General features: G+C 37.9%; 1 protein-coding gene across 1 annotated transcript; it reads left to right on the top strand.

Moving 5' to 3' along the window:
• Positions 1-21,350: 21,350 nt before the first annotated feature.
• grinaa (glutamate receptor, ionotropic, N-methyl D-aspartate-associated protein 1a (glutamate binding)) lies at positions 21,351-86,820 on the top strand. The gene is made up of 7 exons (XM_028818002.2): positions 21,351-21,513; positions 59,909-60,319; positions 73,546-73,661; positions 75,341-75,541; positions 76,311-76,439; positions 78,394-78,537; positions 84,619-86,820. Exons 2-7 carry the CDS (start codon positions 59,935-59,937, stop codon positions 84,766-84,768), a joined length of 1,125 nt encoding a protein of 374 aa, XP_028673835.2. The 5' UTR covers positions 21,351-21,513; positions 59,909-59,934; the 3' UTR covers positions 84,769-86,820.
• The last annotated feature ends 15,816 nt before the right edge of the window (positions 86,821-102,636 follow it).

Below are 102,636 nucleotides of genomic sequence, written 5' to 3'. Positions count from 1 at the left end.
AACAATCATGAATTACTGACAGATGTGTCATTAAATGGCTCTCAGCTTCAGTGTCTTCCTTCAGTTAAAAGTAATTTTAGCGAAATTAAATTTAATGCAACAATTCACACAAATGTGCTTGCTGCTAGCAAAGCCTCTATAGCTTTATGACTCTGAATGATCCAGATGTAGTGTGAATAGATAACACTGTCATTTTTGTAGTGCCAGTCCAAAATAATTCAATCATGTTTTTATTTGTTGATGGTTTGAACCAGAAATGAACTTTTTAGTTCCCCAATTTCTGTCATATTGTTCGTCTTTATTATACCACTAAACCTTTGGGGTTGAAATGTCCCGACCCAAGTCATTTTCAACAATGCCATTCATATCTGTCTTTCATATCCTCTTACTTGCCTAATCAAGGTATAGTAAAATGAACAGTAAAATGAGGGCGTTTATGTTCTACAAGTAAAATTCAAAGTGGGATGTCCATCACAGTTGTTGTTTTTCAAAATATTTCTGGTAACACTTTCAGCCTCTAGCAGAAAAATTGTTCTTGGCATACTGTACATTCCTTGATCAAATGTGCCTTCCAAGCACACGTTTGTGTTTCCTTTTTTTGTGAATTTAAATACAGTGAAACAAATGAGTATTATTAATAATGCATATTTTTAAGTGTGTACTTTTCCCAAATATATTTTAGCTTGTACATCAATTGTGTGCCTTTATTGTTAGAACAGTTTTTTTACGATAGATCTCAAAATGCTTAAATACATCAGAAAGAATGGACTGAGTCCACAATAACCTACAATAAGATGGCCTTTGAAGTACCCAGTGTAATATTTCTTGACACAGCTTAAACATATACTTTAACTTTGTGCAAAATGTTATTAGCTGAGGACTAAATAGGCTTCCATTGGTGACTCATCTGTTTACAAGGCTTTACTACTTCTTTCTAGAGCAGTGGATCCCAAACTCAGTCCTGGGAGCTCCAGGTAACTGCAGATTTTTTGTTCCAACCAGATTCACAATCAGTGATTATAATTGATCTCCCTTAATTTCTGGTATTTTTTTGCTCTTCCCTTATTCTGCAAAGAAAAGCACAATTTTTACATATATCAGACATTTACAAATATTTCTGTTTTTGCTATAGCTTTAAACGCTTAACTCCCTTTTGTTGTTTTCCTATTATTTTGCCCTTTTCTGTGTAGTTTTCTCTCTTTATTGTATCCTAATAGTGACAATTAAAAACAAGCAGAGCAAGACACCTGGGCAAACAACACTGAATGAAAGGCTGCAACTAGGTTTGTGTCAGACCCACTAATTAGTAAATAATGGATTAAATAACCAGAACACCTGGAAAAACAGGATTAAAATATTGTATTAAAAAAAAACTACATTATCCCCATATAACTGTTTAGTACATTTTAATAAATATTTATCACACTTAGTTTGTAATTTCTACATTGAACCCAAAACACAGAAACTGTGAAATAACAGTTCAATTATATAGGCTAGGAGTCAAATTAAAAAAAAGAAGTTGTTTGAAACAAAAACCTGTAGCCACAGTGGGTCTCCAGGACTGAGTTAGAGAACCACTAACCTAAAGATTTAAAAGAATAGTCCATTGTGACCTATATGATTTTTGTTTCTGTTTCTTTCACTAATCCAGAACACTAATTTTAGATTAGCAAAGTAGTCATGATCCATTGTTCTAACCCCAAATTTGATTTCAGTCTGGGGTTTCCTCCCTTATTAGTAAGATCGGGCGGAGTGGTGGCTCTGAGGCTAGGGATCTGCACTGGCAATCGGAAGGTTGCCGGTGCGAATCCTATAAAATGCCAAAAGGGACTCTACTCTGTTGGGCCCTTGAGCAAGGCCCTTAACCTGCAATTGCTGAGCGCTTTGAGTAGTGAGAAAAGCGCTATATAAATGCAAAGAATTATTATTATTATTAAGACGTATCAGGTTAATTGTTAACTCTAAGCTGCCCCATTATAAGTGTGTGTCTGCTAAATCTGTGCTTCCAAATTGTCTCAAAGTAATTGTAAGACTGTATTTTTGTGTGCCCACCTATGAACTTGAGACCTGTCTAGAGTTAGTTGTAGCCTTATACTGTATCTTCTGACATCAGAAAATGATTCTTCTTTATGCAATACTGAACTTATGTATATATTTTTTGTATTATAATTTTACTATTTTGAGTTATTATCACTGAAAGAAAACATATGTGACAAACTTTTGCAAGGAGCCTTCAATTTCAGTGAGGCACAGTTTACTAGGCCAGTCTTGCAAAATATGTAATATGAAATGGACTTTAAATTTATTTAGTGGAGTAGAAGGTATTTATATACAATATTTTATAAAAGCAGATGTCTTTCTGGAGTTGACTTTTAAAGTATCCATTCAATAAGATACATTGTATATTTGATGTTTTAGGTTGGATAACTTATAAAATTGTGCAACAAACATTTAGAATGCAGTCATTAAGAAAAAAATGACAAAGCTGAATCAAATGTGAAAATAAAAGTACAAAAGCAGTTGACGACTGCCCACCGGGGCTTATTAATCAAGCTGTCATTGCAACTTTGTATTGTTTCTTTAAGGCCACTTTTATCTGGTTTCCAACTTTTGCGAATTTGTGCAGTATTTGGGATTAATGTAAATAACTTTTTCTTACAATAAAAATATGCTTTCTGCAATGTTGAAATATAACCTCTCTTTCTTGGAATGCTTATTATGAATACATGTTGCCGATAATGACTGTGAATATATCAGTGACTGCTTCTGTTAAGACAGATGGTTAATGCACAGCACATTCATGCTTAGTTTTATTTATTTACAGATAGGCCATTATTATAGTCAAACTGTCTCTTCAGTGAACATGATGCTTTCGTCACTGGTAGCATCTGTCTCACTGCCATTCACAAGCTTGCATAAACATCCTGATGTAGACAGTTTTAGCTTGTTTCCTTAGAAGAGCTGCAGATTGTGTGTGCTTACTGCAAGCACTCAGAAATGTGATGAACTGCTGCTGATTCAGTATTCTACAGATTTGCTCTGTGAGCTGCTGGCTGTTAATTCAGGTGAGTGCAGAAATCTCACTTTAATGTTGGCTGTTCTGGTCTCCTGTATGTTTTTATAATCATTTTTTTTTTCATGTTTTTTTTTTTAATACCGGCATCCCCATGCATATATAAGCATTTTGAATTCTGTCACTTGTAGGGATGCTGCTAAATTTTGTGTTTTGTTGTGTATTTAAACGCAAATAACATAACACTTTAAAATTCACTTACAGCAAGATTCATTGAATTTCATCTAACAATTAGATATGAAAATTTTGATTTTATAATAAGCTGTAACTTTCTTATGTGTATTAACTGTAGAATCCCTGAAGCCTACAAAAATATTAGTAATGCCAGACCACCTCAAATTCCCTCGCGCCTCTTCATTAGAGTTTTTGTTTTGCAAATGTGTCAATCAGCACAAGCAGCAGACATCCTGCTTACTCATCCCCCACCGAGGCAGCCAAAGTCAAGCCAGACGCAAAATTCTCAGAGCTGAAGTCTGAAGGTGCCTGGAATTGTATAGGGAAAATAATATATTGTTATTTGGAATACATACATTACACGTGTGTTCCGTGTCTACAACGATCTGTGTAAATGTAGGATGACAGGAAATGCGAGGCAAAAAATGTTGAACACATAAGTAAAACAGAAACGTTTTTCATGTAACAGTACTAACGACAAAATTTTAACATGAAGTGTATAATGTGTGAAGACTGAAGTCCAAATATCAAATAAACACGTTCACAAAAGGTACACATATAACAAAAGAAGCGCACTTTTATTCAAGAATATAACCAAAGAAAAATAAATTATTCAATTTACATGTTGCTGTCAATGTGTAAAAAGCAAAACCCAAATATCAAGTGACAAAAACTGAACAAGTCTGCTTGGGTGGCGCAGAGGTAAGAACTGCTATCTCATAATCCAGAGGTTTTGGGGTTCAATTCCAAGTCCTCCCAGCATTTACTGTTTTCAGTAGTGAGCTATTATTATTATTACTGTTATATAATAAAAACATACATTTAATTTGAGTCTGTGTTTATTGTGTTTCATAACTATGTACTATCCATAAATTGATATTATATGTAGTTATAACAGCACACGGAAAATAAAATTAAAGTAGTAGTGTGAATATACTACTGTATACCTCTTTCCTGTACATGGCCACTGAGAGGCAAGTACAAGAGACAGTAGTTTTAACATACAGAGACTCAAAGGGAATTTGTGTTTTAGATTGTGAATTACTATTTATGAACTAAAAGACACACTGAATGGTGCAGTGTTTAGCACTGCTGCCTCATGGATCCTGTGTCCCTGTGAAGATTACGTTATCTATATGTAGGCTCTCCTCTCACAACCCCAAAGGCATGTCTATTAGGTGAATTGGCCTTGTGTGACTGCAGATATGGGAGTGTGTGCGAGTGAGCCCTGTGATAGACTGGCACCCTGTCAATTACTGTTACTTGGTTTGTGCCCATTGCTGTCATAATAGGCTCGAGCACCCCAGTAAAAAATGCATTGGATTAATGGGCTTGAGAATGTTATGTTTATAAATACAAATTTTTGCTATATTATACAGTGTGTAGGAAATTTACACCTATAACAATCATCCATCTGTCCATTCACCTAGTCATCCTACACAATCCACTTTTAATGTGCTGGAAAGCTGGTCTTTATTCCAATAGCATTAGAGAGAAGAAAAGAACTAATCCTGAATGGGAAGCCAGCCCATGGAAGGGCACACTTGTGCATACACCTAACTGACTTTTTAGAACGATTGCGATGGAAACCGGCAATTCATCCCAACAAGCTTGTCCAACCATATACACTTAAATCAAGATTTGAAAGTCCCTAAATCCCATTCTCTGCTAAACACTATATGAGAAATTAATCCATGTGTCTATGGTTCTTTGTGTGAAGAAAACTTTTGTAACATTTGTGTGAAGTCTACCTTTTACAAGTTTCCAGCTGTGTCCCCACATTATTGTTGCAGAATTTATTTGAACATAATGAAACGATTCAATCATGTCAGCACTTAATCTCCATTTACTTAAACTGAAAAGGTTCAACTTCGTCAGTCTCTCCTCATAGCTCATACCTCTCAGTCCAGGTATTAGCCTAGTTGATCTTCTTTAGGGCGGCACGGTGGCGCAGTGGGTAGCGCTGCTGCCTCGCAGTTGGGAGACCTGGGGACCCGGGTTCACTTCCCGGGGTCCTCCCTGCGTGGAGTTTTGCATGTTCTCCCCGTGTCTGCATGGGTTTCCTCCGGGCGCTCCGGTTTCCTCCACAGTCCAAAGACATGCAGGTTAGGTGGATTGGCGGTTTCTAAATCGGCCCTAGTGTGTGCTTGGTGTGTGGGGTGTGTTTGTGTGTGTCCTGCGGTGGGTTGGCACCCTGCCCGGATTGGTTCCTGCTTTGTGCCCTGTGTTGGCTGGGATTGGCTCCAGCAGACCCCCCGTGACCCTGTGTTCGGATTCAGCGGGTTGGAAAATGGATGGATGGATGGATGATCTTCTTTAGGCTTTCTCTAGCGCTGCTATGTGTTTTGTGTAATATGGCAAAAAACTTGTACACAATACTTCAGGTGATGCCTCACTAGTATGTTATACAACTTAAGTATGACCTCCCTTGACCTGAACTCCACATATAATTTACCTGTGATGCACACTAACATTACTGGTCTCTTGTACCCAAAATCTTGGGTCAATTTCTGTATCAGGCGAGTTACAGAGATAGCATACTGAAGGAATACTACCAAAAATAGTGGGAAACTATACAACTTAGGAAGCACTTCTTTAAAAAAAGAGATGTGGAAATCTGGAACAAACTACCAAAATATGGAGCTGAAGCAGAAACCTTGACAACCTTTAAGAAGTGTTTGGATGTGATCTTGGGACAGCCTAACTATTAGATAAGTAGATGAGCCTGATGGACTGAATGGTCTCCTCTTGTTTATAAAAGTTTTTAGATTTCTTATGATTAATTCTTGCCTGATGAAGGGGCTTCAGTTGCCTTGAAAACTTGTATATTGTAATCTTTTTCGTTAGCCAATAAAAGGTGTCATTTTGCATGACTTCTCATTATGATTAATTTCTTAATTTCAAAACCTTTTAAGACATTACAGCCTACTTTGGGCTGTTCAAAAACAAATGTTTTCTGAATTCCAGCCTCGTAATTACAAATATGGTCCCTCAGTTCACTTAATGGAGAATATTACTTGACGTGTATGTGTTATGTGGTGTTTTTGTTACATGCAGTTCAGAGTTTTACTAGTGAATGTTTAGCTGGGCTTATTAAGTAGAAATGCATTTAACATAATACATATATTACTTAAGTGGATTAGGAAGGAGGAAAGTGCAACATACTATTGGATTTTACTCCCTGAAAATAGGATATCTTGAACAGAATGATATTTAAAAAAACACCCACATCTACCTCAGATAAAAGGAGGACATTCTCAATAAAATACTTTTTTCTTATGCGCAAATATAAGCTATATCTATTTATAAAATAGCATCCATGACTACACAGCCATTTAAAGCATACATCGCACTAATGTGTTATCTATTGATCATTTTTGACTGATGCAATACAGAAACAGCAGTTTCATTTACTAGGATGCATAGTATAGAAAACAATTCCCTAGTTATTTTTAAGGAGTACATATGGTGAGCTTATGTGTGTTTTTAATGAATCAAAATGAAGTGATATATTTTAGTTTATCATGGTGACATGTATTGGCTCCAGCAGACCCCGTGACAACTATGTTAGGATTCAGCGGGTTGGAAAATGGTTGGATGGATGGTGACATGTTGCATGTTGTTTAGATATGCAAGTGAGAATTTCACTGTACACTGTACACATGACAATACTACTATATAGATGAACTTTCAGGGAAAATGATATTCCTTTCACATTAAGAGGTAAAATCCTTTTAAGATGCAGATTACCTAAATGACAAAACAAGTCTTTCTAGTGGTGGATAATCCCCTGAGAGTAAAATTAATTTTTAATGTCTGGGTTTACAAAGCTTTATGATGGGATGGCCCTTGTGGCTGAATGTTCTTGTTCCAATCAGTTACTTAATTCTTAGCTTTGCTGTAGCCATCTACATAATTAAATGTGTGATTTATGTCTTCCTTCACTGTATTTCATTTGCATTCTGCTATTACTGGTGTCATGGTGACAACTTACTGAGATGAGCTGATTAAGCCATGCTGTGCTCAGCAGCTTGTTCCATTTCTACTCAGGGAATTTCCAGATCCTACCAGCCTAGTTGACAGATATACTCCTTCCATTATGTTGTGAGTCTGAACTTAGTACACCTCTTGAGAGAGGTACCCAAGGCACCTGGGGCATCCTAACAACATCCCAAACTACCTCAATTGACTCTAAAATTGTCCTACTCCAAAGTTTTCTCCTACCACTGAGCTGCCCATCCTGTCACAGAGAGTAAATCCAGAAACTCGACACGAGAAGCTCCATTTAGTCACTTGTGCTTGCAATCTCATTGTTTAACCACTTCCCAGACCTTGCTACCATGGATGAGGATAGGACTACAGAGTGATATCAAAAGGTAAATCCAAAGACCTAACTCCCGCTTCACCCCCACAATCTGAACTACTTTTAGTGTAGGTGATAGATAGATAGATAGATAGATAGATAGATAGATAGATAGATAGATAGATAGATAGATAGATAGATAGATAGATACTTTATTAATCCCAAGGGGAAATTCACATACTCCAGCAGCAGCATACTGATAAAGAACAATATTAAATTAAAGAGCTATAACAATGCAGGTATACAGACAGACAATAACTTTGTATAATTTTAACGTTTACCCCCCCGGGTGGAATTGAAGAGTCGCATAGTGTGGGGGAGGAACGATCTCCTCTGTCAGTCACAGGTCAATCTTATGATCACCACTACTGTCAATAGTGAAAATGCCCAAAGTACTTTAACTCTTTCACCTGGGACAGATACTCACCCATAACTGAAGAGAACAAGTCACTCATTTTCAGGACAGTACCATGGTTTGAGATTTGGAGATGCCAATTCTCATTACATTCACAATGCATTCCAGTGCACAACAGAAAGCACAGTCTAATGGGGCCAGAACACACATCAGCCTAAAACAGCAGAGATACAACCTTACAGATTCTAAACTCAGGAACAGAAAAGGAGACCACACACACGCTTGGCATAGCCCAACTCCTATACTTAATAAATTCTATTTAACACAGGATATGTAAACATGGCGGCACGGTGGTGCAGAGGTAGCACCGATGCCTTGCAGTAAAGAGACCATTGTTCGTGTCCCTGGTCCTCACTGCACAGTATTTGCATGTTCTCCCTGTGTCTAGTTGCTCCAGTTTCATCCCACAGTCCAAAGACATGCAGTTTATGTGATTTTGTGATAGTAATTTGGCCCTAGTGTATGGCTGGGGTGTGTGTTTCATTTGCCCTGCAATGGACTGCCAGCCTGTCCAGAATTTGTTCCTGCCTTGTGCCCTATGCTAGCTGGGATAGTCTCCAGCACTCAGCAACTCAGTTCTGGACTAAGCAGGTTAGAAAATGACTGATATGTGAACATTGCTGCTGTTCTATAAATACTGGATCCAAATGGCACAAATCAGTGGCCCCAAAAACATAATTCTCACTCAATATCTCAACATGTCAAATGTTGAGTTGTGTAGCAAGTATTACAGTCCATGAACAAATTCCACACACAATTTGTTTTATTTCCTCTTTAGTTTATATTGTTACTTAATGATGACTTCAGTCGTCATCTTCAGGAGACTGTCTTCCTTCTCTAAGCCACTGGTACCAGGTGAAATCTGCTTTAACATCTGTGGTGTTTCATTGCTGATTTATCAGAAAGCTGACAAAATTGATTTGGGTTCAAAACTAGTTATCTTCTTTTCAGTCACACTAAAAAACTTATGAGCGTGTATGAGCAACCCAAAGCTTGCCAGTACAGGATGTATACCATTTACCATTACTGGTAACACTCATGTGCTGATGGCTTATAACCACTAAATGGAAGTCAATCATCTTTCTGACATGGCAAGGGCAGGGGCAGGTCAGGGTCAGAGTTAGTGGAAATAAATACTACAGTGTGATCTATCAACAGGGAAATAGCACCACACAGTGTGTGATAGTACGTGAGAGGGTTAGCATGCTTGCCTATCGAGCAAGAAATCTGCATCAGATTCCTGCCCATACATATAACTTTCTTTAATCGAGCACTTCCCTCACTATGTTTGTCATGGCCTCTGGGTGGGCCATATTGTCTTTGAAGTTGTTTATTATAGTTTAAAAACCAAGAATATTCTATACAATGGAGCCCTGCAGTACTACCAATAGTTCTGTACTAAATGCAACAAGCTTTATTGTAATCAAGTTTAGTAATACATACTTTATAATTACTTTTTACCTTTCCACTTTCTTACGCAGGCAACACCAGGTAACTCAGTATACAATAGTTATAATTTACATCTCTCAATTGGCCAATTAAAATTATTCATTAGTACCCATTGTATCATGCACTGGACTGGGATTCTTCTACTATAGATTCCTACCTTATGTCCAAAGAAAGAAAGCAAGAAAATTCCGAGATTCACTTGCACCCAGTCTAAGGTTAGCTCCTGCGTTAAACCCAGTGCTACTGCAAATCAGGCTGGTACTGTGAATTAAACGAGGAAGTAAAATTAATATTTATAATTTTTTTACACAAGCTTTTCCTAGTGAAGATTTCTCTGACTGATTAGTTTAATTTTATTCAGTTTTGCTTAAAATAACTGGTGTATTATATGCCACTTTCATCTTGGTGGATAACAATTTAAAAAAGGATTGGGTGAAATGAGGGCATTCTTTGGGTGTCTTGCATATCTATTAGAGTTAAAGCATATCTTTTCATCAGGATGGGCTTCCTTCTAATTAAATACAAGCTGCTTCAGTGAATCATAATGTTTACAACTATATTTTTTAAAACCAGTACATACTGAAGGTTACATCTTCATATCGTATTTTCTCTCCTCTTTAATATAACACAGTTGTGGGACTGTATGTAGAGACTATGTCAGTCCAGGAAACCTGCAGTATTGCCAAAAAGCATGCAAAGTAATCTGTGGTAAGCAAAACCACTTTCCAAACTGCAAAGAATATGTGAAAGGGCAAACAAATGTCATGCTTTACTATAATTACAGTCATCAAGTGTGTGACAGTAAACTGAACTGTGCACAACTAAGTCCAAATGCAATAATCTTTTTCTTTTGTCAGCTGCTCCTGTTAGGGATCACCACAGCAGATTATCTTTTTCCATAACCTACTGTCCTCTGCATCTTGTTTTGTCACACCCATCACCTGCATGTCCTCTCTCAACACATCTATAAACCTTCTTTTAGGTCTTCCTCTTTTCCTCTTACCTGTCAGCTCTATCTTTAACATCCTTCTCCCAATATACCCAGCATTTCTCCTCTGCACATGTCCAAACCAACCCAATCTCACCTCTCTGACTTTGTCTCCCAACCGTTCAACCTGCGCTGACCCTTTGATGTCCTCATTTCTAATCCTGTCCATCCTTGTCACACCCAATGCAAATCTTAACATCTTTAACTCTGCTACCTCCAGCTCTGTCTCCTGAGTGCAATAAAAAGGCAATTTTTGAACATCCCATGATATGGTCTACTTTTAAATGCACTCCTGATTAAATAATTAAGCAGTAAAATATCTGGCACTATTAACACACTTGAGCTTTGAGCACTTCTACAGGGCAGGCATGTGTCTACATTAATCTTTTATTATATTAAACTAGTACACCATCAAAATGTGTATAAAAAATTACATAAGAATTCAGTAAAAATCAAAAAGGTAAAGAGCAATACATGATAAGTCAGATATGTGATAAAGCATCTAGTGAGGAAGTGACATGGGTGCCACCCATGAAAAGTGTATGAATGTGCAAAGTGTAACTTTGGAGGATTGCTGCAACTGGAGAAAGTGATCTCAGTTCTGTCCTGCTCATCATATTATCATCATGACAAAACAATGAAGAAGATGAAAAGATAAAGCATCCCTGGCAAAAGCCTACCAAAGTCAAAATGAAGTGAGAGTAGAGATTGACAAGAGGAGACACAGTAGTGATTTTACCAACATGGTAGCTACAAAAGAGTTGGAAAACACTTATCGTTCATCCACTGTTAAGAATAAAAACCTTAGGAATAGTAAAGTGTCTGTCATCAGAAAATCCTGATTATTCAATATCGGACAGAAAGACAATGTTGTCAAACTTGAATATAACTGACATAATATAATCTCACTGATTAAAAAGTAACCAGCCCAGGAAAACTGGTGGCAGCTGACCATCCAACTATGATCATTTACTTGAAATGTAAAACATTCACTGCTGGAGTATTCCTCCCTCAACAGACTTTACAGCTGAAAGTCTGTGCAACTTTAAAACTAAACTTTAAGAATAAACTGGAATGACTCCGCCATTACTGTGAATCTGTTTCTTTTGTTGATAAGTCATTGCTGCTTATTCTTAGCCATACATAATCCAATAAACCTGCTTTTTCCTTTGCAGGACTATGGAGGAATGGAATCCATCCTACTAGCAATAGGTGAGAAACAGGACTGAAACCTGGACAAGAGACACCTATTGCAAAACATGTTCATGCACACACCCACAATCACATATCCATTCATTCATTTTTCTAACCTATGATTTCCATTCAAGTCACAGAGAAACGTGCTGTATTCCATGAACATTAGATGAAAGGGCAGGAACCATCAATGAATGAGACATCAGTCCAGTCAGTACTCACACTGGGGAATTTAGAATAAGTCTTGTAAGTCTTTGATATGAGGAAGGAAATAATGTGTATTTTTTTTTATATAAATTAAAATGATATAATCTTTAAGTTTAATTTTTAAACAGTTCTATAATCATTTATTTCAATAAGGTCATCGTTTTAACTATATAACAGAACAATAGTTAAGATATATAGATTAAAGACTCTGTATATATGGCATATAGTTAGATAGACAGATATCAACATCATTGTCAATTTAACTGCCATTTTCTAGGCTTACCCAGAAAATGTTCCCAAATCTTTTCCCTCGATTCGTTCTGGTTCTGGGCATCCTTTGGGGTAAGTTCCATTTTTTCATATCATTTAACACCAGCTCCAACTAGGTCTTCTTCAGCCTCCCTCTTGAACTCATCTCCCTCAGCCTAATTCTTGGTGCACCTCTTCACCTATTCATTCTCTGCCTTTTGATGTACCCCTTACTCCTGTTTCTATTCTCCCATGTCCTGAAACCTTGTGGAAAAAATCCTAATAAAACTCCAGTATATTTAGCATTACTTTCTCCTGTTTCTGCTGTTTCATTGGCTGCTGAATATACTACTACCTAATACATTACTTACTGTATTATTATATCCACATATCTATTGTTTTTTCACGTGAGGGAATACTTTGTAATGTCTGTGAAAATTTTACCTTTAACCATCTTCCATGTGTGTCCCTATATTCCTATTGATTAATTTTAAAGTAATAGCTGGAATCCATCCTTTTAACTCCCTTCATAATCTTAAACATTCTGTTAAGTCTCTTAATCTGTGGTTGTGTAACCTGAAAATAAACAACTACTCAAGTTATTCCTTGTAGTTCACATCCTGCCAGCGTGTGGATTTTCTTTATTCCTGCAGGGTCCTTTTTGTAATCTGAAGACCAAAGTTCACATATTGTTAGAGTAAAGGCACCTACAAGTATGTCATACAGCATTAGGGTAGTTTACCTTCTTAATCACTTCATTGTCGGAATGTGAACAGCGACAAGTCCTTCATTCATTTTTCTTTCACAATGGGTCATGGCACAAATGAAGCCTATCCTGGCAACACTGGATGCAAGACATGAACCAACACAGAATGACAAGCCAGTCCATTACAGGTTTGTTAAATAGAATAATAATAACAATAAGCATTCTGGGTTTGAATCCTATTGACAGTCATTGTTCAGAAATGTACAAAGTATGTTTTATAAAGTACGGAAATACAACAACTGAAGGTTAACTCATCTCTTCATGGAGAATTGCTTATTATCAAGTGCACTGAACGCAAGATAATTTCAACCCCTTTGGATTAAGAGTTGTTATAATTGCCTTGCTATCTAAAAAATTACTACTCACTAACTGAATTTAATTTTCTTTAGTTCTCTCATGCTCTGTAAGCAACAGCAACATTTATTTTGATAGCACATTTTTATACAATGAAGCTGAAAGTGCTTTACAAGACGACAAAGAAAAAGTTACATGTAAAGAAAAACCAAATAAGATTACACAATAATATTAAAGAATAAGTAACAACAAAATAAAGGTAGGACCAGATGGCCAGAGGTCAGAAAAAAACAATCAAAAAAAACTCCAGTTAGGCTGGAGGAAAAAAAATCTACAGGGTTACCAAGGACAAAAAGACCGCCCAGCCCTCACTGGGCATTCTACCTAACATAAATGTTCTTAAACCAGTCCTCTTTGTTTTCATGCTTCACATAATAGTATTTGATGATGTTGGTCTTGTGGACAGCTGGGACACCCGCCTTCAATTCATCAACACAGGGGGCTGCATGGTGCCTTGATCAGGTGGTGGTGGCGGTGGCACAGGATCACCACCACACAAGAACTGGAATGGCTGCTGCATTCTGCACTAATTGTAACCGATTGATGTCTTTCTTAGGTGGTCCTATTAGGAGTGCATTACAGTAATCTAGTCGACTAAAAACAAAAATGTGAACTAATTGTAATGTTATAGGAAGTCTAATTTTTGCTGTAAAAATGCAGTCCTAGTAGTCTGATTAATATGTGATTTAAAGTTCAGGTCAGAATCAATAACCACCCCATATTCTTTACTTCTGCCTTGACTTTTAAGTCTACGGGATCAAGATTATTTCTAACTAGTCATTTAGCCCGTTACAATAACGGGCGCTAGAACAGTAATGCATAAACATTAGTAGGTACAGTCTGTATTAAATGGCAAGGGACTTTGACCTCATTCTTTTTGTTGGTCGTATTTTTCTTTCTTTCAGCCTTTCTTTTGTTGATGTTTACTTGCAGAGCTGACTGTTCTTCATGGGCTGCCGCCGTTTATTGTGTGTCTTTAATTTTCTGTGACAGTAATACTGTCTTGTATGGCTCTATTCAATAAGGGCGCGCACAAAAAGGCGAGTTTCAAAAGGGCGACCTCAATTGAGCGCGGCGAATAAAGGCGTTCGTAGATAATTTAGTTCAAATGGCTCTGGAATATGTGAAGAGCAACAAAGGTGCAGATCTTTATTTACGCGCGCCTTTATTCGCTGCGCCCAATTGAGGTCGCCCTTTTGAGGCTCGCCTTTTTGTGCGCGTCCTTATTGAAGGATACCGTCTTGTACGTCCGCTGGCTTGTACGTCCGTAATATACCTTTAATTTTCTCTGGCGGTAATACAGGCGTGCGCATCGGTAATATGCCTTTAATTTCCTCTGACAGTAATACTAGCTTGTATGTGGCTGTAATATGCGTCACTGTATTGTGTACCTTTAATTTCCTCTCGCAGTAATACTGGTTTGTATTTCCCTAAAACGCCTTTAATTTTCTCTGACAGTAATATCGCGCGTCGCACCATGCCCCGCGCATGCGCACTTCACCAGAAGACACCCACACACGGATGCCTGGACGCACATAGGGATTTTATATATATAGATACTGTACATTCAACATGTCCATGTTTACCAATCACTAAGATTTCTGTTTTATGCTTTAGTTTGAGAAAGTTACTAATCATCCAATCAGAAATACGATTAAGACATTGGATCAGAGATCCAAGAGCATCAGGGTCATCAGGTGCTATCGAAAAATAAAGCTCTGTGTTGTCTGCTTACTTTGTGCTTTGAAATATTTGGACATAATGGAAGCATGTACATGGAAAAGAGCAAAGGGTCTAGATTGGATAAAATGGATATTAGCTTTGTTCCACCACATCACTCTGAAGTTATTTAAAAACAAAATAATAATAATAACATAGGTGACATTGCTATGGTGGGGCATAGAGTCAGCTAACAGGGTGCACAATCCCCACAATCAGTATCAGCCATGTTTGAGTCTATACCTTCCTACAAGCTACTAAGACTACATTCAGATTGCAGTTAAAAGTGACTCAATTTCATCTTTTGACCATTCAAATTAATTTTTCAACCAATTCAAATTCCGTATGACTTTGCACCAGTATCCACCCTACATCTACAAAATGAATAAAACCTAATTCATCAAATTGATGTTACCTGATAAACATTCAAGAATACCAACTACATGCTGACTTCTGATATGCTGACTTCAAATTGTTTACAGTGCAGAACATCTGTGAATTTGTCAGCTCATAATTGCAAGTGCCCAAAGATGCTGGGTAGAATCATCACTTCTGGATGTGTACAAAGAAACCTGTGGCAATGAGAGAGGAGCCAGAATTGTTGGGAATAAAATGTAAGAGAATTTGATGGAAATTGCAGTATAACAATTTTAGGATACTGTATTGATAGGGGCATTCAGTTACTTATTGCAATGTCAGTCTACAAGACTCAGAAAAATACATGCTTAACCTGCCCCATTTCAGAAAACACATAGCAAGTAGGCTGCATCAAGGAGCTGTTTTCTTTTTCATTTTAAATTCCTTTAAAAAGATCAAATGGGTGTCACATTAGTGAAAACATAATCTCCCTTGAAAAAGTATAAATTAATGATAGTGCACATTTCTCTCAAACCCACCAGCCTAACAGGTAGCAGTGATGGTGACAGCTCAGCCCATAATTTTACCATGCAGCCTCAGAAACATATACTGTACATTAAATTTAGATCCTGAAATAAACTGTCTAGCCTAATATAATTAAAATTCAATGAAACAAATAAATGATTATCTTTAAATATTTACCATGATTCTTGTTTACTGTATGCTTTCTGATGTATGCAAAGACCACTATATCACCATTCAATCGGTGCATAATGTCAGAGAATTCTTCTAGTGAAAGACCAACCATAGAAATCATTTTTAGCATGCTAAAAGTGTAATGTAATCATACATTATCCATATAATCATATATTATAGAAGGGGGTGAACAATGGAGGACAGTAATTGTAGAGCTTTAACACAAGTTCTAAGGTTCACCAATTTGAGAAATGCTGGTTCTGTGTAGGGCGGCACGGTGGCGCAGTGGGTAGCGCTGCTGCCTCACAGTTGGGAGATCTGGGGACCTGGGTTCGCTTCCTGGGTCCTCCCTGCGTGGAGTTTGCATGTTCTCCCTGTGTCTGCGTGGGTTTCCTCCGGGCGCTCTGGTTTCCTCCCACAGTCCAAAGACATGCAGGTTAGGTGGATTGGCGATTCTAAATTGGCCCTAGTGTGTGCTTGGTGTGTGGGTGTGTTTGTGTGTGTCCTGTGGTGGGTTGACACCCTGCCCGGGATTGGTTCCTGCCTTGTGCCCTGTGTTGGCTGGGATTGGCTCCAGCAGACCCCCGTGACCCTGTGTTCGGATTCAGCGGGTTGGAAAATGGATGGATGGATGGATGGTTCTGTGTATTAAATCAACCCTTTGGAATGGATTCAACATCTAGAGTTGTAGCCCTTTTGCCAATTTTTCAGCATCCTGCAAAGTTATAAATGATCTAAATGTTGCTGTATTTTTTTAAGTGAAAAAATGCTGTTCTGGTTATCTGATTAATATGTAATTTAAAATTTAGGTCAGAGTCAATAATTACCCCTAAATTCGATACCTGTCTTGACTTTTAAGCCAACTGGATCAAGTTTATTTCTAATATACTCATTATATGCATTTTTGCCAATCACTAAGATTTCTGTTTTCTCCTTATTTAGTTTGAGAAAATTACTACTCATCCACACAAGACATTGGGTGAGCAAACAGAGTCAGGGTCATCAGGCGCTATTGATAAATACAGTTGTGTGTCATCAACATAGCTGTGGTAGCTCACGTTATGCCTTGAGATAATCTGACCTAATGGAAGCATGGAGATCAAAAAGAGCAATGGACCCAGGATAGAGCCTTGTGGAACACCATATAGAATATCATGTGTCTTTGAAGTATAATTACCATAACCATCAAAGAATTTTCTACCTGTAAGACTCAAACCAAGTTAAGACATTACCAGAGAGGCCCACCCAATGACTAAGGGGATTTATAAGAATATGATCAATGGTATCAAATGCAGCACTCAGATCTATGAGGATGAGATAAGATAAACAGCTTCTGTCTGCATTTAATAATAATAATAATATTTATTTGTATAGCACATTTTCATACAAAAAAGTATCTCAAAGTGCTTACTCGCAAGTCATTTACTTCTTTAACGAGTGCAGTTTCTGTACTGTGATTTGTTTATAAAAACTGATTAAAACTTATTAAGAACCGAATGTTTATTCAAGTGATCATTTAGCTGCGTAATTAGATAGATAGATAGATAGATAGATAGATAGATAGATAGATAGATAGATAGATAGATAGATAGATAGATAGATAGATAGATAGATAGATACTTTATTAATCCCAAGGGGAAATTCACATACTCCAGCAGCAGCATACTGATACAAAAAACAATATTAAAGAGTAATAAAAATGCAGGTAAAAGCAAACAATAACTTTGAATAATGTTAACGTTTACCCCATAGTTTAGGGGAGGAACGATCTCCTCAGTCTGTCAGTGGAGCAGGACGGTGACAGCAGTCTGTCGCTGAAGCTGCTCCTCTGTCTGGAGATTGATGACACTGTTTAGTGGATGCAGTGGATTCTCCATAATTGATAGGAGCCTGCTGAGCGCCCGTCGCTCTGCCACAGACGTCAAACTGTCCAGCTCCGTGCCTACAATAGAGCCTGCCTTCCTCACCAGTTTGTCCAGGCATGAGGCGTCCTTCTTCTTAATGCTGCCTCCCCAGCACACCACCGTGTAGAAGAGGGCGCTTGCCACAACCGTCTGATAGAACATCTGCAGCATCTTATTGCAGATGTTGAAGGACGCCAGTCTTCTAAGGAAGTATAGCCGGCTCTGTGCACAGAGCATCAGTATTGGCAGTCCAGTCCAATTTATCATCCAGCTGCACTCCCAGGTATTTATAGGTCTGTACCCTCTGCACACAGTCACCTCTGATGATCACGGGGTCCAGGAGGGTCCTGGGCCTCCTAAAATCTACCACCAGCTCCTTGGTTTTGTTGGTGTTCAGGTGTAGGTGGTTTGAGTTGCACCATTTAACAAAGTCCTTGATGAGGTTCCTATACTCCTCCTCCTGCCCACTCCTGATGCAGCCCATGATAGCAGTGTCGTCAGCGAACTTTTGCACGTGGCAGGACTCCGAGTTGTATTGGAAGTCCGATGTATATAGGCTGAACAGGACCGGAGAAAGTATAGTCCCCTGCGGTGCTCCTGTGTTGCTGACCACAATGTCAGACCTGCAGTTCCCGAGACGCACATACTGAGGTCTGTTTGTAAGATAGTCCACGATCCATGCCACTAGGTCAGCTTTTCCCTAAGGTGCAGAGGTTGGATGACTGCCTTTTCTAGGATTTTACTTAAGAAAGGCAGGTTAAAAATTGGTCTACAATTTTCAGAAAAAGAGGAGTCAAGCTTATTTTTCTTGAGCAGGGGTTTAACAACAGCAGTCCTGATACAGTCTGGGAAGACTCCCATATCTAATGATTAATTTACTATGTCAAGAACACTATCAGTTAGCACACCGGATACTTCCTTGAAAAGACTTGATGGTATTGGGTCAAGGACGCAGGTGGAGGGTCTCAGTTGAGAAAGTATTCTATATAGATCGGGTAAATCTATCCTGGTGAAAGAATATAATTTGCTTAAAATGGAATAGATAGATAGATAGATAGATAGATAGATAGATAGATAGATAGATAGATAGATAGATAGATAGATAGATACTTTATTAATCCCAATGGGAAATTCACATTCTTCAGCAGCAGCATACTGATACAATAAATAATATTAAATTAAAAAATGATAATAATACAGGTGAAAAAAAACAGAAAAAAACAGACAATAACTATGTATAATGTTAAATATTAACGTTTACCCCCCCTGGTGGAATTAAAGAGTCGCACAGTTTGGGGGAGGAACGATCTCCTCAATCTGTCTGTGGAGCAGGACAGTGACAGCAGTCTGTCGCTGAAGCTGCTCTTCTGTCTGGAGATGACATTATTTAGTGGATGCAGTGGATTCTCCATAATTGATAGGAGCCTGCTGAGCGCCCTTCGCTCTGCCACAGATGTTAAACTGTCCAGCTCCATGCCAACAATAGAGCCTGCCTTCCTCACCAGTTTGTCCAGGCGTGAGGCGTCTTTCCTCTTAATGCTGCCTCCCCAGCACACCACTGCGTAGAAGAGGGCGCTCGCCACAACTGTTTGATAGAACATCTGCAGCATCTTATTGCAGATGTTGAAGGAAGCCAGCCTTCTAAGGAAGTATAACCGGCTTTGTCCTTTCTTGCACTTTCTTGAATACTGGGGTTTAATAAGATCAGTATTAGGGGGATGTACTATATTATTTCTATATCATTAATTTTGTGATTAAAAAATATAGCAAAAGCTTCACAAGTTTCACTGGAACTTTTTTGGAGGCATTCCATTGAGTGACCTGGGTTTAGCAAACGATCAATTGTTGAGAATTAAACTCTCGGATTACTAGCATTGTTATTTATAATTTTAGAGAAATAACACCACCTCTCAAGACGGACTATGTTGTTGAATTGTTATTTTAGCCTTCAATATTTCATAGTGGACAATCAGTTTAGTTTTTCTCCATTTACGCTCAGGTCTCCGGCATGTTTCTTTAAATCAGTACTGTTGTTGAATTATTAACTTTGTTGCTTCCTATTATTTTCCTAATCCCCAATGTTTACAAAATGTTGGCACCCATTAATAATAATGTTAATACAAATAAAATCATCACACTGTTATATGTTTACAATGTCTACAGTCCAGGGCTAGTTCAGGTCTTTTGCCCATTGCTGCTGGGTTAGGCTTATGACCTCTGAGGCCCTCAACTCAGTTAAACAGATTAGGGCAGTCTGCATTATGTTATGTACATTTACTATACAACAAAATGCTACGGTCTGTCTCTGTGTGTGTGTGTGTGTGTCCAGTCCCTTTGAGCAATGTAATTGATCAGTACGGCTTTGGGTAGGCAAAGGAGTAAAGGCACAGGAGGCATGCTGAGTCACCTTCAAAGATAGGAAGTATGAAAGCAGACAGAAAGTGAGCATGGTGCCTCGAAATGTCAGAAAAGCAGGCTTTACCAGAACATGCTCGAGAGAAGCAACACCAGTCAAGGGAGGTTCAGACATTGAGTAAAGGCACTGAAGGTAACTGTTGGGCAAAAGACATCAAATATTTGTAAATTTATTCTACTACCTGACATGGCTCTTTGGTTAAGTTTCTGCGCTGGTAGCCGGAAGGTTGCCAATTCAAATCCCTGTTACTGCCAAAAGAGACCCTACTCTGCTGGACCCTTAAGCAAGGCCCTTAACCTCCAATTGCTCCAGGGGGGCTGTACAATGGCTGACCCACCACTCTGACCCCAAGGAGTATGCGAAAACTAACAAACTACTAAATCAAGTGATTGTAGAAGGCAAAATAAAGAAAAAAAGGGGGCTTCTGCAGGTACCGTGAACAGTAATAACATAAAATGCTAGTATGTGCTCTAAGAACTTCAGTATTTTAAACATGTTAAATAGCATAGTTGTTATAAATCACTTTTAACAGTGACTAATATTCTTCTAGCGCTAATTCACAATTGTAGTCATATAAAAATATAAATGTATATTATTTCTCCCTGACTAATGCAATTTTTCCAGAATGTTCTTTTGGCATCTCTTTTGATGCTATTTTAATTTTTACCAAGAATAAAACAGAAAATGCAAATATCGACAAATACACACGTTAATGTTTGCAGAGCTTTTTGTGGTAGTTGCTACCCCTCTTCTTCGGGGGCACACGACGATACTGTGGCTTCTTTCTTTAAACAGGTCTTCACACAAAAGCCTTTACAATTTTTACTGTCATTTTCTGAATTGTTCCCTTCGGTGTGTATTGTGTAATACACTGTCACCTTTCTAATAAAAGCCAAGACATCCGTATGTTTGCTTTACGTGTCTGAGAAGCTTGATAAACACGAACTGTCGCTGTACACGCAAACGCGCAGGCGCAAAACAGAACTTCAGATCATGTGACGTCCCATAGCCAGGCTCTCGAGACTGCGCGTAACCGACAAAGTGCGCGAGAACGACGAAGTGACAGCAGTGGCTGGAAGAGTCTGCGTCGAAGTAGCTGCATCGCTTATACAACAGACGGCAAAGGATTGCTAAATTTGTATTTGCTTTTCTTTGAAAACAGAAAAAGGAGAACAGACCGCTTAAGAAGGTAAGCAACGTTATATCTGTCCCGCTGTGGTCATATAACCTAATTACAAATTGACAAGAGCAGTATTAATTATGAATGACTCACCAAAAACCTCAAAAATAAAGAAATTTAACACAAATTGACAAATCACGACATACAGTAATTGGATTTCTCGAGTGAATGCGAAGTTACAGGATTAGCGGTTTAAAGTGATAGAGTTTAGGATGGGATGAATTAAAAAAACACGTCATTTACTCTTGCAGTTTGTGCGGGTGTGAGATAGGCAGGCAGGCACTGAGAGAATTCGCAGTTGTTAGGTTATCTCGTCTGACGACTGGGGGGTTTAGAAGATGACGGCTTTAAAAGCTGTAGTGAAAAAATGATTGTGTACGTTCTCGTAGTGAGTGGAAGATTCTCGGCGGATAATGCGGCTGACTTGATCCGTTGAGCAGCTTAATCCACATGCAGCAGACACGCGCGCACTTGTCACATTAAGCGAACACATCGGGGGGAGGCGTGGGGGAGATGGATTCGAGAATTGTACGTAGGTTATCGGGCTTCCCCCGCGTGCGCTTGTTTTCGCGGAATTAACTCAAAACAGGCGATCCGTGGATTTCTGTTATCGGTCTGACTTGGCTTGTTTCTACCATAAATGCGGGGGGCCGTTGCAGTCCAACTGCTTACCATCATGGCGGCAGCCCGATGGACACTCGATCAGGGTCTAGGTCTAACCACAGGGTCGAATAATTAGACGGTCACAGGATTTTGGTTTTTACTGGTAGACAGCGTGAATGGCTTTTGGTTTCTTTATCAATCATGTGGGGTAATATATTTTTAACTCGAGTGGTCATTAAACTTTTCATTAAGGACCATTCACACATTTTTGTTTACCGGCAAATCTAATAAACCTGCGTAGCTTCCGTTTATTTTCCAGGGGGAGATGATTCCTTTCGGGATTTGGCTACAGAATGGGCGTGGCATAAATGCTATAACAATTCCCGTCTTTCCCTGCATCCTTTGAGCTGTGCAGATTCTATGTAACAAAAATGATACTGTTTTCATCAGTGAGGGAAGCTTGTTGTAGTTTGTAACAAGATCGGTGGCATTCCTCCTGAAAGCTAACTACGGTGCGCTTAGTTCTCCTTATTACTCTTCACCCGGATGACAATTACATGTATGCTTATAGACTATGTAGTTTCATTTTAGTGTGTAAAGTAAAATATGTGTTTTCATTGTAGTATGCGATGAGTCATGTGTTAACGATATAAATGTTTTATTACATGAAGCCAGACTTAAAACATGCAAGTTAAGATATACTATTGTGTATGAGGTGTGATGAAAATCAGTCCCAGAGAAATATAGTTGTTTCATTTTTATTAGTCAATTTAGTAGCAGCTTTGATCATGTGGTGGATGGTTTAATGAGTAATTTGGTTATTTGTGAATGTTGAAGTTATTCCTGTGCATAACATAGGAAGATAAATTTGACTAAACGAGAGACCAGCTCACCAAGCTCATTTGGTTGATATATACAGTACACAGAGAATCTGTTGTTATATTTTCTTTTTTATATTAGGTGAATTGGCAATGCTAAATTGGCCCGTATGTGTGTTTGATTTGCCTTGCACCCAGTGCTTGCTGGGATAGGCTGCAGTTTCCATGAAATCCTACTCAGGGTAAAGCAGGTTTGGAAGATGGCTGTTGCTTTGGTACCCTCAGCATTAAGAATATAAATTAACATTGTAGAGAAAAGTCAAGCAAAATGACACGTTTTATTGGCTAACTAAAAAGATTACAATATGCAAGCTTTTGAGGCAACTCAGGCCCCTTCTTAAAATGTTTACATCTTGCCTGAAGAAGGGGCCTGAGTTGCCTCGAAAGCTTGCATATTGTAATCTTTTTAGTTAGCCAATAAAAGGTGTCATTTTGCTTGGCTTTTCTCTACATTCATAATGGCCAACACGGTATAAAAATTACCAGTGAAATTACACAGGTCTGCAAAATTAAACTCCTAAAAATTGTTTTTTACTTGCAAATAGTTATTTGTTAAAAGTTATTATTTGCATTAATGAATATAACAAACAATTACTATAATGTTTTCATCGTATTACATTTCAGTACAAAATTGAAAAGAAATTTTAAAATTGTAGGTGTTTTTACTTGGCCCTAAGTTAGACAGATGTCAAGTTTCAACTCGCCCGTCTACTAACTAAAGACGGAATATTCTCATTAACTATTAATCTGACCCTAATTTATTGCTTTTGATCTGAAAGTCTGATTTTAACTTTTATGATATAAATTAGTTAAGTTACTGTAATAATTGAGTTGGCATGACTTAACTATCATTTGCAAAGCCTTGGTTTATATACCTCTAGAAAGCTATACGACTAAAGTTGACACTTTTTAACTGTAACCTCAGAGATTGCGGCTGTTTAACTAACATGTGCTCCATAATAAAACTTAAGGGGCTAAGCAGCAATCTCATGTGTTGCATAAATAATTTACAACATGTCACCTTGAAGGTTCAGTGTCATTTTTTAGTTTGTGTTTCAGAATAAAACCTCAGATACTAGTTAACTTAATGTGTGTTACGTTTAATTCAAAGCACAACTGTTAAAATATACTTGCCAAACAGGAATATTCAGGCTGCAAACCTTAGAGACTGAATTCCATCATATGTGCACAGTTAAAAGGAGCTATGACTTTATATCATTGATTACGTTGACAGGAGGTAGATAAACCAGTACAATAATTAACATTTTATTACAAGCATATTCAAAATTATATATAGTATGAAAATAGAATAAAATTATAAAAACAGCAAAATTAGGAATACTACAAATGCATAGGCAGCATTCCAGAAGAAATAGTTATCTTCCCTTTGGCGTTTGAAAACTCAACTTTATATATCCTGAAAAGCTAAAGTTAGTTATAGATTAAAGATCATCCAAAGGGACAATGTATGGACATAAAATCTTCAAAAGAGTTAACAGTAGTTTCCTTTCCTGCCGAGAGATACAAACTGAGAGAGAAAGGGGCTGACACTTTAAATGCCATAAAACCCACAGTCCCTCCCAGGAAATCATACCTAGGATATACTTCATTAATATGTATAATTACAGCAAGAATTTTCAGAGACATAACAGAAGTATACCCTTCTTAAAATAAAAAAAAGATTCACCATAACATTAGCATTAATTTAAGACTAAACATGGCTATAAAGATATTACATGTCATATAAATTATTAAATCGGTTACAATGAACTGTTAAAAGACATTGAGACTGGTTGAATGTCCATTTGGCGAAGTGATGGAAGACTTTAACGTGTGTGCTTTTGGGGGGAAGATGCCCATCTTTTCATGAAGTCAAACAGTTCTCAGAAGATAACAGAAACTCTTTCTTTACTGTAGACAAACAGCAGTTTATTGCTGATGCAGATGTAATTTCCTTATGCCACATGCTCCAATTTCCTACAAAATATAACAAACTACACAATTTATTCATATGTACAATATTCTTAATCAGTTTAACATGGAAAATATTTACTCAATCCAATATTTTAAAATATATATGTAAAGAAAACAACAACATATTTATTGACTTTCATACAACTTCTCAAGTTTTTCTTAATTTGATGGGATGTTTCCGCTGATATTCACTCACCGCTGTAATATTTTCTGGGAACAAATTCTAAAAAGTAAACTGTCAGACTCAAATAGCAATCCAGTTCAGTTAAGTTAAACATTTTTCAAAATTTCTTTATAATATGGATCTTTATTGTTAACTAAAAACTTAATAATTACTTCTTTGAATGAGACCCAATCCTCTCATTCTAGGTGGTTCATCATACCATTAAATTCTGCATCAGGAATTGGTTTTCTAATATCAGGTCTGGCAAAAATGCCCCCTTGTTTTAAATTTAGACTCAGACAAACCCAGAAACATTTGGCACAAATACATAAAATGGGCTTCATCTTTTGGTAGGATTTTGACAAACTGCTTCATAAACCAAGCTTAATATGGAGCGTTGGTAGTAGAACCTTATCTGTATCCACCAAGCTAGGTCAGATTATGTTTTTGGCACCAAACTGCACGTTTTTCTAGCTGAATCCAACGTAAAATTTTGGCTCTGCTGTCTCACTCACAGAGAAAACATGGGAATTTTGTATGCTCTAATGGCTTCACATGATGCTACCTGCTGCTACGCTCATCATCTTTTTTAATTCCGGTTATATTCTGACTTTTTTATTAAATAACTATTTTGCTTTAAACACATAATTTCATGTTAGAAAATATTAGATTCAAGCAAATTAAACCTTGAATGAAATTTTGATATTTAATTATAGAGCAAAAACAAAAATAATTGACAGCTTAAAAATGTGTTTGTGAAAAACTGTTACATGATGGCAAAAAAGAGGGATTTTCATTTCTTAATTCAGAATCCAAAAATATAAAAAGAATCACATGAAATAAAACAATTTTTTAATCTATACCTGTGTTATTAGTTTGCAGAAGACCTCTGTCATTGAGCTGTATCACAAACAAGTTAGAAAGCAGGCCAACTCAGTTCTGTCAGACAATAGCCATCCTCTTTTTCCTAACTTTCAGCTGTTGCCGTCAGGCTGCAGATTTAGGTTCCCAAGGGTAAATAACAACTACTGTAAGAACTCTTTTATTCCCAGAGTTAAGAGCTTTTTGAATTCTGTTACTTATAGGGTTACTGGTAATAATTTTAAATTCTGATTTTGTGTACTGTTAAAGGCAGTTATTGTTCTTAGTGGTTATCTTGAGTGTGTGTACGTATGATAACACAAGTTGTTGTGTCTTTATTTCCTTCTCAGTGTAACAATGCCCTTTGTTTGTACTTTCCTGTTGCAAACAAATTTCCCTCTGGTATAATAAAGTCTACCTAACCTAGTTTAGTTTAATGACAAAGGTGTTGAACTCCTTTAGGTTGCTAATTCAGCCTTCACTACTGATTCACTGTATAATCCTGATGAGCCTGTCAGTTTCATATGTCCCAAGAGGTCAAAGTCCTTTAAATAAAAGCATGCAAATAACTTGAATCACAACACTCAAGAGAGTGCTGATGGACCTCAGACCATTCTGTTTAGAGCTTTTCTAGGTTTAGGTTTTTATCCAACTATTTTTGTAAAAAGGTGATTTTTTTTTTGTGTGTGTGTGTGTGTGTAAATGTGAACCTGAGATTCAGTTACACTCGGGTTTTCTTCTCTCGTTGTCTTGTTACAAATGTGTTTATTTTAGCTTTTTTGAGAAAGTAAACAAAATGTTAGTTTGTTCTTAATTGGAATGGATTAAACAACTTGTAATCAGTCTGAAAATTCAATCTGAAATGAAAAAAAAAAAGTACAGTTTTTGCTGTAAAACTATTAGTACAATAAGCATACAATCCAGTGTTGAATTAAATTTTTTAATAATAGACGAAGTGCTTAGGAATGCCGTCCTATTAAAAGAAATGTTCTGAAACCTTCAGCCTCTGTTTTAGGCATTATTTTTGAGAAAATGTTTTTTTAAAGAGTCATCATTTCCCTTTATTCTATGTAAAAGAAAGGAGACAGTGCTTATCAGTTATTTAACTGTTAAAAATGACATTAACTCATACTAATTAACAGATTTGGCATGAAATGGACCATAATTGTATTTATTTATTTATTTCTTGCACATAGAGCAAAAATATTCTAATTGTGTCATTTCCCCAAATCTAAATTAGTGGCAGAATATATCCAGATTTCAGCATCTAACCTAGTTGCCTTTGCCCCCATAGTAAGGATTCAAAAATGATCCTACTGGGTGAGATCAAGTCAGCTGTCCATTTGTAACAGTTTCATCACTAATGCAAATTGCTTCACATATGTGTCATTTTTTCCTGTGAACATTTTAGAACTTGCCCATTTTTTTTGTTTATAACAGAATAATGAAATATTTAATATCTTTATGTCACAATGAAAATTACTCGGACATTAAAAAAATACCTATGATATGCCTGATAATTGAACTCTTGCTTCACCAATTCAGATGTTAGTTTTGTTTTAATCTAGTCAAGCTGTATTGTCATTCTGTGTAGTTTACAAATAATGGTAAATATTTTTTTTTTGTTTTTGTCATTTATTTCCATAAATATTGCCATCTTGCATTTGCTGCACAGAGCACCTGCATCATCTTAAAATAGACAATGCAGTGATATAAACTTGTTAGATTTTAAACAAAAAAGTAGTCTAAAGTGAAAAACCCAATACATTTTCATATATTAAAAATCTTTTACTTCTTGTATGTTAAAGCCCATAAAACAACATATTTGTCAAATGTTATTTTTAATTATTTTCAGTTAGTACTTATGCTTACTAAATATCTGTTTGACCTCCTCCATGTTGCCATTCCCTCCCATACTCTTAGATCCTCTTCCTCCATCCACTTGACTGTCCCCTTTGTCCGTCTTACTACTATGAGGAGCAGAGCATTCAGTTGCTCTGCTCCCAAGCTCTGGAACTCATTACCATCTGAGCTTAGAAATAGTGAATCATTTTCACTTTTCAAATCTAAACTTAAAACTCATTTGTTTAAGACTGCTTTTTCTCTTTAATTACAATTGCTCTGTCTGATTTTAATTTTTGTATTTTAGTATTGTTTATAATCTGTGTTTTATCTATTGTTCGGTGTCCTTGAGTGTTTAGAAAGGCGCCTACAAATAAATAAAATGTATTATTATTATTATTATTATTATGTAAAGTCATTCATTCAGCATTTAGGGTGCTAATTCTTTTTCACATGCATTATCAGTAGAAGAATTTCTTGCAGCATAATGTCAGATCAAAATTTCCAAAACAAAGGCAAGTTTAAACCACATGTAACTGTTCAAAATGCAATTTTAGTGTTCTTAGTTTTTTTTTTTTTTTTTTATGTAACTGATAACTTTTTATGTTTGGTTGTCACTCCTTCCTGACATCATGTGAAAAAGAATAATACTATATAATAAATACAAAATTGAAAGTGAGTTTGATTAGAAATCTTACTGTTTAATATCACAAAAGAATTAGAAAATTTACTAGGGGGCTCCGCCCCCTGCTTGCTTCGCTCACCAACCCCTGGTGTTGTGAATTGACAAAGAGCGTGATGTATGAATGAGATATAGCATAGTGTGAAGGTGTAGATGACGCATATAGGAATCAAATAAAGTTGTCCATGTCCAAAAATGGGCTCAGAGAGGTAGATGCTAACTTTGTCTATGGTTTGTCCTTGTGATTTGTTGATGGTCATGGTCAAGGCAGGTCTAATGGGGAACTGTTGCCGTTTAAGTGTAAAAGGTAATTCCAGGTCAGAAGTTGTAAGGTAATTGTAGGAATTAGAACAGTATTGTTAGCATGTGATTCTGTAAGAAGTTTTGCTTTAATAACATTGTGTGGCATGGTGTTGACGACTAAATGTGTACCATTGCATAAACCCTGTTTAGTGTTAAGGTTTCTTAATAGCATGATTATTGTTCCATTTTTAAGGCTAAGATTGTGTTGTGGTAATCCGGCTGGGTTAATAGTGTTCAAATATTCTAAGGGGAAATTAAGATGGTCATTGTCGTCATCAGAGTCAACTTTGTCAGAGCTTAGAAAGAGCTGTGCCACTCCAGGAAGTAATGAAATGACCTGGTTATTAATGTGATCAACATTAATATTTTTTGGACATAATATAGTTCGTTGTGTTAAAAGGGGTATTTGGTGTACTGAGATTGTTGTTCCAAATATCTCCGTAACTCTTTTGAAAGCAATGTCAATTGTCTGCGTATTTTAAGGTGGATTGAAGAATAGCCGAGCGCATGGCATGTGGAACAATAGCTAAGCACTGTGTAAAATCTCCTCCTAATAAAAGTACCTTTCCCCCTTTTTTTTTTTTTTTCATGCGGGTTCGTGTGTTTGGTCCCGTCACTCGAGCCGTATCGTTTTGTACCCGTGAGCGTGAATTCATGACTTGTTTGTTCTTCAGCGTTAGAAATATGGATAAGTAATAAGGAGGATCATACTCACTGTTAATATGGAGCCGTTTCTGTGGTTGAACGGTTAATAGTGCATCAGTTTAATGAGATCGACCTATGCTGCATAATTTGAATGTGTTCAGATGATGTATATTTAATACGGACGGTTCGTTCAGTAATGGGGCTTTGTGTTTCATTTCTTATTTATGTTAGTGTGGTCGTGGGTCCGAGCTGTGCCACTCCAGGAAGTAATGAAATGACCTGGTTATTAATGTGATCAACATTAATATTTTTTGGACATAATATAGTTCGTTGTGTTAAAAGGGGTATTTGGTGTAATGAGATTGTTGTTCCAAATATCTCCGTAACTCTTTTGAAAGCAATGCCAATTGTCTGCGTATTTTAAGGTGGACTGAAGAATAGCCGAGCGCATGACATGTGAAACAATAGCTAAGCACTGTGTAAAATCTCCTCCTAATAAAAGTACCTTTCCTCCAAAGGGAATATTATTACTCATCAACGTTTGTAGAAGTTTATTAATGGTGTTGAGTAAGTGAGTGGATGCCATTAGATACAAAAGCAAATGAACTATTGTAGGATGTAATGCAGTTCATAAAGATTTTACTTTCAGGTACTTCGTCAGTTAGAAGCTTCTGTAGATATGCAGGATATGAATGTAAAGGAGGCAGTCTAATTTGACCCTTTTGACAATAACGTGTAAATTCATTACTTGTATTGCCAGTTGTTTCTTCAGGGAAGTTAAGTGAATGACAATGATTGCAAATGACATTCATTAATCCCAATGAATCTTCATGAATAGTGGACTCATTATTGAACGCGTTGTCAGCTATGTTTTGTCTGTGCCGTTTGAGAGGCGCGTCGTTGTATGTGCAGGAATTGGGACGTGCTATTCTGGAGCCATAATCGATTTGCCTGTGCTGTGTGAGAAGCCCGTTTCAGTTTACGGCGGTCATGGTTTGTATTGAGTCTTGCCCGTTTTTGTATGTCGGTTAGTCGACCAACATGTATTGTTTTTTTTCATGCGGGTTCGTGTGTTTGGTCCCGTCACTCAAGCCGTATCGTTTTGTACCCGTGAGCGTGAATTCATGACTTGTTTGTTCTTCAGCGTTATAAATATGGATAAGTAATAAGGAGGATCACACTCACTGTTAATATGGAGCCTTTTTTGTGGTTGAACAGTTAATAGTGCATCAGTGTAATGAGATCGACCTTTGCTGCATAATTTGAATGTGTTCAGATGACGTATATTTAATACGGACGGTTCGTTTAGTAGTGGTGCTTTGTGTCTCATTTCTTATTTATGTTAGTGTGGCCGTGGGTCCGAATCCTGCTTTTTGTGTATGTTTCGTGTGCTATGTTCGTAGTCTGCCCTGTTTTGTGTCCAATGGGTTTGTGTGGCGCTAGCGTCTGGCTTTTTTTTTTTTTTTGTGCTAGGGGGCGTTGCCTCATTTGTGTGTCGTGGGTCTCAATTCTCTTCTTTGTGTGTGTTCCGTTTCGCGTCTGACTCCTTTTTTCTGTGTGCTATGGGCGCCTCATTTGTTATTTTACATTGCTTTGCATCCGGTTTCCGTTGCTTGGAAGGGGGGTTTTGTGGGGGCGCTTGCGCAGTACGTCTTTTGCGGCTACGGCCCATGGCCGGATGTCCCTGCGTCCATCCGGTTTACCATTCTCGGTTAGTAATATGGATAAAGGCCTGGGTTCCATTTTGTAGCACACATCAAGGTGTAACTTGACTTGCCTTTTTAAGACCGCAACTGTAAGAATGGTAAAAAAAAAAAAGCATAGCAGACATATCTGTGACCTGGTGGTGTGCAAATAAAAAACTTCAATTAATAAAACTTCTTCACTAAGACTACCAGAATATGAATTATATGAATTTTGTACAGTACAGTCTCCACTTTCCAGCAGAAAATGTTAAAAGAAACAATTCAACTGTCCAATTTACATACCATCTCAGAGATATGGTATATATAAAAGAGAAAGTAATGTTTTAATTCCAGCTACAGTTTTAATTAAAGTAATTCAATTGGCTACTGTAGTTATAGGATAACTCTCCTATATACTGTATATACTCCTGTATAAGCCGGGTCTTGAAACCCGAAAAATCGATCATAAAACCAGACCCCGACTTATACTCCCATTCAAAACTACAACACTTAATTTTTTTTTTAAACATCTTCTTGCTTCCTCCAATCTCACACCAGTTTCTCAGACGCATTGAATTTTGTTGCAGCAGCGCAGTTCCTTCGGCTAAACATGACAGTACCACTGTAAATCGTGTTTTCTCATGACCTGTACTCTGTACCAGAACCGATTTCATGCCTTTAGTGTCGACTGTTCTGTTGCCCAAAATATCAAAGCACATAAGAGTCTCGTCCATATTCCCTATATGGAAGAAAATAAAGTTTTATTGTTTCTTCATCTTGATAATGTACCGCTGAAAACTTAATATCTTGTCTTCCATTGTCGTGGTGGATAGCGCTTTGAGTACTGAGAAAAGCGCTATATAAATGTAATGAATTATTATTACTAGCGGGAACCCAGGGCCCACTGCACCAGTGTAAGGTCTGACAATGGCCCCAAGGATTTCATGAGCAGTCAGGATGCTGTTGCCTAGCATGTGGAGGTCTGTGTGACTCTCCAAGGATATGTCTTTGTAGACCATCACTGACAAACCAGTTAGGTTGGATAATGTTGCAAGCTGTATAATGTTTACCACAGCATTTCCAGACTCTTTCACGTCTGTCACGTGTGCTCAGTATGAACCTGACTTATTTTGATTCACTGTTAATAATATCAATATCTGCAGTCATTATAATACAAGCATTCACCAAATAACACTGTATTTACCAGTTTTAAATGAGTACTATTTTAAATATGTCAAGTGATGCAAATTGCACAAAAAAATTTACAAACTGCTCATTCAAGTAGGCCAATGCTTATGACATTTCAAGAATTTCAAATATGTAAATAACATGCACAAAACAGGATATGAAAAACAAATTGAATAGATCAAATAAAACTTAAAACAAATGTATTGTTGTTCACAAAGTTTGTGCCCTAATGCAGGCATATGACTCATTCGCTTGTATTAAACATAGATGTCTCGATGCATGCTCAATAATCCAGGTAAGGAAATTCTAGAAAGTTGATTCAGTTCATCTGGACATAGTTTTTTTCCAGTGAGATACGTTACATCACTCATCCAAGTGACTTCCTCAGTCTCACACCTAGGTGAAAATCAAATCTCAGGAGGTACCACAATTCACTGATCACGTCAACTCAGTGGACAAACACATCCAGTTCACCAGGGAGAACATGAAACCTGACAGGCTAGCTTTCTTAGATTGTAAAATTTCCATTAGTAATGGGGGACATTTGAAAGTTGATGTGTACCATAAACCAGCTCATACGGATCAGTATTTAAGGTTTGACTCTCACCGTCCACTAGAGCAGGTGTCATCTGGACTCTACAACACAGAGCAAACACCATACCCACAGATACAGCGGCCAGTGAAGCAGAAGAACATCATATCAAAAAGGCCCTGAGAAAATGTGGTTATCCCAGCTGGAATTTTGTCAAAGCAGGGAAGACACTTAAAGAATGCTCTAAGCAATCCAGGAGAGAGGAAGGACAACCGCTGCCTAACCCTAAAACCTTTGGTGATCCCTTATGAGTCAGGAGTATCGGAACAGCTGAGATTAATTTTTTTCTAAACACCAGGGCCTCATGTATAAACGGTGCATATGCACAAAAATGTTACGTACGAACATTTCCACGCTCAAATCGCGATGTATAAAACCTAAACTTGGCGTAATGCCACGCACATTTCCATGGTAGCTGCAACCCTGGCGTACGCAAGTTCTCCGCTTGGTTTTGCAGACTGGCGGCGCCCAGTGTCAAAGCAGTGCTACTGTTCCTGTGTGGTTACCCTTTCTTTTTTAGATCCACATCCCTGACATGGCTTTATCAAATACACTGAAACTAATTGCATATTGTTCATTAGTTTAATTCATCTGATTGTAATTAACCTGTAACAATATAATGGTCCAGGGAATAGCCAAAGTATTCCAAATACCACAGCTGCTTTAGAGTTGTTACGCTCACTGCACCTTCTTTTTCTTCTTTCAGCTGCTCCTGTTAGGGGTTGCCACAGCGGATCATCTTTTTCCATATTACTCACTGCACCACTTGGAGTATTTATATCACTATATCTGAGTGGGGAATCACAGATCTACAGCAGAGAATTATCGGTATACAGCATCAACCACACACTGCCTCAGCCATGCTGCCTATTTGAACTGGTCTCACATGGCAAACGCTTCAAAGCCTTTCCTGTATGGACTTCGCGGTTCAGAAACAGTTCCATCGCAAGAACTATAAACACACTCAATCAGTCCATCAAGTGCTCCTTGTAGAACTGTTTGTACTTACAAGTACAATTGTCTCACTGTAAACTTGTGATAGTTATGTGCTTTATAAAGTTGTGCAATATTATATTTACATATGATGACGATATCATTTTTAAAAGAAAATGCAGCAAAATATGTTTATTATATTATACAGATAAAACTAACTTCATTTTAAATAATCTATATTGTTAATAATTAAACATGTGAGGACACATGGATTTTTCCTGCCTCGCGCTGTATTCTTGTTGTAGCTGGCATGACACTGGAAGGATAGATGGATAGAATAATTAAACACGTACTACGAAGATATTTCAATGTTCCTTAAAAGTTTTGAAGAATCAGCATCCTAAGCTTACAGATGGCTTAACGTCTATTACAGAGCTGATTGTGTGGTGATTGGGTTTTTGGAGAAAGAAAAGTAAGGACAGGAATTGGGGGTTAGTACATTTGACTGTACTGCTACAATCACTGCGCCACCGTGTTCCTATGTTTAATAACATGCTTTAACTCCTATCATCATGAAAATGATACCACGTGTACATCTCAGTATTTTAATTATTCAGAGAGCTGTAATATCACGAATGTAATGGATTCTGTGTCCAGTCGGAGGAAGAGAAAGCCCGGAAGCATGTAGTGAGTCACACACATAGAGCACATAGAAGATCAAATACAAAACAAAGCATTTAACGTGTTACTTTAGTTACGATGGAATTTGAGAAACTAGTAAATTACCAACGATTTTAAGATGAAGTTTATGATGTTCTACTTTAATGACAAAATAAACTACGTGATTAAAGTGGAAATTTCGAGATTAAAGTTGACATTTCGTGCTTTTTTTCCCCCACTGTGTGCCTTTTTTTTTTTTCTCTCTACCTGAATAAGCTTTCATATGACACTCAGACGGTGGGGCTACGACTCGCCTTTTCACAGCTACTTTGATATGTGACAACTTCTTTTTTTATTTCGGGCACTGTGCGACTTTGTGAACTTGAGCTTTCGAGTTTCTCCGACACACTATGTCACTCAATCAACTTCATTTTGTTGATTATATCATTGTTTAAACCAACAAATAGTATGTTTTTCCTTGCCTCCACTTGGTATTCGCTGAAATTCTTCTTTTTTACCCCGTGCATTTGCCATTGTCTTTTCACAGAAGGCTGAGCTTAAGGGCTATTTATATTGATTTGCATATTCAAAGAGGCATAATTCTGGGAGGAGCTGGGGCGGGACAGCAGTAACGTGCACGTGCGTTACTTTCCACGCTGACTTGGATTTATTTAGCGGAAGAACGTGGAAGTTGGGATATGCACAGATTTATGCATCTGGATTTTTTTGTGTGTAAGCACATTTCCGCTTTTGTCCGTACGCCATGTTATAGTGTGAAGTCTATGCACGGCGTTATACATGAGGCCCCACGTCTTGGTGGCTTTCAAACCCCAAAACACGCTACGGTAAAAATTGGTTCACCTCAAGGACCGGGTGCCCCGGCACAGAGAGAGTAGGTTTAGGTTTAGGTTAATATAGTTTACACAGTTAACTGCCAAGAGGATTGCCGTGAATTATACATTGGGGAAACCAAACAACCACTGGCGAAGTGGATGGCACAACACTGAAGAACTACCTCGTCAGGACAGGACTCCGCAGTCTATTTACACCTACAGGACAGTGGTCACTCTTTCAGTGATTTAGATGTGCACATCCTGGACAGAGAGGAACGTTGGTTTGAGCGAGGAGTCAAGGAGTCAATTTACGTAAAAAAGGAATGACCATCTCTGAACCGAGGAGGGGGCCTAAGGGTACAGTAATCCCTCCTCGATCGCGGGGGTTGCGTTCCAGAACCACCTGCGAAAGGTGAAAATCCGCGAAGTAGAAACCATATGTTTATATGGTTATTTTTATATTGTCATGCTTGAGTCACAGATTTGCACAGAAACACAGGAAGTTGTAGAGAGACAGGAACTTTATTCAAACACTGCAAACAAACATTTGTCTCTTTTTCAAAAGTTTAAACTGTGCTCCATGACAAGACAGAGATTACGGTTGCATCTCACAATTAAAAGAATGCAAACATATCTTCCTCTTCAAAGGAGTGCGCGTCAGGAGCAGAGAATGTCAGAGAGAGAGAAAAGCAAACAAATCAATAGGGCTGTTTGGCTTTTAAGTATGCGAAGCACCGCGGCACAAAGCAGTTGCAATGAAGGCAGCAGCTCACACCCCCTCCGTCAGGAGCAGAGAATGTCAGAGAGAGAGAGACAGATAAAAACAAACAATCAAAAATCAATACGTGCCCTTCGAGCTTTTAAGTATGCAAAGCACCGTGCAGCATGTCGCTTCACGAAGCAGCTGCACAGTAGGGAGCAACGTGAAGGTAATCTTTCAGCATTTTTAGACGAGCGTCCGTATCGTCTAGGTGTGCAAACAGCCCCCCTGCTCACACCCCCTACGTCAGGAGCAGAGAATGTCAGAGCAAGAGAGAGAGAAAAGTAAGTTAGGTAGCTTCTCAGCCATCTGCCAATAGCGTCCCTTGTATGAAATCAACTGGGCAAACCAACTGAGGAAGCATGTACCAGAAATTAAAAGACCCATTGTCCGCAGAAATCCGCGAACCAGCAAAAAATCTGCGATATATATTTAAATATGCTTACATATAAAATCCGCAATAGAGTGAAGCCACGAAAGTCAAAGCGCGATATAGCGAGGGATTACTGTATATCTTTCACCATCTTACAATGCTGTGATTGCAGCCATTCCCCAACTCTCTGTGAATGGTACTCATGGCCATTGATCAATGGACAATTTGCATATCATTGATCACATGGCCCATTGTTAGTCAATGGTGCTAGTTTCGGTCATTTTGCAAAGGTACTGTTTATAAGGTTGGAGGAACCTGCAGTCAACTGAGACTGAGGAAGTCACTTGGATGAGTGATGTAACGTATCTCCCTGGAAAATACTATGTCCAGATGAACTGAATCAACTTTCTAGAATACTGTAGTACTAGGGTGTTGTACCGTGTTAGCCATTATGGATGTATTGAGACGTCAAACAAAATTACACCTTTTATTGGCTAACTAAAGAACCTGTGGGGCAGAAACGTAAGCCTGTTTACTTCATAAGGCTTGAGAAATGCTTTGTGGCAAATATCAGTAATTTCACAGGTTCTAAATGCTTTTACAGGAATACATGTTAGGTTTACGGTCATGATTGCATACTCTGTGTAAATTGGCTTCATTGGTTTTCCACAGCACACTGTCTGCATCAGCAGGCAGCTTTGGAAAGATCAGTTGCGGAGATTTTTTTAAGCTTTTTGGAAAAGTGTTTCATGCTTATCTTTTGCCTTGGTTCTGAAACCTTAGCAACCTATCTAATGTTGCTTCTGCAAACTCTCCTTGAGGTGCACTTGTGCGTCACCTGCAGAGGATATATCCTTTGGAAGAATTATCACAAACTGATCTATTGCAGGGCGGCACGGTGGAGCAGTGGGTAGTGCTGCTGCCACACAGTTAGGAGACCCGGGTTCGCTTCCCAGGTCCTCCCTGCGTGGAGTTTGCATGTTATCCCCGTGTCTGCGTGGGTTTCCTCCCACAGTCCAAAGACATGCAGGTTAGGTGCATTGGCGATCCTAAATTGTCCCTAGTGTATGTGTGTGTGTGTGTGTGTGTGTGTGTGTGTGTGTGTGTGTGTGTGTGTGTGTGCGTGTGCCCTGCGGTAGGGGCTGGCACCCTGCCCAGGGTTTGTTTCCTGCCTTGCACCCTGTGTTGGCTGGGATTGACTCCAGCAGACTCCCGTGACCCTGTAGTTAGGATATAGCGGGTTGGATTATGGATGGATGGATGATCTGTTGCACTGTTCTTGATGAACTCTACCTTGGCATAATTTATGTAGGTGGTATTGAATTGGGAATCTATAAACAATGCCTTGTCTAGATGTTTGTCAATTGAAAGATCTGAAAACTCATAATTCAGGTATTCCAGCTTAATTCTTTTACTCCTTCTAATGAGGTCTGCATCTTCTTTGACCTCTTTCAAAACTATGTCATTGGAGAGCTTGGGCACTAGTTTAAGATGAGAGATGCCGACATACTTCTGTCCGGATGATGTGTCTCTAATTTTCCTGCAGTGGAGCCAAGACTTTGTTTACTACCTCAAGAATAACGGTGTCCTGCCAGGTAGGAACCGCATGTCTTGTTTTCTTATTGGCTGTCAATACCTGGGTTATAGGTTTCTCTTGCTCAATCATCTATGCAATCATTTTTTGACAAGAACCCTGTCTATTAGAAATTTATATGACTATCGTCTGGCTTGGAAAGTTATCTTCAGCTATTACAGCTGACCGTTCCTTTTTCTTCTTCAATGTGAGTGAGAATGTGCTTAAGTTTTTTACCATTGCCTACTGCCCACTCAAAATGATCCTTTAAAACTTTCTCTCTGAAACAGAGCAAGTAACACATTAATTTAAATATATGTTTGTGACTTAAAACCCCTAGTATGTCTTTGCACTTGTCTTGTTAATCAACACTATATTACTTGAGCCCAGAAAACATTTATCACCACCTTCTTTCATCGTCCCTTTATCATGCATACACACACACACACACACAAAAGAGAACTTTTTTCTGTAGATACTTCCTTTGCAATCAGTGCTTGTAGTTCATTTGAATGTGACAAAAGGAAAAAATACTGTTCCACTGTTAATACACATCTGCAAATAGAAATTTAACATGATATTGTGCAGAATCTTAAGGTATAATACTAGTCTTAAGCTTAAACAATATCAGGGAAAAAATCTGATTGCTTCCCCATACAAAGCCATTGTTCTCCAAAAGGCAAATTATAAAAAACAAAAAGGGAAAACTACATAGACATGGCTTGCAAGGCAGATATTCATAGTAATATTAAGGCTGATTAAAATAACAGTTCTTGCAATTTGAAAAATTGTGAACCATCCATCTATTTTCCAACCCGCTGAATCCAAACACAGATTCACGGGGGTCTGCTGGAGCCAATCCCAGCCAACACAGGGCACAAGGTAGGAATCAATCCTGGGCAGGGTGCCAACCCACCACAGGAAAAATTGTGATTTCATTGTAAAAACTTGCGTTTTTGTCTGTTTGGCTTTTCAGACTTAACCGTTGTCCACATAAAGACAATGTCCAAAATACCATAGTCTTTTCTAGCCCTTGAGGTCCTTAACTATATTGGCTGCATTGTCTATTTGTCATGCACACTAGATGCTGTTCTTTAAGTCCCCAGCTTTCAAGTGCCTCTCCCAATTCTAATTCCAGCAACACACTAGTGTGATTTTAATGAAAATGTTTTTTACTTTAGCTTCTTGGCTTCCAGTCCTCATTAATGTAGTGTAAAGTCAAATGTATTTATGGTTCAGATGTGCTGCAAGATGATAAATCCACATAAGATAACCAATTGATATCTCTAACTGGACTTTTTGCCGCGTTTTACATACAGTGGTGTGAAAAACTATTTGCCCCCTTCCTGATTTCTTATTCTTTTGCATGTTTGTCACACAAAATGTTTCTGATCATCAAACACATTTAACCATTAGTCAAATATAACACAAGTAAACACAAAGTGCAGTTTGTTAATGGTGGTTTTTATTATTTAGGGAGAAAAAAAATCCAAACCTACATGGCCCTGTGTGAAAAAGTAATTACCCCCTTGTTAAAAAATAACCTAACTGTGGTGTATCACACCTGAGTTCAATTTCCGTAGCCACCCCCAGGGCTGATTACTGCCACACCTGTTTCAATCAAGAAATCACTTAAATAGGAGCTGCCTGACACAGAGAAGTAGACCAAAAGCACCTCAAAAGCTAGACATCATGCCAAGATCCAAAGAAATTCAGGAACAAATGAGAACAGAAGTAATTGAGATCTATCAGTCTGGTAAAGGTTATAAAGCCATTTCTAAAGCTTTGGGACTCCAGCGAACTACAGTGAGAGCCATTATCCACAAATGGCAAAAACATGGAACAGTGGTGAACCTTCCCAGGAGTGGCCGGCCGACCAAAATTACCCCAAGAGCGCAGAGACGACTCATCCGAGAGGTCACAAAAGACCCCAGGACAACATCTAAAGAACTGCAGGCCTCACTTGCCTCAATTAAGGTCAGTGTTCACGACTCCACCATAAGAAAGAGACTGGGCAAAAACAGCCTGCATGGCAGATTTCCAAGACGCAAACCACTGTTAAGCAAAAAGAACATTAGGGCTCGTCTCAATTTTGCTAAGAAACATCTCAATGATTGCCAAGACTTTTGGGAAAATACCTTGTGGACTGATGAGACAAAAGTTGAACTTTTTGGAAGGCAAATGTCCCGTTACATCTGGCGTAAAAGGAACACAGCATTTCAGAAAAAGAACATCATACCAACAGTAAAATATGGTGGTGGTAGTGTGATGGTCTGGGGTTGTTTTGCTGCTTCAGGACCTGGAAGGCTTGCTGTGATAGATGGAACCATGAATTCTACTGTCTACCAAAAAATCCTGAAGGAGAATGTCCGGCCATCTGTTCGTCAACTCAAGCTGAAGCGATCTTAGGTGCTGCAACAGGACAATGACCCAAAACACACCAGCAAATCCACCTCTGAATGGCTGAAGAAAAACAAAATGAAGACTTTGGAGTGGCCTAGTCAAAGTCCTGACCTGAATCCAATTGAGATGCTATGGCATGACCTTAAAAAGGCGGTTCATGCTAGAAAACCCTCAAATAAAGCTGAATTACAACAATTTTGCAAAGATGAGTGGGCCAAAATTCCTCCAGAGCGCTGTAACAGACTCATTGCAAGTTATCGCAAACGCTTGATTGCAGTTATTGCTGCTAAGGGTGGCCCAACCAGTTATTAGGTTCAGGGGGGCAATTACTTTTTCACACAGGGCCATGTAGGTTTGGATTTTTTTTTCTCCCTAAATAATAAAAACCACCATTTACAAACTGCATTTTGTGTTTACTTGTGTTATATTTGACTAATGGTTAAATGTGTTTGATGATCAGAAACATTTTGTGTGACAAACATGCAAAAGAATAAGAAATCAGGAAGGGGGCAAATAGTTTTTCACACCACTGTATTTTTGTGCAAACACAGTTTAGATGAAGTAACTGACTTGGCATATACTATATATCAGGGGTCTAGCATTTTTATCAAGTTTTGAACAGAGCATTTAGTATATGAAACTTTACGGCAGTGCTAATGTTTGCTGTGTGCACTCTGTTGGAATTAATGGTTTTGTGCATGTCCTAATAAAAGGCATTGTTTTTACAGGTAGTGTCAGCAAAAGAGACTCTGCTGTAAAGATTTTTCCCCGGTTTCATGTTATTCCATTAAAGGAATACTTCACCCAAAAAATGTTAATTTAAAAAAAATATTAGTTAGGAAGACTTACAGAACAAAGATTAGATGTATCACCCCATTGACAAAACACCACATTAATTAAATTAATGTCTTCTGACATACCTTCACAGTGCCTTCCTTTTTTGTGTCATAATGTTAACAGATAAACTTGTCTTGTTACATTTTATCTTTTTGTTTACCTAATAACTAAAAACTTTAAAATAACAACATTAACATGCAAAGGATATGCCGTCTTCATCTGTTGAATTTATAAGGACCAACCTAAAATGAAATAGAGCCAAAAGCTGTAACAATATGAAAAAAAAGAACTCTTATATGCATCTTAATTAGTGTTAGAGAATAATTGAATGAGAAAAAGAAAATTCAGAAGTTAAAATGGGACTAGTATCAGTAATCTGGAGCCTGGGTCGCTCCGAGCTGTATTAAAGATTGTTAATATTTGAGATAATTACATTAGAAAGAGGGTTGGTACCTACAGCCACTAAAATGCAGAATGTTTTCCCTCCTATTAAAAATATTTTATGCTTCGGTTATGAGATTTTAAATCAGTAGCCCCATGGCAGTACTTGAATCTTTGGAGGCAGAGTACAGCTGCTATCTAACAAAATGTAGTTGTCTTCTTTTCTGTTTGTAAGGGGTAACTATTGCCTTACCCTGGTGTGTACAAAAAAAAGGTTTAAGAGCTTTCTGGTACATCCTAATATGAGGCCGCTGTTTGTGTGTGTGTGTGTGTTTATTTATTTACCAGTAACGGTGCACTGCATGTTACACTTGACTTGAGCATTCATAATTTTCATACTCTTTTCTCTGTATGTTTAACATTCGTTTGCTCAGAGGTTGATGTGTTTGCTGCTTCTTCTTCTTGCAGCTCTTCTTTTCTCCACTCTAGCGACCCGCTTCTTCTCTTCTTCCGTCGGCATCTTTTCGCATTAAAACTGATTAAGTCAGTGTTTCTGTTGCAATTATGTAGTATGTTTTCCTTAATTTTTTAGTTAAGCTGGCACTTAAGTCTTCAATCTGCTAAAGAATGATTTAAGATATGAAGAGGCAGGGGAAGTGACGGCGAAGGGGTAGGGATGAGAACTATGCATGCGCCGCATAGCCACCCTACTGGCCGCTGCCAAGAGTTGATTCTATAATAAAATAAAAAGAAAAAGAGGAATAACCTTGGAGGTCAATCATCACCCCGAAAGCGTACAGTAGACCTCACGTAGCATATGTGTACCAAATTTCAGGTCAATAGGTCAAACGGTTTGCAAGCTTCAGGTGATTTAAAATCCTGGACAGACAAACGGACAGCCATGGTAATGTATAATATAAGAAGATTTGTGTGTGTGTGTATGTATATATGTATAATTTATAAAAATGTATAAACAAACACATTCCTAAAGTATTCTGACCCCTTCACTTTTTGCTCTTTATTATATTGTAGACTTCCTCACTGCCATTCTTGTTAATAAACTATACTTAATAACCCATAATGAAAACATGAAAATTTGTATAAACTTATTAAAAACCAAAACTGAAATCTCTTTAAACAAAATAGAATAACCTTTTCAAAGCTTTCAGATAAAAAGTCAAGTTGAATATTGGTAATTGTTCCTAAATATTTAGTAAGAGAGGTTAATTTCTGCTTCTTTCCAGTCATATAACAAGAAATTAAGTTGAATTTTATAGGCTTGAAGGGGGATTTCATTGCGGGTTTTCTAAAGAATAGCGCAATCATCGTGGACTACCTGACTTATCTCTCCATGTGTATGTACCATATTCATTAATGGAATTTTTTTATTTGTTAACTGAAACAGATGCTGCTTAAAACTACTAGCAAAATCAAAATTCAAACATTACTCTGACAGTGAAACATAATATTTTGATAAATACCAAGATTACTTGGAATACCTTCTTTAATAACATCTCATTTACACGAACTCTTAAAGCTGCCTAATAAAAACACTTGTCTTTGCAGTGTTTTTTTATTTCCAATGTACCTTGCATAAGTGATCTAAGTCTGCTATTGCTTATGCCTCTGGACTTGTCCAAAATTAGCCACTGAACTGAACTGGCCCTAACTGCATTAATATACTTCTAAATCATGATTGAATTATAGTCACTATTATATGTTTCAGTAAGTACCACTTTTATTTATTTATTTATTTTTATTATTTGTTTTCAGGGAAGCAGTATGCCTTTTGTTGCAGCCCCACTGAGAGTCTCTAAATCTGCCCTGGTGCTAACACACTACAACAGTCTGCCTTCTGCTTCAGAGCAGGATTATCAACACAAATGTTTGGACGTTTTGAAACACTGACTCGTATTTTATTTTAGAATAAATATATGGAGCGTCTCATTTCATTATTTGCAATGGCAGCAAAGATAGCCCCTTTGATTTGAAACTTGTACTAATTTTTACTTCTTACAACTTTAGCTGTTTTTTTGCATTTGTGGAATTTAACTTTTCTCCTCATATGTCCATGGCTTTTCTAGTGGATACCACAGCTTTCCTTCTAAATCTACTAGGCATGTGGTAAAGGTTAAATAATAACTTACAAATTGTCGTTTAAATAAGTTAGTGAGGTTTGTTCCAGTCTTGTGCCCAGTGTTGCTGTTACTGGCTCCCTGATCTGGACAAATCGTTTAGTAAATGAATGGATGAATGCATAGACTACAAGAGCCACAGCCACATTCAGACCGTGAATGTGAATAGTTTTTTTCATTATTGGAGCCATGTATGGTGTTTAAAAATGAGCGATCTCTTCTCGCATGCTTGGGGTTTTCTTTGCAAGTACACTGGTTTCTTCCCACATCCCATAGATGTACAGTACAGTATTAATTAGTTTATTGGCAATATTAGATTGGTTTGTGGATAAGAGAGTGTGTCTTGTGATAGCATAGTATCCTGCATTTCACCCAATGCTACCAGGTTAAATTGTAAAAAATGGAATTCAGACATCTTGGCAGCCTTTATAGAAGGACTCGGGTTACTTGGTCTAACCTTAAGTCTGTGCGATTCCTTGAGAGATTATCCCATATGTTAGTTTTTTTTGGTATTTTTTGGTATTTGGCACATTAGGGTAATTTGGAACCAAGGGGACATTATCTTTTCACATGACCTTTGGAGGTCAGAGCACAGTATTATACAGTGCCCCGAAGCACCTGCCAGATTAAGGGCCCCCTTAATGTTGTATAACAATAACATATGAAAACTTTCAAGAGGATAAATACTTTATGTACAGTGCATCCGGAAAGTATTCACAGCGCATCACTTTTTCCACATTTTGTTATGTTACAGCCTTATTCCAAAATGGATTAAATTCATTTTTTCCCTCCAAATTCTACACACAACACCCCATAATGACAACGTGAAAAAAGTTTACTTGAGGTTTTTGCAAATTTATTAAAAATGAATAAACAGAGAAATCCCATGTACATAAGTATTCACAGCCTTTGCTCTATACTTTGTCGATGCACCTTTGGCAGCAATTCCAGCCTCAAGTCTTTTTGAATATGATGCCACAAGCTTGGCACACCTATCCTTGGCCAGTTTCACCCATTCCTCTTTGCAGCACCTCTCAAGCTCCATCAGGTTGGATGGAAAGCGTCGGTGCAAAGCCATTTTAAGATCTCACCAGAGATGTTCAATCGGATTCAAGTCTGGGCTGTGGCTGGGCCACTCAAGGACATTCACAGAGTTGTCCTGAAGCCACTCCTTTGATATATTGGCTGTGTGCTTAGGGTCGTTGTCCTGCTGAAAGATGAACCGTCGCCCCAGTCTGAGGTCAAGAGCGCTCTGGAGCAGGTTTTCATCCAGGATGTCTCTGTACATTGCTGCAGTCATCTTTCCCTTTATCCTGACTAGTCTCCCAGTCCCTGCCGCTTAAAAACATCCCCACAGCATGATGCTGCCACCGCCATGCTTCACTGTAGGGATGGTATTAGCCTGTTAATGAGCAGTGCCTGGTTTCCTCCAAACGTGACGCCTGGCATTCTCACCAAAGAGTTCAATCTTTGTCTCATCAGACCAGAGAATTTTCTTTCTCATGGTCTGAGAGTCCTTCAGGTGCCTTTTGGCAAACTCCAGGCAGGCTGCCATGTGCCTTTTACTAAGGAGTGGCTTCCGTCTGGCCACTCTACCATACAGGCCTGATTGGTGGATTGCTGTAGAGATGGTTGTCCTTCTGGAAGGTTCTCCTCTCTCCACAGAGGACCTTTGGAGCTCTGACAGAGTGACCATCGGGTTCTTGGTCACCTCCCTGACTAAGGCCCTTCTACCCCGATCGCTCAGTTTAGATGGCCGGCCAGCTCTAGGAAGAGTCCTGGTGGTTTCGAACTTCTTCCACTTATGGATGATGGAGGCCACTGTGCTCATTGGGACCTTCAAAGCAGCAGAAATTTTTCTATAACCTTCTCCAGATTTGTGTCTCGAGACAATCCTGTCTCGGAGGTCTACAGACAATTCCTTTGACATCATGCTTGGTTTGTGCTCTGACATGAACTGTCAACTGTGGGACCTTATATAGACAGGTGTGTGCCTTTCCAAATCATGTCCAATCAACTGAATTTACCACAGGTGGACTCCAATTAAGCTGCAGAATCATCTCAAGGATGATCAGGGGAAACAGGATGCATCTGAGCTCAATTTTGAGCTTCATGGCAAAGGCTGTGAATACTTATGCACATGTGCTTTCTCAATTTTTTTATTTTTAATAAATTTGCAAAAATCTCAAGTAAACTTTTTTCACGTTGTCATTATGGGGTGTTGTGTGTAGAATTCTGAGGAAAAAAATGAATTTAATCCATTTTGGAATAAGGCTGTAACATAACAAAATGTGGAAAAAGTGATGCGCTGGGAATACTTTCCGGATGCACTGTATGTTTGTTTGTTTGTTTTACATAATGCATGTAGTGGTTGATTTTGTCATTAAAGGTATCCCCAAATTAGGTTTGTCTAAAGCACAAATATGATTATACATCAAAATGCACAGGATAGTTCTCCAAAAAATGTCACAAAGTGCCAACTTTAGTAACATAATGCGAAGTGGAGCAGTTTGAAACTGTGAATTTTATTTCAAATGTTAAAGTTGTATGTAAAATAGATTCAGTTATAGTCTAGCTTCAAATTAGTATATGAAAGCTGAAAGATGGAAATAAACTTTGAACCCAGAATAATCTCTGCCTAAACACAGAGATCATAAGGACAGCCATGTGTTTAACAAGGATTGTTTTGCACAGTGGGTGTCCTTGTTTCTCTGGTGAAATCAATTGTCTTAAGTATTTCTACTACTATATAAGCTTCTCGTCTTTTCTATGAGAAGATTATAGTCACTTGTTGATTTACTTACAGCCACCTTACAGTTTTGCAACTTGTGTATTTTATGCCTAGGCTCTGTGTAAATTTTTTGAGTTCAGTACTCATTTGATACTTGGAAAAAGCCATGAAACAGAGCTAATACCGAGAATGAGTACTTAGAGGGGGGTACTGGATCTATATACTGTAAGTACTAATGAGTAGTATTGGTGCATCCATAAAAATATCATATAAGCTGTCTTTAATGGCAGCAGCTGAGCAAAAACCTCATTTCTTTGTATGTTGACCTGATAATGTCTCATGCACAGCTGATTTGGATGCAGTGGATTACAGACTAGTTGCAGCAAGACTGTGTATTGATCTGGATAGGATTGATCTGGATATCTTCACAGGAACAAAGACCCGTTATAAAGATGATAGGAAAGTTACTTTGAAGAACAGTTAGTCTTAAAGAGATTAAAAATCTATGAATAGTTGGTATCCAAAAAGGCTTTATGAAGGAGGTCTGTCATTGGGGGCTGTCTTAAGTAATGCTTTGACTAACAATAGGAGTCAATTAATCAGTCTCCGTTAGGAGCTGTTGCATGACAACCAAGCATATTGCCTGTAAACAAAAGAAGCAGTTCTTGTAGCAATAGGTCATAGCATTTATTCTTTTTCCCACGTACCTGTGACCTGTCATGTTACGGGGTTACTTCATGCCTTACATATGTTGAGCATTATTGAGTGTTGCTTGATGTGGAGAAAAAATGTATTTGAGTGATTTAAGCATAAGGCTGCAACATAACAAAATGTGAAAAAAATGAAGGGGTCCGAATACATACAGAATCCACTGACTATACTGTACATATATGACAAATCTTTAACACGTGAAAAATCTTGGGGGATCTTGTGATTTGATTAGATATTGATTTTTCTTGACACAATTTCATTCAGAATCAATTCTTAATTCAATAGGTATATGTGTATACAGTGTGTGTGTGTATATAAATAATATATACAGATCATCCGGAAAGTATTCCCAGCGCATCACTTTTTCCACATTTTGTTATGTTACAGCTTTATTCCAAAATGGATTAAATTCATTTTTTTTCCTCAGAATTCTACACACAACACCCCATAATGACAACGTGAAAAAAGTTTACTTGAAGTTTTTGCAAATTTATTAAAAATAAAAAAATTGAGAAAGCACATGTACATAAGTATTCACAGCCTTTGCCATGAAGCTCAAAATTGAGCTCAGGTGCATCCTGTTTCCCCTGATCATCCTTGAGATGTTTCTGCAGCTTCATTGGAGTCCACCTGTGGTAAATTCAGTTGGTTGGGCATGATTTGGAAAGGCACACACCAGTCTATATAAGGTCCCACAGTTGACAGTTCATGTCCGAGCACAAACCAAGCATGAAGTCAAAGGAATTGTCTGTAGACCTCCGAGACAGGATTGTCTCGAGGCACATATCTGGGGAAGGTTACAGAAAAATTTCTGCTGCTTTGAAGGTCCCAATGAGCACAGTGGCCTCCATCATCTGTAAGTGGAAGAAGTTCGAAACCACCAGGACCCTTCCTAGAGCTTGTGATACACCACAGTTAGGTTATTTTTTAACAAGGGGGCAATTACTTTTTCACACAGGGCCATGTAGGTTTGGATTTTTTTTTCTCCCTAAATAATAAAAACCACCATTTACAAACTGCATTTTGTGTTTACTTGTGTTATATTTGACTAATGGTTAAATGTGTTTGATGATCAGAAACATTTTGTGTGACAAACATGCAAAAGAATAAGAAATCAGGAAGGGGGCAAATAGTTTTTCGCACCACTGTATATACTGCTAAACGTACAGCTGCTATATATATATATATATATATATATATATATATATATATATATATATATATATATATTGGTTTGCTACGTGCTAAACAAGAAGAGAGCAGCTGTACGCTTAGCAGCACTACACAGACTGCACTGACACTGAGAACACAGATGTCACTTCCTGACGCCCTTTTTCTGATATCTGACAGGCTGGTTCCACTAGACTTTTTTATTTTATCAGTCCTCCTCTCGCCTGCCGTCCTCCACATCCTCTTTGCTTGTGAACTGCTGCTCCACTCCCGCTATTAATAATAATAATAATAATAATTCATTACATTTATATAGCATGTACTTCCCCCTCTCGCCCGCCCACCTCTCCATACTCCTTGCTGCTGTATTAAGATGCTCTGCCCCCACTATTACCATGTACACCCCCCTCTCAAAAACCCACCTCCCCATACTCTTTGTATTGTGAACTCCGCTCCGCCTCGTCCCCGCTATTAGCTTGTTCAGCATTGAGTGATCGTCAACATCCCGCCCCACACCTCTCCTCTTGCCACATGCGATCCTTCTTCTAAAATATTTGCCCACCCGCTCGCTCGTCCCTTGCCATCTCTGCAGATCATTAGATCTGCGTGTGCCTGTAGATCTGCGGCTTTCATCTTGCAATATCATGCGAGATGACAGCCGGGCGCTAAAAGACGCTAGGGAGAACACTGGATTCAGTTAATCTTAGATAACCTCTGGAGATTAATACCAAATGGTTCATTAGGCAAAAAGTTTTGGTGACAGTGAACCCTCTTGTCTATTCCCACGTTATAATTTGAAGTAATACTGGGTTATATGATTAATAAAGACCAAGACTTCTGAACTGTTATAAAGTAATATAATCCATGTAGCTATATTGTAGCCAAACCCAAATTTATTTAGTACTATAAATAGGTACCTCCATCATGCTCTGTCAAAAGCTTTTTCCTGCATTCAAGAATAGTGTTCCTCTAGAGCAGGGGTGTCAAACTCAATTGCACAGGGGGCCAAAATCCAAAACACACTTTAGGTCGCGGGCCGAACAGGATAAACATTTATTGAACACACTAAAACTAAACTTTTAAAACTTAACTTTTTTGAACATAAATATGAATTAAAACAGACAGGAATATTATTCCGGAATAAATCAACTCAAACCTTAAATAACTTATAATATTTTGCTCTCCATAAAAATATATCCTGTCTAAATTATACAAGTTAGAAATAAAGTAAACGTTAAAAGAACAAACATTCAAATTTCTTTACTCTTATGTCATTTTATATAAAAAATAAACTTAAATTTTAAATATCCTAAAAGATTTTGCTCTCCATAAAAATATATCCTGTCAAAATTCTACAAATTCAAAATATGAACATGCTGCATAACAAAACCTGGAAATATAAATAAAATTTGTGGTTTTCAGCAATAACAAATCAAATCATTCAGTTGTCTTTGCTCTTATGTCATTTTATCAGAGCTGGGCGCCTGGCATCTTTTTTTGGCAATAAGTTCGTTTATGTTTGGTGTGAGGTTCTGTGTTGTGGAGATTCTCAGGATGGACTGCAGGTGCTCATCAGTGAGACGACTCCTGTGTGCTGTTTTGTTAGTCTTCATCACTGAGAAGAGCTTCTCACACAGATATGTGCTACCAAACATGCACAAGGTTTGAGCTGCATGTAGATGGAGCTGGAGCATTTCTGTGGGAATGGAGTGAATAAACTGTGCGGGCCCTGCAGTATCGTACTTTGCCTTCAGTGTGCCATTACACTGCAGCTCAATCAGCTCCATCTGAATCTGCACAGGTGCAGTTTCCACATCGACGTCAAATGGGTTGCGAAGCAACTCAAAATTCTTTTTTTGTTCTTCAAAGTCACCAAAGCGCCGTGCGAACTCGGCAAAGTGGGTATCAGCAAAGTGAGTATTTGTGAACACCGTTGTGCCGACTTGGTTCAACATTACTTGGCAACAAGGAAAGTGGGGCAAGTTGCACTGGTGCATTTGTGTCTCCCATAAAAGCAGCTTCACTTGAAATGCCTTCACTGCGTCATACATGTCAGTGATCATGCGGTCACGTCCCTGGAGCTGGAGGTTTAAGGCGCTGAGATGAGCTGTTATGTCTGCCAGAAATGCCAACTCGCATTTCCACTTTTCATCCCTAAAATTGGTGGAGTCTTTTCCTTTACTGTCCATGAACTGACAGATTTCGTTGCTGAGCTCAAAAACTCTGTTGAGAACTTTTCCCCAACTTCCAACGCACCTCTGTATGATAAGGAATGTAAGCAAACTCTGAATCTATCTCCCGCATAAAGGACTGAAATTGCCGGTGATTTAAACCTGTAGCTCGGATAAAGTTTACGGTTTGTGTTACAATGCTCATTACATTGTCCATCTTCAGGACTTTGCTACATAGTGCTTCCTGGTGTATGATGCAGTGATATGCCGTTAACTCACCAGTACAGTTCTCCTCCTGCATCTTTACTCGCATCCTTCCCACTAGTCCACTTTTTTCACTACACATAGATGGTGCTCCATCAGTTGTAAGTGCAATAAGTTTGTCCCAGGGCAGTTTCATGTTGGTTATACTTTGACATACATTTTCAAAAATGTCTTTTCCAGTTGTTGTCCCGTTCATCGAGTTAATGTCCATTATTTCCTCTGTAACGCGCAAATTGGAGTCCACTCCACGGATGAAGATGGCCAGCTGTGCAGTATCAGTCATGTTAGTACTTTCATCCACAGCAAGAGAGTATGCAATAAAGTCTTTGCTTCTTTCACTAAACTGTGTTCTTAAATCAGTGGCCATCTCACAAACTCGATCAGCAATCGTATTTCTACTCAGGCTTACATTTGCCAGCATCTGCTTTTTGTCTGGACATAAGACGTCAAACACCTTGATCATGCAGTTCTTCAGAAATTCTCCCTCGGTAAATGGCCTGGCTGATTTGGCGATCTCCTCTGCCACGATAAAACTTGCTTTCACAGCAGCTTCACTTTGTGATTTTGCACGGGTAAAAAACGTCTGCTGAAGTGTCAGATTCTTCTTTAACTCTTCTGCTTTCTGTATCTTCTGCTTTGCATTCAGGTCTTTCAGGTTATCCTGATGTTTTGTCTCATAGTGCCGTCTTAGATTAAATTCTTTAATTACAGCCACATTAGCTCCACAAATGAGACACACTGGGTTTACCGGCAATGTCAGTAAACGTATACTCAGCCTCCCATCGGTTTTTAAAGGCTCTGTTTTCAGAATCAACTTTTCTCTTCTGCATCGTGAGGGCTAGCTTCGCAATAACTTGCAGCATCATAAGCTAGACTTGATTAATGCGGGAAGTGTTCGGCAAGGCAGCTGAAGCGCTGCATTATGGGATCTGTAGTTTATTGTGTTACCAGCGCTTCATATCGCCGGGCCATTAATAACAATAATATATAAAATGATCTCGCGGGCCGGATATAATTACACGCCGGGCCGGATGTGGCCCGCAGGCCTTGAGTTTGACACATATGCTCTAGAGCAGTGGTCCCCCACCTTTTTGACAGCAAGGACCACTTTATTAGATGCAAATTTTTCCACGGACCGGTCGGGGGGGGGGTACAATTTTATACACAGTTTACATAACATTTCTATTATTATTAAGTTATTAAGCATTTCGCATACGTTTGCAACCCGAGATTTTTCTTCTTTTTTTGTATATAACAAAGACATGTGCTTTGCATTTGCCATTACAACAGATTGCACATCACAAACATTAACACTGCTATCTTTTTTTCGTGTCTGCCGTTTCTATAGGAGGGTGACAATGAGTTAAATTCTAATGGATGTTTTTCAAATGTTGACAAGCAATAAGCAAAATGTATCACTGAAAACCACAGAAAACAAAAACATCAAAAAAAAAAAACAGTACAAGGAAAGTTCGAAGAAAGAATTTTTTTTTTACATTGTTTCTGTTTGGGGATCGTTGTGCAAATGTGCATAAACTGAACTGTGACCACAGATCTAACTGCTCTGTGGATGATTCGTTCAAGCATTTCAAGGTCACTTCGTTGTAATGAAAGCATCTGCTGAATGTACTTCATAGTAATGTGATTTCTATAGACTCGTGTCATATGGGGAAACTGTCGGGACCATAAAAATACTTTGTTGTAATACTGTCTCACCTAAATCTCTCTGCTCTCTCTGCGCCACTGCAAAGCCCCGCCCGCCAAGCGTTCTGAAAAGTCTGAGTGAGTCTCCGTTGCCGGCAGTTCTCTCACGGCCCGGCTGTCAGACGGCTGTGGCCCGGTAGTGGGTCGCGGACAGGTGGTTGGGGACCCCTGCTCTAGAGGGTCAGATTCTACATTTAACAGGCAGTGATTGTATTGTTTGCTTTTCGGAAATTTCCGAGAGAACCACTTTTTCAGTTCTTCTAACTAAAACTTTCATCCATTTCTTATTGTTATTATTCAGGAGTAAAGTTGCCTTATGTCATGCACATTCTGGAAAGACTATTTATTGTATTGTTTTTGGTAGAAGTTTGTTTTCTCCAAATTCTTCTACATAAGCATTTATAACTATAATTGAACAAACAGAGCTGAAATGTTATATGAAATTCTACTGGATAGCCATTTAGGCCTGCAGTTTTTCTGCTGTGCAATTTGTTACAGTTGTCTTGAATTTTAGAAATCCTCAGAGGTTTCTTCAGCCCCATGTTCACTATGAAGAATATAAGAACTTCTAGTATTCCTTAAATATATTATTAATGTATCATACTACATTGTGAAGTTTCCTCTGTATGTACTTGTTGAGCTAAAATCGTATGTCCTTTTCTCCATGTTCATTGTAATGATAACATGACTTAAACATATGTTGTTCTGCTTCCTTTTATTATGTTGTTCTGTTTGTCTTGTGGTCAAAAAATTATATTTTGATTGAAGAGCCAATTTATTCCTGGTGGCACAGCATGTTGTATCAATTCTGAAAATCTCTTTAGTCAGCCTGTCTAGTCTGTAATTTATTTTTACGTGAAACCTACAAGAAAACTTGTAATCTTAAAATCACCTTCCTTGTTTCCCTGAGTGCTTCCGCAGAAGCCTCTTGAGCAGCATTGGTGGATTAAAAAAAAAATTTCTTCGTGTGTAAATGAATTTTATAAATTCCCCATCTGATAGCAACAAAGTGTTCAGTCACCAATTGCCAATGGAGGTTGTAGGGCCTAATAATGTGTGATTCATATTAAGAGGAGCAAGGTTAGGGATGACGGTAACATCGTATTTGCAAGATTCAGTGGAGATAATAGTAAATTATCAATAAAAAGTTAATGCATGTTTAAGTAACCTATGATGAATAGAAAGACAGTTTTAGATGTTATCGGAGTCTGGATTTAATACAAAACTAACTTTGCAAATTCTACTTAAAACAACTTGAGCTGAAAAGAAGCACGATGCCTGAACAAACTTATCAGGACAGTCTTTTCACTGGGTGAATCCAGGACACACTGGAAGCTGTTGCAGAAAAGAGGAAGGTGACAAAATTGGATGCCATAATGAAAAATTCCCTTCCATCCCCTCCAGGAGACACCCTTTTAGAGCACTTTTAGCCAAAGGCTCATTCCACACAGTGTGCTAAGATATGCCTCTTGAGGTCTTTTCTGCCCACTGCTTTCCGGTAATTCAGTGCTTCCTCCAGATGTAGTTGTTAAGTTCATTTTGAAATATCTGCACAATATACATGTATTTATTTTTTTATCAATCTAATTGATTGGCCTTATTATCCAACCCGCTATATCCTAACTACAGGGTCATGGAGGTCTGCTGGAGCCAATCCCAGTCAACACAGGGCACAAGGCAGGAAACAAACCCCGGGCAGGGCGCATGCACACACACACACATCTAATGCAGACACCTTAAGTTTTGTGTGATTGTGTTTTATTTATTTTTTTAAACATAATTAGAAGACAAATGTGACTTGTCCCATATCCTTATAATTGAAATGGGGCCTTACTTGTTAAGTAGGTCTCCTAAAAAATACTATAGTTACCTGTGATGAAAGAAATGCTACCAACCTCTCCCTCTCTCTCTGCTCAATGGAACCATTTTGCAGAATGGTTACACCTCCCCTTTCAAGTTGAGAAGCCTGATTTGAATTTTAGCATAAGAAAAAAAAATAGGATTTTTGGGTGACTGACAAGAAAACAGGAGAGATGTATTACCAGACTGCTCATAATAATAATAATAATCATTACATTTATATAGCGCTTTTCTCAGTACTCAAAAGCGCTATCCACACAGGGAGGAACCAGGAAGCGAACCCACAATCTTCCACAGTCTCCTCAGCATCACTACCACTGCGCCACCTGTGAGGATGAATGCCTCTCTCATATATCCTGATTAGTAAATGGACTACAATAAAAAAAATTAGGGCAAGGTAATGTGCTAATATAAGATTTATTTTTCCTAAACTGGTTGAAAACAGAAACACATAAAAATGCAATGATTTGTAAAAAGCTTGTATTGCAAAATCTGTGAGGTTAGCTGAGGGATTTAATCATTATAGTTGGTAAGATTGATCACTTCTTTGGTGCCGGTCTGAAGTCTTATTCAGTACCCTATATAAATGTAATGAATTATTATTATTATTATTATTACCACCCTGTTCATGTTTGGTTCCTTCAATGCTACCAATGGTTTCAGCTCCCTGCAACTGTAAAATTGGATTAAGTGAGCTAAGCTAAATGACAGATTAATGTTTTAAATATAGAACTTTTGTACAGTATATTATGTCACTAGTGTATTGTGAGTGCCATTTTATGTAGTAAATTATTTGTTTTTTTGTTTTTTTTTTAATTATTGCCTTCTAGTTACTTCTTAGCTTCACTGGCAGAAAAATGTACATTTTTTTTCATAAGGAATTCATTGAAGGGTCTTTTCTTTTTCTTTTTTCAATGGACATTTATGTGCATTGTTCTTTTATTAATGGGAGTTTTAGTATTTCTGGATAATTACTGTAACTTTTGTTTTTTTTCTAGAACCTTTTTTTGTTTTTAGGAAAATACATTGTAAGCATAAGTGATGTTAATAATGCAGTGAAATGAATAACTTATATGTCCTGAATTTGACAGTAATTAGCACATTAGCAGTAAAGAAAAGCAAAATAACACCTAGTAACCAAAAAACCTAAGCTAAAATAGCACAGTGTTACATATGAAAAAATATAAATCAGAAAATATTGGAAGCAATAAAATCAGAACTGGATTTTAATAGTATATTTGCAGTTCACATTTAAATACAGTACACTCGCAGAGTAAATTCTTAGGACCACTATACCACTGGGTAAGCCCTCATTTTTCTCTCAAAAAAGCTTCAGGTCTTCTTGGCATGAATTCCAGAAGATGCTGGGACTTTCCTTTGAGAATCTGGTCCATGTTGTCATGATTGCATTATGCAGTTTCTGCAGATTTGCCAGCTGCACTTTAATGCTACCAATCTCTCATTCTATTTCATCCCAAAGGTGTTTTATTGGATTTAGATCCAGTGACTGGGAAGGCCACTGAAGAACACTGTACTCGTTGTCATGTTCATGAAATCAGTTTGAGATGACTTTCGCTTTGTGACATAGTGTATTCTCATGAAAGTAGCCATTAAAAGATGGGTATACTGTGGCCATGAAGGGATGCACATGGTTAGCAGCAATATTCAGATAGGTCATGGCATTTAAGCAATAATTAATTGGTATTAATGGGCCCAAAGTGTGCACAGAAAACATTCCTCACACCTTTATACCCTCAACACCAATCTGGATTCATTCTCTTGGTGCCAAATTCTGATCCGGCCGTTCTTGTGTCTTAGCAGAAACTGAGATTCATCAGACCTGGCTACGTTTTTCTAGTCTTCATCTGTCCAGTTTTGGTGAGCCTATGCCCACTGCAGCCTCAGCTTTCTGTTCTTGGCTAACTTGAGTGGAACTCGACATGGCCTTCTGCTGTTGTAGCTCATCTGCCTCATTGTTCGACGTGGTGCGTATTCTAAGATGCATTTTCTGCTCCACGCAGTTAATATATAGTGGTCATCTGAGTTACTGTAGCCTTTCTGTCATCTGGAACCATTCTTCTGTGACCTCTGTCATCAACAAGGCCCTATTGTCCACAGAACTGCCACTCACTGGATGTTTTGAGATTTTTGCTTGAAAATCCCAAGAGATTACAGAAGTTACAGAAGTACACAGACCAACCATAATGCCATGGTTGAAATCTCTGAGATCACTTTTTTTTTTTCTTCTCCATACTCTGATGTTTGATGCGAACATTAACTGAAGCTCCTGACTTGTGTCTGCATGATTTTATGTGTTGCACTGTTGCCACATGATTGGCTGATTAGATAATTGTATATATTAGCAACTGTACAGTTGTTAGTAATATGTCCAATGGACATTAAAAATAGAAGAAGACTGTTGAAGTAATACTTTATTTCAAAAAATGCCCTAAAATATATGTATGTATATAAACTAGTTTTTAATTAATGTGAACTATGCTGTAAAACATTTCTAATATCATTAAGTTGTGCATTTTTCATATACAGTATAATGTATTTTTTATCAGCTTATCTGATACTTTAAAACTTGGAGCCTACACATAGTTTGATCTATGATATGTGTGAAAAGGCATTACCTAATAGTTACATAAAGTATTAGTAATTAAACCTGCTCACAGAATGTTGCCAAGATGATGTACTGTAAGATAAACATTAATAAAACCATATAAAAGATCAAAAAGCTATGATAAAAGTCTGAGCTATGCTGTGAAACACAAAACATTAAGCAGTTCTTTTAGATATTAGAAGAATGCATGGTAAGTGACAGCTGGGAAAGAGCATATTATTGCATATTTCAAATAGATTTCACAAAGATATAATCTGACAGCCTACACTGTTGATGCACAATTATGTGCTTTTTGGAATGTTTTTAAAATGTGACATATTTAAATTTTAAGCAACTGATATTTTAAAAACTGATCAGCCAGTAGTGAATCTATATATATATAATTCACTAAGCCGCCGACAAGTAGCCACCCATGGAAAGCACGCAAGACGGCCACCAACTCTAAGACCATTGGATACGACGACAACTCGCAGAGCCATGCCCGCCAACTCGGACGCAGCAACTCACAACACCGGGCGTCATTCACGTTCGTCTCTGCTAGACTCCACATGCACCTCTGAGCCACGTTGACTTTTCATTAGTCAACCTCAGTGGAACCTCGGTTCACACAGAGGCAGCGCGAGAGAGAGCCGGGCACACACACAGGCAGCGCGAGAGAGAGAGCCGGGCACACACACAGGCAGCGCGAGAGAGAGAGCCGGGCACACACACAGGCAGCGCGAGAGAGAGAGCCGGGCACACACACAGGCAGCGCGAGAGAGAGAGCCGGGCACACACACAGGCAGCGCGAGAGAGAGAGCCGGGCACACACACAGGCAGCGCGAGAGAGAGAGCCGGGCACACACACAGGCAGCGCGAGAGAGAGAGCCGGGCACACACACAGGCAGCGCGAGAGAGAGAGCCGGGCACACACACAGGCAGCGCGAGAGAGAGAGCCGGGCACACACACAGGCAGTGCGAGGGAGAGAGCCGGGCACACACACAGGCAGCGCGAGGGAGAGAGCCGGGCACACACACAGGCAGCGCGAGAGAGAGAGCCGCGCACACACACAGGCAGCGCCAGAGAGAGACAGACACACACACACACAGACAGTGCCAGAGAGAGACAGACAGACACACACACACACACACACAGGCAGCGCCAGAGAGAGACAGAGGCACACACACAGGCAGCGCCAGAGAGAGACAGAGGCACACACACAGGCAGCGCCAGAGAGAGAGGGGGCTGGACTCATAAGGTAGGAAGGCAATTAAAGAATGCACTGGGCTTGATTTTGTTTTCACTTCTGTTTACAGCGATCGGTTTGTAGCGTGCATTGTTGCAATGTTACTTTTCTTGGTGGTTTATTAAATTACGGATTTTTTCAAATGTTCATTTTTTTCCCTGTGCTTAAAACTCATTAAAAAAATAAGTGTGTTTTTAGCCAGCGGTTGGTAGCGCTATAGCGCAAACTATTGCAGTGTTAATTTTCGCTGTTGTTCAAGGTTTTCTCAGTGTTATTCAATGTTTTTACATTTAGTTTACTATTACCCTGTGCATTCTATGGTTTCATTAACTATATTTGTGCTTGAAAACTTAAAATATATATTTACATACAGTTCGTACAGTCTGGAACTGATTAATTGTATTTACATACAATCCTATGGGAGAAATTGCTTCGGTTCACAACCAACTCGGTTTACGACCAGAGTTTTGGAATGAATTATGGTTGTGAACCAAGGTTCCACTGTATTCTTTTCGGTTATGACGCACGACCGCGTCCACCATCGCAAACTGTTTTACATGCCATGGTCTTAGAGTTGGTGGGCGGGTCTCTGTGAGTTTCTCTTGCGAGCGGGCACATGACCAGGCGGTGTGTATGCTTCGAGAATGAGGGTGGACACGGCAGGACTATGTAAGAAGAGGCATGTTTGTCACGGATGTGAATCGCTGTATGCGGCGTGTAAAACAGTTTGTTTGTCATGGATGTGAATCGCTGTATGCAGCGTGTAGAACAGTTTCCGAGGGGTATCCCATGGTCTTAGAGTTGGTGGACGGGTCTCTGTCAGTTGCTCTTGCGAGCGGGCACATGACCAGGCAATGTGTATGCTTCGAGAGCAAGGGTGGACACGCCAGCACCATCTAAGAAGAATCATATTTGTCGCGGATGTGGATCGCTGTATGCAGCGTGTAAAACAGTTTGCGAGGGGTATTCCATGGTCTTAGCAGTGTCTATACTTTGATGTGAATCAATGTATGCAGCATGTAAAACGCTGTATTGTATGTTGCCCTTTCCAGAGTTGCATCTTTTCATTCACCTACAGTCGTATCCTCAAAACCAACCCCATTTGGACAACTGTGTCTTTCAGGAAGTGTTCACCCATCAATACATAATTATGTGGCGTATGCTACGCCGCGGGTTGGCTAGTGAGTTTTAAAACTCAAGAAAACACAGTATATTCAATCAAATTCTATAATGGTGGTTTCAAAAAATGGCCACCCTTCCAAGTAGTGTGAGTTCTCAATGTGTTATTGTAATGGTTTATGCAGGCCAGTGGCACTACATATTGGGCATGTATTAGTGCTTACACACTGTTTTTATTTTCTTCTGTACTGCATGTTGCTTATCAAGCAGAATGTTTTCTTGTTTACTTAACCTTTTTATTTGTTAGTAAAAGATTGAATACAATTAGGAATTCTAATGTGTTTATTATGTAGGGCACATTCAACCTAATGTATTGCTTAAACTGACATGACAGTAGAAAGTGCAGAACAAGTGTATTTATTTTTGTCACATAAACTGTTGTTCAGTGATGGGGGATTTGTTTGTTTGTTTGTTTATTTGTTTATTTATTTATTTGTTTATTCTTATTTTCAATACAGAATCCTGAAAAGCAGCATCTCGGAGAATGTCATCGCAGGACAAAGGTTTTGTTGTGCCAGGAGAAAATAATGTCCTCCAGAACTCTGTCTATAGTCACCCAAATCCCGGAATAGGAATGCCACCCCCAAGTTATGGGCCTCCAACCTATGGTGCTCCTGCACCCACATATCCTCTTGATGCTTTTGGGCAGCCCATTTTTCCACAGGGTGCTCCTGGCTATGGACAGCCAATGTTCCCTGGACAGCCCACATTCCCTGGACAGCCCACATTCCCTGGACAGCCCACATTCCCTAGCCAGCAACCGCCGTTTCCTCAAATGCCTTTCCCTCAAATGCCTGGCCCTTACCAGCAAGGTCCTCCACAACCAGGATTTCAGCCTCAAGGTGTTCCACACACAGATGATCCATCCGGTGAGTATACAGAACTTAATTCTCCTCATAAACATAATTCATATTTCAAAAATGCATTTAAAAAGTAGTGCAGATCCATCCATCCATCCATTTTCCAACCCGCTGAATCTGAACACAGGGTCACGGGGGTCTGCCGGAGCCAATCCCAGCCAACACAGGGCACAAGGCAGGAACCAATCCCGGGCAGGGTGCCAACCCACCGCAGGACACACACAAACACACCCACACGCCAAGCACACACTAGGGCCAATTTAGAATCGCCAATCCACCTAACCTGCATGTCTTTGGATTGTGGAAGGAAACCAGAACACCCGAAGAAAACCCACGCAGACACGAGGAGAACATGCAAACTCCACGCAGGGAGGACCCGGGAAGCGAACCCGGGTCTCCTAACTGCGAGGCAGCAGCGCTCCCGTGCCGCCCGTGCAAATCCATATACTGTATTTTATATGGGATTGGAAGCTATATGTATTTTTAACATTACACTTGTTTTCATTATTTGCTTAATTAAAAGCCAGAACAAAGCTACCATTTTTCCAATACCTGCCACTACAGACTCACCCAGGCATGATCCTGAGCTGGTTTAAGTATACAAGAAAATGGATGGATAATTGGGTGGACCCAGCAGAAATGTAGCTTTGTTTAAAGTGCTATTGCTTAGCAAGTTGAGCTAGTGTGTAGCTTCCATTGCTTTATCTCAGCTTTGTATGGCACAGTTATAAAAAGAAAGTTTTTCTCTCCACACGCTCAACTCAATTGGCAGTTGAGTTTTTACAATATCACACTGAATTTTTATTTCACATCTAATTTTATAATGGTATAAAAGTGCCAAAAATAAATTCATTTTTCTTTCTGAAAAGCTGAAGGAGATTTTATTTTATTATTAAGTTAAAACCATGCAGGATTTTTAAGTTCCTGTGCCGAAATTCAAGCACTGGGAAGATTAAACACGTTTAGGAAAAAAATCCATCCATTTACCGGCACTTAATCAGCAAGATAAAGTTAAGAACCATGCAGACATGCATATACACTTGAAAACCTGGTATGTTCTGTTTCAGTAATATGCAGTATTAAAAGAAAGAGTTTTTTTTTTTCCTTTTTCAAAATAAAATAATTTCATGAATAACTGTGCCTCAAAGGAACGGTCAGCTTAAATTACATAAAACAAAAATGGCTGGAGAAAACACTCCACATATCTGCACTATATACAGTACAGTATGTTTGAGTTTTCATTTTATGTATTGTGTTTAGCGCCTTGAACGCCATGTTGGCATCTGTGTGTGCCAGTAAGTTAACATGGTATATGCTCTCTGAATTTTTTTTTATCTTTCTATTATAAAAAAAAATCTTGGAAGGAAGACTAGGGAGATGAGACGTGATCTTCTCAAGACAATTTGACGTCCCGCGAGAGACACTTTAACGTCCCGTGAGACAACATTTAAAACGGGTTCACAGACATCTAACCTAGCAGTTGTTGGAATGCTTTTGGCAGACACGCTTCATGTGCTCCCAGCTCTTAAAACAACGGCAAGCAAGAACACATAGCTCGTCAGCAGCAGCAAGCCAGCAGATGATCTGACTGCTTCTCCTTCGCATGCGTTCTGCCAAAATCCCCCCCCCCCCCCCCCACAACGCAAGCGGCAGAGACGCGAAGTGGCAAAAGGACAGCTGCTGTACAGGCTTTTAAATGATCACGCAGCGCGACAAGTAGAATACGCAGCTCGCCAGCAGCAACAAGCCAATAGATGATCCAACCGCTTCTCCTTAGCGTGCATTCAGCCGCCTACCCCCCCTTCACAACACGAGCAGCATTCTACGTCCTGCGAGAAAGAGATTTAACCTCGCCCAGGGCTGAAAATAAAGTACAGTATTGTTTTTACAAAAGTTTTAAAGTAAAAGTGAAAATAATGCATATGTAACAATTCCCATGAAAATAACAATCTCTTTAAATTGTATATCCGGTAAACCAAACCCGGGGGTGGGCGAGCGAAGTGTGCAGGGGGTAGAGCCCCCTAGTACAATTAAAAGCAAAGCTCTTGATTCATTACCATGCTAATCACACAAAATACATGCACATATATATATTACACATGATTGTTTCATGATTTACATCAATTGTAATGGATCCAAATTATGTATTTGCATATATGTTCTTTTTCATGCCTGTAACTGTATGTTAAGTGCAGGTTATTTATTGCGTAAAATCAACCAACATAGGAAGTACTATGTTTGGGGTCAGGGAACTTGTATTTTATATCCAGTGTGTATAACAGCTTCTTGATTTCTTGTTTCTGTATGATGGTGGTTCTTAGTCTTAGTTGAATCCTCAAAATAAAAAGTTTATCAGTACCAAACTGAGACACAGGAGGTTAATTATCATTATAATGACAGCAGAGCCATACATAGACAAATAACAATAGCTATATAATATAAAAACGGTAAACATTTTTCTTTCCTTTCAAGCATATTTCTCACATGAATATTACTTAAAGTAGAAAGCAAATGTGTTGTTAGTAACACAATAATGATTATTCAAAATAGGAAATAGATTCCTGAGGTAGATCACTGCCAGTGTTAAGTGCTTAGTATAAGATTTGATAAAGCTGAAAAAAATAATTCTTTATAATGAGAGCAGTGTGAGGATGTGATGATTTTTGAAAGGACTTTGTGAATGATCAATTAACTTGATCACTTGATTCATTGCACTGAATAAAGAATAAAGTAGTTAAACAATCAATGCAGTTTATTTACCTTGTCTTTAAATAATAATATTTTTCAAATGAGATTCACTGTTGACAATATATCTTTCTAAATGAGTTCAGCATATCCCATTTTTCATTTAACAATTCAGTAAACTGAATTTTAAAATGTAGCTCAGTTAGCCCTAAAAATGTATGCGCTTTTTGTATTTTATATGGTGACAGGATAAATCTTGATCAATAAATTCAGTGACCAGTCCTGTTTTAAATCTTTAATGCTACTGACTGACAAAGTATGGAATGTATGCAGCTTGTCTTGGATAGTTTCTGCTCTTATTAACAGTTCAACAAATATGTTCATCACACTACCAAGAAGACTGAAATTTATCAAACCACTTTAAAATAGTATTACAAGAAGCAAATTTTTGGCATTGTGGCATGTTAAACTAAATGCAAAATATTCTTTAAACCTTAGCCACAGATTTAGATTCAACGTATGCCGTAGCAGCAAACGTGAGGAAACTGCAACCGGTACTACATGGCCACTACGCCTACTTTTAGTGTGCAATGCTCCCAAGGCATTTTATATACAAACCTGCATTATTTACTTGCACTTCATAACACCCCAAAAATAATTGCATTCTTGTACAGAATCCATTATTTTCATTTCATTACTTCAAAAATTTCAAACGGGTGCCTTCACCTATCTTCTTCTCTCATTCCTTTCTTTCTAAGTTATGTATTTTTGTTAGATTGTTTAACTGATGATGTGGGGGGAGATGGTGTTGTAGGGAATATTTTTTACATTTTCATGGCATAGAAATGAATGTTTCCCATGATGTGTCAACAGCATTTTTTGGCATTCTACCATAATAAATAATATTATAAACAACAAATTCAGAGGTCTCCAGGACAACATTGCGAATCACTGAGGCTAAGGGTGCAGGACCCCCACATTTTAAGGTCCCCCACCTTATCTCCTAATACTGTACCATTGACTACAAGCCTTAACAATAACATGCAGTAGACTATTTAACAAATTTTAGACAAAACACTACAGTTTTTTAAAAGACCAAAACAAGATATGTAATTAACTGTACTGTATACTGTACTGTACTGTACTGCAACAGTAACATACAGAGTTCGCACCCGCTGGTGTAGCTGTAGCAATGGCTTCATAGATTTCTTGCTCATTTTTTTGATATACCTTTCTGTCATCTCTTTAAAAGAATACTCCATCCAAAAACAATATTTTAAATTCTTTTAAATGTTACTTGCCCACGCCATGTAGTTTGTAGTGGTGGCTGAGAAACATGTTCAATCTTTTTTTTTTTTTTTTTTTTAATAGAGAATGTACACCTTGATTATTCAAACTAAACAGCAATCAATTCTGGACAATGGAAAACGATGTGAAAATCCAACAACAAAAACAGCAGCATTTATTTATATAACATACAGTATTTTCATATAATAATGTAGCTCATATTGTTGCTTTACAATATGACAAATTTAAAAGTTACATGGAAAGGAAAACAATTACGATAAGGCGATAATATTAAAAGAATAATAGAAGAATTTTCTACCTGTTAAGTAAGACTGAATCTAATTTAAGACCCTGCCAGAGAAGCCCACCCATTGCCTAAGGCAATTTGTAAGTTGTACTGTTGTCTGTGATGTCAAGTACTACACTCAAAATAACAAGAACAGATATATGGCCTCTGTCCGCATTAACACACAAATCATCTACTACTTTAACCAGCACAGTTTCTGTACTATACCTTGTTCTAAAACCTGACTGAAACATGTCAAGAATATAGTGCTTATTCAACTAATAATTAAGCTGCTTAATAACCCACTTTTCTAGAATTTTACTTAAGAAAGGCAGGTTAGAAATTGGTCTAAAATTGTAAAAGACAAAGAAGTAGAGATTATTTTTCTTGAGCAGAGGTTTAATAACTGCAGTTTTAAGACCGTTAGGGAGGACCCCGTATCTAATGATGAGTTGACTATGTCAAGTCCACTATCAATAAGGACATTGGAGACTTTGAAAAAGCCTGTTGGTACTGGGTCAAGGACACAGGTGGAGGGTTTCAGTTGAGAAATTATTCTATGTAGTTTAGTTCGATCCATTCCAGTGAAAAAATGTAACTCGCTTAAAAGGGCATGCTGGGATTCAATTGGTTTAACTTTGGGGGGGTGTACTATATTATTTCTAAAATCATTTATTTTGTGTTTTTAAAAAGCCACCCAAGTTTCACTAGTAAGTTTTAGGAGGTATTCCATTGAGTGAGTTAAGTTTAAAAGACGATCAATAGTTGAAAATAAAACTCTTGGATTACTAGCTTTATCATTTATAAATTAGAAAAATAAGACTGCTTCTCAAGGTGGACGGTGTTGTTATATTCGGTTATTTTTGCCTTCAATATTTCATAGTAGGGAATTGGTTTAGTTTTTCTCCATTTACATTCAACTTTTCAGCATGTACCGTATATACTAGAGTGTAAGTTCACCCGCGTATTAGTCGGGGCTTGATTTTACTGAATAATTTCCGATATTTTATAATGTCAGTCATATAAGACGAATGCGGAAAACTCACGCTATTGGTCCAAGAGATTATGATATGCTAATACCCACCTGAGAGAGTAACCACAGAGCACACTGACCACACAGTAATACCCGAACTATTCTGAAGCAACATTTGCACTGTTTTCTCTTTTTTGTATCTCACACCCTCATACACCTTTATCGTAAGAGCATCCCTTATCTATGATGGAGTGTTTGATCAGAAAAAAATATGAAGCTGGTTTTAATTTAAGTTGCTGAAGTGGCGAAAGAAATTGGTAACTGTGCTGCTGCGACAAAATTTGATGTGTCTGAGAAACTGGTGTGAGATTGGAGGAAGCAAGAAGATGTATTAAGAAAAACGCCCAAGACAAAGTGTGCTCTGTGAACTGGCATTGCCTCATAGCCAGCATTGGAAAATCATATCACCAAATGGCAGAATGGATATGTGATTACAAGGAATATGATAAGAACTGAAGCATTGAAGTGGTCCAAAGAGCATCCAGATCAGTGCAATAATTTCAAAGCTTCTTCAGGATGGTGTACCTAGTTCATGAAGAGAAACGATTTAGTGATATGTCAAAAAAACTAAAATAGCACAGAAGCTGCCTGTTTATTTAGAAGACAAGTTATTAAGTTTTCAGCGGTACATTATCAAGATGAAGAAACAATAAAACTTTATTTTATTCCATATAGGAAATGTGGATGAGACTCTTATGTGTTTCGATATGTTGGGCAACAGAACAGTGGACACTAAAGGCATGAAATCGGTTCTGGTACAGAGTACAGGTCATGAGAAAACACAATTTACAGTGGTGCTGTCATGTTTAGCCGATAGAACGAAATTGACTCCAATTTAAGAGGAAAACAAAACCAAAAATTAAGTTCCCTCCTGGAATCTACATGCATGTTCACGAAAAAGGTTGGATTGACAAAAATAGGATAAATTTATGGATGGAAAATGTATGGAGAAAATAGCCGAATGGCATATTCAATAAAAGTTTGTTGGTGTGGGACATGTTTCGCAGTCATGTATGTAACTGACAGAACAAAGTCACTATTAAAAGAAAAAAAAAAAAAAAAACATAGCAGCTGTAATACCTGGAGGACTAACTTACATTTTACAGCCTTTAGACACCTCTCTCAACAACCATTTAAAGACAATGTACGAGAAGAATGGTACAACTAGATGTTAGAAGGTGAAAAATCATACACAAAAAGTGGAGCCATGTGAGCTCCATCACTAGATACCTTGTGTCAATTTGTTCTAAATGCATGGTTGAAAGTCAGGGTTGAAACTGTAATAAAATCATTTTAAAAATGTGGAATTTCAAATACAATGTACGGCACAGAAGATGGTGCTTTATGGGAGAATGATGACGAGAAGGAAGACAAGCATGAATTAAATGATTGGGATCCCTATTACAAAATGCTAAATAACGAGGATGAACCAGTTTTTGAAGAGGTTTCAATATCAGGAGGAAGATTAAATACAATAAAATACCTACCGATACCTAGATATTCTGTTGCAATTTTGTTTGTTTTGTAAGATACCTAGATATTCTGTTGCAATTTTGTTTGTTTTGTAAGATACCTAGATATTCTGTTGCAATTTTGTTTGTTTTGTAAAATAAAGTTTATTTATGATAAATATACCCATTTTTTGTAACATAACGTTTTGTTTTTACGAATTTATATTACCGTACCTATAATAAGAATCAACAGTTACCTAATCTATATCTACAACCATTCAAAAAATCTTGTATTTTTGAATGGCCGTATAAGTCAGGGTCTGATTTTTATGATCGATTTTTGGGGTTTCAAGACCCAACTTGTATACGTGTATACGGTACTTTAAATTAGACACTCTTTGGGTATAATAGTGCTGGAAAATTTCTTAACTGTCTTTTCAGAGGCCACTATATCAGCTGCAGTTCTCCCCTTAGCATTAAAAATTTCTACCTTACTATTTACACTCTTAGCATTATTAAGGTAAGTACTACAACTGGACTAATTGTTTAGAATATTAGCAACATTGAAGCTGCAGATATATCAAAAATTTTTTAAACAATATGCTTCTCATTAGCTGTAGTTATCAGTATTTCTACATTAAATAAAATGCAAAAATGGTCAGATATACCAACATCCACGACCTGCCTCATATCAAATTTTAATCCTTTTGAAATCACTAAATCCAGCGTGTATCCTCCTTTATCGTGTGAACTGGCTGTTGTGCTGACTGAGATCAAAGGAGTGCTGGAAATTGTGAATTCTCTTGCTTTTGGATCACTCTGGTTGTCCACATGAAACTTAAAATCGCCTACAATTAGGAACCTGTCATAGTTATTATTAAATAGTAAGTGTGAGAATTCCTTAATAAAAGACTCTATATTTTGGAGGTCTATAAGCATTCAATACAAGAGACTGGGAGATTACTTGAGTAACAATGGCAATATACTCGAAAGATATGACAGTACAAAAACTGGCATTTTTAATGTTTAATCTGTTTGAGTAAATAATCGCTGAATTGTTGCCTTTTCTGCCTTGGCAAGCTGAATGAGCAAAGTTGTAATTCAGAGTTGCTGCTTCAATTAATACTACCGTACCATCTGAACTAAGCCACATTTCACTTAGTAAGAGAAAGTCATTAATGTAAAAAAGTCTTGCAGGTTAGTGCTCTAATATTTAGCAGAGCTATATTTAAAGTATTTGAAAAGCAGAGGTGAATCAGCATGTTACAACAGCTTGAAATGGTATTTAAGTTATTCATGTTAATGCAGCTTTGTGCACATTTTTTCTTTAATCTATGATATGTTGTGCACTTTATTAGAACTGTAACATCTATTTGTGAAATGGTAATTAAATTATTTGCATTTATATTGCTTTGTCCATTTTTTTTAGTTAGACCAAATCATGTTGTATAATCCCCTTGTCTGATATCCATTTGTACGGTCAAAACATGCAAAGTGTCTATATTTTTTGGGAAACTTGTATTAATGGTTACTTCCTGGAAAGGCTGCATTCATAACAAAAACAGTAAAGATGTCTTTACCACTATGCTTTGAGTACTGAGAAAAGCGCTATATAAATGTAATGAATTATTATTATTATAATTATTATGCTCTGCATTTGAGTTTAAGATCCTCCTCTCCTCCTCATTCATTGGTTGTGAGTCCTTTCTTTAATTCAGACTCACAACATTGTGGGAATGACATTTTTTCTGTTTACTACTCAAAATAATTTCCATTTAATTATCAATGACAAACCTGTGAAAAATTAATACACTATACGGTAAATATCCTTAATTTTATTTGGGATAAAATAAAATGACCAGTAATGTATTTTACCACATTACTGATAAATATTGAATAATTCACAAAAAAAATTACAAATGCTGATGTTTGTATTCAACACAGAGCGAACTCTATGTGAAATGGACAGAGAGTTTACACTGAATGGCTGTGTTCTTTCTGGTATAATGTGAATTAGTAGTTAGTTTATTTACTTGTTACTGAAAAAGTACAAGAATTTTTAGGGTACAAGCTAAGTAGCGAAACTGTGTTTTGCAATGCAGTAATCACTGCATTTCTGTCCGCTTGCTGCTTGTCTGCAAATAAGGTATATAGCGAAACAGTTAACACTTTATAGGTCTTTCCTAGGCAGGGCCTGTGGCTTAATGGTCTCTTCTAATGCACTAATGTGTCTTATGTTTTGATGTTGTGCTGCTTGAACTGTCATCCCTGTTGAAACCAAGCCATTTGCAAACAGAAGCTTCTAACCCTGCTTGTTCTAAATTCTTCCTGTTCTGATCCTTGCTCTATTTTTTTCCCCTCCCCTCACACTCCCTGTCACTAGGTGATATTGCTGGAGTGTATGTAAATATGCTTATGAAGAGTGCTGGAGATTTTGAAGATTTTATTTAATGCTCAGAAAAACTTATAGTAAAGCATTTGTTAAAAAAAAAAAAAAAAAAATACTGTGCCTGTTCTTATAGTTTAAAATGGTGTTTACACAACACCAGTCCTAATTTGAAAACAAAAGCCTTTTATTTACAGAATATATTTATTCTTAAACAAGAATGTTTAATAGTATTGATGCACATCTTGAAATTTCACACATATTGTAAAATAGTACAGTGGAACCTCGGGTCACAACCGTAATTTGTTCCAAAACTCTGGTCGTAACCCGATTTGGTCGTGACCCGAAGTAATTTCCCCCATATGATTGTATGTAAATACAATTAATCCGTTCCAGACTGTACGAACTGTATGTAAATATATTTTTTTAAAGATTTTTAAGCACAGATATAGTTAATAATACCATAGAATGCACAGCGTAATAGTAAACTAAATGTAAAAACATTGAATAACACTGAGAAAACCTTGAACAACAGAGAAAACTAATATTGCAAGAGTTCGCGCTATAGTGCTATGAACCTCTCGCTAAAAAAACTTTTTTTTTTTTTTTTTTTTAATAAGTTTTAAGCACAGGGAAAACAATGAACATTTGAAAAATCCATAATTTAATAAACAACCAAGAAAAGTAACATTGCAACAATGCACGCTACGAACCGATCGCTGTAAACAGAAGTGAAGTGGAGGTTAAAATCCAATATAAAAAAGTCTTCATTAAATACAACGAGGTTAAAACAATGCTCGAATCAGTCTCTTTAAAAACAAACCCGGCCAACCCTCTCTCTCTTTCGCTCTCTTGCTCGCTCTGTCTCGTGTGTGTGTGTGTGTGTGTGACTCTCTCTCTTTCTCGCTCGCTCGCTGCACAGGGAGAGACTGAACACGTGCGGAAATCATCAGCGTGCACAAACCGAAAGGGAATCTGGCTTGTTCGTATACTGAGTTTGAGGTCGTGAACAGATGCAAAAGTTTGGTGAACTTTGTGGTTGTAACCAGATTTGTACGTGTTCAGAGACGTTCGTGAACCGAGGTTCCACTGTATATCCATCTTGTTTTCAGTAATAAAAAAATGTGAGATTCTGCCAATTTAAAAGAAGTTGGGGAGTGCTCTTCACCTCGTTGACTTTCTTCCTCCATAGCACACTTTGACCCCTAGGGTCATTGTTTCTAGTAGCCCATTTTGTGAATACAGTAAGTGCCGTTGTTTTTTTGCGAATGATTTGAGCACTTAGTGTAGGGTACACTTTTTTTTCTCTGGATTTTGGTTAAATAATCTGCTGTTTTATTTAAGCATTATGCCCAGCTATGAGGGCATGGATACATTTAGCCTCATTGCTGAATGAGCCAGATATACCAATGGGAAGTTCCAACAGATTGAAGATAAATGAAAAAGAGAGAGAGGCAGAATTGGTAAGACAAAAGGAGGAAAATATGCAGCCTAAATCTAAGACAAGCCTAAGGTATCACAATTGCCATATTAGGGGGTTGATGAAATTTGTAAACACTTGTTTGTTTAAGTTTATTTTCATATTTAATTTCAAATTTTTATTAGGAGCATAATGTTCCAGTAAACAGCTTCAGACAAGTACATGATTTTGTGTTGTTTAATTCACTTCCGTATTTACATGAAAACTCCACCCACAATGGTCACTGAACAAACAGACAGCACGTATCCTTCCCTGAGGACAGACAGAGCCTGATAAAATTTATGACTTCTAATTTCTTTTGTTGTCATAGACATACCTCAGAAAGGCAAATGGTGCATTTTTTTTTTTCTCTGATCAAAACCTTTGACTGGATATAAGTTTTTAGGCTTTTGTTTTCATGTTTGGACCAGTGGCCCTTGACCCCATTTTAAACCCATTTTAAAACAAGAACAGTGTGTGTGTGTGAGAGAATATATATAGCCTAGCCACAGATGGACACGACACCTGATGTCCACAGCACCTACATTTATTTTGTGACACAACACACAACTACAGTGCACAACCAACACACTAAACTAAAGTCCTTTTCTCTCTTCAGCCGCTTCCACTCCTCTCTTGCAAGCTCCGTCTTCCTCCTCCCAACTCCGACACCCTGATTGGAGTGAGGCGGCTCCTTTTATCCTGCCCCGGATGTGCTTCAGGTGCTCAGTGATGGTCTTCTGGCAACACTTCCTAATGTGGTGGAAGTGCTGCCCTTGCACCCGGAAGCACTCCGGGCGTACATAGTTCCTGGATCAGCAGCACTTCCTGGTGTGGCAGAATTTCTGTCCTCCAGGGCTTTAGGACCGTCCAGGCACCCCCTGGTGGTGGCCACAGGGCCCCTTCAGGGTTGAGCTTCCCAGCTCCATTTCCGTGGCCCTGATGGAATCCAGGGGGGCAGCCCTCTTGCGCCCAGGGAAAGATAGTGCCCCTCTCCTGGTCCATTCTTCCAGGTGTCCCGGTTGGGCAGGATCCCTGATCGTCTGCCACAATATATATATATATATATATATATATATATATATATATATATATAATATTTTTTTTTTTTTTTTTTTTTTCTTGTTATGTTTAAAAAGTTCTTCACTTAAAGCAATTTCCTGTGTCAAATTAACATATAGATTGACTATGAAAACAAAACTTTGACTAAAAGGGTAAGTGGGTGTTTCTTGATATATGCTAGTTTTGCAGAGATTCACAGTCTGTTTTTGCATCAGGCAGAAGGTTTGAAGCAAGCTTCTTGAGACAGCCTTGGGGGGGGGGTTTCGGTAAGTACCAGTTTGTCTCCAAGCAATTCTTACATACACCTGCTCTTTGTGTTTTATTTATTTATTTTTTTAACAATGTGCCAATACTGAGCTTTGGGGAAAAATATAAAATTTAGATAAAACTTTCACAACAGTCCATGTTAGTGCAAAATATAATGTAAAGAAATAACCTTCAAAAGTTATAAGTGAAAGGAGCAGTAATTAAAAGCTAGAAAGAGAACAAATGGGTATTCAGTCTCAATTTCTAGAGTCTCCTTATTTTGTCTAGGAAGATTGTTTCTGAGAGTAGGAGTCTCAAAGCTGAATGATAATTTTTCAAGATTTGCAACACAATGTTTAATAACAGGAAAAAGGCCACTGTCAAATTTTTGACTATTGTACCACATTTGTAAATGGAGAACAGTAGGTATTTTGGAGCAATGGAATACATGGTTATGGATGGCTACCTCAGTTGTCTATAGCTCCTTATGTCCATTGACTAATGAGATAGATGGTAAAAATTAAAGGAACTGGTTCAAACTCCAAATATGATCCTGAGCATGTTATCTGTCCGATGTTTGCTCTTATTTTGAAAATATTTTGTAAAATATACTTTTAAAGCACTCAAGAATGGTATTCAGAATGGAGAGGAACTATATAGAAATTACATTTCTTAAGGGGATTTGGTGTTAGAATTAGGTTTGAGTGAATGAAATTACAATCAAGAGTGGTGAACAGCGGATTTAGTGATACAGTATGTTTTGGGGGGTGAGTGCAGTCTGTTTGTTCATTTTTATGTGACACACATGATGTCTTTCTGTGTCTGTGTTTCCTGGATAAATAAAAAGTGATTTCTGGTCTTAGATTAGCTCATGATCATGGTGTACTCAGAAAAAGGTGATGTGTCACTGTCCTGATCCACTGACAGACTGAGCAGATCATTTTTTATCACTCTTTAGTTCACAAATGTTACAAAATTTATGTAATTTTTGTATAATCTAAAATAATGTGCTATATATCTGAAAGCAGTTCATGATAATTAATTATAATGTTTTGGCAGTTTATTTTTTACTCTTTAGTTCAGGATAAACTTTTATTGTTTCTATATCAGTATGCTGCTTCTGGAGTATGTGAATTTCCCCTTGGGATTAATAAAGTATCTGTCTATCAATCTGTCTGTCTAAAGCATTTGTCTGTTCTCTACAACATTTTAAGTGTTTTGTGCATATGTGAACATCAGGGTTATTTTTCACACACAGGAATAACTATGTAATGTTATGTGTTTTTGTTTTCCGCTACTAAAGAGTTTTTTTCTTTGTTTTTAAATATATATTGTGGTAGTTCCCTTAAACAGCCCTGGATACCATGGAGACATGCCACCTTCTTACTACGACAATGAAGGATTTTCTTCTTCTTCATTGGATGACAAATTAATTCGACAGGCATTTATTCGCAAGGCAAGGCATTTTTAATTTCATAAATTACATTTATCTTTTTTATTTTAGATGCATCAATTGAAGACTTTAGACATGATTCTGTATCTAGCCTACTGAACCCTGTTTTTTAAAAGACTTAATTGGCCTACAATTTAGGAAGGAGTAACTCAAATTTTCTAGAGTATATATCAGAGATGCACCAGTTACATTTGCTAACCCCACATTGAATGTCATAGGAAGAAAGCCTCTGGCTATCCTTGCCTACCAGAATCTTGCTATGCTGGTATGTATTGTAACTATTTTTATGATTCTGATTTAAAGGCACCCCGTGACCCTGTAGTTAGGATATAGCGGTTTGGATAATGGATGGATGGTTTTAAAGGCATATTTCTGCAGGTGTTAGTTTTGAACCAACTGGCATCTCAACCAAGCACATGCTCCAAATATGTGAACATGCACAGTACAAGAGGGATTGCATTATTTCTCCTTTAACAGCATATCATCATTGTGGTAGAATTCATGACAGTCTATTGTAAACATAACTTATGTTTCCTATTAGTGGGTGAGCAAGCCAATGTTTTGTGAATTCTGCTTCACAATAATAAGAATGGACTTTGAAGGATTGGAAAGCCACATCCACTTAGCCACCACAACTCAAATATCTTTATTGTAATCTTTCTTATAACTTCTCCATAAATCCAAGATAGACAGTAGATCTTGATGTCTCTTTTATGGTATATTCTGTTATTGAAAATAAAGTTCACCCTTGTGTTCCATGGAAGGTTTTTGGCCTCACTGAGATCACCTTAGACACACCTGCATTACAGTGTAACAGGTGTACTGCTCCTGTGTAACTTCCCCTGTGTCTGTTTTCCCAGAACAGACACTTGGCACCAGAAATAAGACCTTGTAAATCTCACCCTCGTATCTTTAGCCATGTGATGAAAAATGAGTAGTGGAATAAAATCAGTTATTATTGCTGATTGTGAATCTGGTTGAAACAAAAACCTGTACCCACAGTAGGTTCCCAGGACTGAGTTTGAAAACCACTGCTCTCTAGCATTTTCTTTCCAGTTTGATTCTACCAAGACTTGTCTGTCATTTTGCAGCAGGGCAGGTAGAGAGAATGGGAATCTTGTTCATGTGCATCACAAAAAAGACAAACAAGTATTTAGATAGTTTGGAGGGTTATAGTCACTATGACTGTTTTGCTGTTCTTTGTTCAGTTTTTTGCCCCACTCACATTGTTTTAACACAAGATTCGCAACAACAACAACATGTAAATTACTGTATAATTTGATTATTAATCATATGCCAAGAATTCAGCAGATTTGTTTATTGGCTCATCAGTCTAGTGCATCTCTAATATATACAATATACTTGTATAGCTGGTTTTGTACTCTTTTAGTGTCCAAGCTTATTCTTTTCGATCTAAAAATGCTTGTTGGGAGAACCCAATACCATTAAAATTTTGTTTTTCTTTTAATTACAACAAATTTTTTTCTTGTCAATATATACTTTTAGACCAAGCATATCAATATATTGTATAATGTTGGTTTATTAATGTTTTACACCTGTTTTATATCTGATTTTTTCTTTTCATACATATTTGTAGAGAAAGTATTGCAGAGCAGTTCTAGTAATGGCTGTAGTCAGTAACACATGGCAGGATATGTTAATAGTGTTTTCTTTTTTCCCAGGTTTTTATGGTGTTGACCGTACAACTGACAGTGACCTTCTCATTTGTAGCTGTGTTCACATTTGTGGAAGACGCAAAACTCTTTGTTAGAATGCATCCTTGGACTTACTATGTTTCATATGCTGTCTTTTTTGTTGTTCTTATTGTACTGAGCTGTTGTGGAGAATTCCGGCGGCAACACCCATGGAACTTAATTGCACTGGTTTGTATATCATTTTAATATCAAATATTTTTACTTAAACGCCAGGCGGAATACTGTTACTTAGATTCAAGGGATCAAAAACTGCAAAAAAAAAAAAATTACATATCTAGTTGTATCCCTGATGCACACAAAGTTTCACAGTTAAATAAGTATGATTCTCTTGTTTTTCTCCTTAAATAAGTTGAATTTTAAGTAATTATGAATGCATTGAGTTGTCTTTCCTTTGGAAAGCTGTAAGGGTAATTAGTAATAGGAAATTGAAGGCTTTTTGCCAAGATTTCACTTTCATTTCAACTTGGGCATCTATGAATCCTTCTCTGAGACCAATTGTAACAATAAAATTACTACTGCCAGGATATAATAAAATATCAATGACTTAAGAAATTTCAGGAAGTAAATTCCTGCAAACTATTTATTTGAGCTTGCACACCTGCTAAATGCTTAAAACATTACATTTTTTTTAGGCTGTTGTGCCATATAGTTTTTAAAAGAATGTTTTAAAGGGTATGTTGATTTTTTTTTTAATTGGCAGCATGCCTTATTTACTGTAAATTATTCTTGAATATCTAGCATTCAAATGTGTATTTGTTTACTAACATTTGAAGACGTTTAGTATTGCAGATCTTTCTCTAATCAAGTTTTGAAGTTGCATAGTTTCAAATGTGACAATCACAAAAGAACAACCATCAGTAATGTTTAAATTAGGTACTGTAAATGTACCTAGACAAATATATTGAATGTTTTTTCCTGTTCTTGTTTCATTTTTCAGTCAATTCTTACACTCAGCATGTCTTATATGGTGGGGATGATTGCCAGTTTCTATGATACAGATTCTGTGATAATGGCTGTGGGCATCACTGTTGTTGTTTGCTTCACAGTAGTCCTCTTCTCTTTACAGGTATTTAATCAATATGTAAAGATTTACTTTTTAATATTTGCTTTTAACCAGTAATGGTATATTTTATAAAACAAGCATTAGTTTTGAAAATCTTTTAAAACACGTTTGGATAGGAAATATGTGGTACAGCTAAATCAAAATTTTTAAAATGTAATCTAATCCAGTCATTAATGACAAACCGCAGCAGGTGGACAAAAATAACAGTAAACACCACAAATAGTTTAACCTTTGAAGTAACTGAATCAGAATTACAAATGCAGCTGCAAAAGCGAGTCATGTTAGGGTTATTGCCAATTAAGAGCGTGTGTCAGCTGTAAAAAAAGGTTTGACAGTGAGCAGTTTGACTTGACTGTCAGTTGCATAGTGTTAATACCCAGCGAATCCAACTCGTCTGCAACTCACCCTGCCAAAATCTAACCTATACATTTGTCAGGGTGGCCATTGCATATGCAAAAGCTGATGACAAATGAGCACTCAGCTGGAAGTACACTGCATATAAAGCAACAACAAGGAATAAGGAATTGCCATGTTTTGGACCTCTTAATTGGAGTAGAAAGATTCATCTGTCTGATGAGGTTGTGGCTGAACTCACTGTACCTGCAAACCCTTCATATAGCACTGTCTCCTTCAGGCAGCATGTTGTTGGCTGCCAGAAAAAGGAGCACAGTCACGATTCTTTGAAAGTATAAAACTGCTGGAAAATCATCATGCAATCTTTTAATTTGACATCACGTAATTTATAGTCTTATCAAACAACATTCTCGGGCCACAAGATCAGCAACGGCAGTCATCAAGTTTGACATGCCCTCCGACTAGAATATGTGTGATGTGACATCAGCTTAACAGAGTTCCAAAGATGCCAAATAGTCAGTGCTTAAGTTACAGGTGTATTGGTCACAAAAGCTGCAAAATGATTTCATGCGTCAAGGAGAACAATGTAAAAAAAAAAAAAAAATGCATGTGTCAAATAAGTGCATTGGCATAGAGAAAGTGATCACCAGTTGAATCAAACTAAAAAAGATAGATGAATACTTCACAGGATAGTTGCCAATGCGACAAAGGTACAGTGTTAAAAATTGCCACAGAATTGAAAGTGCATTTCTGTTGCTTTATCATTAACGAAAATGTTATGCAATGTCGCCCTACACATAGTTCATGACTTGTATGACAGCATTCCAAGAAAGACTGAAGATGTTCTAAAGGCAGGTGTTGTCCCTACTGCATTTATGACTTTCATTTTGATATATAGTTAGGAATTCCTGCTATTTTGTCCACCTCCTGCAGCTGAGTTGTATGATAGATTTGTAAGTGAATCTTTATTTGGAGAAATTGCAGTTACTGATATCAAGAAAGTCAACTTTTGGAATGAACATGTTGGATATGGTTTTCTAACTATATAGTATTAATCTATTGATTTCTCTGTTTTCACACAAATAGCAGAGACATTATGACAACTGAAAACAGCTTGATTTAATTTCAGGAACATTTATAAGTGAAGATGTTGTTTGTACACAACTATCAGGAATAGTATCAGTTATATCCATCCTTTTCAGTATGCATAATAAATACTTGACATGTACTTACTTACATTTGGTTCTCTGGATATATGTGTCTGATCCCCTAAAACATTCCTTAGGATTTATGCATATGTTGTTAATATATACAGTACTGTAGTAACTAACAAAAGTAAACTTTTTTTAACAGTAAATTACCAGTTGTTTTTTACTAGGGTATGCAAAAATACACTTTAGTGTTAATGTTCTTTTTTTCTCTTATGCAACAAATACTGTTCCTTTTTAAATGAGTAAGCACAAATGTTACAACATTTATGTAATTTTTGTATAATCTAAAATAATGTGCTATATATCTGAAAGCAGTTCATGATAATTAATTATAATGTTTTGGCAGTTTATTTAACTATTTTTGGTTAACTGTGCTTTTTTTCTTGTTGTAGACAAAATATGACTTTACCTCTTGTCGAGGTGTTCTCTTCGTCTGTCTGATTGTCCTGCTTGTTTTTGGCATTCTTGCCATTTTCATTCAGAACAAAATCTTGCAAATTGTGTATGCATCTCTAGGTGCCCTTCTGTTCACCTGTGTAAGTAACTATTTTAAGTTCATTCTTTTTAAGAGCATTGTAGCAGAGCCTCATTGCATTATGTGTATGTTGATTTGTACATTAGAATAAACTGAACAGTTTATTTTGATAGTAACTTTAGATCATGTGATTTAAATATGTGTCAAATGTGTTTTTTTTTATATATTTGCTATTGGAAGTTAGTGATTATGACAACAGAGTGTGTAATGATTTTCAGATGTGCGCTACTAGCACTTATACCTGATCACAGTCACAGTAATTCTACCTTCCTGTAGCCTGCGTAATTGAGCATGGCTGGATGTTCAGGGCTGGTCTAGATGTCAGTAATGTGCAATTACAGTCACAATCATTTTCACATGTTCAGGGACTGCTCTGTCATGGTAGCCTTTCGAGTGGAACAGAGCTGCATCCACAGGCTACAGTGAAGTGTACTTGTGTGTTCTTGTCCTAGGATCTCACTCAGCTTGTCAATGGTGGTGTTCTCACATTATCTTAAGCAGCATGGCTTTCAGAAAGATTGTAAAATAGTCGTAAAAGCCCAAGAAAGATCAAAAGGTTGCTCCATGATGTGAATCTTGAGGTAGCCAAAAATGCAGAGGCAATGAGGAAGAAAAAGCTGATTTTGTTTGAGTGGATTATAAGGATCCAGCAGTCTTTATGTTCCTGAGGTCTAGGGAAGCATCTGCCAGATATGCTCAGTGGCCAAGAATGTGACCTAATCTGTGAAGCAGCAGCACTAACCATTGTGCCACTGTGCCTCCCTATGACATAAAATTATACTCTTGACTCGTTAATACTCGGAGTTCCTTATCTATTTCTGCATTTAGGAAATTCATTTGGGTATTCATCTCTGCACACAGAGGTTTTTCATTGTTTAATTGAATCACCTCATTTTCTGTGGCTGTCCATGAACATTGTGCAGAAACAATATACATCAACAGAATAACATAAAAACAATTTTTGACGAGAACAGACCATTTAGTCAGATGTATCTCATTCTGTATTCATCTATTTTTTTGCAAAATATCATCCAATCAAGTTTTAAAGGACCCTAAATTAATCCTATCCCTAGCACTGCATTCCAGTCATTATCTATGTTTACTGTGTGAAGAAAACATTTCTAACATTTGTGCAGAATTTACCTTTAATCAACTTTCATGCATGACCCTCTGTTTTTGTTGATGAACTTGTTTCTAAAGCAACATCTGGAGTTTGCTGTAATAATTCTCTTCATAATTTTGAACACTTCCTCGATCATCCTCAATCTGTGTTTGCTTAAACTCGAAATATTCAACTTCTTTTATTATAGCTCATACCCATTATTCATGGAATCTGTCAAGTTTCTCTTCTCAAGACTGTCTCTCTAGTGCTATAATGATTATGTATACTGTCTGCCATTCCAGCTCGTTAATTGTCATCAGCAAACTTAAACAGATGGTTAGTTACATTTTGTACCAAGGTCTGATTAAAAATTGCAGTGGCTTAAGCACTGATGGTATAATGTGGGAAAAATATTCCTCTCACCATAAACCTTTGCTTTCTGTATTGGATATAATTTTCCACCCATCTACATAGTTCACTTTGATCTCCAAACCTTTAATTTGATCATTAGCCTCACGTGTGATACCTTTTCAAAACATTTTTGATAATTATCATAAACAATATTACATGTGCCCCTCTTATCAAATGTTTTGATTACTAGCATATTACCAAATCTCCCCTGTCTAAGCTCATGTTGCTGACTACTAACAGTAATACACCTATATTGACATACTGTATGTTTGTTGCTTAGTCTTTTCTTTAATAGTTGCTTTCATAAATTTACCTGTGATATGTGTTAAGATTACTGGCCTAGAGTTACCAGGAGGAGCCTAGCTCTTTTCTCCCTGCTATCTCCCTGTCATAGTGTACCTTCTTAATAGTTCTTGAGCTACTGGGAGATTATTGACATCTTCACTTTCAAAACCTTAAGAGAAATGTGAATCTAGACCATTTGTTGACCTTTTCAACTGATGCCTTCACCTCCTCATAAATCCTATAGTTAATGATGCAGTTAATTGTGTTGTAAAAGATAAAGCACCTGAATAATCTCTTTATTAACTAATTCTTCATTATTTTCAAAATTCTCTTAAATTTACTAATACATATAAAATTTGAAAAGAACTTGTCCTGCATTGTGTGTAATATTCAATTAAAATTACTCCTTTCCTCCTTAACTGTCAATATATTTAAAAGTTTATCATTCTTGTCTTGTAAGGACCACGTTTGCTCAAAATTTACCTGAAATTAAAATTAACTTTTAGTTTTTGTATATACACTGCCAAAACAATGTAAAAATTGTGTTCTTCTCTACCCATTCATTCTGTCCTGTGTATTACAGAATAATAACGCAACAGGTTTTTCCTGTTTCTTGTATTTTGAAATACCGAGCTATTAAATGATTCACTGGAGAATCTGTAAATTCATATTCCTGTGTTTTACTGTTTTATAGGCTTTCTCAGTGAATATTTGAACAATTAAAGTTCACCATTGCTGTAACCTTGTTGATGTTACAGTATTAAGAAGTTCCCTATTGGCACTGTTATTTGTTTTCAGGGTATGTGTATCTAGCCTACTCCCAATGTCAGGCCTCTGTGCTTGCTTTACATATTCCAACTAAGGTGTGGCTTATATCCTGTTTAGAGCAGACTTAGGCATAAATCATACACATCATCCATTGTATAAAAGAACATTTTAGAGTATTTGATAGATTTACTTGTGCATTTTTATTTATTACTAGCCAACGCTGCATAATCAGGCCGCTTTTTTAATGATTTTTAAGCACAAGGGAAAAAATAACAGTTGAAAAATCTGTAATTTAATAAACCACCAAGAAAAGTAACATTGTAACAATGTACAGTACGAACCAACATACAATTGTCCGTGACTGAAAACTGGAGGACCGCCGTTGCGCCTTCTCCTCCCACTCGGGCGCGGAGGGCGGAACGGGAGGAGAGGGGAAGGACGCCCATTCCGCCCCCTCCGTCATGCTAGTTCAGTATACACTGTCTGCTCATGTGCACACCCCCAACTCGTCACCTGAGTCGTTTTCGTCTTTGCACAGTCTATATGCACCTGTGAGTCACGTTGACTGTTCATTTTCCAAACAGCGCTTCATTCGCTTTTGTCTCTGGTACAGTCCAAATGCACCTCTGCGCCACGTAGACTTTTCATTGTTCTTTGCGGTTCTGGTTGCTTTTCTATATATAATCCACCAAGTCACCCGACCATGGTAGTAGCGTGGGTTCTGGGGGGAGTGTACAAAGGGCAGAGACGTAATCAGTGCGAGTGTATGACCCGCACTTACTGGGAATTCCCCGTTCGTGGGGAACAAACGCATGCCAGCCAGCTTTCCAGCACGAATGGGGTTCAACGGCTCACCCACGCCTCTCTGCGCCGGGTAGACATACGTTGATCCATTCAGTGTAGCGTGCGTGCACTTACCTGATGCAGGAATCTGTATAACATTGAAAGAAGTGTTGTTTCCATGAAATACATTTGAAGCAGTTTCTGGGCGGAGCTTCGTTGTTTCTTTCTCATGGTTTTCGATGGTGGACGCGGTCGGGTGTCGTAACCGAAAAGAATAATGAAAAGTCAACGTGGCTCAGAGGAGCATGTGGACTCCTAGCACAGACGAAAGCGACTTACGGGGTGGTCGGTGAGTTGTAGCGTCCGGGCACATGAGCAGGCAGTGTGAATGCCTAGAGAGCGAGGGTGGACGTGGGCCGGGGAATAAGGAGTGTTGGTGGGCGTGGAAACGTTTTCCATGTTCCTGCAGGACCATCTAAGAAGACGCATGTTTGTCGCGGATGCGAATTGCTGTATTGTGCACGCGGTCGTGCATCGTAACCGAAAAGTCAACGTGGCTCAGAGGTGCATGTGGACTGTAGCTCAAACGAACATAAATGATGGCGTGTTTTCCGAGGCATCGCATCCAAGTTGGTGGGCGTGGCTCTGCGAGTTGTCGTCGTATCCAATGGTCTTAGAGTTGGTGGCCGTGGCTGTCTTGCGTGCTTTCCATGGGTGGCTACTTGTCGGCGGCTTAGTGAATTATATATATAGATGATAGCTACATTATCCAGAGATCCACACAAGTTACTTAAAGTTTCTCTAGTGAAATTTAAGATGTGATAATGTAATCAAGCTAGAATTATAAAGTGTTACTTGTACAGTAATTACATCTAATGTATTAGGCTTGCATTTGTGCATTAACCATCGTAGTGAATGTGGAGCAAAGTACTACACGTCTTGTTGTTCTTGTTGCTAAGTTTTTAAAAAATTTTAATGCTGTTGAAAGTTTCAGTTTCTGACAATTACAATGATAATGACCACTTTAAAGTACTATGTTCTGAATAGAAATTTCCAAATCAGATTGAATAGCGTCAGTAAGTTCTTTCACTTTTCACTCTAATTTCTCAGTTCTATATTTAAAAAAAAAAAAAAAGAATGTGGCACAGAATAAATCCAAGTAATGTGTTTTCATGGAGGAGTCTCATGTTTATGATGAAGGTTTGTAATTAAACAGTAACCACAACATTACCACAAATTTGTTTTGCCATTTTCAGCAAGGACAGTGGCGCAGTGGTAGCACTGCTGCCTCGCAGTTAGGAGACCTGGGTTTGCTTCCCGGGGCCTCCCTGCGTGGAGTTTGCATGTTCTCCCCGTGTCTGCGTGGGTTTCCTCCGGGTGCTCAGGTTTCCTCCCACAGTCCAAAGACATGCAGGTTGGGTGGATTGGTGATTCTAAATTGGCCCTAGTGTGTGCTTGGTGTGTTTTGTGTGTGTCCTGTGGTGGGTTGGCACCCTGCCCAGGATTGGTTCCTGTTTTGTGCCCTGTGTTGGCTGGGATTGGCTCCAGCAGACCCCCGTGACCCTGTGTTTGGATTCAGCAGGTTGGAAAATGGATGGATGGATTTTCAGCAAGGTACATATTCAACATACAGCTTAGCAAACATATGACAAATTTAAGGGAGTTACAGGGACTTTCTGGAAAGATGGTATAAAAAAGCTAAACCTTCATGTGTCGTAATAAGTCTTGATGCTTTGTAATTTGAATTAGAAAAATAGTCTTTGTCCTCTGTTGTGATTTATCTCACAAGTGGCCAAGGTGGTGTGTGGCTTTCAGAAACACCCAGAGAAGCAGTGCAGAATTCCACCAGCCTGACCAGAAGAGATGCACCAAAAGGCACCCTCACTCCCACCCTGACTGGCTTTGACCTTCACTCTCAGAGTTCAAAAATATATTCTGTAATACCCCAAAACACACTCAAAATGCACCACCAAGGGAAAGGCTTGTATTTAGCAAGGCTAGAAGAAATCTTTATAAATAAGGATTTATTGAATGGAAAGGAAAAAGTACAACAAGAGACAAAGACCAATAAATATTTGATTATAAGAACTTGCCTAAATGGCAATCCAGGACAAGTTCCACATCTAAATCAAGACTAATCCAAGAAACATGAACAAGAAAGAAGTCAAGTACCTGAGCAAAAATCAAAGAAAATCAGAGTTCTCACAAGAACCACCTCAATTCACCAGAGCAAATTCAAATGAACTGTCTGAGACATCAGTTGCTAATTTGCCGTTATAAGACTGGCAACAGTGATGGATTCTTGGGAATCCAAACACAAGGAACATAAGAAAATTGAATAGTATACATAGAAACTAAATAGAATAAAGTGAACAGACAATACATAAACAAATAATAAATAAATAGAACAATATTATACTAAAAGGAAAATAATAAACAGTAATAAAAAAATAAAAAAAACAAAGATAACAAAGTACACTTTCAACTTGAGCTAGGCTGGGAATCCTGACTTGACCATATCATCGTCTTTCCTTAAGACTACAGGTTAAAATTATTAAAACTTTACAATATGTAGCAGATTAATTCAAATTTCAGTTTGTGAGTAATTTATGTTTGTGGGTAATTAAATTTACCATATCCAGTTCATTATTGCTGTGTACTGAATTGTAAATGTTTAAAGTGCTTTTATTTGTTATGTAATTGTAACTGTACAAATCTCTCTTTTCATTTCAGTTCTTGGCTGTGGACACCCAGCTGCTTCTTGGAAATAAACAACTGGCTTTAAGTCCTGAGGAGTACATCTTTGCAGCCCTCAATTTATATACTGATATAATCAACATTTTTCTTTACATCCTAGCTATAATTGGCCGGTCCAGGGAGTGAATGCCTAAGAAGCTATGGACAGTATGCATTGACGTTCAGTGGAGGCAGGAGAAAAATCCTTCATATCTTCCTCCGATTAATACATATGAGCTTATGCTGTATGCACAGAGCAGTCTTGTTTTTGTGTTGGTTACTAATATTGCTGTGAAATACTTTACAGTGAATTGAAATCCCTTTAAACAGGGTTATGTTTTTTTTTTTGTTTTTTTTTTAATTTAACTAAGTTTATTCTAAAGTGTTGGTTTTATTTATTTTACATTTTTGACATTGCTATAAATCAAGGCAATGTTTTTTGTTTAATTACCACTAGCTTGATAACCTCACGAATCATTACATCTGGTATTGACTTGTAACCAAGACACATACACAGACGTTTGTATATTGAGCCTAGGACATTCAGGATGTATTCATTGCCTTGAAAATGTGTCTGTTAAGTAACTGATTTTCATTTTAACTGAAAGTATTAAGTATAATTTCTGATCTTCAGTGCTTCTGAAAAACGTAATTTCATAGATCCTCTTAGTAACCAGTTTTATTACGAATAAATGATTGTAGTTTTGCTTTCACTCCTTTTTTCTTTACTCTTAAGATTTATGCTCTGCATGGTAACTTGGTTAAGGAATAATATTAATCTGAATCATAACATTTGATATTGCTAATTTCCAGTGGAAATTGGCTGATTAAACTGCTATGCCAGTGCACTGGATGAACATTTTGATTCTTTGCAGAATCCAGGCATTAATTAATATTTTTTCTTGGTATGCTGCACTCTTGGTAGCTTGTATATACAGATGCAATTGTAATTCAGATATCCTGAACTTGTGATAAATAAAGCTGGGACCTCATGCTCATTCTGATGCATTTATGAGTCTTGCACAGCTCTTGAAGATAAATTAAATTCTTCCTATTATACTGATAAACATGCAAGCAAGGAAAAAGTATGTATATTATAGAAATATTATTTATATAGCTAAGAACAAACACTTAAAAGTAGCTGAGTGAAAACCTTGCATAGATGTATTATATTTTGGTGGTGGTGGTTTTTGTTTTATTTTTTTTTTATTTTTAAAATCACACTAAGCTTTTGATGTCATGTATTGTGAAAAGTGTAAATCAAAGAGTTTGTAGATGTATATAATTCATTCCATTTAATATTTTATAATCATAGGGCAACTTTCATGAATCACAGAGTTCCCATCTTGCTTTTTGCAGAGCATTTTAGAATTTTCACTAAATGGTTTGTTATATCAAATATAATACTGTATGAGGGTAAATTTTCAGATGGATTTAGAAACATAGTCTGATTTTGTTACAGAATAGTTGAAGTAGTTTTCATGTACTGTTTTGGTAAAGATACTCAAGAAAAAGGAAAATGCATACTTTTTCATGAATATATTTGCATTTCATAAGTTAACAGAGAAATGAACTGTGCATATTTTTCCAGGTTAAGTAATGGTTAATTTATAGTCTTTTATTAGTATACCATTACTGTTGTAGATTTAATTCAAGTATAAACAGGAGATTTTACAGATGTGCAGCTCACAGCTTAATGACTAAACACATGAATTAATGGATCACAATGATTTTTCTGTAGACTCGTGATAATTCTAATTGCATCAGATACCTGTTAACCTGTGTATCATTATCTTGCTCTACTCTAACTGAATTGTGTGCAGTGTATGCTGAATAAATGCTCAATATATTCTGAGCAATTCAGTATTGCCTCCTGGATTTTTACATAATTATTTTAGGAATTTTATTTCCTGCATGTGTCTTTGTTCATGTGCATTGTGTATTTTATAGCTTTTGAACAATAATTTATAATTGTTTGAAAATGCATATACCTTTAATTTTGAATTTTTGACTTCTGAATAGATTTCTGTGTTCCATGTACCTATGTATAAAAGGCAGAATTTGTTTTTAAAGCAGGTTTAAAAGAAATGTGTAAAAACACTAAGTGAAGGTTTTCTTGCTTACTTTATATTTTATAATGTATGTAAAGTTGTCCACTTCTGAGATACATATGCAATAAAGTTTCCAACTTGGCAGTTCCACGTCACATTTAATTTTAAAGCTGTTGAAATATAACCAGTACATATGCACTTGATAAATATCCATAATAAATAATACAGGGCAAAAGTTCCCATGATAAATTATATTCCTTGTACTTGTCATATTTGCCCAAACTAATGGCTTGTGTCATAATGTTAAAACAAGGACATTTTAAAGATCAAAATAAGCAGTTTAGGTACTGTTCTGCCTGATTTTGTGCAGTGTCTTAATTCATTAACTCTCTTACAAGCAGAATTGTAAAAATTAATAATCAAGATTCACACTGAGATATAGCTAAGGCAAAAAAAAGTATTAATTGTGTATTTCATAGCAGGCCAAAGGTGTTCAAATTGGAACTGGAAGGCAGCAGTGGTTCCAGGTTTTTCATTCCACTTAATTTCCTAATTCAGTGGTTTTTCAAGTTCAGTCTTGGAAAAATCCATGTGCCTACAGGTTTTGTCCCAACCAATTCTGCTTTTAATTGTATTCCTACCTTAACACCTTACTTAATTATTTCCCAGTTTCTTTTGGTGTTGACCCAGGAATTTCAAAACTGGGTTTGCTAAATTTTAAAGAAAGGTGGTGAACAGTTAAATATAGTATATGTTACGTGAAGGTAATTTAATGCAATTTTTTTAATCCTACTTTTTAAAAAAATTTTCATAATTATTTTCAATCTTCTTTTTCAAGTGTTCTGGTTATTTAAGCAGTTATTTACTAATGGGTTCATTAGCTTTTCCTAAAATATTAACAAAATCCTGCTGGAAAATTGTGTTAAATATGGCTAGAAAATCAGAGCAGTGTACAAGAGGAATCATGTTCACGTGGGATAAAGCTTTCAAATTAAAGATCCAGTTCTCCATCTTAGGTGAAGCGGACCCCAGTTCAAAAGCTTGATCCCCTTGAATGAGGTTCCTCTTGTGTACAATGTTTTGATTTTCCAGCACTATTTACCTAACAATGTTTTAACTAAAATGCATGCATATGGCCTGTTGTGGGCATAAGACAGGTTGATTTGGCATGTGTAATAATTTGGAGTTTTAGGTATGGTAAAAGGGGTATGATGCCTCCAACAAGCTCTGTAAGCATGCCCAGACCTTCATAAACCTACCAAAAAATAGCCTTATCCCCATACTGCCAGCCCCCAAACACTAGGCTTCAGCCAACCAAGGCCCAAAATGCTTAGCAGGCTTTATAGTTCAAAAAAGAACTGAAAATACAAGCAAAATACAAAAATGCCTTATAAAAGAGAGGTTAACCGTAAATCTCTGGGTTGTTTTGACAACCAAAAACAAAGTATTTTCATAAATTCAGAATTTATTGAGGAATTCTAAAGGACCAAGTGAGCAACAAAGGATTTGCCTAAAAGGCAGTCTATGTGTTGAGACGTTATGAGCATCTGATTGGATGACTTGATTGATTGTGTAACATGAGTGTTATGATTTTTTGTTTCTTGGACAGTTTTGTTTACTGTTGTCAAATAATTTCGCCATAGATACCTATTCTCTCAGTATGTGTGTGTTTTTTTTTTTTTTTTGGGGTTTTTTTTTATCTCAGTTCTGCATGAAAACCTGACTTTTGTACATTTTTCTTGGCCATCACTACCAACTACTGAACATGGAATGAGTAACAAAATAAATATATGCTTTTTGAGTGGAGTATTCCTTTAAGGTTTAACTCAGGCTTCTTTAGAATTGAAGTAAGGGAAGTTAAATGAGGCTAACAGTGACTGCATGCCAATATTTATGTTATTAACAGATTTGATAAACAGAAGGGAGACCTTCTCTAGTTTTACAGGCAAAGGGTTAAAAGGTACAGAAGCACTGTAAGCAATATACAGTGCTTTGTTAAACTGTTCAGGCTTTGTGCTGAGTTCAAATGCTGTCGTGGACTATTCAGAGCTCCAAGTTGTGACGTTTTACCTTCCCACATACAGTTAGTCTGTTCACTTGATCTGTTACTTGATCTGCAAAAAAAAATAATGCAATTAAAGATAAAATTTTATAAAATGTATTTCTGTGGAAATAAAAAGCAAGATAAACATATTGAATATGAATCAGTTTGATTCAAATGCATTTTGACCAAAAAATGGCATTTCAGGTTGACCAGATTATGTTTTATTTTAAACAATTGACTAAGGCAAAAGCTCTGTGTTAGATTACAACTCTAGCATTGTTTTGTCTGAATTGTCCGAGTTCATCAAGCCTTTACATTTTGTTTCAGAGTCAACAACTCAGATTTACCATTTACCGTCTGACTAAGAGCACGTGAACCAGGCTGTCTTGTGACAGTGGGTTTTTGTCGTAATCATCTTCTCCTTTATTTGGACACCTCCATTAAGTAAGCTGTTATTTCCCAGTTTCTGTATTTTATTGTGTCTATTCAGAAATTAGACTGGTTATGCTGAATCATTACTGAATGAAGCAAGCATTTGTGTGTGTGTTAGCAGAGAATGAATTCATTCTTTTTATCTTGCGGTTTAACATTTTGTTCTATTTTTTTTAGTTTAGGTTATTTAATCCTTTATTTGATAGTAAGAACACAAGTGGATAACAGAAGTCGCTGTCTACCAGCATTTAGTGTCATTTGTTCCTGTGTCCACTCTGTTCATCATTAAATGTCTGGTTTTGGATACAATTAGGAGAGCAATTCACACTACAAAAAATAATAAATCAGAGTTGATCATTTAAAGCTATGACAAAAATAAATCTTAATTTATTATAAATGTAAATTTCACGCTACAGAACTTTACAGCTAATTAAAGATCAGTGAATAAAACAATAAGATCAATCAAAGGGAAAGCAACTCACTGATTGTGAAACTAGCTGGAATAAAAAATCTTCAACCTTAGTGGGAGCCAGGACTAAGCTTGTGAGCCCCTTGCTCTAATTGTTTGTATAAATAAGCTGGCAGTGATGAATTAAAAAATATATAATTACACTGAATGATGAATAAAAATAAGTCTTTTAATTATCAATGAATCTCCTTTCACTCTTAACTGAATACTTTACTGTTCATTAGTATTTTTCAAAGTGTTTAAAAGTCTACTTGAAGGGTCTAAAATTTTTATTTTCATCTTTTTATGTCTTAGGCAAATCTATATTAAAATGTTTAATGAGCTGTATCTGTATTATATCAGCAGAACCTTTTGAAAGTCAAGATAAATAACATCATACATGCTGCTTCTATTTTTGTTGCTCCAGAGTCTGTCTGTTTATTGTCCAGCTCACTTGCTGTAGTTCAGGACTGGCAGGAGTCGGCCTGCATACCAGGAACATCACTCAGCCTCAGAGAAGACACAAGTCCATTACTGGGCACACTTCATCTTTGGGATGTGTGGGTAAACAACAACATTTATTTATATAGCACATTTTCATACAAAAAGTAGCTCAAAGTGCTTTACATAATGAAGAAAAGAAAAATAAAAGACAAATAAGAAATTAAAATAAGACAACATTAGTTAACATAGAAAGGAGTAAGGTCTGATGGCCAGGGTGGACAGAAAAAACAAAAAAAAACTCCAGAAGGCTGGAGAAAAAAATAAAATCTGTAGGGGTTCCAGGCCACGAGACTGCCCAGTCCCCTCTGGGCATTCTACCTAACATAAATGAAATAGTCCTCTTTGTAGTTCGGGTTTTCACAGAGTCACTTGATGCTGATGGTCATACAGACTTCTGGCTTTTAATCCATCCATCATTGTTGGATCATCATGGTGCTTTGGGTAGATGGTGGTGGCGCACGCCACCACCAACAGGACACCGGAAAAGGAAACAGAAGAGAGAGTAGGGGTTAGTACAGATTTTGAATGAATAGTTATTATAATGAATTGGATATACAGAGTATCAGGATTAAATTACAGTGAAGTTATGAGAAGGCCATGTTAAAATAATGTGTTTTCAGTAGTTTTTTAAAGTGCTCCACTGTATTAGCCTGGCGAATTCCTATTGGCAGGCTATTCCAGATTTTAGGTGCATAACAGCAGAAGGCCGCCTCACCACTTCTTTTAAGTTTTGCTCTTGGAATTCTAAGGAGACACTCAGTTGAGGATCTGAGGTTGCGATTTGGAATATAAGGTGTCAGACATTCCAATATATAAGACGGGGTGAGATTATTTAAAGCTTTATAAACCATAAGCAGAATTTTAAAGTCAATTCTGAATGACACAGGTAACCAGTGTAGTGACATCAAAACTGGAGAAATGTGTTCGGATTTTCTTTTCCTGGTAAGGATTCTAGCAGCTGCATTCTGCACTAATTGCAAACGATTGATGTCTTTTTTGGGTAGTCCTGAGAGGAGTGTGTTACAGTAATCTAGCCGACTGAAAACAAACGCATGAACTAATTTCTCTGCATCTTTCGATGATATAAGAGGTCTAACTTTTGCTATGTTTCTTAGGTGAAAAAATGCTGTCCTAGTGATCTGATTAATATGCGATTTAAAATTCAGATTACAATCAACGGTTACCCCTAAGCTTTTTACCTCCGACTTTTAATCCTAATGCATCCAGTTTATTTCTAATAGCCTCATTGTATCCATTATTGCCAATCACTAAGATTTTGTTTTTTTCTTTATTTAATTTGAGAAAGTTACTATTCATCCATTCTGAGATACAGGTTAAAAGGTTAAAGTGTACACATTCCACACAGGCAGCGTCTAGGCTGGAGTTCAAACCCAATACTGCAACACCATGAAGCCTTATTGACCATATTAAAGCTTACTGCTGTGCTGACTGTCCTGCACCATACCCGTACTGTTAAATTACTTCGCTGTTACACTCGTTTTTATTTTTTTTTTTTCTTTCAAGCCTATATAGTACAAAGTTGGCATCACCTATTCTGCTAGGCTATTAGTTACACATAAGATCAGGTAAAACAGCAAATTTAACAGAATTGTTGAAGTTCGCCAGCACCGATGTTACATACAAATACACACACATACACCCCACAAAATGCCTTCCCATGTAAAAGGCCTAACTACATTTCATACCAATCACTTTAGTTAGCCCTTTAGTTTATCTGATAAAAAAGGTATAAATCAGAGTTGAGCTTACACCTCTGCAGAGACTCCTTCAGACAATAAAAGAGCCCAAATTGACATTTGTTAATTTTAGACATCTAACCTCTCACTGAAATCTGGCTGGATGTGATGGACAAAACAGGGTACCTATAAGCAGGCACTGGATCTGTAACTGGAAGTGACATTGATCCAATCACCAGAGGTTACATGTTCCTTGAAACTCTGTATTCATCTCTTTGTTCTCTTTGGAGTTAGATGATAACTGACAATACTTTGTCTTTTTTGAAAGCTGAAAGCTAACAACCCACATTCTTTAGAGTATGAAACCATCTGCTGTTTGTGGAACAATAAAGCTCATAAACCTTCTATGGCATAGAAGCTACTCTCCACAGAGCTTTGGAGCTAAACACCTTAACCTAGCTTTAAGATCCACTCTGCCAAGTCAAACTTTGTGCCAGTGATGTTACTGGCCCATCATAACGCAGCATAGAAAATTGTAGTGGATATCACAGAGTTGTGGAAGATGTGAGGGATGTCACTACTCACATTAAAGGAACACAGTCTTGGGAAGGAAGAAGAGTCTGCTCTGCCCTTTCTTATATACTGTAGTTCCTCTGTGTTACAAGACCAGTTCCCTTAGTACTTGTAGGAGTTCCCCACCTCTACATCCACTCCCTGAATAGTGGCTGGATGTAAAGGCTCTTTGGTGTGGTGAAAGTCAATAAGCTGCTTTGTTTTTCCGGTGTTAAAATTAATAAAATTATTTAATTAATAAAAAATATACATTACCTTATTTGGCTGACACCTTTATCCAAGGTGACTTACAACATTTATGATACAATTGGTTATATTTCTTTTGTTTTTTTCAGTTGGAGCACAGGCAGGTCAAGTGACTTGCTCGTGGTCACATAGTGTTAGTAGTGGCATTTGAACTTGCAGCCTCAGGGTTTGAAGTCCAGAGCCTTAACCACTACACCATACTGCTAATTCCAAGGTGCATAATGAAGTGGATGGGGTGCAGAATTCAGTCGAGCTGATATTACAGGGCAGAGAAACAAAAGCACAAGGTATTGAGGTGAATAAATAGACACACATGGCCATTTATTTGTTTTCTCAGTTTAGTTTTACAAATGTTCTTTCTTTTGTCCGCTGTTGACTACTCCTAATCAATCCTCTTGTGACTGAACATAGAGTTAAACCCTTTTTTAGATGTTGTTCTAAAAATTGCAATGTTTTTATTTAATGTTAATGTAACTTGAGATTTTTGTCTCCTTTTCATATAAAACTTGAAAGTAATGTACAAGAAGGGTGAAGATTTGGATATTTTTTGCAAATGTTTCCAAGAATAACTGATGCCAAGGTTAAAGAAGACATTTTTGTTGGTCCACAAAACAGACACGTCATCCATAACAAATGGTTTGAAGGTGTGTAAGTCTGGCCAAGGAAATGGAAGGCATTCAAGGATGACGTCTTGATTTTGCCCTTAAGTTGTAGGGATGGGCTTGTGTGTATGCAAAAATGGACAACCACTGAGTGCTCGGCAGGAAGTGCAATGTTTATAATGCTGCTATGAGGAATAACCAATGTGTGTGTTTTGGATCCTGCAAACCAAAGAGAGGCTCATCTGTCTGATGTCTTGTTTTTTTATGCACCATGGTAGAATGGAAGAAAGGAAATAAACAGGGCAGAGATTGTGACTGAACTCGCCGTACTCTGCTCTGTCAAGCAGAACCTTACTGGCTTTCAAACCAGGGGCCAAGATCAGGATACTTTGGAAATATGAAACTGCTGGAAAGTAATTTTGTCATGCCCTGCAGTTGTGGGTCATGTAATCTGACATACTCAGGCATTAAAATCGGCAACTGCAGTCGTCAAGTTTAACATCCCCGCTGACTAAAAGTTGGGTAATGTGACACTGGTTTACGCAATTTCAACAATAGCCAAAAGTCAAGTGCAAAATCTAAAGAACAGGAAGTCTATGAAACAGAATGAAATCCAAAATCAAGGGAGGGAGAATCATGTCAGTACTAGAAAAGAATGCCACAGAACTGGCTCTGAGGTCTCCACAAAAATATTAGGCCTGGGGATGTTCCCAGAGCTGCAGCATCAGGGGGGCCTGCCCCCTTAGGCTCAACATAAAGAAATCCAAAAAAAGACATATAAAAGAAAGAACTAATAGGTGTGGGGAAGTAACATCTGCTTTTAAGAAATTGTGTTTTATTTGTATACATTTTCTGTTTATTATTGTGTATTGTCTCCTTATTTTTCCTTATGTTCAATGTTCTTTGTGATTGGTGCCTCATGAGGCAAGACCGCCCTGACATCACCACTTTTGCACCCTCCTTCGAGTTGAGAAGTCTCAGGAGGGGGAGTCACTCATTGTATGAGGTTATGTGAGCATTGCTATGTTGGTGCAGTTAATTACTTTCCACTTCATATTAAGGATTCTCATTTCCGGACTGTGATTGGGACTTTGTTTGCTGTGGATTTCCTTTATTAGGAAACTCCTTGTTTCTCAGTTTGCTCTATTGTGAAAGCAGCTGGGCGAGTCCTCGAGTGACGTTTTGTTGCAACCAGTTTAACGGTCCACAAATTAGGCTGTCGAGAACACCAAAAAAAACTACTCTAGAGCACTGTCCACCGACAGATCTCAATACTATTGAAATTTAATTAATAACAGCCCTGGAAATTCCAAACAACTTTTTTCCATGATAAATCATTTACTCAATACTCATACCTTTGCCTGTAATAATTTCACAGAGGAGCAGTGTAATAATTTTATTGAATATTTCACCTCTAAGGTAGACACCATCCGCTCCTCATTGTCTGTTTCCAGCCCTCCATCACTGGATGTTTCCATATCAAAGCCAATGGGCTGCCTCTCCCGGTTCCACTGTATCACAGTTAAAGAAGTTGAGGGCATCATCCAGAGGATGAGGCATTCAACATGTTCATTGGACCCTTTTCCTACTCCTCTGGTAAAAGCTAATGTACCAGATTTAAGCCCTTTTATTGTTGATATCATTAATCACTCTCTAGAGCAGCTTAGTGCCATTGGTCTTGAAAACCGCAAAAATTAGACCTCATTTAAAAAATCTTAGTTTGCTATCACTTCAGGATCAATATATCATCCGATTTTCAACCTTCCATTTTTGTCTAAGGTTTTGGAAAAGGTTGTTTTGGTCCAGCTTCAGGATCACCTCAAAAAATTCAATCATTTTGAAAAATTTCAATCTGGTTTCCAATCTTCTCACAGTACAGAGACAGCCCTGGTCAGAGTCACCAAAGACGACCTGATGGCCGCTGACCAGGGCTCTTAACAGCTGCATTTGATACAGTAGATCATAATATTCTCCTCCATTGTCTCCACTATATTATTGGACTTTCTGGCACTGCTCTGGAGTGGTTCGAATCCTATCTCACAGATAGGGCTGAGTATGTGGCCCTGGGGGATGCTAAATCTCTTACCCACACTGTCACCTGTGGGGTCCCACAAGGATAAGTCCTTGGGCTGACCCTTTTCAACATCTGTATGCTACCCCTGGGTCACATCATGGGCAGACATGGATTTTCATTCCACTGTTATGCTGATTATACATGGCTCTATGTGAGACTGGATTCGACCTCCCTTACACCTCCATTAACTCTTTCCTCTTGCTTGGATGAGATTGAGGCTTGGATGTCCAAGAACTTCCTCAAGCTGAACAGCACCAAAACTGAAGCTCTTTTAATTGGTAGCCCCCATCAACTTTGTTCCTCCGCAAATTGTATTTCCTTTTCTGACCGTACCATTGCCCTCTCCCATTCAGTTACAAATTTGGGTGTCAAGTTAGACTCCCATCTGTCATTTGATACACATGTCCATCACTTTTGTAAAATTGCATTCCTTCATCTCCAAAATATAGCCAAACTCCGTTCCTACCTCTCCCTCTGGTGCTGAAAAGCTGGTTCATGCCTTTGTCTCCTCCAGGCTGGACTATTGTAATGCGTTCCTCATCGGGATACCCAACAAGAGCCTTCAAAAGCTTCAACAAATTCAAAATAGTGCTGAAAGAATCCTGAGGAGTGTGCGGAAATATGAACACATTTCACCAATCCTTTGGTCACTTCATTGGCTCCCTATTCACCTCCGTATTGAATACAAACTTTGCTTACTCACCAGTGTATCCATGGAAATGCTCCATAATATCTTAAGGTACTCCTTATATTACAATCCACTACATGAAACCTCCGTTTTGAAAAATACCTACCGCCTTCGCCCCCTTATGACCAAACTTCATACAATGGGTGACTGAGCCTTTGCAGTGGGTGTTCCACAGCAGATTGTGGGCTGTTTTGAAAAACAACTAATGACTTTTCTATTTAGGAAAGCCTATTAACAAGAATGCTACTTATTATTGTTGTTTTATCTCTGCTTTTAACTTGTTTTGCCTTTGTTTAAAGTTTTTATGTAGCACTTTGAGATTTACTACAAATGTAAAGTGCCCTCTAAATAAAATGCATTATTATTATTATTGTGCTTATGTGCCTTATCTCCTATTTTATTGTTAATTTTGTTGCCTGTTTTGTACACAAGCCAGGGGTTGGCGGTTATCCTCCACTTTGTATGGCTTTTGCTTTATTTTGGGATTTTTATAGTAGTTTTGCCAACACCCCAATTTTAGGCCTGCTCCAGCTGAAGCCAGTAGGTAGCCTTCAAGGCCTGGCTGAAGTCAGGTGAGCCTCTGCTGGGGAGACTAGATAGAATCCATTTCTTGGGACATTGATAGTCATAACCAAGAAGGACTAGGGCAAATGAGTACATAAAAAGGAAGTCAGAGCAGAGGAGGCATTGGTATTGAATGGATGCACCAGGGATTTGTTTTTTAAAGACAGTTTTCCTGTTTTGTGTTTTAACCTTGTTTTAATGGATTTATTTATGTGGATTCATTTTAACCTCCACTATCAGACTTTTTGAACATTGTTTTGATTGATTTATTTATTTGTTTAATATATAAAAGCACTGAGCACCTTTCCCTTGCTTTGTGTGTGTTTGTCTTCATCTGCCAAGATCATTCCAGTCAAGACTATCGATGGTGTCAGATTCATGGAGCTGACCTGCACCGTCACACAGTTTAAAACTAAAAATAAACATTTAAGGGTTCAAAATTCTAACACGTGAGACAATGAAAATGAAGCAATAAAACAATAAGTGAGTTTTCATTAAGCAACTGGTTTAGAACAAAAACCCTACAGCCCTCCAGGACCGATAATCATGCCCTGATTCAAAGGGTCTGAGTCTTAAATAGTAAGTCAATAAAATGGAGTTAATTAGCAGCAAAAACTGGTCACTAATTAAAGAAAATGGTTAGAATGAAAACCTGCAGCCACTGTGACCCTCCACTTTAGGCACCTGTGCACAAAAACCTGCTTCTCGAATTCTGTCATTTTGAGGTACCTTGCTGCTTTTATACTTCCTATCTTTGAAGGTGACTTTCAGCATGCCTCCTACACCTTTACTTCTCGCTGTGCATCTGAACCTCTCTTGAACAGTGCTCCCCCTCTCTCGAGTGAGTTCTACTAAAGCGTGCTTCTCAGGCTCTGGCCTTGCTCACCTCCTGCCTTCTTTTATACCCCTTGTCTTTGAAGGTGACTCTCAGCGTGTCTCCTACACATTTCCTCTATATCCTCATGTGTCTGTACCTCTCTTGACCAGTGCTCCCACTCCTGGACATGTTCCCATGAAGCCTGCCAATGAGACTGTTATTTTGAGGTACCTTGCTCACCTCCTGTTGGCTTTTATGTTTCTTGCCTTTGAAGGCGACTTTCCGCGTGCCTCTTACACCTTTACTGTGACTGAACTTCTGTTGACCGGCACTCCCTCTTGTAATCTTAAACTCTCAGTTGCCCAGTACCAGGCCAAGCGATAGTTTAAAAATCTTTTGCTACATCATACAGATGGAGTATGCCACATACTGACACAATACCTTGTTTGTAAGCAACGGGTGTCGACTTCACTCTCCCAGTAATCCAATTATTACAATACAGTGATCCCTCGCTATATCGCGCTTCGTCTTTCGCGGCTTCACTCCATCGCGGATTTTAAATGTAAGCATATGTGAATATCGCGGATTTTTCACTGCTTCGCGGATGTCTGCGGTCTACAGTATGTGTGCTTCCTCAGTTGATTTGCCCATTTGAATTCAAACAAGGGACGCTATTGGCGGATGGCTGAGAAGCTACCCAATCAGAGCATGCGGTTAAGTTCCTGTGTGCTGCGGATTGGCTCAGCAACGGAGTGCTGCATTAACCAGGAAGTCTAATCTCACTCATTCAGCATTAACACACGTTACTGCTAATGCTTCAGGATTGCAGAAAAGGTAAAAGTTTTGGATATGTTGAAGGAAGGAAACAGCTACACCGCTGCAGGACACAATTACAGCATCAATGAGTCCACGATTCTTTTTATTTAAAAAGGAGGAAAAGCATATAAGATCTACGGCCGCAGTGTCCTTTAATCAGGGCGCAAAACGAGTTGCAAGTGGACGTGATAAGGCAGTAGTCTGGATGGAATCTGCTTTAGGGATTTGGATTGAAGACTGATGGAAGAAGAACAACGGCGGTGCTAAACAGTCGCCTGAAGAGGCTCCTTTAGAAGAGCTGTAACGCTATCCTTTGTTGTGCAGTAAAATTAAACTCATCGTTATCGGACAAGTCGTCGTGTCATTGTTGGTGAGTAACCATAATTAATTATTTACGTACAGTACTTATTACATGTACATAGTTTAGTGTCACTGTACACACATTTTACTGTATACAATTTTTCTTGCATTGTACGTATTTATTGCTGGTGGCCTGTCTGTTGTAATGGCTGTAACATATGTGATATCGGAGACACTCGATATCTTTAAAATAATATTTAGGTTTTACTATATGTAAACTGTGTTTACATACATAATTTCAACGAATCTTACCTAATATCTAAGAGAATACAAAGGGTTTATGCTGTATAACTGTGCGTGAAATGTTTATAATAGTGTGGGAGAGTTTATAAGGGCTTAAAATATATAAAAATAACCATATAAACATATGGTTTCTACTTCGCGGATTTTCTTATTTCGCGGGTGGCTCTGGAACGCAACCCCCGCGATGGAGGAGGGATTACTGTATTTACAGTTGACTTTTAATCTAGCATAAAGTCATACATGTGGTATTTCTTAAATTGTCACAAAAAATATATGAAAAAATCATAGTAATTATTCTGTATAAGGAATACCCAGATATTATGCATCAATCAAAAATTCTCATCCAATAGATTTCAACCAATGCCATGAACCCACCCTCCTACCGAACAAACGTGAGCTACAGGCTGAAAACCAGAAACAGTATTACACCGCTCTTCTGATTTTTCATGTGCTCTCGCATAACAGCAAATATCTACAAGTGACACACCAGTACTTACAGTAGATTCTCCTGATCAAAAGAAGTCCAAGCACGTTATTCTCCGATGCAGCAATCATGAGATATCCTCTAAATTAGAGAAGGCTTGAGGCCACCTTTAGCAAGTACCACCTCACACTTATAGATCATTAGTTCTGACTCAATAGGCCACACACTCGCAAACCTCATACCATTGAATGTCAGTGACTGTGACATCTCCAACGATTCATCAATGTCGGTATATGGACATGATGAGAGATGAAAAAGAGCGTGCAGGCAGGGTGGAATGGGTGGAGAAGAGTGTCGGGAGTAATTTGTGACAGACGGGTATCAGGAAAAGTGAAAGGGAAGGTCTACAGGATGGTAATGAGACCAGCTATGTTATATGGGATGGAGACGGTGGCACTGACCAGAAAGCAGGAGACAGAGGTGGAGGTAGCAGAGTTAAAGATGTTAAGATTTGCACTGGGTGTGACAAGGATGGATAGGATTAGAAATGAGGACATTAGAGGGTCAGCTCAAGTTGGACAGTTGGGAGACAAAAGTCAGAGAGGCGAGATTGCGTTGGTTTGGACATGTGCAGAGGAGAGATGCTGGGTATATTGGGAGAAGGATGCAAAGGATGGAGCTGCCAGGGAAGAGGAAAAGAGGAAGGCCTAAGAGAAGGTTTTTGGATGTAGTGAGAGAGGACATGCAGGTGATCGGTGTAACAGAACAAGATGTCAAGGACAGAAAGATATGGAAGAAGATGATCCGCTGTGGCAACCCTTAATGGGAGTACCCAAGAGAAGAAGAAGAAGAGACAGATGAGGGTATCCAGAATGAAAAGATACACAGTTTGAATGTAAGTAGTCTCATGTAAATGTGAAGGGGGGGGGGGGGGTACTTGGGTGTAGGAGTGTATTAGGGGGTGAGGTTCAGAGTTTTTATATGATTCACTGTTTTATGTGCAGTAAAATTGCTCTGAACCTGGATACCCCGTTGGAGAACTTTTGGATAAGGAAGGAGGACCCAGAGCCGTCTTAATGCATGGGCACGCTGGGCAGTTGCCCAGGGGCCCCACAAGTATATGGGCCCCTTTGCTAATCTATGTATGCTGTGTGAGTGGTTGTGAAGGTAGGGGCCCCAGTGCACTGCTTTGTCCGGGGGCCTATAATGCTGTTAAAATGGCCCTGGAGAGACCCATGGTGCCAAATACTGTAATTATTTATTTCTTTGTGATATCAACATGAAGTTTTAGACAGGTACAGTTGACATGTCTGGAAACAACTCAGAGGTGAAAAAACTGCCCTGGCTTTACTTGTACATGAGGTACATGAGATATACTGTATCAGAAAACAAAATTTTGAAAATAATTACTGTGAGCGCCTGATTTTTTTTTTCCTAGTTTACCAGCAGTTTCTAAATAAAGGACTGTTTAAATTTGGCACAAACACAGATTCTATCACATTTGAAAAGTTATCTGTCAGGTTTTAGTGAAAAATTGACTGTCCTGCCTTCATTTTTTGAATAACAAGGCTTCGGTTGAATGAGAAGTGAGGTGCATGCAAGGGGTGAAAAAAAATTAAAAGTGCATGCATGTGCCATCTAATGGCTGTGGTTGACCGTGAGCAGAGCAGACTGTGCCGTACATATACAAACACACACACAGGTCTTTCACTTATATATGTCTAATAGTAGATACTTTAGCATTGCCAGGTACTTCAGCTAATAGAAAACTAAAATATAAACTGAACAAAAACAGAATTTACTAAATATGTAAAAGACAACAACCATGAAATATAGTGCCTTACATAACTGTGCTGGCTATTCCTGCTGCAGCTAAAATTGGCTTTGACCAAAACAAGCCCCTTCACAACCACCTTTACTAGAAGAAGCAATTTCAACCAGCAATTGACAGAATAATCAGGTAGTCTCAAGTCTCCATCCAAGTGAGCTAACAATATTTAGAGCATCCTTGGTGTATCGACAGCTCAGAATGTCCCCACCACCTTAGACCTTAACCTCTGAAGCAAACCACACAGATAATCTGCTAATTGCCCACAGTCTTTAGCTATTGATCTCCATGGCTTCTGTTTCACACTTGGATAACCCTCTTGATTATGTTCTTACAGAGTTTTGTTCAGCAATATTATCTGCTCGCCATTTTGCTTCTTTGAAAGCATGGGTTTTGATAGCAATCCTGGTCCATGATCTGGAAGTTACTAAATGTTGTGTTGTCACTTGTTTGTGTGGCATATGAAAATTTCCCAAAAATTTCCCACACCTGGCATGTGAATGCACATCCATCCATACATACATTAGCCAACCCGCTATATCCTAACACTCATTTTGACTCTAAAATCATTTACCATACCACACATATACAATCCTGAAGAGGGTTGCAGGGGGTCCCAGCCAGTATCGAGTACAAGGCAGGGACAGGGTGCCAGGCCATCGTAAGGAATTTTATTTAGCAGCTTAAATTCTAAAATTAGTTGTCATAGTAGTGTTCCAGCAGGTGTTATGTTTTTAAATGGCCTGTCTTCTATGCTGAGGTGCCATGCTGAGACATGGACTCCACATGACCTCTGAAGTGTTCTGTAGCATCTGTCACAAGGACGCTAACAGCAGATCCTTTAGAATCCTAGAAATTGTGAAGTGGTGCCACCGTGGATCAAATTATTTCTTAAACACGTCCCACAGATGCACGACTGGATTGAGATATGGGGAATTTCTGAGGCCAGAGTGACACCTTAAACTCTTCATGGTGTTTCCCAAACCATTTCTGAACGGTTTGTACAGTGTGTCGGGGAGTATGCTACCCTTACCATGAAGGGGCGTATCTGATCTGCAGTGTTGTTTTTAGTTAGGTGGTAAATGTCAAATTAACCATGTGAATGTCCAAACCCAGGGCTTCCCAGAAGAAACCTGTCCAAAGCATCACCATCACTAGCTTGTTTTCTCCTCACAGTGCCATTTCTTTCTCAGGTATGCAATTCTGCCTCAGTGATGCAACAGAAAACTGGATTTATTGGACCAGGCATCTTTCTTCAGTTGATCCAAGGTCCAAGTCTGATGTGTGACTGTGCTCATTGTTAGCACGTTTGATGGTAGACAGTAGTTAGCATGGTCACTCTGACTGACTGGCCTACACCTATGCAGTCTAATATGCAGTTCAATGTACTTCCAGAAGCATCATTAAAATTACCTGAAACCTGTGCCCTGGTAGCCTTCCTATTGGTTCATACCAGACAGGATAGCCTTCACTGACCTTTTGCGTCAAATGAGAGCTGGCCACCCAACATTCATTTGGCAGTTTATGGTTTTTCCCCCCTCTTTGGACCACTCTTGGTAGGTACGCATTATGGCTGATGCGTGAACATCCCACAAGCCTTGTCA

This window comes from Erpetoichthys calabaricus, chromosome 13 (genome assembly GCF_900747795.2).
Source record: "Erpetoichthys calabaricus chromosome 13, fErpCal1.3, whole genome shotgun sequence".
NCBI classification, from domain to species: Eukaryota; Metazoa; Chordata; class Cladistia; order Polypteriformes; family Polypteridae; genus Erpetoichthys; species Erpetoichthys calabaricus.
Note: the sequence above shows the minus strand (reverse complement) of the source record. Positions and strands in the feature narration are given on the sequence as shown.

What these genes read in the sequence shown, in the direction of transcription:
- grinaa (XM_028818002.2), top strand. Translation starts at nt 59,935, where the DNA reads ATGTCATCGCAGGACAAAGGTTTTGTTGTGCCAGGAGAAAATAATGTC. An exon ending in GACAGGCATTTATTCGCAAG is followed by an intron (nt 73,662 to 75,340) that starts GCAAGGCATTTT and finishes CTTTTTTCCCAG; the next exon opens with GTTTTTATGGTGTTGACCGT. An exon ending in GTGCCCTTCTGTTCACCTGT is followed by an intron (nt 78,538 to 84,618) that starts GTAAGTAACTAT and finishes TTTTCATTTCAG; the next exon opens with TTCTTGGCTGTGGACACCCA.